Source organism: Protomyctophum bolini (assembly GCF_963924005.1).
Source record: "Protomyctophum bolini genome assembly, chromosome: 24".
NCBI lineage: Eukaryota > Metazoa > Chordata > Actinopteri > Myctophiformes > Myctophidae > Protomyctophum > Protomyctophum bolini.
The window spans coordinates 20,321,002-20,465,180 of NC_137885.1; the positions used below are offsets into that span (position 1 = coordinate 20,321,002).

Genomic DNA, 144,179 nt, shown 5'->3' on the forward strand with positions numbered 1-144,179 from the left:
AATGGTATGGATTATCAAGGCTATGCCTATGAAGTGTGATGTTTGTTTTTAATGTTCTTGATAGTCAGCATGCATTATTTAGCCTATACATTACTTATTAAACATTATGGGGGGAAATGATTTGTCCGTGCACACAACTTTTTTTGTTTTCTTCTGAAATATTTTCTATATATTTGTAATGATCATTAGACTCAAGAAGCAATAACTGCGTGCATGTAGTCAGATGAGATCTGAGTTCCTATACGCGCTATCCTCAAGTAACTGACTCCCCACAGCTCTCCTCTGCCCATCTCTCTCTCTCTCTCTCTCTCTCTCTCTCTCTCTCTCTCTCTCTCTCTCTCTCTCTCTCTCTCTCTCTCTCTCTCTCTCTCTCTCTCTCTCTCTCTCTCCCTCCGTCCTGTTCTTTATTTTTTCCCCATTCGTCCGGTCCTGACAAGGCCATTAACTCATAAATCCAATACAGACCACCTCAACACTATCTGTCTTCTGCCGATGGGGGAGCGAGTAGGAGGGTGATGGGGGGTGGAGGAGGATCAATGGGTCCCCGGTACTGTCTCTCGTCTCACTCGTTTTCACATCCATCTACCCATCGCGTCGTCCCCTCCTCCTCCCTCCTTTACTTGTTTCTAAGTCTTTTTTTTGCTCTTTGTTCGCGTGTGTGTTTGTGTGTGTGTGTGTGTGTGTGTGTGTGTGTGTGTGTGTGTGTGTGTGTGTGTGCTCTTTCTTCTCCAAAGAGAGCATTGTGAAGCGGCGGCATGCCCCAACCCATGGTTTCCGGGGACCTGGAAGTGGCTGGGGATGTGTTCCGACAGGGTCGAGGAGGATTGTGTGTGTGTGTGTGTGTGTGTGTGTGTGTGTGTGTGTGTGTGTGTGTGTGTGTGTGTGTGTGTGTGTGTGTGTGTGTGTGTGTGTGTGTGTGTGTGTGTGTGTGTGTGTGTGTGTGTGTGTGTGTGTGTGTGTGTGTGTGTGTGTGTGTGTGTGTGTGTGTGTGTGTGTGTGTGTGCGTGCGTGCGTGCGTGCGTGCGTGCGTGCGTGCGTGCGTGCGTGCGTGCGTGCGTGCGTGCGTGCGTGCGTGCGTGCGTGCGTGCGTGCGTGCGTGCGTGCGTGTGGCTCCATGAGTTGCCATGCTCCTGCTTGGTGGTCAACGAACACATCGTCATCATCATCATCATCATCATAATCATCCCCCACTGTGTGAAACCAACCATGCTGCCTGGTGGTCCAATTAAGGTTAGACCTCTCACTGAGCCTCAGCCTTATCCATTGACTGTTACTTGACGATCAAAGTAGTTTTTATTTTTGTAGTGATCAACCGTAGCTAAAAAAGTCAACAAAAAGTCGACGATATTTCTGATGAAAATGTATTTTTTTCATCAGCTGTGGGTTGTTTTTGGTCTGGGCCGCAACAACTCCCCACATTTGTGTGAGGGTTTCTGTCACGGTCGTCCTGGGGAGGCTGTATAGTGTGTAGACAACCGCATGTCTCCTCAGAGTCCCCAGACAGTGATCAGTGGATAAACAATACCTAAAATCCTTTAATAAGAACTTTACTAACAGCAACCTTTTACTTATCATATGGGATGGATTTGGGGGGTTGACACGGACCACGTGGCCAGAACATCCAGATAACACGCCTATGATTATTAATTATATTTATATTTTAATTATATATAACACTGTCATACCGAAATGTCTTCAGCTCTTAACCCATTTTAGGCGGGAACCCCGTTTTGGTTTTAGCATTACGTTATGCTTTAGCTATTTAAAAATAGCAGATCGACAAGCTTGTAGGTCTGCTATTTTTGAGAAATCGAAGAACGACTGACACAGAAACATAGCTTTTTCAGAAAACTGTCATTTTCAAACAGACATTTTTAGAATCTGATCTCAGGTTAGAATGGGGTAAGCATTTTCTGTGGATGGTTGCTGAGGTTGACCTCAAGTGATGTCTTTATGTCCATAACATTAGTTCTCACGGGTGACTGAATACAACTTTTCTTTGTAGAACTAAGGCAGACTTGCTTGTTGGTGATTTACTGCTTTTCACTGTTTTGAGTACTGCATGCACAATGAAAAAGACACTGATGAAAATATTTGTTATTATTTGTGCTGTAAAATACCTTTTGAGAAATGATTAAGCACTGCAGCCCCAGAATCCCCCACCTATAGTTGTGCCCCACTGTTTCTAAAGACACTAAGAAATGTGCTGCATACTTCATTATATCTCTCATTGACGGCGGTCTATGTCATTTCAAATATAGACCTCTGCATTCACTGAAAAATCCTCGGTCTTAGTTTAAGTCATGTAAGAAATGAAACCTTGGCAAGGGAACGCGCTGCGGACTCATTTCCGGGTTACAAACCGTGGCGCTGTGCAGAGCAGTGTACTTTTACTTGTGTTCACTGAGGCAGGTCTCGAATTTCCCAGGATTTGTAACTGGGCTGACTTTGTACAGAAAAATGGATGCAGCCTGCCGCTATAGAGAGGGACCAGCAACCATGTGGGTTTGGCTAGGGCCACACTGGACACACACACGCACACACGCGCGCACACACACACGCACACAGTGTGTGGTTAGAGCATTCTAGCCCCCAGTGAACCACATTGGCCTCTGGTGAGCCACAGAATCCATGAGGTGTAGAGTGACAAGTGCACACACACGCACGTGCACGCACTTGCACTTGCACACACGCACACATTCAAGCTCATTTTCATTTCTCACGCACAATGTCATTCATTAATTTCACACTCATTCTGATAAACACTCCCACACCAGACTATTATACATTTAAGTCTCTTCAACATAATACACATGCACTCACAGGCATATGCACGCATGCATACACGCACGCACGTATGCACTGGCACACACAGATTGAGTAGTGATGTCTGCGCTCCTTCCTCAACAGGCTACTCACCTTGCATCAATCCAAATGCTTTTATCCTGCAGCCGCAATACAGCACACAGCCATAACATCACTCACATTAGCGCACGCACACACATACACACACACACACACACACACACACACACACACACACAAGATCACATACAGGAAACACAGACACACATCGAGTCATAACATCACTCACATTTGCTGTCTAAACACACACACACACACACACACACACACACACACACACACGTGCAAGTGCTTCAGAATGCACACACAGAATGTGAGAATGAACACATGCATTCGAAACACGTGATGTACAACACATGAATGATAAGTCCCATTTAAAATTACAGAATTGATTTAAACTTATATTTATAGACTTGACGTTATAGCCAGGGGTGGAAAAAGTAAAAGTATCAATACTGCAATATAGAAAAAGTCCGGAATTCAAAATAGTAGTAATAATAGTAGTTGAGTAAAAGTACAAAAGTATTGGCATCAAAATGTGCTTCTAGTACCAAAAGTTAAAGTAGGCCTGCTCAATATGCAGAATGTCCCATTTCAAGTTTTCAAATGTACTAAAGTCATTTCAAAATAGCAGATCTACAGTACAAGCTTACAATGAATTGTGAGCTTGTAGATCGGCTATTTTCAATAAGTGATTGATGCATGTTTTGTAATAATATTCAATCTAACTATAGTAACTAACGTTTTCAAATAAATGTAGTGAAGTAAAAGTACAATATTTGGATCCGAGATGTAGTGGAGTAGAAGTAATTGGAGTATTGGAAATATGGAAATATTCAAGTAGAAATGCCTCAAAATTGTACTTAAGTACAGTATAAGTAAATGTACTTAGTTACTATCCACCACTGGTTATAAGTTAACATTTCTTATCGGTTGTGGAGTTACAGTATATACTCTTCTGTCACCCCCCCCCCCCCCCCTTTCTATCTCTCATTTTTATCAAACTTCTATATTCATAGTTAAATTAACACTGAGGATTTTATTGTATGCCCGCACACACACACACACACACACACACACACACACACACACACACACATGCAGGCACGCACACACACACACACACACACACACACACACACACACACATGCAGGCACGCGCACACACACACACATACACACACACACACACACACACACACACACAAACAGACACACACACAAACACACATGCGCACGCACACACACAGTCTCCCAGGTCGTGTCCTTCCCTGGTGCTCTCGTGTTTCGTTTGACACATGGTAATAGATTCCGCTGTATCCCTACGCCTCGCCTAAGTGGCTTCACCTTTCACTGAAAACAAATCACTCCTCCTCCCTCTCTCTTCTCTCTCTCTCTCCATCCCTCCATCTCTCTAGCCATGTGTCCATTTCTCTCTGCACATCTACCCCTCCCTCTCTCTCTCTCTCTCTCTCTCTCCCTCTCTCTCCCTCAGACTCTCACTCTCTCTTTTGGTTCATCCTTCTCTCTGTCTCTCTCTCTCTATCTTTCTCCTCCTCTCTCACTCCGCTTTCTCTCCATCTCTGTCTCTCTCTCTACCCCACTCTCTCCCCCTCTCGCCTCCCTCTGTCATGCAATGTTTCTCCCACACTCTCTCTGTCTCACTTTCTTCCTATCTTGTCCCATGTCTTCCCCCTCTCTTTATCCCACTCTCGGTCTCTCTGACCTTCCTCTCTCCTCCTCCACCTCCTCCTCCTCTCTTTCACTTGTTTAGGGCCCGCTCCCTCGCTCTCTCACCTCGCTCCCCGGGGGGCTCTCCTCTTCCTCTCCGTCACTCATCGCATCCTTTTATTTCCATCCTCTCGTTCGACTCCTATTCCTCCTCCTCTTTTCTCTCTCTTTCCGTGTCTCTATCTCTCCATTTGTCCCTCATTTGTTTTTTTTGTTTTGTTTTTTTAACTCTTTCACATGTTTAAAATGTGTGTTTTTGTGATGTGCACAGTAAAATCCTGAGTGTGCATTTGAGCACCAAATGGACCCTTATTGGTAATTAACACTCAGTATTGTATGTGCATCACACTTAGCATGTTTAGTGTTAAAGGGCCACTTCACCCCTTAAGTTAATGATGTTTGGGAAACAAGAAACACTTTCCTGGGGTTTTTATGTAGGTAATATGTGTTTTTAGATATTTTAGTATTTCAAAGTGTCCATGGGCTCCATGATGTCATGGACACTGGGCTCACTTCCTTCCTGGACTACAATTCCCATAATGCTTTGGTCCACTGCTCCTCCTTGTGGATAGGGGGAGGGCTGTCTTACTGAGACAACATGTAGTCCAGGAATTTACAAAATGTACAATTCAGCTGACACACTCAGTTCTTCAGTACTTTGGATATGAATAACATTTAGCACTTAAACCATTCAGGACAGAACCCCTTTTGGTGTTTTAACCATTATTTTAACTTTAGCTGTTGAAAACTAGCAGATGTAGAAGCTCATAGCACGGCACCGCGCTACGATCCTGTAGAGCATGCTATTTTTGAAAAATTGTGAAAATGTGTCGCAAATCTTTGAATATATATATTCTTTCAGAGCAAACGTTTTTAACTAAAATCTTTGCTTCAGGTCCTATGTGTGGGTGCTTCAAATCAACATACATTAGTTCTATAGTTCATTCTGTATGTTTTTTTTAATGAACTTACCGGTAGGTTAATTTAGTCCTAAATGGTCCCATTTTTTTCAGGGACAACTGATGCATGCTGTCCCTGTTATCATGGATGAATGTCTTGAGTTGAAGCATATGGGTCCAGAGTTGCATTTCCGATTTTCCCCTTTTATAAAAAAAACAAAACAAAAATCCCAACCAGTTTTAGAAACAGAGATAATTATTTAAAATGATAATTTAATGTAAATGTTGACAACTTATATGCCTAGCTTTTCAAAATGTAGTGATTTTCTTAATGAATATTATTTTTAAAGGTAGCCTACAGTATCATTAATATTTTTAAATTTTACAGGACAATTAAGGCTGTCACATTAGTGCACCAAGGACACTAATGGTTTTACTGTGTGTTTCAGATGTACAGCAGACTGCTTTTTCTGGGGGAGATATACTCCTGAGCAATCACAGCAAAACCCTGAGTCTTGATTTAAATCTACAAGTGGAAGAAATGGAACCTTGAAGAGCCAAGTGAGTTTTGCAGTGTGCATTAATCTTGTTGTCGTTAATTCAGTAATTCAATTAAAAATTCTGGGCAATTCCATTTTTCATAATTTTGTGATAATAGGCCTACACTTTTGGTTTAGTTTTTATTTATTTATCACATTTTCATTCCATGTTCCTGTAGGCTACTGCCCGATATTGTATAGCTACTATACTGTACTGTTGCATTGCCATTATATATACTGTACTAATCATGGTACAAAGCTATACCACACAGTGACCCCAACTAATAGTTTTTGACATCACTGTTTTGTTATGTTTTTTGTTTTTAGCTAATTTGACAGTGAAATTTAAGCTAATTATCATCTCAAATGAGTAAAAATGTGTTCAGTTTGCAAAGTGCTGAACAGAGGTTGTATGACTGGACGGTTCCATTTGCACACTCTTAAATTAGCACTGAGGGTTTTATTGTGTCTCATTTTAGACCCATGTACAGTAGTAGCAGCATGCTGTTTAGACAGATGCCAGGGTGACGTATACTGTATACCTACCGGTATCCTAGTTAGCATATACTCACTTGTGAAGCACTGAATTGTTTCTACTTAGTGACCATTTACCCTGTTGTTTGTCTACCAGAGTTCACACACTACTCTGATCTCACACGTGTAAGTGACCCTATAAGAACCTCTGCTAAATTCCTAAATTGTAGTTGTAATTCAAATTTATGTAAATTAAGTAAATCATTCTGTGCGTTGTTGGAGCTGAATGCACTTTAGACTGTCCTCATGCGTGTGTGTGTGTGTGTGTGTGTGTGTGTGTGTGGTGTGTGTGTGTGTGTGTGTGTGTGTGTGTGTGTGTGTGTGTGTGTGTGTGTGTGTGTGTGTGTGTGTGTGTGTGTGTGTGCGTGCGTGCGTGCGTGCGTGTGCGTGCGTGTGTGTGACAATTAAATACAGTAAATAATGTTTTTATTTTAATTATATATATATATATATATATATATATATATATATATATATATATATATATATAGTTAACTTAGGCTACTTCCGCTGCCTGTCCTGTAATATCCATTAATTCTCATTTTACAACTTGACTTGATTTAACAGAACGAACACAATGCAAATGATGCTTGGACATCGTTCAGTTGACATTCCACATGTCAAGTGCCTCTGTGATGTCACTGTGATGTCACTATGTCTCTGTGAATACGTATTTAAGACCTGATTTGTGTGTGTGTGTGTGTGTGTGTGTGTGTGTGTGTGTGTGTGTGTGTGCGTGCGTGTTGGTTGTTCAAGTTAATCTATACCTATTGTGGAATTTACTCTTCAATTTACTGGGAATCTCTGGACCCCTCCAGGGGATTTGAGTACTGAGACCCCACTTTAGAAACCAGGGACCCTGACTAACATTCGATTTGACTTGACTTGATGATGCCTGAGCCAAAGCTCCCCTGACAAGTTGACTCTCATTTGTGTTCAAATCAACTTTAGGAACGCTGTTTGCTACCAGCTCAGTTCACCTACAAAAGCTTTCATACAACTGAAAAGAAAGAATGAAACAAACAAACAAACAAACAAACATAAGGATGACTGAATGAGAAAAGCACAGTTGAGTCCATCAGTGGAGAAACAATGCTCCCTGGTGGTAGAAAGTCAGACCTGCCACTGCCAGGAAGATGAGTGACTGTTAAATGAAATCCAGATCCAGTTCCCACAATGCCCCTGGCTGGTATCCATTCTGAACAACCTGAAGTGAATACCACAGTTATCAGTACAGTAATAGTGTGATTTTGTATTCTAATTCCATACTACACTAATGCACTGACATGGTAACCAGGCCTATACTAATCTCTAATTTACTATATCGGCTGTTCATCTTAAAATCAGTTTTCCACCAACAGAAAGCACACTCGCAATTTAAAATATTAGGATTTGAAAGCCTGGATTAAAAATAAGAAATTGCCGCTGTGATTGGCTGCCGTGATTGTCTGGAAGGTGTGCCTTGGCTGAGCATAACGGGTGTGCCACAGAAGATGCCCCTCACTTCACACAGGTGTGATTTTTTGTACTTTAAGTAAATTTTGATGCCAATGATTTTGTACTCATGTTAAATTTCAGACTTTTACTTGTAACGGAGTACTTTTACATTACAGTATTGATACTTTTACTTAAGTAAAAAAAAAAAGAAATCTCCAGACACTGGAGTGTTGCCTCCATAGAGCGTCGCAGTCCCGCCCCCTTTCAGAACAACAAGTGGCCCAGGAAATGATTCTCCATTCATTTTCTCCATAGGCTTTTCAAAAAGTATTTATTTAACGACGGTTACGCCGTCAAAACGTCAACTCGGATCGTGACAAATGACAATAATTACAATGATTTGGGCCGATCAAATAATTAGTAAGAAGAAAAACAAAACAAATAGTGTTGTATCCTGCCTTTATTTTCTTCGGCACAAAATATTGTGTTTGTTGTCATGCTTTGTCACGATCCGAGTTGGCGTAACCGTCTTCATGTTCTATTCCCCTCCCGTCACTGAAGAGCTGGGCTGAGCATGCCTCCCCTCCCCTCCCCTCCCGTCCCCTCCCGTCCCGTCCCCTCCCCTCCATATAGGCTATGGTCAATCTTTATCTCATCATATTGTTGATATATGTTACGTACGTACTGTGAGCACAGTATTATATGTACTGTGTATTGGGAAATACTCTTCCAATACATTTTAGAACCTCCTCAGGCTGCAGTATTCTTTGGGACAAACATTAAACACCAGACTATACCATTATCGCCAGGTTACAGATGGATGAATTAGCAGTGTGTGGTTTTATGGTTATTATTAATAGTCCTGTGCCCATCGGCCACGGGCCTACTTGGGAATGATGCAAGTTGGGAACCTAGTATTATGGATGTGAATTATCTATTAACTATTTAACTCATTGATAATTGATAACATTATCGATAGATTAACTGGTTAGTTGATAAGCGACGTTAAAAATAAATCTGACAATCTTAATCTACATGTCGCTGATATAGCCTACAGAAAGAAAACAGAAAGAAAACAAAAGGAATATTATATTCCCTAATCAAATACTTCTTTGATCAATTGAGATACAGGGCCAGCTAGGCAATGGCATCGTTGTATGAGGAATGAAAGGTGTATGCATGATATGAAAAGTGCCGGTCTTGTTTGTCACATCACATGCAAAAGCAGAGGCGTTTCTGTGGCTACCAATGTGGGAAGGACTCTTTTGAACCAGCCCACATGTGCTTTCCAGCATTACACAGAAAACCGCCTGATCATAGAACTGTAGATTTTTTTAATTAAATGTTAACTGTCAAGTTTAATTGAAGAATTTCTTAATGCTCGATTAATCGATTAACTATTAACACCCCTCTAGTATGCAATACCCGTTGTCATAGCACCAGTATTAACCGCCTGTCTGTGTCCCTATTGTGCCCATATATGGAGATCTCTGTATCTGTCTGTCTGCCTGTGTCTGAAGAGTGCAAACTGACTGAAAAGTGGTCTGGGTAAATAATCAAATGGCAGGTGTGGGGTTGCCATGGCAATCAATTGACTGAGGCAGAGGCTGGGAATTCTACAGGTGAGGGGACTTGGGATCATTAGGTCCACTGGCAGAGCCTGACCAGAGCCTTTTGTGGCGGTATCTAGACAAATGTGTGTCCGACCGACTCAAGGCACGAAACTGCTCTCCCTGTGGTTGTGTGGAACACGTGTGTCAAATTTGAAGTCGGTGGGGCAAACAGTTCTCGAGTTACGTGGATTACAGACGTATGTGCACGCGTATACGTATGTAGTAGTACACACGCAACGTGGTGCATTTATTGTAAGATTGGTGAGGACATCTCTGATCTCACAGCATGTCGAAAGGACACAGAGAGCATGACCACTTAAGCCTTAGATCCAATCCAATCAATCCAATCCACTTTATTTATAAAGCACATTTTTATACAACAAGGTTGAAACAAAGTGCTGTACACAAGAAATACTAGAACTAGATGGACCGCTTAGAATCTAAGCCTTAGATGGACAGAGAGACTACCGCTTAAGACAGAGGTATAGAGAGGATGAAAGGAATGAAAGAATGCAGAGAACTCTCTCTTCCTTCATTTCTCTCTCTATCTCTACTCTCTCTCTCCCACTCTCGCATGCACAGTGTTTGATCATTAAGGCTCTGTGTAGACAGAGTAATGAATGAGTGCATGTTCTTAAGCAGAATTCTGCTTCCCCAGCAACACACACACACACACACACACACACACACACGTGCGCGCACGCAAACGCGCGCACTATACCATCCCTTCTGTCTCCTGCAGTGTCCAGTATTTGTTCTTTTTTATTTTAACGTCCCCCAACCCCACCTCCCTCTCCTCCACACGCACGCACACACACACACACACACACACTCACTCTGCTTGAGGGTCATTCATGACATCACAGATCAGGCCTGCCCTGATTGGGAGGGGGGGGGCTGTATTTGTATCTAGGGCTGCGATTATCTTATATTCATTTTCAGGGTTTGGGCATGTAGTTATTGCCTACAATTACATGCCTGAAATATTGTTAATTTATTAATCAATTATATCATTACATTATAGATTTATTTAAACAAATCGATTGAATGCGGTCCCACTGACTGCATCCTGACGTCACTGGGTCAGCTTCCTGTCTGGCGGGTGGGTGGAGGGGGGACGTTTAATGGTGACGCGGTCCGGAAGGAAAGACTGTCTTGTTCTTTTGGTTCTTTTGTCATTGGGACGTGATTCTCCTCAGCCAGGCTGCCTGTCTGCTGTCTTTGATGATGTGCATCCCACACATTGGTTTACATTGTGTGTGTGTGTGTGTGTGTGTGTGTGTGTGTGTGTGTGTGTGTGTGTGTGTGCGCGTGTGTGCGCGCGTGTGTGTGTGTGTGCGTGCACAAGGCTTAATTGTCTTTCAACCTGCCTTCCAAGACCAAATTGACCTTAGGATTGTGTTTGCGATGTCGTTTTCTGTGTTTTGAGTGCTGTGTGTGTGTGTGTGTGTGTGTGTGTGTGTGTGTGTGTGTGTGTGTGTGTGTGTGTGTGTGTGTGTGTGTGTGTGTGTGTGTGTGTGTGTGTGTGTGTGCACGTGCGTGTGCCTGTGGCTCCGGGCCCTTGTGCGTCAGAGGCGCTTTCTCCTTTTGTGGCCCCTGAGCAAACATATTAAGAACTACCTTATCACTGCTTATACAGCAGGACGGACACACACACACACACACACACACACACACACACACACACCACATTCACAAAAAGATGCGGCTTCGACACACACGGAACAGAAAGTCAGACGCCAAACTGCCCAAATGTCACCGCTGTGTCCGCGAGGCAGAGGCGGGACTGGAGTGACACCGAGGTCTCTCATTGGTCTACGGTGGGCCGTCTGCCGACCTCTGAAGAGCGGACACCGACTTTATAAACGGAGGATGTGAGGAAGGTAACTTAGAAAGAAATCTTCACATGCACACACACACACACACACGCACACACACACTCACACATAAATCTTGACAAGCCTTCTTCACAGAGGCGCATCCACATGAAACGGAACGAGTGTCTGGATCTAGCTCTAGACAGAGGATATATATCATAACAATAGACATTGAGAAGAGTTACAGACTTACAGTAAGGCAGATAGACATCGACGAGTGGTTCAACATTGAAGAGATCAATTTCTAAAACTGCTCTACAAGTATATTGAAAACTGCCTGTTTTAGACATTCTTGGAAAGACTTCTATGCAACCAAATTAAGGCATCCTGAGAATTAAAGAAACCTCGGGAAGATATTTTGAAACGTATTAGCTCACATTCAAACTTGTGCAGCGAATATCGCAGAGTTCCCTCAAAGACCTGACCTTTTTTCCGGGTTCAGCATAAGACCACCTGAGGACTGCAGATCAAGTTCCACAACCTTTTCGCCCACGACAGAAGGACATCCAGAACCTCATCTGAAGAAGAAAAAAGAAACCCATAAATCAACACTAAACGAATCGAAGACAGCACCGTGAAGTTAGAAGCTACCACGATGACGATGATGAAGACCATGGTGACACTGCTGATGATGCTGATGACGCTGGGAAATGTAGTCCACACTGCACCCGCACACAGAGGTAAGCTAGGCTGAAGGGATGCAATTCATGCTTATTTTCAGGGTTCAATTTGTATTAAAAAAGAGAGAAAGAAAGAAAGATAGATAGTTAGAAAAGGCTTTTTCTTAACCACTTACAGTACGTTCTATACACATACATACATAGCAAAAATGTGAGCTCACAGAGCTTGTAGGTCTGCCATTTTCACTACTAAACTACTCACTACTAAATATAGCCTACTGTATATATGAACTTGAAAGAAAAGAAAATAAGAAGATTTGCCCATAATAGGGACACCAGGGTTATTGGGGTTAACATAAATGTTTAATTAAACTTAAAAATTGTGATATTATCTAAAAAACATAATTGGCAGCCTAGACAATGCATGCATTTCATTCCGTCTGACCAGAAGCAAGGACACAACTTAAACCCACCGGCCTTAGAAATGAGTGACCAGGGTGACCATCCCCAAGCATCAATTTGCTTTGATCATGCAACACATCTATGTGATTAATGTAGCCCATAACAGTACATTAGATTAGAATATAATAAACCCAAACTGAAATTGCTTCATCTGCTGTGAAAATCTGGTTCTTACGGCAGTCAAGAATAGAAGACAAATAGATAGATAAACATTTAGCAGCAGCAGCAGAAGATTAGCACTGTAGTTTCAACAGCATTGCATTGCACTCAATAGGAAGAATCTCAACCTACCATGTGATATACCATCTCTCTCTCTCTCTCTCTCTCTCTGATCTCTCTGTGAGTATGTTTAGTCCTGCACCAAATTACCCGGTGGTACAATTGTGCATATAGTGAAAGATTATGCATAGCAGGCTGCATGGGGCAGGTTTTCAATAATATATGATATTATGGTATTTCCACTATTGCAAAAGCCTAGTGGATAGGTATGAGAGACGTACTGTATAAGGCCGAGAATGAATAAAAAAGAACTATGTCCAGAATGTGTCATTATGGACCAGTATGCCTATGTAGCGAGGGACACATGTATAGAGAGGAAGAGAAAGAAAGAATGAGACTTGGGCTACATTTTTTGCTACCACACACTAAAGCCAATTCATCAGGTGTTATCGCCATGCTTGGCCATTTTTGTCAAAATGCATTTTTTTGCCATGGACATACAAAATGAGTAGACAATAATATTACCAGAAACACATAAAGAGATAGCCCTGAATAACAGCTCTGTAACCAAATAGACCAAATGGACCCTCATGGGTCAGAAATAAAACATTTGAGAACTACTAGTACTAGTTGGATTCCTAATGTTCCATAGGGTTGTACTAAATAAGTAAGAAAGAAAACCTGGTGACTTGACATTCAGTGGGTGTTATGATCATAATATCAACATTATAATGGTGAAAATCAAAATCATTTGCCACAGACAAGGCCAAGCCTTTGCCACGGATACGTTTGTCCGTGTACCCCTGCGATTCTGTCCAATTCCCAAAGCAGCAGACCTACAAGCATTGCTGGAAAGTAACTTAGTTTGTTTACTTAAGTACTGTACTAAAGTACAATTTTGTAGAGTAATTGGAGTTTTGGAGTAATTACAATTTCCAATACTTTTACTTCTACTCCACTACTGTACATCTCGGAGACAATTAATGTGCTTTTACTCCACAACATTTATTTGAACATTTTGAGTTACTAGTTACTTTGTAGATTTTGATTATTATTACAAAACATACATGAACCATTTCAGTCCTATATACATTGTGGCCATTTGAAAATAGCTGATCTACAAGCTCACAATGTGACCTTGTAGATCTGCTATTTTCAAAAGATTTGAAAACTTGAATTGGGACATTCTGCATAATGAGTACTTTAACTTTTGGTACTTTAAGTACATTTTGATGCCAATACTCTTGTACTTTTATTCAAGTACATTTTGAATTCTGGACTTTTACCTGTTACAAAGTATTTATATATTGCAGTATTTATACTTTTACTTAAGTAAAACATTTGAGTATACTTTTCCCACCACTGCCTACAAGCTCACAACCGCCCCAGATGTGTGACGCGTGGTGAGCTTGTAGTAGTTTGACAGCGCATAAATTAGGCATTCATGTCACTTTAGTAAATTTGTGAGTGTGCTTTGAGAACAAGAGTGAAGATTTACGTGCAACACACGTTGCATAACGCCGTTACACACTATTCACATGTGTCTGTCACATAAGCTTTCAATTTAATTACGTATTTCAATAGTTTTACAGTACAGTTTACAGTTTAGTACAGTATGGAGTAAGGAGCCTGTTGCAATCTAAGGCATAGTTTGATATAAAAAGATGTGTACGACTGTGTGCATGCGTACGTACATGCATGCTTTTGTGCGCATGTGCATGTGTGTGCATGAGTACAAGTCATTTCATTTAAACACGGTCACAGCTAAGCTGCATTGTTGTGACAAAAAAAGACCTTTGGACGTCATCACACACGCACGCACGCACACACACACACACACACACACACACACACACACACACACACACACACACACACACACACACACATACACACACACACACATACACATACACTCATTGATGCAACAGCCACTTCCCCAGAAGCCCTAGCAACTCCTTTAGCAACTAACAATGCCATGGAATCTCTCTGAAATAACGTGTGTGCATGTGTGTGCGGTTTGCATACGTGCATGTGTGTGTGTGTGTGTGTGTGTGTGTGTGTGTGTGTGTGGGGAGGTGTGTGTGTGTGTACACTGTACTGTAAGTGTATGTGCATGTTCAACAGGCTAATTGTGGGTCATGTATTATGAAGAGAGGAGCGTGAGAATCTACTTCAGGCGATTTACATAAAATTAAACTAGAAGTCGGCTGCAGCTCAATGCAGAGAAGACTCAGAAATATAGGGCTCTTCACCGAAACTAACAATTCTACAAGCTCACAACACAATAAAAACGCTGTGAGCTTGTAGATCTGTTATTTTTGCTAAATGTTCAGCCCAGAATAGGGATGCTATAGTTCATGTGATTAATCCCTTACTGCTCCCAATGAGCAGGTTTGTGCATTGCATGGTTGATTGTGATATATGTGTGTGAAACAGGGACAGGTTTTATGGTTTCACTTTACTTGTAACTTGAAGCATTGTCTTTTACGTCACCCCGGCTAAATAAACAACAACAACGGGAAAAAAAGAATAAGGTGTAAAGCATTTTGGAGAAAGGCACTATAAAATACACCACTTACCTTTCATACCTTCTCTCCTATAGGCCCCATGAAAGCCCTGGATCTGTTTCCGGACAGGTCCGCAGAACCGCTGAGGGTCACGCTCACGACCGCCGAGTCCCAAACCCACAAGCTGAGTCCAAACTTCAAACAGTGGCTTCTGACAGCCGGCACCACGTCCAAGCCCTCCAGCAGGTCCAACAGGAAGGTTCCGTCCGGACCAGCCAGTACCCGCCCGGACAGACGAGCCCAGATGCTGAAGATGATCTCAGCCCTGGAGGAGCTGCACAGGACACTCAACAGCACCCTGAGCACACGGATCACCCTGATCCCACGAGGTGAGACCGGCACACCGGCGCTTTAAATATGTTGACCCATTTTGACCTGAGATCAGATTAAAAAAATGTCTTCTCTACATCCTGACAGTTTTCAATGATGTTTCTATGTCAGTCATCAGTCATTTTTCAAAAATAGCAGACCTACAAGCTCGTAGCGCGCCACTCAGTGGTGCGCTATGAGCTTGTAGATCTGCTATTTTTCAATAGCTAAAGCAAAATGGGTTAAACACAGATGTGTAAGTTCATAGATAATTATATTTAAGGCTATATTATTAGTATTCTTGTTGTGATTAAAAAAATATTTGTTAAATATTTGTATTTAAGTTGAAAAAACGTAATGTTTTACCACCTTAATATCCTGCCAAAACTATAGCCTAGGCATATAGGCTTGATCCAGTCAGGAACACTCACGTCAAACCAATGTTATGCAGAATTTTGCATATTATATCAATCACCCCAATATTGCGTTTTTCATTACAGGAAATGGAAAACATTCAGGACGGAAAAGCAAGATGGTGAGTCATCATCATATAACAACTTAGCAGAAGGCATTTTCTTGTGCATTCACTACAGGTTTCACTATGATCTGCAGTGGTGTAAAATAAATCCATCTTTTGTTTTGTCTGTCGTCCTAGATGCAGAATACTGAGGGAAGTGTGAAGCCCACCACAGTGCCCTCTGTGGAAGTAGGTGTCACTGCATCCAGAGCCAGTGCAGATGTCATCATTCCCAGCAGCCTGAGTGGACGAAACTTCAGGAAGTCACTCCCACCCCAGCCCAAGAAGACAAATAAAAGAGGCAAGTAAAACTATAAGCTCATATTTTTTTCTTTAACTGGCATTAAATGGAATTTGAAACGAATGCTGTCAGCATCCACAGACACGCGAGTCATTGACATTCAAATAAAATGGCCACACGCTAATTAGTAGAGATCTCCCGATACTGTATCGGTATCGGCAAAAGTATCGGATCGGCCCTTATTTGTCATATCGATATGATATCGGCATAATGCTAGTCTAACCACCGATCCGACACAGGGTAAGGGGTTGACACAATGGCAGGTAAATAAAATGTTGGCACATGTGGAGTTTGCTTTGGAGTTGCCTAAACTGCAAGTGCACATTTGAGTGAGGAGTGTATCGGGACATTACTATACTAATTAGTATAGTAGTTAGTGGGTGTACTTAACACATTCCATAATATCCATAATAATATAAGTGGTGTCAGGTCAGGTGTGTGTGTGTGTGTGTGTGTGTGTGTGTGTGTGTGTGTGTGTGTGTGTGTGTGTGTGTGTGTCAATCATATCTCACAGGGGAACTAAACCCTCTGCAAATGTTGTGAGTTTGCTGCCATCTACAGGTTAAAGCTCATCTAAAGGTTATGTTGGCAACACAGCTCAGATGCATCTGATAAACTGTACACAGTGGATGTATTAGATGTAGTGCCAGTGAGTTTGATGATGCCAAATGTCATAGTATTGCCTGAGCTTGCAGGACAGCAGCACACCTAAATTGAACACACCTGCAATTAAGACAATCAGCTGAAACTTGTCCAGCATACGTTTGTTTTGCACAGACAGGAGAGAGACCACATCAGCCAGCCTGTCTAGAAAACCATGTTGTCAAGGAAAAGTTGTTGCCTTAAATAATAAAAAATAAAAAAATGCATGAGCTTTAGACAATAGACAAATTTTCTGTGAAAATAGACAAACACTTGGAAGAATTTGGCAAACTCACTGAAGGCGGTGTGAGCTTGTTCACACCGCCTTCAAGGTATTACAAGTCATTAAATTGTAACTTTAGAAATGTGCAAATACCCTGACTGTAGTGTATACTAATAGTGTATGTTGGTTTGTTTTACTGTTGAGTGAGAAAACAATGTTGCACACTAAGCTAGTCATCTGGGGACCCCCCCCCCAAATAATTTGGGGACCTATTTGACACCAGTCCAATGCAACCATCCCAAAGACAGTCTAGCAGTTGCTACTGCAATCGGCCAAAAAGTGCTACATTCTCATGTCTTCACAACCATCCCATATGCTGTGTGAATGTCTTCCGAACCGACCCAGTGGTTGACAACCAGTGGCCTGGTGGGTTAGCTAAGTAAATATTGCAATGCACTGTTCACATCAGCACATAGGAGGATGGATGCTGCTTACGTCAAGCTTCTCAATTAACTCTGATAGCGTGCCACATGGGACAATCACTGACCATTTGTCAATGTCAGACCTCAATGGCAAAATATATCAGGCAAAGCGCCATATGGTTCTTTGAAATCGTATCCTCTTTAGAATTCAGTAGTGGTGGCTGGGTATAGAGCGTCGCACAAATGTTGTTTCATGGCATTTTGATGCAAACGAAGTGCTAGCATTTGAGTGAATTGTAACCAGCTTCCATGCTGTTCTTCTCTCCTCTACAGTGTGCTTCTGGAAGTACTGCTCCCAGAACTGAACCCTCAGTCACCTTGGCCCCTCGTTCCCCCCTAACTTCCCTCTCTCTGTCCATTCCTCTCTCTCTCTCTCTCTCTCTCTCTCTCTCTCTCTCTCTCTCTCTCTCTCTCTCTCTTCATACCACTCCACCTCCGTTTTCAACATCAACAGACCCACACAAATGCCCTAGAGCAGTTTTGCTTCTCAAACTGTATCATTTCCAGGACCCCCCCCATAACTCTGATTGCTCCCAGAGTTACAGTAAGGATCCATTTTGTTCCATTTGTAGGCTACGCTCTCAGAGTTACAGACCTTTAAGGGTCCATTTGGTTCCATTTGTACGCTCTCAGAGTTACAGACCTGTAAGGGTCCATTTAGAACCCTCTCAAGAAACCCTGAGGGTCACTGGACCCCACTTTGAGAACCAGTTCCTCCTGTAAAAATATCTTTCCTGTGATCCTATAGCTATCCCTTCTTCCCTCCCTTTCTCCCTTCCTTCTCTCTCCATCCCTCTCTTGTTCCCTGACCTCCGGGGCAACCATCGTCCGTGGCATCGTCGGGGGAGAAAAGAGGACGGACCCCTCCGCCTCGACGTCCCCCTGCCACGGCGCCAGCCCCAGACTCGGACCTTTTCATTTGCTCGTTAATAACAAGACTGACCAATGGAAGGGAGACGACGCGTTCTTTCTCGCGCCAGTGTGTGTGTGCGCGTGTGCTAGAACAAACAATGCCTCTGTTTTAACCTGTGTGTTCCCTTTTACCCTCGACGACGGCCGCACGGCGCTCTGTGTTTGTGCCGGCCTGATAATAAAGACAAAGCTTCTCCAAGCAGCATGGCAATTGTGACAATAAAGATTTTATTTTATTTTTCTACAGTTACACTCTCCTTAGTGCTTCATTATGTGTAGACGGACGTGTTCACCAAAAAAAGAACATGCCGAGAATTCATTGTGTTGTCTTGCCTTATCTTAAGCACAGTGGTGGAAGAATAAGTCAGTTCTTTTTTTTCCCCACTTAAGTAAAAGTAAAACAATTCATACTCTGTTACAAGTATTTATTGACCTTTATTTAATCAGGGAAGACAATTGAGAGCATTCTCTCTTTCTTAAGGACCCGATCCACATGGAACTGTGTTTTTGTGTCCAGTATCACTACGCCAACAGCAGCACAAAATCACATTTCCATGTGACAGTGGGGTCCGACAGAGTTGACCGAACGTTGTGTTATGTATAGAAATAGGTCAACAATACAAATGATGCTAGTTTTGTGGATTAATTTATTTTTGAATGAAGACAAATATTAAAAACGCCATTAAAATGGACAGGGTTTAATGTTTGTTTTGTCCATGTTTGTTTTGTCTGATAAGATGATAAGAGCGCCGCTCACTTCACACGGGTGGGATTTTTTTGAATGAGTATATAGTACTATAGCTATAGGTACCATAATACTATACTGTAGGCCTATAGGCAGTGATCTAAATTAGTTTTCACTGTAATGGGTCCCTGGACCCAGGGGTGGTCTTTTAGATGGGTCCCATCATGGACATTTATGAGTCAACGACGTTGAAGTCATATTTTGTCATTTTCATGAATTGCAGCATTTAACTCCCATTGCATCTAGTATGGTTATGAAATGGTTATATTCATGTATAAAATATATCTGAAAGAAATAAAACACAATTCTAAATCTTCTTAAGAGTTATGCAAACAGCAGTTATGCAAACATAAAGTTAATTAAATAGCACCAAATTACAGTCCATGCAGGGAACCCCAAGAAAGGTCCACAGATGGGTCCATTATCAATAATCTTTTGCATTTGGGATGTAAAATGCACCCTATTAGCATCACTGTAGGTATTATAGATGCACATCAGTGTCCTACAGAGGTCGGGGGTCGTCAATATGTCCTACAGAGGTCAGGGGTCGTCAATATGTCCTACAGAGGTCAGGGGTGGTCAATATGTCAATGTGTGTGTGTGTGTGTGTGTGTGCGTGTGTGTGTGTGTGTGTGTGTGTGTGTGTGTGTGTGTGTGTGTGTGTGTGTGTGTGTGTGTGTGTGTGTGTGTGTGTGAGACCCAAACTGAATGTCAGTCTGAAGGTTTTCTTCAGAATATGACACTGGTTTGCTATGACACTGTATGGCATTAGGAGGCCAACTAGGACAGTGGTTCTCAAACGTTTTATTTTCAAGAGTAGGCTGTTGCGTGTGGCCATGACATCACTCACACACACACACACACACATACTCAGTCATTCAATCATTGTCTGTGCTAATTCTCTGTCTCTCCTCCTGACTGACACACCCAGACTGGCATACCTGCAGCAGATTCCCCTAATTGTCCTCTGCTGCAGCCCTCTCTATAAAAGCCAGCCAGCTCAGTGTCATGGCAGACAACACAGACCCAGCAACATCTCAGTCCCACACCATGTCAATACTTATTTTGAGTTTACTTTAGTTTGGCCTGGGGATGACCGGCAGTCTTTGTTTTCGTTATTAGTAATAGTTGGTTGTAAGTTAGGGGAGGGGGGAAACAGCTTCGACGTCCCTACAGGGGGTGGCCTGGGCCCCCCTCATTTCTCCTGGTTTTGCCGGCATCTCCAGGTCTTTCCCTATTCTCCTAAGTTGGTAAAGTACCACTGAAACATATGTATTGTTTGATATTTTGGTTGCTCACATGTATCCCGTAATTTGATCCCTGTGGGGAAGTTTGGTTAATAAAAACCGTAAAACTTATGATTTTGTGATGTCCTTCCTTTATGTTGGGTTCTCCAATTCGAGCCACTTGTGTTATTTATACACTTTGCTTGGAGACCGCAACATAGGCCTACACATGGAACCAAATGGACCCTTTGGTTCCATTGTGTACGCACTTCTCTCAGAGTCACAGACCTGTAATGGTCATTTAGGGCTAGCGTTTTGTGTTTGTCTACTCATTTTGTGTGTCCGCGGTAAAAACAGCATGGCGCTGAGCCCTGAACCCAGATTGTCGATTGAACAAAATCAAAAGCTTTCCCCACAACAATAGAGAACAGAACACACTAGTATAGCCTATAGAGCCCTGTGGTACTCCGCTCAGTGGTTAAAATGAACACAAAGTAAACACTTTACCTGATTCTAACCACATCAAATTGACCTATTTACAAACTTGTATGTCAGAATACCCCCCCCCCCCCCCCTTTGATGTGTTACTATAATAGCGGTTATTAATCTTGTCATGGTGCCAGTAGCGCAGCCCTGAGGAATTCTTCCCGAGGTTGTAACCATGGCAACCAAACCGTGTTTGCTCTCCTGGCCTGTAAAATGCCGGGGTCGTTAAGTTTAGAGGGGGTTCTGGCCTGGGTCACTGCCGCTTGATGCTCCAGTGGAGCGTGTGTGTGTGTGTGTGTGTGTGTGTGTGTGTGTGCGTGTTTGTGTGTGTGTGTGTGTGTGTGTGCGTGTGTGTGTGTGATGGAAATTTGCATGCACGCTTGTCTATATTGCATGTTACTGCATTGTACTATAGATGTTTTCAGGCTTTCGGATCAAACTTGACAAACTATTCATTCAACTAGGACTCATTATTTACTGTAGGCATTAAAACAACGTTTTACATTAAGAAAGAATTGAGCGAATTACATTTATTTATTTATATAAAATAATGAATAACAAAACATATATACTACAGGTGCTTCTCAAACAAATATTATCGTGGAAAAGTTCAACGTCTTCCGTAATATAATTCATAAAGTGAAACTTTCATATATTCTAGATTATAATTGCGTATAAAGTGAAATATTTAAAACCTTTTTAGTTTTAATCTAAAAAATCCTAATATTTTATGAGACCACTAAAACATATTTATAATACAGAAATGTCGACCATCTGAAAAGTATGTTAATTTATGCACTTGCTACATGGTCTGGGCTACTTTTAAACAAATTATTATCAATGGGGTGTGGCATGGAGGTGAAAAGCCTGAGGCGCTGCTGAGGTATTATGGAAGCAGGTTTGCTTTGATAGCATAACAACATATTGTTGAATATAGTGTCTCACACCTTCCTCTTGACAATACAACCTAGATTCTCTGTGGAGTTCAGGACAGGTCAGGCCAGTTGGCTGGTCAGTTATGTACAGACAGTAACACCATTGTCTTGATTGTGAGCTTGTAGATCGGTTAAAAACAGTTTGTGAATGAATTGTGAGATTTGCACTGAACTTAGTTTGAAAGTATTGTGAAGATATTGAACATTGTTACCAATACTTGCACTGACAGAAAATGTTTTAAAAACAAATATAGGCCTACAGGTGCTTCTAAAAAAAAAGGTTGAACCCTACACCCCTACTCTGCAGACAGTCATGACATATTAACCATCTGCCTTATGCTCTGCAGACAGTAATGGCATAATAACCACCTGCAGTATGCTCTGCAGACAGTAATAATGAGGCACTGACTTCATTCAGTGTTCTCAAACCTTTTTAATTTCCTGAATCCACAGTTTGGTGTGAATCAGGCCACAGACTCCAATATATCATCATTTTGTACACTCTGAATTACAGATCTGTTAAGGGTCGATTCGGTTCTTAACCCACCGTCATTTAGCTGGGGAACCACTGAAACCCCACTTTGAGAACCGTTGACATCCAACATTAAACGCATCTCATTTCATCTGAAACATTTCACAAGTTGTCTCATTTAAAATGTCATACAGTGAATGTACCTTTTTCTTTTTTATTTACGCATTCTAAAACAAGCACCTCAACATGCGTCAGTGAATAAAAAGTTTTTAAATTTGCAGTGTCAAGTTGAATGTTTATGAAAGGAATACCAACCTAATTATTTTCCTAAGCCAATACCAGGTATTCAATATGTGCACTGTCCGCTGTGATAGACCAACTCTAAACTATATAACAAAATAATATAAAGTCCAAAACAACTCTGACCGATAATCCAAGAGGTTCAAAAACAGTTTTAAATATGGTGTTACGCTTGTTAACATGGTCTTGTATCAGGAATGCCACAAAACAACTTAATGTTTTGGTAAGTAATAAGTATTCCTTTGAAGTATAAAGGCATACATCACATACTGTAGTGTTCAAACATCCTCTCTTTAGCTCATGAACATGGAGACTTCACCTCCAACTCATAAACCAGCGCTTTCTTTTTCCTGTTGAGGCACATTGTGTTACTCAATACTTGTTGTCACTGACGTTAAAGTGTCCACCTTAATGTCAAGGCATTTCTGAAGAACCCTACCAAAACGTCAAGGCACTCACTCAACTACAGAGCGCTTCCAAAACATCAAGGCATGCGCCTAAAAAACGCGTCCAAAACGTAAAGGCCCTTGCCTAAAAAACGCTTCCAAAACGCCAAGGCACTGTCACTGTCTTTATAAGATACTAGTAAAGCATTACACTGCATGGTCAAGACAACTGGTCTAGGACGGTGGTGGACACAGCACCCTAAAAGGTCAGATCACTGTTTGGCTTGATACAGCCTGGCATCAAGAGGTCAAGTCCCGCTGGGGGCTCAAAACATCGTTGTCGTCTACTTTTCTGCGTGATAATCTGACCGCTTTGATATCTCACCGCCTTGGATACAAAACCAAACGAAACAATAATCACGTAGACAAAAAGCAAATAAATAGCATTAGCCATCATTTTTCAGAAGGCTTTCCTTCAGTCTTGGAACGACGACACTTGATGACGATTGGTCTTGGTCGGTTGGTTTGTTGTAACAGAGTCTTCAGCTGGTTGGTTGGTTATAACGGGGTCTTCAGCTGTTGGTTGTTTGGTTGGTTGTCTTCAGCCCACCTGCCACTGCAGAGAGAAGACAAGCAATTACAGTATCAGTATATATTCACATTTCACAAACAAACCCCAAGGACCGTCCTTGAGGGAGGCTCCAGGTGGTCCCCAGCTAAATGATGGAGTTGGTACTTGGTAACCAAATGGACCCTTATTAGATCTTTGACTCTTGAGAATGTAAATGAAACTGTTATTGTTAAATGTCTGCATTCATTAATTTACAAGTCTATTCAATTGTAGAATGTAGAACAATTGTTTTGCCTGTTATCTCTCCTAATGGTACCAACATCAATACAACATGGAATTGTGGACAAAATCGTATCCAATATTCTATACTTTGGGTCTGAGATGCTACATCTCATCAAATGGTGGTCTGTAGCTCACATGACAAATAAATAATGGACATAAGCATGCGACTAACCTTCAAGCCACCGCCACCAGAGGGCGACGGTGTCAGAGCCTGTTTCTCAACCTCTTCTTGTTTCTTTCTCTTCCTCTCAACCGCTTCTGGGTTCTTGACTCCCCTGTAGGTTGTCTGGAATACATTAAAAAAATACATTCAATTATATTATATATTATTATTGTCTCCACCAGGCCGAAGGCATGGGGAGAGAGTATGTTTTGTCCGTATGTGTGTGCGTCTGTTCATCCGTCTGTTACCAGCTAATCTCCAGCACCGTTAATGCAACGCCTTGTAGAGCTGCCGTTTTCTTACACTACTTTTGAATGTGTTGTGACATTTCAAATCCTTTGAAAACGTGTTAATATTTATTTATTTTTTCCTTTTCTCTTTCTCAATTTTTTTCTATAAAGTTATGCCCAAAACAGAGACTAAGAGATTAAAAAAGGACAAAATGTGTGACATTTAAAAGCAAGGCTAGGCAGTGATTTTATATGAATTAAGTGCAGTTATAGGTGACAAACACATAGTCATGTGAGGTGATGGCAGACTGGGTAATACATGTGGTCTTTCATGACAAAACTGCGAATATGTGGCAAACCCCAGCGCAGAAACAGGGTGAGGTGTGTGAGCCAATCAGAGCCATTCCAGACGCTGCTCTGAGCCAATAGCAGAAGCTCAGTTTCATCAGCGCATGGACACACTTACCCCCACAATACTTTGGAACGGCTCCCAAGGCTCTTACGCTTTTGGAAATAGACTTTCTGTGTAATAACAAAAAATAAAAATGGCCCAATACACAATGAAGTCTTTCTATATAGATTCACCTAAGCTAAACTTAGTCTTAAACCCTCGTATACTTACTCAAACTGAATTGAGTTACACTGCACTTGGTGTGTCCCTTTTTTAACCTACACCAAATCTCTTCACCAAAATTTACAAGCTCACAGCGTTTGACAATGTGGCAGGTTGTGAGCTTGTAAGTAGGCTATTTCTGGCCAGTGTGCAGTGTTCCTGCCAGAATGGGGATTGTCTTATATTTTATCATATCGCCGCACACCAAAAATAATGTGGGTTCCAAATCCATCCCTTTGATTACCTATAGGCACTTAATCCCATTGACAACACAGGCTTAAAACATGCAGACCTCTCTCTGGTCAGCCTGCATGCTTTTAAGCATGCCTAGATAAATGAAGCACTGTATGTACTGTGTATTTTAATGCATTTAAACACAGTGGCCTCCCTATTCATCTGTTTAGTTTGAGAACTACTGTCATAATTATTATGGTAGAATGCAGTTCACTGACTAGATGTAAACAGTGCAACCATATCAGGAACTCAGCTGTCTGTGTTCTGGTATGGTGTGACATCATCGATCTGTTTATAATGAACATTAAACCGGCTGTTAGTCACGCAATAATATGTTAGTCTATCTTTTACAGTTTCTAATGGATTATATTGTGTAGTTAGACAGTCACACAATAATATGTTAGTCTATCTTGTACTGCTTCTAATGATTATATCATGTTGTTAGTCACACAATAATATGTTAGTCTATCTTTTACTGTTTCTAATGGCTTATAACTGATTGTTAGTCACACAATAATATGTTAGTCTATCTTTTACTGTTTCTAATGGCTTATAACTGATTGTTAGAGTCACACAATAATATGTTAGTCTATCTTTTACTGTTTCTAATGGAACCTGTCGTTAGAAAGTCACACCACAATATGTTAGTTTACCTCTTTCTGTCTCTTTTCAGCAGCTTCTGCCAGCTGTTGTCTTCTTGTCTCCTGTGAAGAAATAAACACATCAGTGCATGCTTTGGTGATTCACGTGTGCTTTTGTACAGACTAGGCTGTCTGGAACCCATGCCCCTCGGGATGGATCTGTTGTACCACTTGTCAGGGCACTTATTTTTGAGGGGTGCCAGCCACTCCAACATCTGGCTTTCAGAGATGACGACATATGGCAGCCAAGTATGTATGCATACGGGGACTCGGGGAGGGGGGGGAAAGATTTGCACTCGCGTCATGACTCATGAAAATGTGTCTGTGACCCACAAATGGGTCTGTGCTTTAAGGTGCCTGCGTATCCTAATAAATGATGTGTGTGTGACGTCTGCAATTTGAAAACAATAGTGCACCACCTAGACAAATTATCAGAACATCATCATTATGAATAAACATTAAAGCATTAACCACGGAATAAGACAAAAGTAGACGATCTACAAGCGTTGTGAGCTTGTAGATCGGCTATCTTTGGCATATTCGCAAGCTTTGGTGTTGAATTGTTGATAGCCCTATATGTATGTTAACATCAGACATTCTAGGGCTATGCATGGTGTTGACAGAAAAAAAGCAGTTCAAGAAATGTATTTTGTTTGTACTGATCAGTGATCAGTACACCCTTGATCAGTGATCAAGGGTGCAGTGGTCCAGTGCTTACAGCAAAGTCTCTCGCTGGGAGACTCGCTGTAAGCACTGGACTGACAATAAAGCACATGTACGTTGTGTTGTATTTATAGGACACAAAACATGAAAGTAACGTTAAGGTACTTTATATTTGTGTAGTACAAATGACTGTCTTACTGGATCAGGAGTCACCACCACGTCATCTGCAGCTCCACCGAAACAAGGTAAACACATCCCCATACTGTAATATAAGTATAAATTAATACCTTTAACTAAAGTACTACCAATTAAGTTAAATCATTAACTAACTAACTAACTAGCTAATGAACCTGAACGGGTTAGAAGAGAAGCACAATGCACATGTCATCCACAGTGGAGATTAACTCTGATCGAAGAGACCAAAATGATACATAACATAACTAAACTATCTATCTTAACTAGTTATCTACAAGCAGCCTGACTGCACTTATTGACGATAGGTGTTCACACTACAGCATGCTGTTTCAATCCTCTGCACATTTTGCAGAGGGTTGAATGTTAAAAGATGTTTGTTTTGATGTGCTTCTTCAGAGTGGACTCGGAGCTTTTTTTGTTTACGTTTAGAGACTTCACTTCCTGTTGGAATGGAAGCAGTGGTGCCAGGTTTTGTGATAGAAACAAGCAACCAGGTCTATGAAAACAGTCTCTCGAGACAGACTGATTGATTGATTGATTGATTGATTGATTGATTGATTGATTGATTGATTGATTGACATTTTTATTTCATAGTATGTAGAATGGGTACATTTCATACGAAAGCACGAGTCAATACAAAAACTGCTACTTTGTGAAAACATGATAAAGCAAACTAAGACTTGTTTACAGGGTCCACCAAGACGTACGAATATACACTACAAAAAACAGGAAATCATAAAGAAAGTAAAAAAGGGGAGGAGGCAAAAATACAGTGGGGGAAAAAGACCCCCAACTTTATAGAAAAATGACCCCAAAGTCGCTTCTGATAATGGTATGGCAACACTGGTTGTAAGGAGGAGGAGAAGCAGGAGAAGGGGGCTGTTGCAACATTCTGTTGTATTACTGCCCCCTGCTGCCACGGAGAGGGAAACAACACGCAGGTTGGATAAATGTACTACTTTGATTCAAGATTAAAAAACAAAACAAACAAACAAACAATGGACACCAAGCTCGTTACCAACAACGAGACTACAGGCTATAAGTGACTACAGGGGGAAACAAACCAAACCCCACAAATTAAATAACATAACCCTCCCAGATAAACTTAACTCATTCTATGCCAGATTTGAACCCTCTGTCAGTTCAAGCACGACTAAGTATTGTGTACCGTAACAAAATTTAGCATTTAAAAATCTATACAGTTACAGATGAATCACCAACCACATATCGGTAGGCCTAATCCCGGGGTAGGCAACCTTTATTATCAGAAGAGCCCTTTTTGGCCCAAAAACGTATTACAATTCTATCTGGAGCCGCAAAATATGTTTGCTTTAATAAAGCGAACTTTAATTATTTGTGATTTTTCTGGTCTTTTAATATTACATGTTATTGTTGTAATTTCTTAGAGCATGTCAAGTATGCTGTACCAGTATAAACCAGCAGCATTGGTGGTGAAAACAAACATAGATGTCTTGATGTCATGAATCATGAATACATTCTTCTATTTTATTTTCCTTCATTAAAACTCTTATTTTTATCTGGTGTATAGGCAACATTGTTTTGCAATATCAAAATGAAAGAATAACTTTCTGCCTACTACAAATTCAATAATAAATTATGATTAAATGTAAAAATAAATAAAAGAAAAGCAAAAGAAAACCTCCTTTTCATACTTCTTTGCCGTAACAACTGGGAGCTACGGGAGAGAGCCACATGAGCCACCTGTGGCTCTAGAGCCACAGGTTACCTACCCCTGGCCTAATCTAAAACCAACACCTTCCCGATGTATTAAACATAAAGACAACCCGGATCTTGGACAATCAAAACGTTGTGGTTTCAGATATTAAAACATTGATGTCGCTGAGTAAATATGTACATGTACATATTTACTCAGCGACTTAACTGCAGTTACATGGCTTCTTCTGTGAAAAACAAACAATGAATGTTTCTGTCTGTCTGTCTGTCTGTCTGTCTGTCTGTCTGTCTGTCTGTCTGTCTGTCTGTCTGTCTGTCTGTCTCTAGCCTACTTTCCTGGCATTTAGACCTATACTGTATTGTACGATTTGTCGATGAAAACCATGTAACATTTACTACTAATGCTACAGTAAATGCTAGGGCACATCAATGTCTGCTACAGTAAATGTAAAAGTCATAAAAGCCTGCTACAGTAAATGCTAACATTCATCAATGTCAGAGTGCGTAGTGGTCAGTGGATGAATATAAGTATGATTGATGGACTCTCCGTGTGAACGTCTTAACAGCAAACACGCCGTGCCAGCTGTGTTGTCTCAATCAACCACCAAACCACAAGCTGGTAACACCCTGGATTAATTAGGTTATCCCTCCTTCATCTTAAACGTATTAATAATGATGGACTTTAATATGGAGCAGTAAATGATGTATCCAGTGATAAAATGGCCACAAACGTAATCAAAAAAGTCAACCAAAGAGCAAGATTCCTATACAGGATCTCTTCACTGGTCGACAAAAACACCTTGAAGACCCTAACAGGAGCCCTCGTACAAGCACCATATATACCATAGCACCACAAAGGCCCTTAAAACAAGGCTCCATGCAGACTTCCCAAAACAAACTGGTCAGGTTACTACTTGGCGGCTATGTTGACTAATTCTGCACATCTAAATATTGACTGCACTGAAATCTCAAGTATAAATGCATTTATGTTAAAATATGTGCAGACCTGGTGGCATTTTCCCCTACAAGAATCTTGATGATAATCAATAGCGGGTATGTATATAAAATTTCAGTAAAAACATGTCTTAAAAAAATATGGATGTCATGTGGTGAGGAGACTAGCAGTAAGAGCATTTGTAAAATGGAGCTTTTTTGTTAGGACTGTTAAATGCCCAATTATAAATTGTGATGAAGATGAGACAATTGAGCACCTGCTGGTAGACTGTCAGAGGTCTAGATTTGTGTGGGGGAAAATGCTACAAATTGGTTTTTAATATAAATTACAATGCTGTATGTATGGGGTCTTTGCTGAAAAATGGTCTGCCATGGAGCAAGAATTTTACTGGACTGTTGTTTGCACAGTGGTGAACCAACTGTGGAAAAGCAGGAGTGCCTTGGTGATTCACCAGGAGGCCATCTCAGGAGAGGTGGTCTTTAAACAAGTTCAAACTGAACTGAAAAGACAAAGAACTCTTGACTCAAGGAAAAAGAAACTGACACCATGGCACTTATTAACATTGTGAAAAAAAACCTTTGTATTGAAATGCCTTGATATATTTTTGTATTGAATAATGTAACTTCAATGTAATATATGCATAAATTGTAAACCCTGATTCATTCTCAATAAAAGGCGAAAGAGGGAGAGAAGTAGAGTGAGACGCAACAAAGGTTGTCATTATTTGAAAACTAGTTGCAAGTTACATTGCAGATTTGGTCATTAGCAAAAATAACAAATGTTTTGAACTTGTAGATCGGCTATTTTTCTGGCCGACAATATTATGCAATGAGGCCCCCTGGAGTGAGTATGGAAATATAGTGGCCCTCTGGAGTGAGTGTGGAAATTTAGTGGCCCTGTGAGTGTGGAAATATAGTGGCCCTCTGGAGTGAGTGTGGCCCTCTGGAGTGAGTGTGTGTCCTTCTGGAAATGCACATAACAATATGAAACAGTGATGACAGCGCTGCTGATATAAAAGGACATTCTGCATAATGAGTAGTTTACACTTTTGTGACTTTAAGTAGGCCCTACAGCTTGATACCAATACTTTTTTACTACTTAAGTACATTTTAAACACAGACTTTTAACTTGAGGTCCTTTGAACACGTTTTTCAGAAAACCGGTGGAAAAACGCTGCAAAATCTGAAAAACGCAGCAATGTGCAGGGACATTTACCTGTGATTATTTCTACATTGCAGTATTGATACTTTTACTTAAGTAAAAATATGTGAGTACTTTTTCCAACCACAACTCACCAATGCAACTCAAGGAGATTGACCATTAAACGGTTTTGTAGCAATAAGGAGTTGCAATAACTGGTGTGGTTTGGGCTTAATTTATTAAGACTACACTACTGTAGTTCTATTCTAACGGTACTGTCACTTTAAGACTACACTGCCTGTCAGTCGACAGGGTATGACGTCACGTCACAGCTGCGCCTCTAGAGAAGGGAAAGGTACAGTATTATTTTCTTCCCTGTTTCTATTTGGTTTTGTACACAATGTTTCACCACCGTGTGCTATTGTAAGTGACACATTTTGTGAACGTGCAGATGAGTCAGATTATGTACAAAAATATACATACAGTTGTTAAATGCTCTTTTTCTACGTGTACAGACCATCGGAATGCTTGAATGTTTGTAAACAAACGCTGCATGGGTATTTCTCTACTACTGTGTGTGTTTACAGTTTGTCAATAACATAACAGTATCATCAGTTTCCTGTTCTTCCAGAAATAAGCTTAATTAATAATAATAATTCTTCTTATTATTATTCGTATTATTATTATTATTATTATTAATAGTGAAAACCTAGTAAAGGTTAATAATTAGTCTATCACAATCATTACATAAAATGGCCTAATTTGAGACAATCACAATTAAGATATCTTTGCATAATCGTCATAATGTCTTAAAGATAGTGTAAATGGCAGATCTACAAGCTCACACGTGTCTCAATGTTGTTTTCCTATAGGGTTCCTTGTGTGATCTGTGTGGAGGAACTGCATAGCATGATCACAGATGTTGATACATGCTCGTTTGTATGATGACTGAACAGGTATGTAATATCTGAAGACATTTTCCTAATTGACATAATTCCACCAGCTCCTGTCATGGCCAATGATACTCGTCCTGGCTTCCACAGCTGGGCATGTCTGTCTACTCTGGTACCTTCCTAATCAAAAACATACTTTTCTACCGTGGCCCTCCGCAGGTGCATTACGAGTACTGGCGGAGGAGGCTGAAGTACTTCTGGATGTCGGTGGTGATGTACACCATGCTGGTGCTGATCCTGGTCTACACCTTCCAGTTTGAGACGTCACTGCCCTTCTGGTCCAACCTGACGGGCATGAATGAAGAGAAGTGAGTGCAGCTTATCTTAACCTCAGCTTCTAGTGGCGTTTAGTTTGGTCATGTTGTACGGAGGTTTTAACATTTACAATTTAGGCATTTAGCAGATGCTCTTAATCCAGAGCGATTTACGGTAAGCAAGGTAAACACAAGGTAATGCATCAAATCAATAATAATATAACAAGTAAGACGCGCGAACGCGGGAAGCGAACGCAGATCGTAAATAGCTCCATATATGGGCACAAAAGGGGCCAGGTCCACAACAAACAAATCATTCAGCTCCATATATGGGCACAAAAGGGCCAGGTCCACAACAAACAAATCACTCAGCTCCATATATGGGCACAAAAGGGGCAAGGTCCACATATACAGTAAGCGATGCAACACACTCCATATTTGGATAGCGGGACAGACACACGGACGGACGGACACACATGATCTGCTAGGTCTCATAGTAAGTGCTCACTGCGTTCGCAATCACTGCGTTCGCAATAAATGCACCAAGTCTCTGTGTGTATGTATGTTTGTACCACACCATGCAGGCCAGTGCCCAACGGTCACCGCTCTAAGGTTGGTGACAAATAAAGCCTTCTTGTTCATGTCGTCATACTGTACATTTGTGCAATGAATGATGTCATAGAGTGTCCCTCCAAGTAAAGTCTTTCTCTTGACATGCCTAAATATGGAGAAACTTATTTTTTCTTCCTTTTTTGGATGATGTCATGCATGTCTGACATGATAGAACGATGGCCTTAAAATAGCCTGTGTCTCTTGTCATGCCCAAATATGGAGATGACTTACGTCACGGGCACAGCATTGTCATGTCATAGTGCTGATATCATACTGATGTCACAGGACTGGCCTCTGGGTACATAAAGGAGTGACATGTTGGTCTAAAATTCAGCCGACCCCAGTGTACCACATTATTTACTTGGTTGGTTCAGTTGCCGGGTATTGAATTACCTCCGGGCACTGACGAACATCAGCTATGGGCAGTGTGTTGGCTGCCAGCGCCCCGGCCCCAGCCCCTGCTGCAGCCGGAAGTGGCCAGGGGGGACCAGGCCTGATGTCTGTCCCTGCAGGGTTCACCATGCCTCCAGTTTCTCCTCCAACATCTGGCTCAGTCCAGCCTGCAGATGCTGAACCCCCTCTTCCAAACCCAGGCACATATGAGGAGTGTCACATCAAATGTAAAGAGGTCTTCCCTATTCAAATGGGAGGAGCACGGTTAGTGGTCAACAAGGGTCTAAGTAATCACTTTCAGATAAGTCATACTGTTACCTTAAGTACCCTTGGGGATTCTGGCTATCGGTTTGGTTCCACCTACATAGGCAGCAAGCAGACTGGACCCGGAGAGTCGTTCCCAGTTATGGTTGGAGATATGGACAACACCGGCAGCCTGAACGCACAGATCATCCACCAGCTCACCACCGCTGTTCGCTCCAAAATAGTCATGCAGACTCAGCAACATAAGTTTGTGAACTGGCAGTGTGACATGGAGTACCGTGGGGAGGACTTTACTTCTGCTGTAACATTCCTGAACCCTGATGTCTTCGTCGGCTCTGGTATTTTGGTTGGCCGCTACCTCCAGTCCATCACACCAGCACTGGCTCTTGGTGGTGAGCTGGTCTACCACAGGAGACCTGGGGAGGAAGATGCCGTCACCTCCCTCATGGGCAGGTACACGGGTGATAACTTTGTTGCTACATTAACTCTTGGTAGAGCAGGAGCTCATGCTACATACTACCACAAAGCCAACGACCAGCTGCAAGTAGGGGTTGAATTTGAGGCCAGCACGAGGATGCAAGACACCACAACATCGTTTGGCTACCAGCTGGACCTTCCCAAAGCCGACCTTGTTTTTAAAGGTACACTTGACAGTAACTGGGTTGTAGGAGCAACCTTAGAAAATAAACTATTGCCTCTGCCCCTCACACTGGCACTGGCGGCCTTCCTCAACCACCGCAAGGACAAGTTCCAGTGTGGCTTCAGCGTCACCATCGGCTAGAGGTACCACTGGTAATCAAGAGCCAGCACACAGGCCTCTGCTTGGACAGGCACAGAGACACGCAGGGACCTGGACTGATCTTTTTTGTAGAAACCAGATTCAGAGACTCTTATAACTGACTTCAGGGACAGAGAGAGTGCAGAGAGCAAGAGAAACGACTACCCAAGGAGCCAGGACTGGCCAAGCCATGCCTACATACTGTAGCAGGTAGTCAGTGAGCACCGGGAAGGTCCATGGTTTTTTACCAGCAGCTAGGGAGAGCACTTTGACACTTCGTACCTCATACTATGTCTGTCTGGAGAAGCAAATAAAAACACCATCAAATGTGGCAGTATATGAAGTATATGAAGCTCAATATTAATACCGGAAATTAAACATTTGCATTGTAACGCTTCGATCCAAGCCATACATCATGAGAAGTACGGTATGTTGTATAAAGGAATAGCTACTGCATGTGGAGGTTGCTCATGTTTGTCTAAGTGTGTGTGTGTGTGTGTGTGTGTGTGTGTGTGTGTGTGTGTGTGTGTGTGTGTGTGTGTGTGTGTGTGTATCCACAATGCAATATTTTGTTTTTAAGAGTCGGTAGCATTACAAATACCCGGTGGGTAGATTTTGTGGGCTCTAATAGAGCCTTCATCAGAACATTTACATGTTAGAGCCTTCATCAGAGAACATTTACAACATAGAAGGACTGGCTTAAAAAAGGAACATAATGTAATGAGAGACAACTCTCAGCCTGTGAGAGAATGTGGCTCACGAGAGGCTTGTCATCTATGTTGTGCTGAGGGATTGTTTTGCTGCTGAAAGTTGCCACATCCACTTATCAAACATCCTCAGGCAACATATTTGATTGTTTTATGGGAAGGGAGTGTGTGTTTGTGTGTGTGTGTGTGTGTGTGTGTGTGTGTGTGTGTGTGTGTGTGTGTGTGTGTGTGTGTCTCACAGAATGACTAGATATTTGTTTGGTGTGTTTGACTCCCATTGACTCTTTACTCCCAGTGACTCTTTACTCCCAGTGGCTCTTGACTCCCATGCAGTGACTCTTGACCCCCAGTGGCCCTTGACTCCCAGTGACTCTTGACTCCCAGTGGCCCTTGACCCCCAGTGGCCCTTGACTCCCAATGGCTCTTGACTCCCAGTGGCTCTTGACTCCCAGTGGCCCTTGACTCCCAGTGGCTCTTGACCCCCAGTGACCCTTGACTCCCAGTGGCTCTTGACTCCCAGTGACTCTTGACTCCCAGTGGCCCTTGACTCCCAGTGGCTCTTGACCCCCAGTGGCCCTTGACTCCCAATGGTTCTTGACTCCCAGTGGCTCTTGACTCCCAGTGGCTCTTGACTCCCAGTGGCCCTTGACTCCCAGTGGCTCTTGACTCCCAGTGGCTCTTGACTCCCAGTGGCTCTTGACTCACAGTGGCCCTTGACTCACAGTGGCTCTTGACCCCCAGTGGCCCTTGACTCCCAGTGGCTCTTGACTCCCAGTGGCCCTTGACTCCCAGTGGCCCTTGACTCCCAGTGGCTCTTGACTCCCAGTGGCTCTTGACTCCCAGTGGCTCTTGACTCCCAGTGGCTCTTGACTCCCAGTGGCCCTTGACTCCCAGTGGCCCTTGACAATTTATTAAAATGTGGATGCTACCATGGATGATGATGCTTTGTCTTGGACTACCTGCAACCAACCGTTTTTTTAACATTTAATTGCTATGTATTCCAATTTCCAGATATCTGTAATTCAGTTCTTCTTAGTCAAAACTGTCATTTAAGATATCCACAATGGAAATTTTCCTATCCGAAATGGCCATTTCAGATATCCATAACGTCATTCTTCCTAGGAGAAATGACATCACTTTAGCCATTCTTGTGTTTTGGCGTTTTACCAGACAGACAGACAAAAGGAGGGAGGGGTTAGGTAGTCTACTATATAAATGCAGTCAGTATAGGAGCAGCAGTGTTAATAGCAAAACATGGAGCGCACCAGGATGATACACAGGTGGATGCTACCATGGATGATGATGCTTTGTCTTGGACTACCTGCAACCAACACTGGTCTGTCTACTTTATATCATTTTAATTCACATTCAATTTGACGACATTGTGCCAAGTCACAGGTTGCATTGCCGGGTCTGGGTCTCTCACCCTGAGCAAGCATTGTTTCGCTGCAACAAATCTATCGAGAGAGAAAGAGAGAACCAGAGAAGCAACAACATGAAAACTATCACAGCAATAATGGTTCTCAAACGTATTTCATTTCAACATAGATTTATTTGGGGGACCCCTGGATCCGCACTTTGTGAACCACCACTGTCTTATTACAGTGATCTGAACACACCCTGCCATGGCCTAAAAAACACTTAAACATTAACTTGAGTAAAAGTATAAAAGTATTGGTTTCAAAATGTACTTAAAGTACCAAAAGTACAACGTACTCATTGTGCAGAATGTCCCATTATCAAGTTTTCAAATGTATTAAACATATTTTGAAAATGGCAGATCTACAAGCAAGTAGGTTACTTTCCACCACTGATAAATACCTCTTAACACTAGCATGACTGAAGTAAAATGAGACACAAGTAGCATGTGCTTAAATTCATATTTAGAAAATGTTTCAGATGTACTGAGTTACTTTCCACCAGTGATAAATAACTCTTAAACGTGTGTCCTGAAGACATGGTGTGGTTGTGTTAAAAGTACAAACAAATTAGCTTTTTCCACGAACTAATTATCTGTAATTATCTGACTTTTGCTTAAGCAAACATTTTGTTGGAGGCAGAATGTCCTTGAGGGAATGGTTATGATCACTGGTTCACTATGATTTTTATTATATTATTACTTTGTTAGTATCCACTGGTGGAGAATAAAGATTTGCACTATACCCATTCTGGATGGGAACCCCTTTTGGTGTTTTAAGCATTATGTTATACTTTAGCCATTGAAAAATAGCAGATCTACAATCTCATCTACAAGTTTGTAGCGTGGCACTCGGTTTCGTGCTACAAATTGGTATATCTGCTATTTTTGAAAAATCTTTGCTACGGGGGTAATGTAGAACATTAGTTCATGAGAACATTAGTTCTCATGAACTAATGTTTCTAAAGAAAGCCTAAAGAAGTTTCTGTCTTCAAGAGAAAAAACACCCAAAGCGTGAATGTGATTAACAAACTCGATTAGCGACATTTGTTTGACGTATTTGATCAGCAGATGTAGCTTTAGGCTCCTTCGCACACAAATTACATAATTTATTCACACAATGCATACATATTCATGCTTAAATGACTATGTCCTCGCTCAAATTCATATATTCTCACGGTCACCTGTAAATGCTTCCAAGGCACAGTGTTGGAAACTAACCAAGTACATTTACGTAGGTACTGTACTTCAGCACAATTTGTAGGTATTTGTGCTTTACTTGAGTAGCCCTTTTTCCAATACTTTTACTCCACTACATCTCAGATCAAGATATTGTACTTTTACTCCACTACATTTATTTGTAAACTTTGGTTACCTACTAGTTACTTTGTAGATTTTGATTATTAATTATTATCACTTCAACCATACCATATTACTTCAACCATACATTTCGGCCACTTAATGGCAGATCTACAAGCTCACAATGTGTAGCGATGCGACACATAGTGAGCTTGTAGATCTGCTATTTTCAAAAGATCTTTATTTATTATGTGAAATGGGCCATGTTCTGCATACTTACACATACAGTATATCCATGTTTGCACATAGATAATAACGCTATTAGCTTTAGCCTTACAGTATTACTGTGTGTGTGTGTGTGTGTGTGTGTGTGTGTGTGTGTGTGTGTGTGTGTGTGTGTGTGTGTGTGTGTGTGTGTGTGTGTGTGTGTGTGTGTGTGTGTGTGTGTGTGTGTGTGTGTGTGTGTGTGTGTGTGTGTGTGTGTGTGCGTGTGTGTGCACGCAACTAATTTAATGGACTAATTCAATTAGTAACACATGTCTTGTTCAGATTGATTGATTACGTGCATGTTTGTCCAGCACTAATCCCACAAATAGCTGGCCTCATTACATTAGTAACAAATGTCTTGTTCAAATTGATTGTACTTCATTAGTCATAAAGGTAAACAGTAGTCAGACATTAGGGCCAAAAGAATAGCACAGTACTATATTAGTCAGAAATGTACACAGCCCTCCCTTGACTCCTTCAAAACTGCTCTCAAAGGGCACCTACAGACGGCCTGTTTTGAAGGAAGCCTGTGATCCACATCATCTGGATTGCGTCAGGGCATTCCACATGTTGATGGCAGAGTAGAATTTTCTCATGGGAGATACCAGATCGTTGTCTCTCACTTTTGTGAAGTATTTAGTCAGATATGAGGGTGTTGGCAAGTCGTTTTAACATTTAATTAATATGTAATCCAATTTCCAGATATCTGTAATTCAGTTCTTCCTAGTCAAAACTAACATTTCAGATATCCACAATGACATTTCTCCTATCCACAACTGTCATTTAAGATATCCACAATGACATTTTTCCTATCCGAAATGGCCATTTCAGATATCCATAACGTCATTCTTCCTAGGAGAAATTACATCACTTTGCCATTCTTGTGTATTGGGGTTTTACCGTTTTAGTTTCAGATATCCATAACTGCGTTCTAGATATCTAAATATTTTACGAGACCACTAAAAAAAACGAGAACAGTATGGATGGGAGGGTTAAGGGATTTCTTTGTCTTTTTTGTCTTTATTTTATTTTTTTTCTTTCATTTTGTTTCATAAAAAAGGTATTTCATATCATAATGTTTGTAATAATTTATAATCTGTTCAATAAAGACATATTTGACAACAAAAAAAACGAGAACGAGAAATGTTAACCATATGAAAAGTATATTAATGTTAATACTTGGTCTGTGCTTATATAAACTTCCGGACATCTATAATTACATTTTGTATATCCAAACTGACTAGTAGAAATCTAATAATGGATATCCACAATTCATATTATGACTAGTACAAATGTAGCTTTGGATATCTGAAATGGCAGTTTGTCCTATAAGAATTGCATTGTAGATATCTGAAATGGTATTTTCTCCTAGTAAGAATTAAATTGTAGATATCCAGAATGTTGATTTTAGATATCCAGAATGCAGTTACGGATATCTGAAACTAAAAGCCCCACACACATAAATGGCAAAAGTGACGTCATTCCACCAGGTGGAATGAGGTTATGGATATATATATGGATATATATTAAACGTTTACTAGGAAGAACTCAATTCTAGATATCTTGAAATACAATTTCTACTAGTATGTTACTATATGGATATCCTTAATTACACTTATGATGACTTGATGACTTGTTCTACAGATTACAGATAGGAGGGTGGTTTGATTAAAACTTAAAACTGCTTGCCATAGGTATTGAGGCCAATATGGCAAGGCGTTTTAACATTGAATAGCTAGACTGGATAATTATGTATTCCAGATATCTGCTTCCTAGTCAAAACTAACGTTAAACATCAAATATCCCCAATGACATCTGTCTCCCCAATGACATCTGTCTATCATTTTGAAATGTATCTGCAGAACCTACTTTGATCTACTGAAGACTCAAGACTGATGCTCTAATCCAGAGTGACTCACAAGTGTCAGATCACATGGATCTGACACTTTGTTGACTGAAGTCCCGCAGGGCCCTATACTCGTTCGTTCCCCTCCGGTTCATGTGGTTAATGAATCATAAGTCATAATTGCGAACGCAATGAGCACTAACTATAGAAGCTGGCCTAAACTGTCTGTCGGTCTGTGTGTCTGTGTGTCACACTGTAACACCACCGGCCCGCCACCAGAGGGTGCAGCTGTATCACACTCACACACAAAAAACACACACTTAACCCCTAATCGCTCCCCGAGCGAATGGCTGCTCACTGCTCCTAGTAGTATGCATCCATGGAGCACTGCATTGTTGGCCAATCAGTGCTGATTACACCTCAGTAATGGCTGGCCCACAGGGCTGGTGTTTTGTCTATACAGAGCCATATGGCACTACTACTATTACTACTTGTTTTCCTTGACACACTGTACACACACACCCAATGTGTGTGTACAGTGTGTGTACACACACTGTACAGTGTGTACACACACTGTACACACACACATTGTGTGTTTACAGGTGTCTGTACACACAACAAATATAGTGTGTGTACTCACACGTTCGTTGATTATACAGTATATGAGAAACTAGTGGTTTTACCCACTGGCAATGTTTGTATAATCAAACTAACCCGCCTTTCCAGAATCAATGTACAAATAAAACCCTGCTTCTTGACATTTATAATTGCTTATGCATTTAGATCAAATATGTGCAGCAACTGTAACTGACGATGACTAAATACTGGTTTTCTTGTGTCTTCTCTCCACAGTTACCGCTCAGTCTGTGACCAAACCCACAACAGGTAAAATGTTATTTCTTTCAGAAAAAACAATCTTGACAATACGTAAAGGACCACTTCAATCATTTTCAACCTAATAAAGTTTGAAATCCTGTTTGAAATGACTTAGGCCTCTTTTAGACGGTGACCATCTCCAGATAAAACGGCAAAGTCCTGTTGCGTTCAAATTTTTTATTAACCCTTTACACGAGAAACGCACACTTTATGAAAACGCTATAATGTCACTAGGTGGCGGTAACGGGCTGCCAAATAGACCAGTCACCCACGTACAAGAAGAAGAACCAGGTAGCCCCCCTTCACACAACGCTATCAGGGTTTTGCTTCCAGACCACGACAGGGTTGTGGCCGTCGCTCGAGGTGACAGACAGGCTGACAGGCAGCCCAGAGCATGCAGGCAGAGCGCGCCACGGGATGGCTATATATTTTATAATACATTAGGCTACATACACGCTGCTGCCTGCCACCTATCACAAGGAATTTCATTTACATCATGGTTTTACATTCACCATCGCTGATGAGCGGTGCTTGTTAGGAGGGAGGCTTGTTCATTGTAGGAACTAATAAACATGCGTTGTGAGCCATTAACGTGAGCCATGATGTCATAAGTTTTGCGGATTCGCCGTTTTGCCTGTAGATGGAGACTCGAGGAAACAGCGTTCTCAAACATTTCCACTCTGGGAGGTGGTTTCACGTTTTTGCGTTTTCACCTCCCCAAAACGCCGTTCTCGTCTAAAGGGACCCCAGGCAAACGATACTTTATTTTGCCGTTTCCTATGAACACCGTTCTCGTCTAAAGACCACCTTAGCCTGCCTACCGATGATGTCATTGGTGGGGACACCCTGATCACACCATGACCATGTGATAAAATAAAACACAATACATCTAATGAAATGTCTCTATTGAGACCAATCGAACCAGTTGTGAAAGAGTCCTGATGTTTGTTCCATTTGTGCAGAGCATAATATATGACTGGTATATCTAATGTTTACTGTTCTTATGTGGACTGATATATCTAATGTTTCCTGTTTTTTTTTTTGTGTTTTTTTTGGCTTTTGCCTTTATTTTATATTTTTATGGAGGGACAGACAGTAGAATGACAGGAAATGGGGAGGGAGATGGGGGGAAGACATGCAGTAAAGGCCATCGGGATCGGGAGTCGAACCCGCGGCACATGGCCCAGGCAATGTTTACTGTTATGTGGACTGGTATATCTCTTGTTCACTGTTCTTATACATGGACTGGTATATCTAATGTTCACTGTTCTTACATGGACTGATATATCTAATGTGAACGTGTTGAAAGTCCAGTGACTTTTGGATAACAATGAGCATTACTATCTACTATTCCATCCATCCATCCTATCCATTAATCTTACCCAGAATCGGGTCGTGGGGGTAACAGTTCAAAGTTCAAACAGAGATTTCCAGTCTTCCCTTTCCAGAGGAGATCATAATGATCTCCCCATTTGGTCCCATTGGGACATGCAGCGAGGAGGACCTCCCTAGGGAGATGCCCGAACCACTTGGCCGCTGGCTCTTTTTTGTTTTCTCTACTACTCCGAGTCTCTCACGCTGACTGAACCTCTCACCCCATCTCTATGGGAGATGCCGGGCCAGCCGTGTCCCGTCTGAGAACTAATTTCGTCCGCGTGTATCCGCAATCTTATTCTTTCGGTCAGGACCTATAGGCCTACATGTCATAGGTGAGATTAGGAACGAAGATTGCTCGGTATATCGAGAGCTTTGCATTCTGGCTCAGCTAGTGTGGACCAATTATAGCCTATGAAGATAGATTGGTTTATCATGTAAATGTTGTTTTCTCCAGTGGTGGAATGGACATTCACTTAAGTAAAAAATGTAGGTATTTGTACTTTACTTGAGTAAAGTACTCCAATTTCCATTACTCCACTACATCTCGGATACAAATATTGTACTTTTACTCCACTACATTTATTTGAAAATTTTAGTTACTAGTTACTTTGTAGATTTTTATTATTATTACAAAACATGCACTTACAGTACCACCTCAGCCCTATATACATTTCGGCCATTTGAAACTAGCCAATCTGTAGATCTGGTATTTTCAAAAGATTCTTTATACATTTTGACATTCTGCATAATGAGTACTGTGTCTCTCCACTCAGCGCCTGTGAAGCCCTCCGACAACGACCGCCAGTTCTGCAGCACGTGGGGGAACTACCACTTCAAGACCTTCGACGGAGACTTCTTCCAGCTGCCGTTCACGTGCAACTACATCCTGACCACCCACTGTAAGGCCAACTACGAGAGCTTCAACATTCAGATGCAGCGGCAGCAGAGGGGAGCTCTGGCCTACATCAGCAGGGTCTCCATGAAGCTGGACGGGACCCTGGTCCAACTGTCCAAGACTTCAACTCTCATAAACAACAAGCGGTATGAGGTCACAGTCATACCATGTAGAGGGCTGCAATGGGAACGGGAGCCCTCGGCGGCCGCGGGACCAAACGTAAATGTTGGCGGCGCGGGCGGTATTAAAATTCCTGCGGGCGAGCACGGGCGGTAAAAAAAAAAACAGCGGGCCACCGCGAATCCCGCATCCTCCCGCAATTAACCAGATACAGAGCTTATATAGCCTACAATTTAGCAAAATATAAATGTCTGATGAGAACGTATAATTTCCATGCGCTGGACAAGCACCGTGGAGTCAGACACAGACAAAAATTATGCTATTTTATCATGATCAGTAGTGAGGACCAATTATATGAAGATAGGTTGAAAAGTGGTGCCATGGTCCTTTACGTTACCAATTGTTCATTTGTTATTAACAAGGACATTTCTCCTCTAGGGTCTCCATACCATTCAGTCAATTCGGTGTTGCTATTGAGAGGGTTGGATCCTATGTGAAGATCAGAGCTAACCTGGGTCTGGTTGTCTTCTGGAATGAAGATGACACACTCTGGGTACGTTTGATTATGATGATGTTACATTTTAACATTGTAATGATACATGATGCTGTGTCGTTACTTGCTTTTGAGGGGCCCCTAAATGTCTAGCTTTTTTTTTTTTTACGAAATTGTTTTGGCCTTTTTTGCATTTATTGATAGGGTACAGTAATTAAACAGGAAAGTGGGAGAGATGGTGAGTGAGTGATGAGGCAAAGGCCGTCGGGCACGCCGTCCGGCTGGCTTTGAAGCCTAGGTGCCCAGATGGTTGAGCCAACCGTCCAGACCTAATATGTCTAGCTTTTGATGTGTGTCCACACAAACCTTGTCCTACACAAACATTAAATTCCCGTCATCGTGTCCATTGTCCAAGCAAATAGACATAGTGTCTATTTTACGTCATGATGATGAAGAGGTGGTGGTATTCAGTCTATGTTCTATTCAAAACAATATTCTTTTCTTTAAAGATTGAAATAGACAACAAATACAAGAACCAGACGTGTGGACTTTGTGGCGACTTCAACGGAGTTCAGCTCTACGACGAGTTCATAGAAAATGGTGAATAAATACATGGAACACTGTATGAACAACAAACTGTAAATACCCAAGTATACATGTATCTACAGTAAACTCTCAGTTATTAGTATTACCTTATTTTTCTTTCAGTGTAAGTGCAAATGTTATCGACTGTGTATTAAGTTACGTTTCTTTCCCGTCAGGAATAAGTATAAATGTTATGGACTACGGGGAAAGTTGGAAACTAAACGGTCCGACTGAGTCCTGTGAGCAGGTCTCCCCTCAGACTGAAACTACTTGTAATGATAAGGTCAAGGTAGGAACGACCTTTAATTATTAACTACCGTATACGTGTAGTGATACCGTAACTTATAAGGTAGGAATGTGCCTTTAATTAACAACATGTAGTTGTAAGTTAAGAACATCCCAAACCCCTTGTGTGTGTGTGTGTGTGTGTGTGTGTGTGTGTGTGTGTGTGTGTGTGTGTGTGTGTGTGTGTGTGTGTGTGTGTGTGTGTGTGTGTGCGCAACTGCGACTGTGTGCGGCTGTGCGTGCGGGCGCAGCTAATATAATTAAGGGCTACTTAGATACAGTAATATACAGTAAATGAGTCACTCTATAACGATGAGTCCAGAATAACAGTATAATTTACAGTAGGTTCCTTTTTTATTAATCCAAAACCCAATGCAAAAGGGCGTTAGGAGCTCAGGGGGTAGAGCAGGTCGTCCAAAGATCCGTGGGTCCGCGGTTCGAATCCCGGCTCCTCCTGCATGTCCACATGTCCTTGGGCAAGACACTGAACCCTGAACTCTGACCAGGGACGTGCAGTGAGTGTTAAAGAGGCAGTGGCTGAAATCCCGTAAGAGGGCACTTTTAGACACAAATAGCGAAAATGGCAGATCTACAAACTCACAATGCGTCTCGCTGCAACGCTTTGAGAGCTTGTAGATCTGCTATTTTCGTGGCGCAACCCAGCAATCTTTATCTCCTGGAGATGTGGTGTGCGACATGGATTTTCGAAACACGCAAAATGCTGCATTCGAGTTCAAGAGACTTCGGGTGAAAAAAATTGCTTGCCTTCCGGCATGGCATGCATGGAAAGAGTAGCATTTGCATTTCTTTCACCATAGTAAATGCTGCATTCGTGGTCTGGAAAGGGCAGTTGTTTTACAGACGGGTAAAAGGGCAGGGGCTGAAGCCCCCTTTGATGTGTATGTGTGCACGTCCCTGCCTCTGACCTCCAGGCAGAAGCAGAAGCAGTGTGTCAGCATCTCCTGTCCGGACCGGCCTTCCTCAGCTGTACAGACCTGCTGGACCGTGAGGCCTTCCTCACATCCTGCAAGCAGGACGTGTGCCAGTGTAACCGCAACAACAGCTGCCTGTGTCCCACCATATCGGAGTACTCTCGCCAGTGTAGCCACGCCGGTGGAACGCCGCAGCGCTGGAAGACGGAGCAACTGTGTGGTACGAACTGCTTCAACTGCTCGCGTACAATTTACAGTTTAAGGCATTTATCTGGACGATCTGTATCCAGAGCAATACAATGCAGAGAGACAGTGCAGCTGCCTTAATCCTAATCTAGGATTGCAGATAGCAGCCTAGCCATTTTAATTTAAGCATCATAATATCAAAAGTCAAGGCTATAGGTCACGCTACACAGGCACGTTATATAATACTTTTTGGTTTTGTTTTGTTAAATAGCAATAAAGAAATGTCCTTTCAACATGGAGTACCAGGAGTGTGCCAGTCCCTGCACCGACACGTGCAGCAACCACGAGAGAACCCAGCTCTGTAGCGACCACTGCACTGACGGATGCTTCTGTCCAAAAGGTACAAATCTCAGGACTCCGATTATACAGCTAGCAGGTCTGTGGACCCACTGAAACATCGTCCATTCATTTTCCCCATAGAGATTTACAAAAATAAATTATTTTAAGCCTATAGAATCCAGCCATCCGGGATCCTGGTGAATCATGACCATAACACCTTTGATTCTGTGAGAGAAAATCAAAATAAAAACGATACGATATACATTTAATAAATACCCTTTGTATAGCGGTTTTCATTGTTCTTTCTTCAGAGAATCAAAGGTGTTATGGCCATGATTAACCAGGATCCTGGATGGCTTAAAATAATTCATGTAAATATTTCTGTGAATGTCTATGGGAAAAATGAATGGCCGATTTTTCAGTGGGTCCAGAAAACCACGCCCACTGCTATGCTCTATTGATTCGGACAGGTAGTTCCAACCGAGCTGCAGTATGTCAGTCTAACGGACAGGTAGTTCCAACCGAGCTACAGTATGTCAGTCTAACCTCTTCTAATTTCCCAAGGAACCGTCTTCGATGACATCATGCAGTCTGGGTGCGTTCCCGTCGATAAGTGCTCCTGCTTACATAGTGGCAAGCCATACAAGCCCGGGGAAACGTACACAAAGGCATGCAGGAAATGGTAACCATTTACTGATGTCCCAAATTAAGTGCATTCTGTCGTGAATGATGTTTGTGAATGAGCGGTGGTTTTAACTGAACTGTGTTGCTGTCAGCACCTGTCAGCACGGTGGCTGGAAGTGTGTGAACATGGACTGTCCCTCTACCTGCTCCCTGGTTGGAGGTTCTCACGTCAGCACCTACGATGACAACCAGTACACCTTCCATGGAGACTGTTCCTACATTCTGTCCAAGGTGAGGAGGTCAAATGTGACAGGATTTGACTGAGGGGCTGGCACAGGCACATATATATATATATCATTATTATTATTATTTTTTTTATAGCCAGCAATGAGTAAAACACTCCCAAAATATATAGTCTCTGTGACACATCTAGGCCTAGGAGCCACAATCTGCATTCAAAGATGTTCCTAGAAGCTTTGTCATTGATCAGAAAAAAACCCGGTCGAAATGACTAACCAATCAGGAAGTAGACAGGCAAATCGACCAATGACAGGCAAATTACCCATTGCTGGCTGTCTGAATACCTTTTTTTATTTTTAAAAGGTCATTAAAGTTTGACATATTATTGCTTATAGCAGCTTTAAGTAGGATTCATTAATTCAAGAGGGAAAAAAGGACATTGAAGTAATTTAGAATAGGTTGCGCTTGATTGATTGATTGATTGATTGATTGATTGATTGAAAACTTTATTTCAGGGGAATCCATTGAGACCAAGGTCTCTTTTTCAATAGTGCCCTGTGTAAAAAAAGGAACACAACAATGATTTTACATAAATGACAAAGGCAAGGTACATAAGAATTTATAGTAGGCCTACAAAAAAACGTAAAACCAAATATTACGAAAAGCGCTAAGCCTTCTTCCAGTATGAGGTCAGTTACAAATCTTTTAAAAATACCAAATGAAACAAGGACATTTAACTTCTTGACAATCATCATTCAGGGTGTATTCTGGGTGTATTCTGGTGGACAGCACACTTTAGTTTTTTGTCCAGTTCAGACCGCAAGCTATAATTTGGTAAATAATACACCTTTGCGAAGCTTCACTGTCAAAACATACCTGTAATGGAATCCTTCTGACTTGGCTAACATTTTGTTTTATGCAGTTCTGTAGTTAAAGCATTTCTATGTCCATGTCTTAACTTGTTTCCAGGAATTGAATGGGACTTTATCAGTTCATGGTGACATGTACAGGTGTGGAAACACCCAATTTGAGACCTGCCTGGAAGCAGTTACTGTCATATTACCAGGGGATACGGTAAGACCCTCCAGACCTATCTATAGCTTTAGTCATATTTTACTATTTTAGTCACCTGAAATGTATAATGCTAGTCTAGTTTTATTCAACTAAATCTACAGTTGAATTAGTCAAAAATGCATTTGATGGGGTTGTAATGGATGATTGTACACTTTGTTGCATGCTGAAAATAGCCGTAGATCTGTTATTTTCAGAGCGCAACCACCGACCAAACATAAAATTAACTCTTCTCCACTAGTCCCTGCCTTACATTTTAGTCTAGTTTTTATTTGTTGACGAAATTGTCAGTAGATTTAGCCATAGTTTTATTCATCATGGTTTAGTTTTATTTAGTTTTCGTCAGTGAAAAAAGGTAGTTGTTTTTCATCATAGTTTTAGTCGACATAATCAATGTGAATGCATACATTATATGAGTACAGTGATACATGTTGTTCAACTTGCAGACAATTCGAGTGGAAGACTCCGGAAATGTCTTTTACAACAAACTGAGCTCTCAAGTACCGCTGGCACTGAGTGAGCATCCTTTTCTTTACCTTTTTCTTCAAAAAGACGACACCGGTTTGAGTTGCTCGTTAAAACAGATCACTGATTGCAAATGTGTTGGTATTGTTTTTACAGAGGACATAACCATCTTCAGACCCTCATCATTCTACATGGTCGTACACACCGCCTATGGACTACACGTCACCATACAGTTGACACCCACAATGCAGGTCTACATCACCGCTGCTACGTTGCTGAAAGGCAAACTCCGCGGTATGAATCCATGCAACCATAATAGATGGATAGCTTATAGATGGAGTGCTGTGATTGTTGTACTTTTTCTGTTTTGTATGTGATTATGGAGTTAATATTACTCCAAAAGACTATTTAAATATATCTTCCCTGTGTATTTTGGGTTTCTTCCTGAAAGCCTTGAGTAAAAAGGCCCAATCGAAATGCACGGTATTGTGACATCACATTCACAATATTAACCCCTCCCCCTTTACCATACGTTGACATACAACAATATTAACCCCTCCCCCTTTATCATACGTTGACATACAACAATATTAACCCCTCCCCCTTTACCATACGTTGACATACAACAATAGCTTCAGTTCAGGTGGACCACCCACCTGAAAACCAGGCATACTTTAATGAACTTGTGGGTGTGGCCACATAAAAACATACTTTTAACACTTTCTGTACACTTTTTTTGAAAACAATTCTTTCTCCCAGTATAATCATGATGAATGATCATGTTTTATGGGGTTGATATAGCGTTGATATGTTTGATTATTTATTTTTGTGTCGTATACTTCCAGGCCTGTGTGGAGATTATAACGACGTGGAGGCTGATGACTTTAAAACCAGCTGTGGGCTGATCGAGGGGCAGGCCGTAGCGTTCGCCAATTCATGGAGGTCCAAATCGAGCTGCGAAGACGTGGCCATGTCATTCGGGACACCGTGTAGCTCAAATGTTGAAAAAGGTAGATGACAATGGCGAGCAGTGGTGTCAAAAGTACTCGCATGTTTTACTTAAGTAAAAGTATCAATGTGGAATTACTACTGTTACAAGTAAAAGTCCATAACACCTACAAGCGACACCTACAAGCGACAGGTGCGTAGGAGAAGGGCAACCAAGTGCCTGACGTCATGAAAAAGAAGTAACTCCCGCACACTACTGTCTTTAAATGCAGTGAAAAAGTTTGATATTGAACCAGCAACGTTTCGGCCTATACGGCCTTCATCAGGCTATCTTTTAAGCTACAAAGATAGTAAAGTATAATTAATTAAGTAGAGTAGTTTATAAAAAAATAAAAAAGTCAAAAAGTACATCAAAATGTACCAAAAGTAAAAGTACTCATTTTGCAGAATGCGTCACATCACGACACTTGCAGATCTGCTATTTCTAAATGGCCAAAATGTATAGGGCTGAAGTGGTTACTGTATCTTTTGTAATAATAATAAAAATCTACAAAGTAACTAGTAACTAAAGATTTCATATAGTTGTAGTGGAGTAAAAGTGCAATATTTTGTTCTTGAGATGTAGTGGAGTAGAACTAGTAAAAGTACGGACATTTGGAAATACCTCAAAATTGTACTTAACTTACTTAAGTAATTGTACTTACTTCCACCACTGACGGCGACTTTGTTCCAAATGTTACCATTGGACGATCTAGTCTTTAATATCACAATAACTGTTGTTGTTGTGTGTGTGTGTGTGTGTGTGTGTGTGTGTGTGTGTGTGTGTGTGTGTGTGTGTGTGTGTGTGTGTGTTTGTTTTAACAGAGAAATATGCCAAGCATTGGTGCACTATGCTGTCAGACCCAACGGGGAAGTTTGCAAACTGCCATTCTACGATCAGCCCAGAAGTCCACGTTGACGTAAGATCTAAGATCTGGGTTATCATCATCGTGTACTGTGTACTGTGTACTGTGTACGAGATGGGTTGTGAGTCAGGACAGTTTAGGGCCTGCAGTACCATGCAGGACCACCAGAGGTATTTGCGTAAATTTAGTAATATCTGAATGAGAGACAAGGCTGCACAAACACACAGTGAAGAAGCAGAGTACATAAAAAGGGGCAAGCAGGCCCAACATCCACACAGTCGCACCGCTGGAAGGTCCCGCGTTCGATTCCCGTTAGGGACGCTGTGGGCACTGCATGGGGGCGAGTTCTCTCCTCCATGTCATCAGTGCCCACCAGTGGGGCTGGCGAAAGGGCCTTTCTGTGTAGAGTTTGCATGTTCTCCCCCCCCCCCACACAAACATGCAGCCATCCTGGTCTCTATACTGCCTGATTGAGGGGAAAGGAACTGGTTCCTTCCACACGCTATATGTCCTACCGCGGAAACTCCCCCATGTCAGGTGATGAGAAGCGGCCTGCTCACTCCTCAATGCATGAGCTCAGTTCGGGGCTCTCCCCAGGTTGGCAGAGGGAGAGAAGCGTCCAGGAATACAGCTTAGGCTATTGGCACAGGGTGAAGAAAAAAAAGGGTTAAAAAAATCCAGTGTTTTCCCTGAACACGTTCAATGAACGATCGTTCACAAACTTGTTCATATTTTGGGTGAACTGAACATACTGTGTTTCTGCTTGATGAACGTTATTGTCTCCACCAGGCCGAAGGCATGGAGAGAGAGTATGTTTTTCACTCCGTCCGTCAGTGTGTCTGTCCTTGTGTCCGTCCATCTGTGGACAGCTAATCTCCGGCACCGTTGGCTTGATTGCAGCCATACTAGCACACACACTCCCTGAATGCCACAGCTGAACCTCTGCCCCAAGGTTTTCACATTGGCCTCTAAAGCATAATATAATAAACCCAAATCCCGACACCAGGGGTTGTGGATTCCCTCTAAGGCTAGCGGTTAAATGATTGGCTTTAGCTTCCCTTCCCACGCAGGGGACCCAGGATTGGAATCCCATAATCGTGTTTGGTTTGGAGTACAATACATGCTGCAGCAAAACTAAACACTGAAATATATATATTTTTAATATCCATTTCTGCTGAGAAGTTGTGTACCATGTTGCGTGTGTGTGTGTTCTTCTCCATAGAATTGCATCTCTGACGCCTGTTCCTGTAAAGACAGTGAAGGCTGCATGTGTGCCGTGGTTTCCTCTTACGTGCATGCCTGCGCCGCAGCAGGCGTCGCATTACCCGGATGGAGAGACGCCATGTGCAGTAAGTCCCCAGGGTCAGCGACCTACGTGGCCGGTTAAGACTGAGGTTAAGGTCAGCGACTTACGTGGCCGGTTAAGACTGAGGTTAAGGTCAGCGACTTACGTGGCCGGTTAAGACTGAGGTTAAGGTCAGCGACTTACGTGGCCGGTTAAGACTGAAGTTAGGGGTTGGGATTGTGTTAGTAATCGGTCGGACTAACGGGAGGTCGGAAAAACAATGACATGTGGTTTCTATAACAGAGAAGTACGCGGTGGACTGCCCCGCCACCATGGTCTACAGCTACGCCGCCACCAGCTGTGGTCGCTCGTGCCGCGCTCTCAGCCAGCCGGACCCCACCTGCCTGATCAAGAGCACCCCGGTGGACGGCTGCGGCTGCGCAGACGGGACCTACCTCGACCACAAGGGCCAGTGTGTGGGCGCCTCGCGCTGCCCCTGCTACGAGGGGGAACACATGATTGGTGCCGGACACACCCTGAGGCTCCGCGGAAGTGACTGGTGAGCATTTGAAACGTCGACATGCATCCGATTCAATTCAACTCTGATTTAGGGCTTACATTGGGCTTACATGTACACAGACACACACACACACACACACACACACACACACATACGTGTGTGTGTGTGTGTGTGTGTGTGTGTGTGTGTGTGTGTGTGTGTGTGTGTATGTATGTACCGGTATGTATGTATGCATTTATGTATTTACAGGATCCTGGAACGCTTGAATCTAGGCTTAAAATAATTGATATAAATGTTTCTTTAATCTCAATGGGAGAAAGCATGGCCTACTTTTGAGTGGAACCACAAACTGGCCGCAACTGCTATGCCATATAGAGCGTCGCAGTCCCGCCCGCTTTCAGAACGACGAGGCCACCAGGAAATAATTCCTCACTCATTTTTCCCATAGACGTTTCAAAATGTATTTATTTAAAGACCTTTGAAGCCTCGGACAAAGCCAACTCGGCAGGTGCGACAACTCATGACAATAAACTTTTTTTTTTAGAAAGACGAAAAACAACAAAAAAGTGTTGTACCCTGCCCTTTTTTCGTCTTTCTAATTATCTGTTCGGCCCCCCAAAAAGTGTTCATTGTCATGAGTTGTCACCTGCCGAGTTGGCTTTTTTCGAGGCTTCAAAGGTCGTTAAATAAATACTTTTTGAAACTATGGGGAAAATGAATGGGGAATTATTTCCTGGTGACCTCGACTGCGACGCTCTATATATCAATGATATAAGCTGTAAAGAGGACCAGTCCTAAACTTGAACCCTGAGGGACACCTCAAGGCTCTTAACTCTACAACAAAAAAAAGCATTCCAATAAGCAGTCAAACTAGTTTAGTTGTGCTCCAATTCCTTGTTCTTAGTAAAACAAATGGAGAGAAATTAATGTTTGTCTTTGCCTCTCTCCTTCCTGTGCATTCTAGTGTCTGCAAACACGGAAAGTTAAAATGTACCGGAAAGCCAAAGTATCTGAGTGAGTATCCAACACTCTTTGAATGATTTATACCACAAAATAAATGGTGAATGAATGGCAAATGGTGCGTTAATGTAGCTACCTCCTTGGCTAAGATTGCATATTCTTCTAGTTCACAGTTCATTGTCATGAAAGGGGGCGGGACTGCGACGCTCTATACTATATGCCAGTATGCAACCATGACTTTATCATGCATATTGTAATACTGTATGCCTACAGCAACCATGACTTTATCATGCATATTGTAATACTGTATGCCTACAGCAACCATGACTTTATCATGCATGTATATTGTATACTGTATGCCTACAGCAACCATGACTTTATCATGCATGTATATTGTATACTGTATGCCTACAGCAACCATGACTTTAACATACATGTGTACTGTATGCCTATATAGCATGCACAGCACCCATGACTTTCTTCAACTGCTCCAGTGCACTGCCAGGCACAAAGGGATCCGAGTGCCAACAAAGCTGCCAGGATCCAGACGTAGATTGTGTGAGTAGATTATTTGTTTTTTATGGGAACCAACGTGTCCTAACGAGCGTCCAATCCCATGTTAAGCACGTTGTTGTTGTTGTTGTTGTTGTTGTTGTTGTTGTGTCTGCAGGTGAGTGAGAGGTGTGTGTCAGGGTGTGTGTGTCCTGAAGGCCTGCTGTCGGACGGCCGCGGAGGCTGCGTCAAGGAGCAGCAATGTCCCTGTTCACACAGCGGACAGTCCTACCAGCCTGGGCAGTCCGTCAAGGTGGACTGTAACACCTGGTAATGATAACCTCTAACCGCATGCACGCACCTAGGCACACACACACACACACACACACACACACACACACCCATACACAGTACACACACACACACACACACACACACACACACACGGATGAACAGAAAGGTTTATTATTACACGTAGTGTAAATAGTGATTAAATAGATCTTACGAATAAAACAATGACCTACGACGTGTCATGGTCACAGCACCAGGATAAAACAATGACTAATTGAACAGAATGACCTCAGATGTACAATGTGTCATCGTCACAGCACGTGCACAGGAAGGAAGTGGAAGTGCACCAACAACCAGTGTGACGGGACCTGCAGTATGTACGGACGAGGACATTTCGCCTCCTTTGATGACAAGAGGTTCACCTTTCACGGTGACTGTGAACACCTGGTCGCTCAGGTACCGTACAGGAAGGGGTTACGTTCAGTCACCGTCTGTGATGATTGTTTGTCACATTTTTCAGGACTACTGTCTAACAGAAGGCTTGTCTTATAGGACTACTGTCTAACTACGCGTGTCTAACTACTTTTTTTTTAAGCCTGGGGAAACAAGCCAGGAAAAGTGGCATAGGAGCGGGAGTGAGCCTTGTATTTTGCTAAACAATAACAGGGCAGAGGGGCGTCGCTCCAAATTTGGTGACGTCCGTGTTCTCCGCTGTGTTGTACCGGGGAGGGGCGTGGGCAAGCGCACAGATCGGTGAACCAATAGAATCCACCGGCTGTTTTCGCCTGCAAATTTTAATCCGCCCCGCTACTGTCTAAACAGAAACCTTGTCTTACAGGACTACTGTGGGAGCTCTAAGGGTTCCTTCAAGGTCATGGCTGAGAACATTCCATGTGGACCTTCTGGACAAGTCTGCTCCACTGTGATCAAGCTCATCTTAGAGGTACAACAACATGCTTACGTGTACTAAAGACGACACAGTCACACTTCAACAAACTATGGTGTGTAAGGTGGACAAGCTTCGTTTCTTTTTCAGGACTATGAACTTCAACTGCGAGACGAAAAAGTCCAAGTTACCAAAGCAAGCAAAGGAGATGTCGTCCCCTATCGGGTCTACAGCATCGGTTTGTATCTGGTGGTTGAGACCAGGATTGGACTTATCCTCATATGGGACAAGAAGAACAGCCTCGCGATCAAACTCAGCTACAAGTACAAGGTGAGTGAATTGAGCCTTCTTTCTGTTTATGGGTCATGCTTTGACTTTCCATTTAGCGGGTGCATGTGTTTGGTCCGACGTACTAACAGTCCGACAGGCATTAGTCTAACACCCTACCCCAAACACTAAACCCTAACCACACAGGGAAGCCACGGGTGAGGCTTAACCGGCCAGGCATGTGTCGGGCTGTTGCATGTCAGACACTTAGTACATCGGAAAAAAGTATGCGCCCGTTCAGCGGCATCTACAGTCATCTCAATTAGGGCCATCACTACCGTGACGCAGACCCAGAGTCATTTGGGGCCGATGGCTGCACACCCGTGCCGTCTGTAAAATAAATGTATAGAGATGCAATGACAGTTGAGTTGACCAAAGTTTGACGGAGCCCAGTGGTGGCTGCTGCTAGCACACTCGTGCCCCGTGGAGGAAGTCAGGAAAGGCGAGGGTTCCCTGTGGGCTCCCCCGACCTCGCAGGCCTATTTGTTTGTTATAAACATTGTGTTTGTCATAATGTTCCCATGATTCCATTTGCCGATACTGCGCCCCACAGGGAAAACCATGTGGCCTGTGCGGGAACTACGACGGAAACGCCAGGAACGACTTCACCACCAGAAGCAAAGAGGTCGTGGTTGACGCGTATGTGTTCGGAAACAGCTGGAAGGCGTCTCCCGGCTGCCCCGACGCCAAGCCGGGGAAGAACCCGTGCACGGCGTACTCCCACAGGCAGGCGTGGTCCATCAAACACTGCAGCGTCATCAACAGCCGTGTGTTCGCTGCCTGCCATCCCAAGGTACCAACAACCACCCGCTATTAAACACTGTGTTCGCTGCCTGCCATCCCAAGGTACCAACAACCACCCGCACTGTGTTCGCTGTCAGCCAGCAACGTACCAATTTGGGCAGATAATTCTGATTTAGTTTTTTGAATACAATTCCATTTAGTTTTGGTCATGTTTTTGTCATCTGAATGTTTGGGTTCAACTCTAGTTTTAGTCGACTAAATATCATGTGATTTTAGCCGATGAACGGTCAAGCTACACCGAGCGTGTAAAACGCACATACTGTACGCACTAACGCACACACGCACTTTTAATTAGATCCAGTACTATGTTATTTCTGAGTATGCGGGACTCGCGTATCTGCGTCTTACGCACACACACGCTTGGTGTATATACAGTAGCTCGGCCGTAAGGGTACTGTACCGTAGACCTACAAGCTGTGAGCTTGTAGATCGGCTCGGCTCAGGTTTTAGTCAAATAGCTTAGTTTTATTTAGTTTTCATCCGTAAAAAAGCTAGTCGCCAAACATTTTTCGTCATGGTTTTAGTCTACGAAATCAACACTGCCAAGAACCACCCACAACAAAACAGTAAAAACACCAAACACCAAATGTTATGAACCAACTTTAAAAAGCAAGCCAAGTCATGGTGTGTAGTTGATGAGAATTAGTCAAATTGCCTGTTGTACTCTTTCAGAAATACAGTGGCGTATGTCACGGTCAAACATTTTCCTGTGTCAAAAGGTGGACCCCAAAAGGTTTTACGACGCCTGTGTCAGGGACTCGTGTGCGTGTAACACCGGGGGGGATTGTGAGTGCTTCTGCACGGCGGTAGCGGCGTACGCAGCTGCCTGCAACGAGGCCGGAGCCTGTGTGAGATGGAGGACGCCCAAGATATGCCGTGAGTCTCCAGCTGATTTTCTTTTTTACTATGGCATATTATTAGGAGTCTCAAATGGTTTTTTTTTTTGCAAGGACCGCCATAACTCTGAGAATCTCTCAGAGTTCCAGACCTGTTATGGTCATTCAGGACTAGCTCTTTATGTGTTTCTGGTAATATTATTGTCTCAATTTGTATGTCTGTGGCAAGAAATATATAATTCTGACGAAAATGTCAGCATGGCGATGAACCTATACATATGTTGCTTTACTTCACCCACAAAAAAGATTTGTTTTCTATCATTTATTTTTGTTGTTGTCTGAGCCAATGATCAAATATTTTAAATTAATATCAGACCAATGTTAACAAGAGCAATACCATATTTAAGCCCATCTCTTTGAACTGCGTTCCAAGTATCCATCATCTCATCCATTGTTTGTTTTCCCCCTTCACACGTAGCTCTGTTCTGTGACTACTACAACCCGTCTGGTGGATGTGACTGGCATTACCAGCCTTGTGGGAAACCATGCATGAAGACGTGTAGGAACCCTTCAGGAATATGCTCCAAACTGATCCCAGCTCTGGAGGGTATGATAGAATCATCTATATACTGTAGTAGTGTTGTGCTCCAAACTGATCCCAGCTCTGGAGGGTATGATAGAATCATCTATATACTGTAGTAGTGTTGTGCTCCAAACTGATCCCAGCTCTGGAGGGTATGATAGAATCATCTATATACTGTAGTAGTGTTGTGCTCCAAACTGATCCCAGCCCTGGAGGGTATATGATAGAATCATCTATATACTGTAGTAGTGTTGTGTTCCAAACTGATCCCAGCTCTGGAGGGTATATGATAGAATCATCTATATACTGTAGTAGTGTTGTGCTCCAAACTGATCCCAGCTCTGGAGGGTATGATAGAATCATCTATATACTGTAGTAGTGTTGTGTTCCAAACTGATCCCAGCTCTGGAGGGTATATGATAGAATCATCTATATACTGTAGTAGTGTTGTGTTCCAAACTGATCCCAGCTCTGGAGGGTATGATAGAATCATCTATATACTGTAGTAGTGTTGTGCTCCAAACTGATCCCAGCTCTGGAGGGTATGATAGAATCATCTATATACTGTAGTAGTGTTGTGTTCCAAACTGATCCCAGCTCTGGAGGGTATGATAGAATCATCTATATACTGTAGTAGTGTTGTGTTCCAAACTGATCCCAGCTCTGGAGGGTATGATAGAATCATCTATATACTGTAGTAGTGTTGTGTTCCAAACTGATCCCAGCTCTGGAGGGTATGATAGAATCATCTATATACTGTAGTAGTGTTGTGTTCCAAACTGATCCCAGCTCTGGAGGGTATGATAGAATCATCTATATACTGTAGTAGTGTTGTGTTCCAAACTGATCCCAGCTCTGGAGGGTATGATAGAATCATCTATATACTGTAGTAGTGTTGTGTTGTACTTCTGCGCAGTGGTGGAAAGTAACTTTCCAAGTACTTTTATTTAAGTACTGTACTTAAGTACAATTTTGAGGTATTTGTACTTTACTTGAGTATTTCCAATTTTCAATACTTTTACTTCTACTCCACTACATCCAGCCCAAATTTGTACGTTTACTCCACTACAATAATACATATACAACAACATACATTAATTAATTACTTAAACCCTATACTTTTCGGCCATTTGAAAATAGCGTCAAGTACATTTTCAATTCCGTACTTTTACTAAATTCCAGTAGCCTATTGGTACTTTTACTTAAGTAAAACAATTGAGTACTTTTTCCACCACTGCGTCTGCGCCTCTAGCTGTTCTGTGGTCTGACTGGAATGAACCTTGTGTTTGAAAGGCTGCTATCCAACATGTCCTCTAGCTGTTCTGTGGTCTGACTGGAATGAACCTTGTGTTTGAAAGGCTGCTATCCAACATGTCCTCCCCAACGAGCTTACTTGGACGAAAGCAGCATGAACTGTGTTGTGGAGAAGCAGTGTGGATGTTATGATGGAGAAGGAAAGCTTTACAGGGAAGGAGAACCCATGCCCTCAGAGAAGAACTGCTACCCATGGTACTGTATTACTATTCTTAACTCGTTGGAACTCGAAAAAACTTGTTAAAATGTTAGATTCATTTTATAAAATGACAAGACCACTTTTGATATTTGATGCCAAACAACTAAATGTCTTTGCTTTTTTTGGGCTTGTTTCAGTCGTTGCTCATCAACAAAGCGCAATTGCTACTACGATATCAACGGTGAGTAATAATCATAATATATAATACTAATTTGGTACGCATTCCTATTTGGGGTATTTTTGTCACAGCATATGTAAACAACACTTAAGTATTGTTCTATCTGTACCCGGGATACACAGATAGACACTAGGTGGTGCGAGAGGACTTGCCATTTTTCCCTCTGGATAGCAATGTGCCCTTTTGAAAATTGTTTTTTTGTAGCCTAAAGTTTGGTAATTACATTTTTGTTTTATACAGTGTACAGTATGTGGCCCACATCAGTCAATTCTGGATGAAAAGCTTCCAATATATTATTTATGCCCCAAAATCGATAAATCTCACACTATTGATACTTTATGTGCGATCTACGATTACACTCGGGGGTCCCGAGACATTGCCAAAGCATTTCCGGGGGTCCCCTACATTTGTGACTTTGTCTTGCATCGCTCCGGACATGTAACCGTTTCTGACGAGAGCTAAGGGGTATGAGCAAATGTTGCTGACCACTGTGCTCACAACAACAGCCCCCACCTCACTGATAACCCTAATACTACTGACCACTGTGCTCACAACAACAGCCCCCACCTCACTGATAACCCTAATACTACTGACCACTGTGCTCACAACAACAGCCCCCACCTCACTGATAACCCTAATACTACTGACCACTGTGCTCACAACAATAGCCCCCACCTCACTGATAACCCTAATACTACTGACCACTGTGCTCACAACAACAGCCCCCACCTCACTGATAACCCGGAAATGAAACGGAGGAGTGTAGAGTGATAGTGGATGGCTGGCACAGGTTGGGTGTGCTTATGCTACCTACCACCTAGTGGGCATCCAAAGAATTAAGGTAACTGGCTTTTTGCATTTTTTTCACTTGAGCGCCTGCCCCTAAATGTCTGTGCACGCCACTGCCGAGATATGACTGAGGATGTCATTTTGTCCCCAACCTTCATTGTGACCTTAACCTTTGGCCTCTGCAACACTTATATCATGTCTTTGGGGGAAGTGCAGCAGATCGTGATTAGTGATAGTGATTAAATCGCAATTTGAATCGTGATTCAAACAGCAGAGTTTGCAACCCTGTCACTGTGCGAGTGTGCGTCCAGCACACGCACACACACACACACACACACACACACACACACACACACACACACACACACACACACACACACACACACACACTCAAGTACAGTAGCAAATGTATACTTATATTATATTATTATTATTAATATTATAGTTACGTTGCACCACTGCATTTCTTACTAGAATGTACACTTGTTTCTGTTCTAGCTTGTCAGTGCACGTACCAAGGAAAACTATACGATTATGGAGAAACCATCTACAACACCCACGATGGAGATGGAAGCTGCATCAAGGCTGTTTGCAAAGACAACGGAACCATCTCCAGGGTCATTTGGCCTTGCACTACAACCACAGGCCCGATTACAACCACAATCCCCCAAACCACAACACCCTTTGTGTTTTCTACAACCGGTAGGTGACTTAAAATGTATGTCGTTATGTCATATATAATAGATTTTCACTTCTTTCACTTCTCAATGTTCTTCTCAATGTTCCTTTTTGAGTACTTTGATGACTTAGGGCTGTATTTTGCGTGTCTTAAGTACCAGGTCTTATTACTTAACTTAAGACCTGGAGGCGTGACCAATGCCATTTGGCTATTCTGAGTGGCCAAAGAGCATTGACCACGCCTTCAGGTCTTAAATTAAGTAATAAGACTGGTACTTAAGACACGCAAAATACAGCCCATAGTCTCTTCGTCCTAGCCTGTGTCATTTAGAATGTGATTGTCAGATCTGACAAGGAATGTGGGATATCACAATATTAACACATTAACTGACTGAACTACAGCCAAAGATATTACGGCTTGTTTTTGTTCTGATGACGCTTTCTCCGGTTGGCCTCTGATCTCCAAGCCATATATTAACACGCAGGTTGCGGAAGAGCGCCCTCTATCATAAACCCCTGAAAACACAGATGAGTTAAATAATTACTGCAGTGATACTGTCTGATATGGCATGGTACTTGGCAGTGGTGGAAAAGGTACTCACATTATTTACTTAAGTCAAAGTATCAATTCTGCCATGTAGAAATATTACATTACAAGTAAAAGTCCGGAATTCAAAATGTACTTGAATGAACGTACAAAAGTATTTCCGTCAAAATGTAGTACCAAAAGTAAAAGTATGCCATCAGGTAGGAGGTACGAGGTCCATGCGTGCAAATAGGTACAAGCATTCCTTTGTCCATCTGTCAATCACACTGTTCTTCTCCTTTTTGCACTAGGTACTGTATACATTTATGGTTTTGTATTGTGCATTGTATTGTATTGTATGCTGCAGGGCGGGTCCTTGGGGTCCAAGACAAATTTCTCCTTCGGGAGACAAAATAAAGAAACCTTGAACCTACTCATTATGCAGAATGTTCCATTTCAAGTTATCAAATCATTTGAAAATAGCAGATCTATTCGATTTAATACGTATTATTTTCAAATGGCTGAAATATAATATATAGGGCTGAAGTGATTAATGTTTGTTTTGTAATAATAATAAAAATCTACAAAGTAACTAGTAACTAAAGCTGTCAAAAATGAAGTGGAGTACAATATTTGCCTCTGAGATGTAGTGGAGTATAGAAGTAAAAGTATTGGAAATAATAAGTAAAGTACTATAAATACCTCAAAATGGTACTTGTGAATGAAGAAGAGCTTATCACCCTCCTGCTCCTCTTATAATCCACAGAAAAACCTACGACACCGAAACCCACCTCAACTACAGAAAAGCCTACGACGACCACCACTACCATTGTCCATACAGTGCAGCCAACCACATCCTGTCATGTTTATAAATGGTCAGAATGGACGAATAACCATTACCCTAAAAGTGGTGACGACACTGAAAGCGTAAAAGATATAAAGAATTTTGATTTGAGCGCTTGTACCAAACCGTTAGAAATCGAGTGTCGTGCCAAACAGTACAAAGATAAGTCTTTGGCTCAGTTGGGACAAAAAGTTAAATGTGACCCAACAGTTGGACTAATTTGTAAAGGCCAGGACCAAGGTATACCACCTATGTGCTTTGACTACGAAATACGAGTCAGATGTTCGATTGACACATGCAAGCCATCCGTCTCTACAACAGCTGCAACTACGATCGTAAAAACAACCACAGAAAAGCCAGCAGCAACAACAGAAAAGACAAAGATAACAGAAAAGCCTACAACCACTACAAAAGCAACAACAGAAAAGCTTATAATAAAGACCACCGAAAAGCCTACGACAAGCACAGAAAAGCCTACAATAAAATCCACAGAAAAGCCTACGACCACCACTACCATTGTCCCTACTTCTACAACAGTACAGCCAACCACATCCTGTCATGTTTATAAATGGTCAGAATGGACGAATAACCATTACCCTTCAAGTGGTGACGACACTGAAAGCATAAAAGATATAAAGAATTTTGATTTGAGCGCTTGTACCAAACCGTTAGAAATCGAGTGTCGTGCCAAACAGTACAAAGATAAGTCTTTGGCTCAGCTAGGACAAAAAGTTAAATGTGACCCAACAGTTGGACTGATTTGTAAAGGCCAGGACCAAGGTATACCACCTTTGTGCTTTGACTACGAAATACGAGTCAGATGTTTGATTGACACATGCAAGCCATCCGTCTCTACCACAGCTGCAACTACGATCGTAAAAACAACCACAGCAAAGCCATTAGCAACAACAGAAAAGCCAAAGATAACAGAAAAGCCTACAATAAAAACCACAGAAAAGCCTACCACAACCTCAGAAAAGCCTACAATAAAATCCACAGAAAAGCCTACGACCACCACTACCATTGTCCCTACTTCTACAACAGTGCAGCCAACCACATCCTGTCATGTTTATAAATGGTCAGAATGGACGAATAACCATTACCCTAAAAGTGGTGACGACACTGAAAGCGTAAAAGATATAAAGAATTTTGATTTGAGCGCTTGTACCAAACCGTTAGAAATCGAGTGTCGTGCCAAACAGTACAAAGATAAGTCTTTGGCTCAGTTGGGACAAAAAGTTAAATGTGACCCAACAGTTGGACTGATTTGTAAAGGCCAGGACCAAGGTATACCACCTATGTGCTTTGACTACGAAATACGAGTCAGATGTTTGATTGACACATGCAAGCCATCCGTCTCTACGACAGCTGCAACTACGATCGTGAAAACAACCACAGAAAAGCCAGCAGCAACAACAGAAAAGCCAAAGATAACAGAAAAGCCTACAACCACTACAAAAGCAACAACAGAAAAGCTTATAATAAAGACCACCGAAAAGCCTACGACAACCACAGAAAAGCCTACAATAAAATCCACAGAAAAGCCTACGACCACCACTACCATTGTCCCTACTTCTACAACAGTACAGCCAACCACATCCTGTCATGTTTATAAATGGTCAGAATGGACGAATAACCATTACCCTAAAAGTGGTGACGACACTGAAAGCGTAAAAGATATAAAGAATTTTGATTTGAGCGCTTGTACCAAACCGTTAGAAATCGAGTGTCGTGCCAAACAGTACAAAGATAAGTCTTTGGCTCAGCTAGGACAAAAAGTAAAATGTGACCCAACAGTTGGACTGATTTGTAAAGGCCAGGACCAAGGTATACCACCTTTGTGCTTTGACTACGAAATACGAGTCAGATGTTTGATTGACACATGCAAGCCATCCGTCTCTACCACAGCTGCAACTACGATCGTAAAAACAACCACAGCAAAGCCATTAGCAACAACAGAAAAGCCTACAATAAAAACCACAGAAAAGCCTACCACAACCACAGAAAAGCCTACAATAAAATCGACAGAAAAGCCTACGACCACCACTACTATTGTCCCTACTTCTACAACAGTGCAGCCAACCACATCCTGTCATGTTTATAAATGGTCAGAATGGACGAATAACCATTACCCTAAAAGTGGTGACGACACTGAAAGCGTAAAGGATATAAAGAATTTTGATTTGAGCGCTTGTACCAAACCGTTAGAAATCGAGTGTCGTGCCAAACAGTACAAAGATAAGTCTTTGGCTCAGTTGGGACAAAAAGTTAAATGTGACCCAACAGTTGGACTAATTTGTAAAGGCCAGGACCAAGGTATACCACCTATATGCTTTGACTACGAAATAAGAGTCAGATGTTTGATTGACACATGCAAGCCATCCGTCTCTACGACAGCTGCAACTACAATCGTGAAAACAACCACAGAAAAGCCAGCAGCAACAACAGAAAAGCCTACAACCACTACAAAAGCAACAACAGAAAAGCTTATAATAAAGACCACCGAAAAGCCTACGACAACCACAGAAAAGCCTACAATAAAATCCACAGAAAAGCCTACGACCACCACTACCATTGTCCCTACTTCTACAACAGTGCAGCCAACCACATCCTGTCATGTTTATAAATGGTCAGAATGGACGAATAACCATTACCCTAAAAGTGGTGACGACACTGAAAGCGTAAAAGATATAAAGAATTTTGATTTGAGCGCTTGTACCAAACCGTTAGAAATCGAGTGTCGTGCCAAACAGTACAAAGATAAGTCTCTGGCTCAGCTAGGACAAAAAGTTAAATGTGACCCAACAGTTGGACTGATTTGTAAAGGCCAGGACCAAGGTATACCACCTTTGTGCTTTGACTACGAAATACGAGTCAGATGTTTGATTGACACATGCAAGCCATCCGTCTCTACCACAGCTGCAACTACGATCGTAAAAACAACCACAGTAAAGCCATTAGCAACAACAGAAAAGCCAAAGATAACAGAAAAGCCTACAATAACCACAGAAAAGCCTACCACAACCACAGAAAAGCCTACAATAAAATCGACAGAAAAGCCTACGACCACCACTACCATTGTCCCTACTTCTACAACAGTGCAGCCAACCACATCCTGTCATGTTTATAAATGGTCAGAATGGACGAATAACCATTACCCTAAAAGTGGTGACGACACTGAAAGCGTAAAGGATATAAAGAATTTTGATTTGAGCGCTTGTACCAAACCGTTAGAAATCGAGTGTCGTGCCAAACAGTACAAAGATAAGTCTTTGGCTCAGTTGGGACAAAAAGTTAAATGTGACCCAACAGTTGGACTAATTTGTAAAGGCCAGGACCAAGGTATACCACCTATATGCTTTGACTACGAAATACGAGTCAGATGTTTGATTGACACATGCAAGCCATCCGTCTCTACGACAGCTGCAACTACAATCGTGAAAACAACCACAGAAAAGCCAGCAGCAACAACAGAAAAGCCTACAACCACTACAAAAGCAACAACAGAAAAGCTTGTAATAAAGACCACCGAAAAGCCTACGACAACCACAGAAAAGCCTACAATAAAATCCACAGAAAAGCCTACGACCACCACTACCATTGTCCCTACTTCTACAACAGTGCAGCCAACCACATCCTGTCATGTTTATAAATGGTCAGAATGGACGAATAACCATTACCCTAAAAGTGGTGACGACACTGAAAGCGTAAAAGATATAAAGAATTTTGATTTGAGCGCTTGTACCGAACCGTTAGAAATCGAGTGTCGTGCCAAACAGTACAAAGATAAGTCTTTGGCTCAGCTAGGACAAAAAGTTAAATGTGACCCAACAGTTGGACTGATTTGTAAAGGCCAGGACCAAGGTATACCACCTTTGTGCTTTGACTACGAAATACGAGTCAGATGTTTGATTAACACATGCAAGCCATCCGTCTCTACCACAGCTGCAACTACGATCTTAAAAACAACCACAGCAAAGCCATTAGCAACAACAGAAAAGCCAAAGATAACAGAAAAGCCTACAATAAAAACCACAGAAAAGCCTACCACAACCACAGAAAAGCCTACAATAAAATCGACAGAAAAGCCTACGACCACCACTACCATTGTCCCTACTTCTACAACAGTGCAGCCAACCACATCCTGTCATGTTTATAAATGGTCAGAATGGACGAATAACCATTACCCTAAAAGTGGTGACGACACTGAAAGCGTAAAGGATATAAAGAATTTTGATTTGAGCGCTTGTACCAAACCGTTAGAAATCGAGTGTCGTGCCAAACAGTACAAAGATAAGTCTTTGGCTCAGTTGGGACAAAAAGTTAAATGTGACCCAACAGTTGGACTAATTTGTAAAGGCCAGGACCAAGGTATACCACCTATATGCTTTGACTACGAAATACGAGTCAGATGTTTGATTGACACATGCAAGCCATCCGTCTCTACGACAGCTGCAACTACAATCGTGAAAACAACCACAGAAAAGCCAGCAGCAACAACAGAAAAGCCTACAACCACTACAAAAGCAACAACAGAAAAGCTTGTAATAAAGACCACCGAAAAGCCTACGACAACCACAGAAAAGCCTACAATAAAATCCACAGAAAAGCCTACGACCACCACTACCATTGTCCCTACTTCTACAACAGTGCAGCCAACCACATCCTGTCATGTTTATAAATGGTCAGAATGGACGAATAACCATTACCCTAAAAGTGGTGACGACACTGAAAGCGTAAAAGATATAAAGAATTTTGATTTGAGCGCTTGTACCGAACCGTTAGAAATCGAGTGTCGTGCCAAACAGTACAAAGATAAGTCTTTGGCTCAGCTAGGACAAAAAGTTAAATGTGACCCAACAGTTGGACTGATTTGTAAAGGCCAGGACCAAGGTATACCACCTTTGTGCTTTGACTACGAAATACGAGTCAGATGTTTGATTAACACATGCAAGCCATCCGTCTCTACCACAGCTGCAACTACGATCTTAAAAACAACCACAGCAAAGCCATTAGCAACAACAGAAAAGCCAAAGATAACAGAAAAGCCTACAATAAAAACCACAGAAAAGCCTACCACAACCACAGAAAAGCCTACAATAAAATCGACAGAAAAGCCTACGACCACCACTACTATTGTCCCTACTTCTACAACAGTGCAGCCAACCACATCCTGTCATGTTTATAAATGGTCAGAATGGACGAATAACCATTACCCTAAAAGTGGTGACGACACTGAAAGCGTAAAGGATATAAAGAATTTTGATTTGAGCGCTTGTACCAAACCGTTAGAAATCGAGTGTCGTGCCAAACAGTACAAAGATAAGTCTTTGGCTCAGTTGGGACAAAAAGTTAAATGTGACCCAACAGTTGGACTAATTTGTAAAGGCCAGGACCAAGGTATACCACCTATATGCTTTGACTACGAAATAAGAGTCAGATGTTTGATTGACACATGCAAGCCATCCGTCTCTACGACAGCTGCAACTACAATCGTGAAAACAACCACAGAAAAGCCAGCAGCAACAACAGAAAAGCCTACAACCACTACAAAAGCAACAACAGAAAAGCTTATAATAAAGACCACCGAAAAGCCTACGACAACCACAGAAAAGCCTACAATAAAATCCACAGAAAAGCCTACGACCACCACTACCATTGTCCCTACTTCTACAACAGTGCAGCCAACCACATCCTGTCATGTTTATAAATGGTCAGAATGGACGAATAACCATTACCCTAAAAGTGGTGACGACACTGAAAGCGTAAAAGATATAAAGAATTTTGATTTGAGCGCTTGTACCAAACCGTTAGAAATCGAGTGTCGTGCCAAACAGTACAAAGATAAGTCTCTGGCTCAGCTAGGACAAAAAGTTAAATGTGACCCAACAGTTGGACTGATTTGTAAAGGCCAGGACCAAGGTATACCACCTTTGTGCTTTGACTACGAAATACGAGTCAGATGTTTGATTGACACATGCAAGCCATCCGTCTCTACCACAGCTGCAACTACGATCGTAAAAACAACCACAGTAAAGCCATTAGCAACAACAGAAAAGCCAAAGATAACAGAAAAGCCTACAATAACCACAGAAAAGCCTACCACAACCACAGAAAAGCCTACAATAAAATCGACAGAAAAGCCTACGACCACCACTACCATTGTCCCTACTTCTACAACAGTGCAGCCAACCACATCCTGTCATGTTTATAAATGGTCAGAATGGACGAATAACCATTACCCTAAAAGTGGTGACGACACTGAAAGCGTAAAGGATATAAAGAATTTTGATTTGAGCGCTTGTACCAAACCGTTAGAAATCGAGTGTCGTGCCAAACAGTACAAAGATAAGTCTTTGGCTCAGTTGGGACAAAAAGTTAAATGTGACCCAACAGTTGGACTAATTTGTAAAGGCCAGGACCAAGGTATACCACCTATATGCTTTGACTACGAAATACGAGTCAGATGTTTGATTGACACATGCAAGCCATCCGTCTCTACGACAGCTGCAACTACAATCGTGAAAACAACCACAGAAAAGCCAGCAGCAACAACAGAAAAGCCTACAACCACTGCAAAAGCAACAACAGAAAAGCTTATAATAAAGACCACCGAAAAGCCTACGACAACCACAGAAAAGCCTACAATAAAATCCACAGAAAAGCCTACGACCACCACTACCATTGTCCCTACTTCTACAACAGTGCAGCCAACCACATCCTGTCATGTTTATAAATGGTCAGAATGGACGAATAACCATTACCCTAAAAGTGGTGACGACACTGAAAGCGTAAAAGATATAAAGAATTTTGATTTGAGCGCTTGTACCAAACCGTTAGAAATCGAGTGTCGTGCCAAACAGTACAAAGATAAGTCTTTGGCTCAGCTAGGACAAAAAGTGAAATGTGACCCAACAGTTGGACTGATTTGTAAAGGCCAGGACCAAGGTATACCACCTTTGTGCTTTGACTACGAAATACGAGTCAGATGTTTGATTGACACATGCAAGCCATCCGTCTCTACCACAGCTGCAACTACGATCGTAAAAACAACCACAGCAAAGCCATTAGCAACAACAGAAAAGCCAAAGATAACAGAAAAGCCTACAATAAAAACCACAGAAAAGCCTACCACAACCACAGAAAAGCCTACAATAAAATCGACAGAAAAGCCTACGACCACCACTACCATTGTCCCTACTTCTACAACAGTGCAGCCAACCACATCCTGTCATGTTTATAAATGGTCAGAATGGACGAATAACCATTACCCTAAAAGTGGTGACGACACTGAAAGCGTAAAGGATATAAAGAATTTTGATTTGAGTGCTTGTACCAAACCGTTAGAAATCGAGTGTCGTGCCAAACAGTACAAAGATAAGTCTTTGGCTCAGTTGGGACAAAAAGTTAAATGTGACCCAACAGTTGGACTAATTTGTAAAGGCCAGGACCAAGGTATACCACCTATATGCTTTGACTACGAAATACGAGTCAGATGTTTGCATGACACATGCAAGCCATCCGTCTCTACGACAGCTGCAACTACAATCGTGAAAACAACCACAGAAAAGCCAGCAGCAACAACAGAAAAGCCTACAACCACTACAAAAGCAACAACAGAAAAGCTTATAATAAAGACCACCGAAAAGCCTACGACAACCACAGAAAAGCCTACAATAAAATCCACAGAAAAGCCTACGACCACCACTACTATTGTCCCTACTTCTACAACAGTGCAGCCAACCACATCCTGTCATGTTTATAAATGGTCAGAATGGACGAATAACCATTACCCTAAAAGTGGTGACGACACTGAAAGCGTAAAAGATATAAAGAATTTTGATTTGAGCGCTTGTACCAAACCGTTAGAAATCGAGTGTCGTGCCAAACAGTACAAAGATAAGTCTTTGGCTCAGTTGGGACAAAAAGTTAAATGTGACCCAACAGTTGGACTAATTTGTAAAGGCCAGGACCAAGGTATACCACCTATATGCTTTGACTACGAAATACGAGTCAGATGTTTGATTGACACATGCAAGCCATCCGTCTCTACGACAGCTGCAACTACAATCGTGAAAACAACCACAGAAAAGCCAGCAGCAACAACAGAAAAGCCTACAACCACTACAAAAGCAACAACAGAAAAGCTTATAATAAAGACCACCGAAAAGCCTACGACAACCACAGAAAAGCCTACAATAAAATCCACAGAAAAGCCTACGACCACCACTACCATTGTCCCTACTTCTACAACAGTACAGCCAACCACATCCTGTCATGTTTATAAATGGTCAGAATGGACGAATAACCATTACCCTTCAAGTGGTGACGACACTGAAAGCATAAAAGATATAAAGAATTTTGATTTGAGCGCTTGTACCAAACCGTTAGAAATCGAGTGTCGTGCCAAACAGTACAAAGATAAGTCTCTGGCTCAGCTAGGACAAAAAGTTAAATGTGACCCAACAGTTGGACTGATTTGTAAAGGCCAGGACCAAGGTATACCACCTTTGTGCTTTGACTACGATATACGAGTCAGATGTTTGATTGACACATGCAAGCCATCCGTCTCTACCACAGCTGCAACTACGATCGTAAAAACAACCACAGCAAAGCCATTAGCAACAACAGAAAAGCCAAAGATAACAGAAAAGCCTACAATAAAAACCACAGAAAAGCCTACCACAACCACAGAAAAGCCTACAATAAAATCGACAGAAAAGCCTACGACCACCACTACCATTGTCCCTACTTCTACAACAGTGCAGCCAACCACATCCTGTCATGTTTATAAATGGTCAGAATGGACGAATAACCATTACCCTAAAAGTGGTGACGACACTGAAAGCGTAAAAGATATAAAGAATTTTGATTTGAGCGCTTGTACCAAACCGTTAGAAATCGAGTGTCGTGCCAAACAGTACAAAGATAAGTCTTTGGCTCAGTTGGGACAAAAAGTTAAATGTGACCCAACAGTTGGACTAATTTGTAAAGGCCAGGACCAAGGTATACCACCTATGTGCTTTGACTACGAAATACGAGTCAGATGTTTGATTGACACATGCAAGCCATCCGTCTCTACAACAGCTGCAACTACAATCGTGAAAACAACCACAGAAAAGCCAGCAGCAACAACAGAAAAGCCAAAGATAACAGAAAAGCCTACAACCACTACAAAAGCAACAACAGAAAAGCTTATAATAAAGACCACCGAAAAGCCTACGACAACCACAGAAAAGCCTACAATAAAATCCACAGAAAAGCCTACGACCACCACTACCATTGTCCCTACTTCTACAACAGTACAGCCAACCACATCCTGTCATGTTTATAAATGGTCAGAATGGACGAATAACCATTACCCTTCAAGTGGTGACGACACTGAAAGCATAAAAGATATAAAGAATTTTGATTTGAGCGCTTGTACCAAACCGTTAGAAATCGAGTGTCGTGCCAAACAGTACAAAGATAAGTCTTTGGCTCAGTTGAGACAAAAAGTTAAATGTGACCCAACAGTTGGACTGATTTGTAAAGGCCAGGACCAAGGTATACCACCTATGTGCTTTGACTACGAAATACGAGTCAGATGTTTGATTGACACATGCAAGCCATCCGTCTCTACCACAGCTGCAACTACGATCGTAAAAACAACCACAGCAAAGCCATTAGCAACAACAGAAAAGCCAAAGATAACAGAAAAGCCTACAATAAAAACCACAGAAAAGCCTACCACAACCACAGAAAAGCCTACAATAAAATCGACAGAAAAGCCTACGACCACCACTACCATTGTCCCTACTTCTACAACAGTGCAGCCAACCACATCCTGTCATGTTTATAAATGGTCAGAATGGACGAATAACCATTACCCTAAAAGTGGTGACGACACTGAAAGCGTAAAAGATATAAAGAATTTTGATTTGAGCGCTTGTACCAAACCGTTAGAAATCGAGTGTCGTGCAAAACAGTACAAAGATAAGTCTTTGGCTCAGTTGGGACAAAAAGTTAAATGTGACCCAACAGTTGGACTGATTTGTAAAGGCCAGGACCAAGGTATACCACCTATGTGCTTTGACTACGAAATACGAGTCAGATGTTTGATTGACACATGCAAGCCATCCGTCTCTACCACAGCTGCAACTACGATCGTGAAAACAACCACAGCAAAGCCATTAGCAACAACAGAAAAGCCAAAGATAACAGAAAAGCCTACAATAAAAACCACAGAAAAGCCTACCACAACCACAGAAAAGCCTACAATAAAAACCACAGAAAAGCCTACGACCACCACTACCTTTGTCCCTACTTCTACATCAGTGCAGTCAAAGACATCCTGTCATGTTTATAAATGGTCAGAATGGACGAATAACCATTACCCTAAAAGTGGTGACGACACTGAAAGCATAAAAGATATAAAGAATGTTGATTTGAGCGCTTGTACCAAACCTCTAGAAATCGAGTGTCGTGCCAAACAGTACAAAGATAAGTCTTTGGCTCAGTTAGGACAAAAAGTGAAATGTGACCCAACAGTTGGACTGATTTGTAAAGGCCAGGACCAAGGTATACCACCTAGGTGCTTTGACTACGAAATACGAGTCAGATGTTTGATTGACATATGCAAGCCATCCGTCTCTACCACAGCTGCAACTACAATCGTAAAAACAACCACAGTAAAGCCATTAGCAACAACAGAAAAGCCAAAGATAACAGAAAAGCCTACCACAGCACCAACACAGCCCTCAACAACAGTATGTTCCTGCAGATACAACGATCAGCATTTCTTTCCTGGTAGGTTAAACATTTCATATATTTATTGCTCTGGTCACTTGATAATGCAAATGTGTACATATAATTAACACTTAAAGCTGCTATAAGCAATAATATGTCAATTTTAATGACCTTTTTATTATTTTTGGTATTCAGACAGCCAGCAATGGGTAAAACGCTCCCAAAAAACTTTAGTCTTTGTCACACATCTAGGGGCCACAATCTGCATTCAAAGATTTCCAAGCTTTGACATTTCGACCAATGACAAAGCTTCCAGGAACATCTTTGAATGCAGATAGTTTCCTATAGAAACTCATTGTAACTTCAAACCCGATTTTAACCATGATTTATCAAAATCACCTGTTCTCAGTGATGGTGATTGATGGTTTGCCTGTTTGTCAGATTTGTCCCCCCCAAAATAGTTTTGGGGGACAAATCTCATCAAAATAGTTTTGGGGGACAAATCTCATCAAATGGTAGTCCCGTGGCTCGAATGCAGAATAAATACTAGGTCATTGATATGAAAAGGGTTGAAAACCACTGCTTTATAACTCCATGGCCCCACTCTATCCTTTATAACTCCATGGCCCCACTCTATCCTTTATAACTCCATGGCCCCACTCTATCCTTTATAACTCCATGGCCCCACTCTATCCTTTATAACTCCATGGCTCCACTCTATCCTTTATAACTCCATGGCTCCACTCTATCCTTTATAACTCCATGGCCCCACTCTATCCTTTATAACTCCATGGCCCCACTCTATCCTTTATAACTCCATGGCCCCACTCTATCCTTTATAACTCCATGGCCCCACTCTATCCTTTATAACTCCATGGCTCCACTCTATCCTTTATAACTCCATGGCCCCACTCTATCCTTTATAACTCCATGGCTCCACTCTATCCTTTATAACTCCATGGCCCCACTCTATCCTTTATAACTCCATGGCTCCACTCTATCCTTTATAACTCCATGGCCCCACTCTATCCTTTATAACTCCATGGCTCCACTCTATCCTTTATAACTCCATGGCTCCACTCTATCCTTTATAACTCCATGGCCCCACTCTATCCTTTATAACTCCATGGCTCCCACCGCTCTCAGGTACCTTCATGTACAACCAGACGGACGGAGCAGACTGGTGCTTCACTGCATTCTGCAGTTCGTCCTGTAAGGTGGAGAAGCAGGCCAGACCGTGCCAACACACCACCACCACCAGCATCCCTGTGGTCACCGGCATCCCTGTGGTCACCGTCCCCACCATCGCACCGCTACGCGGATCCACAGAAGTTCCTGTTACAGACTGCATTCACCTAGGGCCGCCACGAAAGGTATACGGTTCACACTGTAAACATCCGGAATTCAAAATGTACTAAAGTGGAAGTACAAAAGTACTGGCATCAAAATGTACTTAAAGTACCAAAAATATAAATACATGTTACAGTTGGCCTACAAATGAGAAAAACAGAACGGGGGTGCGGCCATTTTTTTCAGTTTAGCTGTGGCTGGGTCAGGGGGGGGGGGTGGGGTGGTCAGGGCCGGTGCCTTTGAGTCCCCCCCCAAGGGAGACAGAATCCCCCCCAAGGGAGACAGAGTCCCCCCCAAGGCAGACAGAGTACCCCCAAGGGAGACAGAGTTCCCCCCAAGGGAGACAGAGTACCAGAGACAGGGTGGGGAATGCCGCCCTGGCCTCCAGGGCGCCCCGCGTTCTCAGAGGCGGACTTACCATTGTCATGTTCATGTTCATGACATGTCTTTCTCTCTCTTCCTCACAGAATGGTGACACCTGGAGGTCCGGTAAATGTGCCACGCAGACATGCCAGAGTGGTAAAGTCATTACAGAATATCCTCCCTGTCCGAAGGTGATCAAACCTGTGTGTGAAAATAATTTCCAACCGGTTAAGATTTACGACAAGAGCGGCTGCTGTTTCCAATATGAATGTAAATGTAAGTTCAAATCGTCACTAAACTTCATTCAAACTGAATATGAACACAAGACATTTTCACACATCATTTGTCATAATTCTGTTGTCCAGGCACAGGCTAAATATGTTTGTAACATGACCGTTGGCACCATTGTTAAATTTCTCCAGGTATGTGCTACGGCTGGGGCGATCCTCACTATGTCACGTTTGACGGTCAGTACTACAGTTTCCAGGGAAATTGCACCTATGTGTTGGTTAAAGAGATTCTTCCACGATACAACTTCACCATTCTCATCGAGAACGAGAACTGTGATGACGAAGGGTTCATATCCTGCATACATGCCTTGACGGTTCGTTACAAAACACAAGAGGTTATCCTCCAGCAAGAGAGGTCCCCGAAGACTGTGAACACGGTGACTATATTTATGTTGTTTCAATTTCAATTTTGGACAGCTTTATGTAATGTGTCGCCATTCCCAACAAGGAGAATGATCCAACATAACGCTTTTACTGAAAATAATGTGTATTGATTCATTTGCAAATTTCAGGTGCTCGTCAATGGAAAGCCTAAAACCACAACCTTTTCTAACGATGACTTTACAATAACAAGCAGTGGAATTGAGATGCTGTTGAAAATCCCGGCCATCAAGACCACTGTGATGTTCAGAGGGATGCACTTCAGCGTTGACCTGCCTTATCACCTCTTCCACAGCAACACAGAGGGACAATGTGGTGAGATGATCAATACAGACTAGGCATGTAACGATATAAATCGTAAAACGATTCAAATCCAATCAAACTGGGGTCATTGTTCCGACGACGCGTTGGTCCGACTCACTCCATTACTAAGCCATGTTGTCCTAATGCGGCGGCGGAATTACGAGCGAAACCCTTCAAACAATTTAAGTCGAGATTAAATCGCAGTTTGAATCGTGATACATCACAGCAGAGGAGAGAGAGCAAGGTGACCTCGCCCCTGCTGCAGCAAAGGGCAGAGAAAGAAAACACTGGATTTGTGTAAGAGAAATAATAATAATAAAAAATATATTTTTTGTCTGGAAAATGATTTTGTGTTCAGAAAACTGTGACAAATCATATTGTGAACCTATTGAATCGAATCGTGAGTTGAGTGACTCGTTATGTGCCTAATTAAGACCCTTGTGGTGATAACATTAGTCAGGTGGAATTAATCGTTTGAAATGCCACCATGAGATCACATTACGTTCTATTTGGTGTGAAAGTGTACATTTTAGTTTGAATGAAATCGTAACATAATTAAAACAAAATGATGACAAATTAAATATTTCCCTTCAAAAGGAGTCTGTGACAACAACAAGAAAAACGACTGCAGGTTACCCGATGGAAAGATCGACCCCGCTTGTCCTAAGATGGCACATCAGTGGCACGTAGGGCTCAGTGATAAGACACATTGTAGACCTCCCCCTGTACCTCCTAAACCAACGGCCTGTAGAGCGGATGTGTGTGAAGTAATTACTAGCAGGTGAGAAACAGTGTTGATTTTGACAGCAAATTTTGATTGTGTTTGTCATCTGTTTGTGTGTTGGTCTATTTTTTTATCGACTAAATGTCGTAAGATGTTATTCGACTAAATCTACGTTTGATTTTGTCGACTAAAATGGATTTTGGCGCTGCCTTGATGGCAGATTGTTGAGCTGCTATTTAACACCTGAGCGCAAACAAACATAAATGTCTTTTAGTTCTACTAGATCTCTTCTCCACTAGTCCCTCCCTAACATTTTAGTCTAGTTTTTATTTGTTGACGAAATTGTCAATTATATAGTCATAGTTTTATTCATCATAGCTTAATTTTTATTTTGTTTTCGTCAGTGAAAAAATAAATAGATGGCGAGTAAAGAGGTCGATTATATAATGTTCCATTTGAACATGGATGACACTGTTCTCTTCTTTCCCATGCTGAAAGTGTGTTTGACAAATGCCACAAAATAATCCCGCCGGAGCCGTTCTACAAGGCCTGCAAGTACGACGTGTGCAACACGTTCAAGAAAATGGCTTGCTCCAGTTTGGAGACGTACGCTCGAAGGTGTGCCGAAGCATTCATCTGCATAGATTGGAGATCATCGACGAATGGAAAATGTGGTATGATATCCTGGTTATTTGATTTCATGCTGGTCATTAAATTGTGTTTGCTCACTGGATCATAATTCAGATTCCTTTAAACATCACAGACTATAAATGTCCGAAGGACCAGGTTTACAAGGCTTGCGGGCCCTCTGTTTCACCAACATGTAATGCAAGGTAATAATCAACTTGTTACTCAATTCAGTGTCAAAGAAATTCAGTTATTTTCCTGGATTATGATATATTTTTATACTGCAGTACACATGACACAGTAATAAATAATATGTTTGTTCCCAATGTATTTTGTAAGTACAGTGTGCATGTCTTGGACTGTAATGCATTTTCTTTAATATTTAGGTACAATCAGAAGTTTCTGAAACCGTGTGAGGGAGAGTTGAACCCTGATTGTGACGGATTTGTGGAGGGATGTTTCTGTCCTGAGGGAACGATACGGTTCAGCTCAAACTCTGAATCCTGTGTTACTACCTGTGAGAAGAACATGGTGTCATTTACATTCACATTTGTCTTTCCAAGAGTCATAATAAATGAAGTTCCAGTAAAAACTGGAAAAAGTGAATCATCTTTTTTTTTCTGTTTAAGGTTGCACCGGACCTGATGGCAAACCCAAAGAGGTACAGTATTCAGCTTAGTATCCAGCTACGTCACCCCATGAGCCATGGTACTATTGTAGGCTATATGGTGCTGCGTTGCTGCTTGCCTATCGGCCCGCATGGCTCTTTAGCCGACTGGTAACGTACGCGCCATAGGATTTATAGGTCCACGGTTCGCCTCCCGGCCGAGGCTAAACTATTACAGTATGTTAACCAAGCCTACTTCACCCCATGTTGTCTTTCATGGTACTGTCACAGTATAACCACACCTCATAGTGTCTACCATTGTAGTATTTCAGTATGCTAATTAATTGATTAATTTACTATGAAATCGTGCATTTCCCGTCAGTTGGTTGGTTGGTCACCCCAGGCATGACTATATATATGGTCATGCCTCGTGACATCACATGACATCAGCAGGCATGGAGATCCCTGGTGTCATCAATATTGGCCAGCAACTCTACATCTGACCTCAAACCCTTAGATATCCATATATATGGAGGTGACCTGTTATGACATTCCATATGTTGATCCTTCCTCATCCATCCATCCATTCTTCCTCTTCGATGTCTCCCTTTTGACTGATACTTGTTCATTTAAACTCTAGACGGGCCTGCCCCAAAGTTATTAGTGCAGGCGCGCCCGGCAGCCGGCGAAAACTAGAGTTCTCAACAGGCCTGAAAATTAAGGCCTGGCCCTACCTGGGCCTTCATCAAACCCTGTATAAGTGGACCACAGACTGTGAGGTTCATGTGTGTTTGTGTGTTTACAGTACGGTGATAAGTGGGTCACAGACTGTAAGAGGTGTACATGCGATAAGGAGACCATGGGTGTTCAGTGTGAGGCCGTGAAGTGTTCCACACCAGACCCGACGAGCTGTGTGAAGGAAGGCTTTGTGTTGGTCAACTACACCAAGGACTGCTGTATGGACTATAAATGTGGTGAGTGATGTGAGCTGGAAAGGAAAAGAAAAAGCTCCCGCACACTGTCGTCAAATGCAGTTAGAAATACTTTAATGGGAAATCACAACATTTGCAGCAGGTGCCTTTAGTGTGCGCAAGAGACTTGCTGTTTTCCATTTACACCAAGTGAGCAACTGAAGAAATGTGTGGACATTTCTATAAGCATATTTAGCACATGAGGTTAGACATGAGGTGCAAAAGAAGAAACATAAATTATAGTGATTTGTTTCATAATAGTGTAAGATGTAGGTTCAACGTACTGCATGTCAAATTACACATTACCTATAGATCATAGCTTATACAGTAGTACCTTAATTTACTCTCAGCAACAAAATGTATTACAATGTAAAACTTACAGACAGAAATGTCCACCTACAGCTGATATTAGTTAAGTAATCATGTGGCAGTGGTGTCTTTTTTGGCAACTAGTTTCCTATTTAATATATTTATGGCAGTACTGACTGAACGTCTCTTTGCCAACAGAATGTGACATCACAACCTGTCCACCGATCAAGAAGTGTGACCTGGGATTTGAAATAATGGTGGACCAACCGACCAGCGGCAACTGCTGCCCCATATACACCTGCGGTAAGATCTTCCTCTTCCTCCTCTTCATCACTTTTACACCTGTGCTAAGAGCTTCATCACCGAATAAGGTGCTGACTATAGGGACAGGACGATAATCACCATTATTGTTTATCATGATTATAAAAAGCTCACAATAATCGTATCGCAGAGATTTAAATTTAACGTGAAATGTCCTCCGTCATACACTAGATGAATTAGCTCTTGTTGAGCTGCAAATTCAGCACCACTTAACCCATTCTGGGTGGGAACCCCTTTTGGTGTTTTAAACATTATGTTGTAATTTAGCTATTGAAAAATAGCAGCTCTACAAGCTCACATAAGTGGCAACGTGTTTTGAGCTGATGTAAACAAGTCTTATTAGTGATTTTTCTGGTTTTATCCTCACAGCAGTTTTTGTACTGACCTGTAATTTTGTTGAACTGTACCCATTCTACAAACTGTTAATACAATTTTTAAACAATCAATTTCATTGTATAGGCTATTTTGGGGCGAACACTCCCCCGCCTAGAATAAGGATGCTGCAGGTTCAAGTGGTTAAACAAAACGTTTTAAGCACAGTTTGAATATCGCGTAACCGTTATTAATCACAATTATTTTTGCCACAATAATATGGCTTTCCCCACACCCCCCTTGTTCTCTTCAGTCCACAGTGTTTTGATTGTATTCCTTAGCCTTTTCCTAATCGTCCATTTTTGCGTCTGCGGCACAGGCTTCGGACACACCACCTCAGGAGACTGTGATCAGATCTGAACCCAAGCCTTTTCTTAGTGTTGTTTTCCCCTAATAAAGTATTTCTTTCTTTTGTTTCACCCTCCATATAAAGCACCTTTGGGTACTTAGCTATATAAATGTGAGATATTATTATTATTATTACTAGAGCGGTGCCCGTTGGAGCCTCTACAGCGGTGCACGTTGGGTACTGGCCTACTTGGAACGATGCAAGTTGGAAATGGATGCCCCACCCAGATATTATGTCTGTGTCCCTTTTATGCCCATATATGGAGTTCTTTGTCAGGCATGCCCAAATATGGAGTCTATGTCGACGTCAAAATGATGTCAGAACAGGCCAGCTCCATATATGGACACTGGGCAGGGGCCCTGTTCAGAGGCCTTTTTGGAGTGGTTCTGAACAACCGTGGGTCCGACCGACTCGACACCGGGCACTCCACTCCCTGTGGTGGTGTGGAACGCGTGTGTCACATTTGAAGTCGGTGGGGCGAACGGTTCTCGAGTTACGTGGATTACAACAGTACACACACACATTTGGTGCACAAATTTGATGCATTTATCTACATTGTTATTGTAATCAAAACGGATTCTCCTTTTTTCCACCAGTATCCAAAGGTTTCTGTGTCTTCAACGACACTGAATACAAGGTAAGAATGTACCAAAATCAACCTTTTCATTAAAAAAAAAGAAAAAAAAAGAATGATTACCAGGTAACTAAGGTAAGCAATCCTGGATAAACCAAGACGAAACCTTTCATTAAAAAAAGCAGTTTTGACGCCTTGTAAGACACAAATACAATGATGATGATAATGATCCAGCCTGGTGCGTTAGACACAGACATAATTACATTATTGTGCAGGCTCGAGTATAGCGAGTCCACCATTGTTATCGTAATCTTTAGTTATGCCCAAGGCCAATTTGCCCTCTGGGCTGTGACGAAAGATTTACATATACCGTTAATATGACATAAAGGTGGTATAAAGTAACAATGTCATTCAGGTGATAGATGGATGAAAGCGTTATTTACAGAGGTGACCTGAGACAAAGACGTGTAAGAAGCACTGTGTTAGTTAGACACAGATAGAGTAGCCTTGGAAACCCAGACGTTTTTATTTCCAGGGAGAAAAAAAAAGTCTGGGTCTGAGTCCACTTCAATTCGGCATAGAGTAGCGTAAACATTGCTCACTCTCTGCTGATTTTTGATCATCTGCACCTTTGTTAAATTGACACACACACACGTCACGTACGCACACATGTACACACACACACACACACACACACACACACACACACACACACACACACACACTCCTCTCTCTCTGTCGCTCTAAGTAATTACTTAGTCTCATGTTGCGCAGCTGCGCATAGTTTCTCCCGGCGGATCCTGCCGGGAGCTGCCTATGCCATAAAAAGCATAGGTGAGTTCCAGGCTACAGATAGAGTGACGTTCTTGTATATTGTTGTTTTCCAGCCCGGTGTCCCGGTTCCCAACGACCAGTGTGACCAGTGTCACTGTAGTCACACCCAGAGCCCTGATGACAAGATGAACATTGTCCAGTGTGTCCCCAAACCCTGTGACACTCACTGTCCTCAGGTCAGTTCAGCATTGCATGCTCCTATAAAGTGTTTGTCATGTGACGTCATGTGGCAGCCAAGTCTATGGACTTTTTTTTACTATGACATAGTAACCAGATATAGACAGAGTTACGCAAACTGCGTTGACTTCATGGGGTGAGTCCAATGGCGGCTCGCCTACATAGACTTCTATTGAGAATGGGGACAACCAACTGGGACCGGAAGTAGGCAGAAATGCATTGGACTCAGGCAGCCCAGCTTTAATGATCTTAAATCTCATTATTTTAGATTGTTTTGTAGTAATAGTACGCTACGAACTTTCAAATCTCAGCCTCTCTGTAAAACATTGAACTGGCATTGACATTGAACATACGCATCAAAGCGCCGGATAAACCACCTTACTTGCGCAAGTAATTAACATATAAAATACCGTGGCAAAATGCCCCCCTTTCTCACTGACAATGTTCCGTTTCTGACAATTCACTGACAATCTACCGAATTGACAATGGCAGGACATGTGTAAGTTCTCAAACAGCACATCTGTAGTCATGATCATAATTCCTTCCTAAAGGGCTATACGTACGTGTAGGAAAATGAATGAATACATGGTGATGATCATATTCCTTCATAAAGGGCTATACGTACGTGTAGGAAAATGAATGAATACATGGTGATGATCATATTCCTTCATAAAGGGCTACGACTACGTGTTTGAAAAGGAGACTGGAAGCTGCTGTGGGAAGTGTGTACAGACCAGCTGTGTTTTGGTGCTGCCAGACGGAACCACTCACGTTATTGAGGTGAGTTTAAAGCATCATTGATACACAGTGGTGGAGGGGTACTCAAATGTTTTACTTAAGTAAAAGTATCAATACTGCGATATGGCGTGTCATGGAGAAGAGAAGATCATCACCTAGATCTGCATATATGGAATCGGCTAGCAATTCTACATTTGACCTCATGGACACCGATTAATAGTTTAACTTGTGCTTCTTAACTATACCGTATTAAGAAGCTCTGTTGTTTCAGCGCGACCTATAGCGCTTAGGTCGCTTCTCGCCCTCACGGCGTCTTACAGGTAATAATCAAAGTCTACAAAGTAACTACCGGTAGTAACTAATGTTTTCAAATAATTGTGGTGGAGTAAAAGTACAATATTTGGATCTGAGATATAGTAGAAGTAAAAGTACAGACAATTGGAAATACAAATCTGTCAAAATTGTACAATACTACTTGAGTAAATCCACCGCTGATTAATAAATTAAATGTTACACAATTCAATGAGCCTAAAGTGTTATTATTTGGAGCCTTTTCACGTTTAACCAATGAACTGCTTCCGTTCCCCACGACAGCCTTCACACACCTGGGCTCCAACGGACGACAAATGTGCAACGTATGAATGCATCATTGATAACTTTATGGTGGTTAAAAAGCAAGTGCAGTGTCCCGAATTCCATCCACATAACTGCATTACTGTGAGTATACGTCTTTACCTGATTGACTCTGTGTGTTTTTGATGGATTCTTGTGGCTAGTAGCTGCTTTACATTTGGCTCTTGATTATTATAATACAGACTTCTCAAAACAAATCATGTAACAAAAATGTTCCTGTTGGTTTTGAGGCTGTTATTTAATAGGATAGCATGCATGTCATTGCAGGCTGATCAGGCCATACCCTTCCTATAGATAGATAGATACAGTAGATAGATAGATAGACAACCACATTATATACATAAAATGAATGTTCACATCACATTACAGGGAACTGAAAGAATGGATGCAAGTGGCTGCTGTAAAACTTGTGAGTAATATTTTCTCTTGCATTTCTTTTTCAGTATTATACAGAGCTTCAGAATGTTGACCTTTCTACCACACCCAAAACAATGTGCACTCTGCTATATATATATATATATATATATATATATATATATATGCGCACAGCCGCACGCATGCACGCACGCGCACAGTCACACGCACATGCACACGCACGCACACACACACACACCAAACGGAACTACAGGACTCAGGCAATCAATTAATACCTTTGCAACGACAAAATGAATGGCAAATATTGCCTATAGCAAAAATCTGAACTAACCCTTTAATTGTAAAAGTATTTTTAAACGTATTTGTCGGGGCAACCTATATTCCTGCTTTAGTTGTTGGAAGGACATAAAAAATATCTCTATTTAACAATGTTGGTGATGATAATGATAATAAATGCTGAATGTGTAGAGAGGCCGTCTGGGAATTAGAAGAAATACTCTACCTTATAAATAAAAGAAAGAATTTGTAATTATATTGTGCATGTAATGTGCATATCATCACCTGAACACCAGATTAGAGGAGTTTTTGAAATCTTGGAGTAAAAAATAAACAATAAATTGAAAATATTTTCCCGCGTCACGGGAAAGGCGTCCAAGGGCGTCATGTGTCACTGAAGGAGTTGTAGTGAGTAAATAGCCTCGGGAACCAACGGTTCCTCAGCTATGAGTTCCATTATACAGTACCTCTTTTTTCTGTAGCTATGAGAGCTATGATACCTCCTGTTTCATTAGCTACGAGGCCTATACGGCAGGATCCTACCTCCTGTTTCATTAGCTACGAGGCCTATACGGCAGGATCCTACCTCCTGTTTCTGTAGCGTGAGTCAGCTTTATGTAAGAGTGAGAGAACAACCCCTGGACATGATGCTAGCATGTCACATGATGTACAAGTACACACCCTGGACAAAAGGGCACATGTGTCTGCGCAGTGCACGCGACTTTTGGGGGTGGTCTTTTTGTGTAGTCCATCCCTTGTGCCATTTCATGTCATTGGACAGTAAAATAAGCTCATTATGTTCTCATTAGTCTGAAACTAAAACTGACTGATGGCAGATTAAAAGATAATTAATTATGATAGTGGAATTTATCATTACTTGTCAAATGTTCGTCTTGAAGGGCCAATGGCACTTATTGGCCCCCACCCAAGCCCTTATTTCCCCCCCACGCAAGCCCTTATTGGTCCCCCACATAAGCCCTTATTGGCCCCCACATAAGCTCCCTGGGCATGACGCTAGCATGTCACAGGGACTTACCCACAATCCAACCATTGATGCTGAGTGCTGTCCAGGGAGGCATCGGGTCCCATCTTTGCTATGACTTTTGTTCCACGACCTCCCAGTCTGAGGCTCAGGCCAGGCCTCTATATAACCACAACAAGACCACTCATCTGTTTCTAATTATTTGACGTTAAAATAAGAAATATGAAACCACACGTGTGTGTCATCATCCTCAGGTTCTCGTCGGTACGAATGTGAGATCCAGAAGACGAGCGCCATCCTCCAGGTGGACGGCTGCAGGTCCATGGTGCCGGTGGAGCTCACAGCCTGTCATGGGTCGTGTGAAACGTCCTCAAAGTGAGCTTTATGTCGAACCCACATTCTGAGGGCTTCTGTTGGGGCTTCACATTAACTAAAAAATAAAGAAAATCACACCCGTGTGAAGTGAGGGGCGCTCTTATCACCGTACTGTACATCATCGTGACATAACATGTCGATTTGCTCAGACACATATGACATAGATTCTCCATTTATTGTCAATGGGAATTTAACAAAATTACAGATTTGCTCAGACACATATGACTTAAAATAAATTCTCCATTCATTGTCAATGGCATTTATTGTTTGTGTTACCACAAAATAGCTGATTTGCTCAGACACATATATGACTCAAAATTCTCCATTCATGTTGCATTCAATGCAACACATCGTGAGCTTGTAGATCTGCAATTTAAAAACTGTTTTTATACATTTGACAACGTGTGGAATGGGACACAGGGACAGTCTGCATAAAGAGTACTTTCTACTTTTGGTTGGTTGGATTACCCGGACTTTTACTCGAGTATTTCTACATGCGAGTACTTTTTCCCCCATCACTGATTGAACGTCATTCCCTGTCCCTCTATCTGAAGGTTCTCGACGAAACACAACGGCATCATGCACGCCTGCTCCTGCTGTCAAGAAGAGTCCACCAGCCAGAGGGAGGTAGAGCTGCTGTGCCCCGGCGCTCAGAGGAAGAAACACTCCTACGTTCACATCGACAAGTGTTTCTGTAACCCCATTAAGTGTGTGGACAAACCGAAAGGTGTTTGAAAAGGTCAACGTTACGCTAAATCGCGCTTCATGTACTGTATGTGTTGGTATTAAGGGTGAGCTAGAACCTCAATAAGCTAGTAGGTAGGCCTACAGTATGCATGAAAAGGTCTGCAAGACATGACATATTTAGAATATATACAGAACGTTCAAGCCAAGCCCTTCTTTCTACTTGTCAGACAATGTGGAGCCATTGGTATGTAGACATGACATGACATGACATGACATGACATGACATGACATGACATGACATGACATGACATGACAATGCAGCCATGTACTGTAGGTCTGCTGTTTCTTCTATTTAAATATAGAAATTAAACTTATTTGCAATTTTTCAACAATATTGTTAAATGAAATGCCCAAAAAATAGGGACAGCGTTTTGAAAGTGCTTATAAACTGGCACGATAATCGTATGAATTGAATTGGAATTGGAATTCAAACCTTTAATTGAAATACTTTTTTTTTTAAATGATTTTATTTTTTCATTTTCCTCTCCTTTCCATTTGGCCCCCATGGTGGCCCCTACTTTGTGGAATAGATATCACAACAGACAGCATGGGTTAATAATTATGATGAAGAACGCAGAATGAACCAAATAGGTTTACAGATAACTTGACGTGACGATTCTGGACTGTAATATGATGACCATTAATTAGAGGTGGAAAAAATATTTTAAGAAGGAGTGAAAATTGTGTGAATTTATAGATTGACTATTTTTACTATAGTTAGTATTCCGTGGAACCGCTTTTTGGGCCTTGAGTGAAAAACCTTGATTACAGCTTAGTGGTTCCACATTATCTGACCAACGTGCTGAAGAAGGGGCGTGTCCCAAAACGTCTGTGCATATTTGTAAACAATGAGATGAGATTATGATGTCATGCTTTTTCATGCATACGTGAACATTATCGTAGCTGTTGTTGCACTTAGAGACGTGTTACTTGCTAATTATGATCATAGGAACATTGTTTTGTTTGTTCTCTTTGGGAGGGGTTTTGTTGATTTAAAAGCTAGATGTTCTTGAACAAATAATACAGCAATAAGAAGATACAACTTTGGGTGTTCTATCTTTCACTGCAGATGTTTTTCCACTATCTATTTTTATCTATTTGTCAAACTTCAACAAATAGTTTTCATTAAAGTGCTCTAGCAGATCTACATTTGTTTTCATTGATGTCCTCATATTGCAGAACTAACAGAAGCAGGCAGGCAGACTCTAATTAGCTCAATGGTAATAATGTCAGCACTTCAAAACCTAAGTTAGAAGAGGAAATTAGTTACAGAGTGCAGCTTTAACAATCTGGGGTCATCATCTGGGTCAACATCCAACAGGAAGAAAGGAGTCAGAAAGCAACATGGACATCGTGGTGTCCTGGAAATAGATGATCTACAATGCATCGATCATGAGCCGCTATGTGGGCTTATAAATTAAATAATTATGCTATGTTCTCTATGTTTTTTCAATGACAAGGATTTGTGTTCATCTTATCTTGATAATTGTATCAAAACATTTGTTTTAATGATCAATTACCAGTATAATGATTGGCTCAATTAACTGTTGCACCCCCTACTTCAAATATTGAACATGAATTCCTAGACAAATACATGTTGAAAGGCATTAATATAATAATAAAATGTTAAAAGACATTATTTGGTTCTCATGTAAATTCACTGACAGCCTTGGTGTCTCTGTTCAGGTCTATGTTGTGGCTCCCCCTACTGGCATGATAAGGTACAACTTAGTTTCCATTACAAAGACAAAATGTCATGGTAAATGGTAGCCCCTGAACCACTGCTGCCCCTATATTATATTCTTCTCCAGGAAGATAATTAAAATACATTTTAGTAAACAACTGTTCATTGCAGCCTAAAGGCCAGAGAAGTGATTCCTTATTGTGAATCATTTGTCACACAACATATGGAGTAATATTCATGTATTTCAGTTCTATTTTATTAATGAAAATACCTCAAATTCAACAATTAATGTGTCAGATAGGCCTATCCCTAGACGAGTATAGTTGACACTAGTCTACTGTATGTGTATGAAGGGAACCATTACAGTAGATTTAGCAGGATTGTCCTGTAGGTACAACTTTTTATCTCCATGGCAATGTATTTTTTTATTCACCTTTTTAGAGACAGTTCTTCCAGGAAGTAACACCAAGATTGGACACAAAGCCACAAAAAGGCTTATGGTTCTGCACGTGTAAAAAGTATATGAATGTGCATGAATAAATAAGTAGGCTATGACTTCTTTGATTGTTTTCAGACTTGTGTTGTTATCATTTGGATCCCTGGCTAATAAGCCTTATATGCCTTGACACATTATAATTGCCCTATAGCCTATAACAAAAAATCTGAAATTATAAATACCTTACATCACTGACACCAGATTAATAGTTCAACTCCTGCTTCTCAACTGTGCCATATTAAGAAGCTCTGTTGTTCTCGCCCTCAGGCGTCTTATTGGTTTATCTGGTCTTGTTTGTAAAGTGTAGTTGTTTATTTGGGCTTGTTTGTAAAGTGTACATAGTTGCTTATTTGAGCTTGTTAATTAACATTGTCAGATATAAAAACACACCACAATTATGAACTTTTAATATGCATACTGTGGCCATCATTGCAGGCTATGAAAAGCTCTGGGCTAATCTTGACTTACATAAAACAAAATGTCCAACCCCGCATCATAGAATGGCATCGCAAATTGATTCAAACTGGTGACAATTTCAATCCCGATCGAATCACAATTAGAGTCGTGATGCAAACAGAAGAGAACAGTAAAAAACAGTACATTTGGGAATAATGTGATCAATTAGAATATGTTAATTGGTATAATTTGTGGCTTGTAGGCTATTACATTGTTTTCCTTTTGTATGGTCATGCATGAATGGAGGTGAATGAATGGAGTGTGATGAAGAATGGGTGTGGTGCTGCATGGTGACTGGCAGAGTAAACTGGGTGATTGAAAGCAGTTGGCTACCTCCTCCTCCTACCTCATTGGTTCTTCCCGTCAACGCCCTGGTCCCGATTGGCTGGGCAATGGCCCTGCTTCCTACAAACATTATGTTCAGTCTGTGCTAACTTCTGCAGCAGAGACTACATCCCTCTTGTCCTCCACCCATGTTGCCTTTTCTTTTGTTTGCTTTGGTATTTAGTTCTTTGAGTTAGTTTGTCTTCAGTTCTTTTGAGTAAGTTTTATTGTGTTACCTTCATTTTATGTTAATTCTGAGTTTCTTACTGTAATTCTGACTGAGTTTCTGACTGTAATTAATTCTGAGTTTCTGACTGTAATTTTGTTCTTTCTATCGTAGTATATAATTGTTGTGAAAACGTACATTTCCCGTCAGTCAGTTTAGTTAGTCACCCTGGCTCAGGCAGGTCATGCCTTGTGATGACAAGACATCATCAGGGATGGAGATCCCAATATTAAGCCCATATACGGAGATCACCGATAACATCAATATTGGCCAGAAACTCTACATCTCACCTCAAACCCTTAGACTCCATATATGGAGCTGACCTGTTCTGATATTCCATATGTTGATCCTTCCCCTTCCATCCTTCCTCTTCGATGTCTCCCTTTTGACTGATAGCTGTCCATTTAAACTCTAGACGGTTCTGCCCCAAAGTTATTAGTGCAGACGCCCGGCAGCCGGTGAAAACTAGAGTTCTCCACAGGCCAAGAAATTAAGGCCTGGCCCTACCTGAGGCCTCATCAAACCCTGTACACTCAAGACACTGCCCCCGCTACCACCCTTAGATCTCTATGGAGCTGACCTGTTCTGACATTCCATAATGATCTGACCTCATCAAACCCTGTACACTCAAGACACGCTCCATATATTGCCAGTACAGAATTTATTCTGGAACCTGACCTCTTTAGTTTAGACTCTATGCACCACCTTGTGGTTGGTTTGTGTTATTTCTTCCTCTTGTGTGAATGGTATGTTCCAGTTCATGGTATGGTCCAGTTTAAGTTTGTCAGGGCAAATTGAAGCAATTTAGTTCATTCCCTCATGGCATATGAGAAGCAAGCATGCTGCAGAGTGTTCTCCACAGCTCTCCAACGTTTGTGTTTTGGTGTAGATATGTCTGTAAGTAAAACTGAATGCAAAACTGTTAAAGAAAATGTTTGAGTTGAGAGAATATTTGTTGTAGCTTAAACTGTTATTAGTGTAGTAGCTCATTTGTTTGTATCTCATGTTTTCATTTGAGTGTGTTTCTGAAATCCTTGTATTTGTGTGTTTACTTTACAGTTTTACAAAAATCTCTATTATTAAAAGTCTTTATTATTGGAGTTGTACACTATCTGTCTAGCCCTGCACAGACACACAAGTGTGAGGACAGAATAGAATTCATTCCATATGTTGATCTAACCCCTCATTCCAAAGTGCCAGTGCTCGCCCAGCAGTCTGCTGTTACCCAGGCAGATTTTTTAAAGCTGTCTCCTCATTAGACTATTATGTTATTTCCTGCTACCCTAGACAGGGGGTCATAACTCTACTACAACATATCAGTGATAATGTTGTGTCTGTACTCTATTCATTATAGAAATCAATACATTGTTACATACACTGCGCTCGCATACGTGTACAAGCCCTGCACATGCAGGCTCGCTTTATTCAGAAAACCCATGCCTAATAAATGTAGTTATTACGCCACTGATGAGGGGTATCTTAAAAGTCTGATTTTCCACAGCTTCCGTACTGCTCGTAAAGAGGATGTGATCAAGGCTGTGATGCAGGCAGTTAAGGATCCTGATCCACAGTGGTACGTATCACATAATTTGGGGACTTATTATGTCCTTAACGTGATCCTAGTTTACTGAGGCACGCTGTATGTGTGAGTCTGCAGTTTTGATTGCAATGGGAAGTTCATTCCATAGTTTTGGAGCCAGAAGGGAGAAGAGTCTGGGAGGTGTGTGTGTGTGTGTTGTCCCTGCTCTTTTAGTGAATGTTCTGCCAGCCTCCCTGTGAGCCTGGTTGTAAGGGTCCGATCAGACTTTGAAGATATGGTGTATATGGTGTATGGTGCCATACATTGTACTCAAAACACAACCAGGAGCCAATGGAGGGAGCGGAGAAGACATCTCTATCTCTTGATAGTGTCTGCTAAATGCCTAAATTGTAGATTAGTGTTGATTTGACACAGTTAAAGATAACGGATATGACACACTGACACTGAAATAGGTTTGTTTTTTATCCAAATGGTAATGTCTATAGTGTTTGCTAAATAACTGCCGTACTCCATGTCTCAAATAAACAGAAAATAAATGTTCCTCATCAGGAGAGTAACCTCATTTAGTGTGCATGTCGTCTGATAATTTCTTTGAGCGATCACTATCCTTTTGAGATGCCTTAATGTACTACATTCAGAGTTCATAACGTTGTATTTGTGTATTTGTCATTTCCATTCACTAGAAGCCACTGGGAAGATGGAGCTGGGCGGGACAAAGAAGAGAGGAGGATGACCCTGATCAGCAGGAGAGATCGGGTGAGTTCACTTATTGCCCTGCTCTATTACTGTTGCATGCAGTGGAGTAAAAGTACAATATTTGCCTCTGAGATGTAGTGGAGTACAAGTAAAAGTATTGGAAACTGGAAATACACAAGTAAATACCTCAAAATTGTACTTTAAATGTACTTTCCACCACTGTCAACTACAAGGAGCCACTGTAGTCAAGGCCCACCCCTGGACGTCCATCATTCGTCTCGGATGGAAAACCTATAAGCCTGAGTGATTACAGCTCAGATGCGTTTTGGGGAGTCCTGGGCTTGAGAAACCCCCTGCCTGTCATCTCACAGTATTGTGAGCTTCCTTGTACATAATTATGTATTTTGGAAGAATTCTGATTTTTTTTTTAAAATTTGTCCAACAATGCCTACAATAACCACAGTCTATGATAATAACATAAAAATATATGGCCACCAGGTTGAAATAGTGCGTTAAATAAATATTTTACCAATAAAAAGTACTAAGTAAATTGCATGTATGTGAAAATACTAACAAGCAGCTTAGTAAGCTTAGCTTAGTTATACCTAACTATTGGATGTATTTGAATGCAGATTTATCTTTACTATTTCCTGACAAAGTAACAGACATACGCGGTACAAGGATCCCACTTATTAACAATGATATGCATATTTTATTAATTGGCACGATGACAAATATAAACAATGTTCTCTTTCACGATGTACATTTCATATTATCATCAAAATAAATACGAGAATAACGTGGATGGAACGAAAGCACAGGGTCTGAATGTGTCATCATGCAGTTCAGAATAAGGGTAAATTAATGTCAATAGAATAGAATAAAATAAAATATAACTCAATCCACTAGGTGGCACCACAGCCTGGGCCTACTGTTACTATAACTGTACTCTATTGTATTATATACTAATTAGGTCACGAACAAATGTCAAATTTATCTTTGGGGTCTTGAGCTAAAACCTTTGAGAACCACTGTTCTATTGTACAGTAGTAACTGTACTGTACTGTACTGTACTTTACTGTACTGTACTGTACTGTACTGTACTGTACTGTACTGTACTGTACTGTACTGTACTGTACTGTACTGTACTGTACTGTACTGTGTAAAGGCATTATTGTGGTAACAACATGGTATATACAGGAAAATGAAAACACAACAACGGTTTCTATGTGTAGCCTGCTGTGCAGTGAGGTTTGGGTTATTGCCTGTGAAGAGAAAAGGAAATACCCACAGGTCTAAACCTTTTGGTTTAGAATCTTTGACATTTTCACTTCCTGTGAAAGCGAAACGTTGATTGAAGGTTGTGAGTCCGAGGAGAAGGGTCTTCATTGGGCGTGAGTGACTACCTGAGGCCAGCGTAAGGGTCCGCCCCGCCCCGCTGGTTCCTGGGAACTTTCTTCCTGGTCTGAGGAAGAGGAGGGGGTTGCTCTTCGTCAACGGCGGCCGCCCGAGGTCCCAGGGGAGCGTTGGTGGGCCGGGGTCCCAGGGGAGCGTTGACGGGCCGGGATCCCAGGGGAGCGTTGGCGGGCCGGGGTCCCAGGGGAGCGTTGGCCGCCCGAGGTCCCAGGGGAGCGTTGGCCGGCCGGGGTCCCAGGGGAGCGCCCTGATCGACGGAGCATGGGTTAGTGACCTGTGAAAACCCACACATAGTGTTGGTTTTAACACCCTGATCGCACAGGACGAAGTTCTCCGCCCTTTCAATTAGTTGCAACAGTGGGACGTCATCGAAAATGTTCCCCCCTCCCTGTTTAGCCGAAGAGACCGAAAATCTTAAAACGTTAATAACTCTTGATCTAAATCATTCCGTCCAATTCTAAGCAAAGATTATGTGTTCCGGTCCCGTTATGCGGTCCCGTCGCTAGTCTCGGTAGAATTAATCATACATCTAGCTGCTTCAACCACATAAATTAAGTTGTCAAATAATTGTAGTGGAGTATAAAAGTACAATATTTGCCTCTGAAATGTAGTGGAGTAGAAGTAAAACTAAAAGTACTGCAGAAAATTTGACATACTCAAGTAAATAAGCACAAATACCTCAAAACTGTACTTAAACTTATTTTGCCCAAAACGTCCCCAGACGTCTTTAGGTCCCTTTTTAATGGTATTAAACTGGATCGATAAAATAAACATTTTGACAGCTCTCGTTGCTATAGGCAACGCCTTGCTCTGAGCTCCCAGACATGTTTTGCGCATGAGCCATTCACTTCCTTGTTTACAGGCCAACAAAATCTTGCTATTTTCTCTCCATGGTTTTGATCGGAATGCTGATGTTCTGTCCTATAATTTCTGACCTACGTATAACCAAGCATCTCGTTTGGATCAGACTTAATAGCGCCCGGTTTTGGGGGGAAATTGAAGGCGGGGCTTTTCAGAGTAAATTCTGCCTCATCTGCTGGGCACTTCAGCGCCTTTATTTAGAAAATTTTAATTAAAAGTAAATTAGCTTAGTTTCTTTCCACCACTGGTGAAAACCCACAGTGTGGTTTTAACACATACATACAATTGGATGACGGGAAACTAGATCTACTGAATGTGAACCACAGACAGGTTGTCCTGTTACTCATTTCATATACTGTCAGTCTCTCCTACAGTACACATTCTTACAGTCATTCATTCATTCATGCAGAACAGGTTGATTTGAAAAGTCTACTGAAAATAGTCCCCATGGAGAAAAGATTAATTTCCGAATGAAATTCAAACATCTGCCTTTCTTAACAGTGCAAAAGCCAACATTGAGTTAGCTATATGCGGGTACGTTTGTCAACATGTCAAAGAAGGTGACATGTTGACAGTTCCTACCTCTGCTGTGGGTAATCGTGAGCTAGCCTGGGCACTGGGCGGCTTGAGGACGCAGAGGTCACCTCCTGGAGGTCCGGGTAGTTTGGGGGCAGACGGATCACCTCCTCTGGGTTTGGGCAGTTTTGGGGCAGAGGGGTCACGACGACCCCTGGTCTTGGGCGGTTTTGGGGCAGAGGGGTCACCAGCACGGGGTTTGGGCAGTTTGGGGACAGATGGGTCGCCACCTCCTCTGCGGGGTTTGGGCAGTTTGGGGACAGATGGGTCGCCACCTCCTCCACGGAGTTTGGGCAGTTTGGGGGCATCGGGGTCGACAACTCCCCCGGTACGCTCTGGCTCCTGGGCTGGTTTGGAGAGCTGCTGGCGGGGACCGGTGTGGCCGGCTGGCTGCTGATGGTGCTGGTGTTTCTGGGGGTGGTGGTGTTGTTGTTGTGGAGCGGACCAAGCCAAACGGAGCTCCTGCTCCTCTATAAGTGAGTAAAAACAAAGAAAAAAGACCAATACTGCATCAAAAGTAATCAACAAACTATTCTATATTCTGGTCAAACATTGGCCAAATTGTCACATTGTGAAAATTGTCGATCTACAAGCCAAATAGCCAAGCTAGGGGGGGGTCAATCTGCCTGAAAAGGTTGAGAAGCACTGCTCTCTTAGCTGAGGTCACCTTATATAGAGGGTATGTGCATGCATAAAATGAATGGCAAATCGAGTGGCAAAGTGAGTATAATGTTGTTTAACGTCGTTTAATGCAATCATATTGGACTTTTATGTTTGGATGTATGAGCTGTCAAGGCTAGAAAGTAATTATTTGGCACTCAGTAGGCGTTCCCGCATAACTTCCTGGTTTGATGATGATGTCACACGCATATCCTCTATTAGCTTACCTATCAGCATCCTCCCCTCGCGGCGTCTGGCTCGGCTGCAGCAGCAGATGGTGATGAGCATGAGGGTTAGGAGCAGAGCTGTATAGGGACGAAGCAGCAGCACGTCAACAAACACATCTCTGTGTGTAAATCACTCTGGCACTGGTTTGCATGTCAAAGGACCTCCAAATTAATATGTAGGCTATTTGGCCACGGACCCCCACCTGAAAAGATGATGTGCCGTGGTGGGCCCCCATACAAGATTTGAATCCAATTCAAAACTATCAAACATTTTTAGGATTCAAATTCAAAACTATATCTAAAAAATTAATTCGGGATTCCAATAAAAATAAATCTATACCTATGTGCTATTTTGTGTGACCTACAATGACGTAGTAGGGCATTAATTATGAAAAAAGTTAAAATACGGAGTGAGTGTAGAAATAATAAGTGGCCCTCTGGAGTGACGCTGGAAATATTGTGGCTCTCTGGAGTGAGTCTAGAAATATATAGTGGCCCTCTGGAGTGAGTGTGGAAATATAGTGGATTTGGAGTGAGTGTGGAAATATATAGTGGCCCTCTGGAGTGAGTGTGGAAATATAGTGGCCCTCTGGAGTGAGTGTGGCACTCTGGAGTGAGTGTAGAAACTAGAAATGTAGTGGCTCTCTGGAGTGAGTGTAGATATAGTGGCCCTCTGGAGTGAGTGTGGCACTCTGGAGTGAGTGTAGAAATATAGTGGCTCTCTGGAGTGAGTGTTATACAGCAGTTAAGCAGTGGTTCCCAAACCTTTTTTCAAGGGACCCATATTTTAAGATGAAAAACAAGGCGACCCAATTCCTAATATCGTCTTTACTTGCATTCACACAAAATCACACTTTATTGTAAAAGGCATGAAAAAGGAGGATATTCAGATGATATCCTTATCCAGAACCAGGCCTGGACTGGCCAAAATAATTGCATAACTAAAGAAAGAAAGAAAGAAAGAAAGAAAGAAAAATAATAAAATATAGAAAAAGTAATGGTGAACCAATTGAAATCCCCCACGACCCACCCGTGGTCTACTCGCAACCAAACAGTGGACGACAGTTTTATGAGGTATAGATACAAACCTCCTCCAGACGCCAAGATGCCCACCATGGTCCACAAGGGAAGGCCAAACAGATGATTGTGGTTGTTTGTTGTTTGTTCTGTGACAGGGAGAGAGGGCTGGAGGAGATGAGTGCATGCTTCCATTTCACTCTATGAACAACGTGCATTTGATTCTAACGCCACTGAAACGTATAGTGGCTTTGAAGTGAGTCTTGGTTAAATCACCATTTAGGGTTATAATGCAAATAAGTTAACAGACAATGTAAAACAACACATCGGAGAATAACAGCTTCAATCACTATGAGGGTATTAAGGTGAATGTCTGGTGAAAAGTAACTAAGTACATTTAGTTAAGTACTGGTACTTAAGTACTATTTTGATATATTTCTACTTCCAATACTTTTACTTCTACTTCTACTTCTAATATTGTACTACTTACTCCACTACAATTATTTGAAAACTTGAGTTACTATAGTTACTTTGTAGATTTGGGTTATTGTTATAAAACATACATTTTAACCACTTAAGCCCTATATACATTTTAGCCATCTGAAAATAGCAGATCTACAAGCTCGTAGATCTCCTATTTGCAAAAGATTTTTATACAATAACAAAGAAACAAATGTATCAAAATATTGATTCCTTTGAAAACTTCAGAAATTCTGCATAATGAGTACTTTTCCTTTTGGTGTATATATTTTGACGCCAATACTTTGTAGGCTACTTTTACTCAAGTAAATTTTGAATTTTGGACTTTTACTTGTAACACAGTAGTCTCTCGAGACCGACTGTTGACTCACGTCAACTAAAGGAAAAGGGGGGCGCTGTTTCTACTTTATTTTTTGTTCTCAGATTGCTCGAGGCAGACTGTTGACTCGTGTCAACAAAGACTGAGGTTTTCCCTTTGTTTTGCAGATTGCTTCCCAGTAACAGAGTATTTTTCTTATTTTAAAATGTTCTTATTTCTTTTATAAATTAAAATTTATCCCATGATTTTGGAACCAATTTTTTTCACCCAGTGTCAATTATCTAATGTAATCCTGGGCTCTACACTTCCTCTGCCAACCTGGGGGGGGGGCAGCGGACTGACCTCATGCTTCCTTCTATGCATGAGCTCAGTCCAAGCTGCTTCTTTTTCACCTGACAGGAGAGAGTTCCCCCGGCCGAACGTAGCGCGTGGAAGGAACACGTTATTCCGACCAGTTCCTTTCCCCTCCATCAGGCGCCCCGGCTAAGGTATTTTAGAGACTAGGATTACTGCATGTTTTTTGTACAGTAACAGAGTAGTTCTATACATTTCATTATTAACATGTTTACTTAAGGAAGAAATGTGAGTTTACTATGGGACTCACCTTTATTGGGGCATCTTGACGGGGCGGGGCTGCTGGTCTCTGAGGCACCAAGTTTGGACACGGTGCAGGTGTATCTGCTCCCTGTGTGCAGTTGGTCCTCAGGTCTGGTCAGAGTCATCTTGTTCTCATTAACCACGTCCTTCTCATTGTCACTCCATTTAAAGAAAAGGCCCTGTGACTGGAGTTTACAGTTACACACATACAGACAGTGGACTCATTATGATTGTGTAGATATAGATAGATACTGTAGATCATTGACAGTGTTGCTATCATGTTTCTCACCTGTGAAACATTGCAGGTCAAGGTGACAGTTTTATTTTCACAGGCAATCGTCACTGAAGGCTTCGGGATCTTGTCTGGTTAGAGTAGATTACAGTAGGCCTAGATTAGACTGCATTACAGACATTTTCACAATCTCACAGACAACTGTCTTTACTATAAGTTAGTACAATCATGAATGGTAAATGGTGCATTTATAAAACGCCTTTCTCCATTACATCTGCCCATTCAAACGCACAGCTAGCGGGTCAGTGTCTTGCTCAAGGGCACTTTGACACAAAACCAGGAAGCACACAACACGCATGCACGCACCCACGCACAGAGACAGATTCACAAACACAGACTCTGTGACGTACCAGTCACACATAGAATCCAACTACTTCTAGGCTTCTTCACAACTGCTCCCTCACTAGTCCACATTTCTGCTGTGTAATTCCCTGAACTGGTTTTCTGTAAATATGTCAGTTTTAAGGAGCCATCATCATCAATATCCTCTGCCTTCCCACTGGAATAGCGCCTGTTCTTCCTACGGACTAGGATTGCTTCGTTGTGTTTCCATCTCAGTTGATGATCTATGGTGAACCCTTCATATCCCAGAAGCAGTGTGTAGGATGATCCTTCTGGGACATTGTAGTCACACACCTTCTGACCTATCGGAGAGGAGAGGAGGCGAGAGGAGAGTAGAGGCGAGAGGAGAGGAGGGGAGAAAGTTGTCAGTATGATTGGCACAGTATGCTTATAGAACGTGTGTGTGTGTGTGTGTGTGTGTGTGTGTGTGTGTGTGTGTGTGTGTGTGTGTGTGTGTGTGTGTGTGTGTGTGTGTGCACGCGCGCGCATGTGAGACAAAGACATACTCTGCTGTAACTTAAACTGAACACTAGGAAACAAACAGGAAATGATGCATTTAGACTGCAGCGTTATTCCAACTGAACACACATTGTCGGGGCTATAAACACTGCAGTCTTTACTCACTAAGGTGTTTGAGATTACGCAGACACAACCAGTTAGGACCTGTATGTTCTTGTTTGTACGTGTAAACAATTTAGAGCAGGATTTCACAAACTTGAAAACTGAATTACAATTGTTACTTTTCTTTTTTTTTTAATGGTAGCGATTCAGGACTGGAGCTATAGGCTAAGCTCACAATGCATCGAATGGCAATGCGTTGTGAGCTTGTAGATACAATGATTTAGAACATACTGTATATGGGCGGCAAGGGGGTCACATGCGGCCGCCACCATCTCTTAATGCGGCCCGCAGGTTAATATTAGAGTACTGAAAACGTATTGATTTCAGCTGTTACAATCTCAAACATGCTTAATGACTAGTATTAAAATGTCCAATGTATTTGTATTTAGTTCATGAAATTATGCATTTGAAATTATATAAAAAGGATTCCAATTCAAAAAGATCAAAAAGACAATCTACAATCTACAAGCTCAAAAGCTTGTAGATTGTGAGCTATTGTAGATCGGCTATTTTACGATAGAAATGTAAATGTGGCCCTCTGGAGTGAGTGTGGAAATATTGTGGCCATCGTCAAAGTTGCCCAACCCTGATTTAGAGTATTCTCGTGTATTCATTACTGAACTATGTGAGGCCAATAATCGGTGTCATGTTACAATTTTCACTTTGAAAAGAAAGATGTGCACAAGGCAACAAAACTGCCTGTTCCTGCAACGAGCAGGCCTCTCTAACAAAACAAAACGTATATGGCATGAGGTTAGTTTTCTACATCCTGTTAACGTCTTGACAGAGCCTACAGTTCTCGACAGTTGTTTTCCAATCCCAAAAAATGAGTAGTTTATTTTACATTTTCTTTAATCGATTTAAAGTGCTTTAAGTCGTTCATTTTTTTTCCTTTTGTACAAAAGCTTTTATTGCTAAAGTAATTATTGCTATAGACCAGTGGTGGAAAATGTACTCAAATGTTTTACTTGAGTAAAAGTATCAATATACCAGTACTGCAATATAGAAATACAGTTACAAGTAAAAGTCTAGACTTCATGTACTCGAGTAAAATTACAAATGATTGGCATCAAAATGTACTTAAAGTACCAAAAATAATCATTATGCAGAATGTGCCATTTAAAGTTTTCAAATGTAGGCCTATTGAAAATAGCAGATCTACAAGCTGGCAAGTTGATACTGAAAAAATAAGTCAACTCACAAATGCCTAAATTGTAATTGTAGTAACCCTCTTCTGCACATTTTGCTATAGCACACAATCAAACAATTCCATTTTTACTTTACTTTACTACTCTTATTACTCTGTAAAAATGCCACACTTGATTGTATATGAAAGGTAATGTGCCAAAAGCAAAACACACACAAGCAAAACATGTTTGTTGCTATATGAGAGGAAAGCAAACATTTCAACATTTCTTCTGACAATTTCTCTCATTTGATGAAATTCCTACTAACACCTCCACCTGACTCAGTCAGAAATATGAAATTAACTTTGACAGAAAATGAATCAACCAACTGATCATCCATATAGCTAATTATAATTAACAGCCATTCTTCTTCTTAACATCGTCTCAGGGATTGGAACCATTTAATCAGGTGGTTTTTGAAAAAACAAAAGTGAAACTGTAAATGCACGGATAATAAAAGGGATAATAAATGAACCACATGCGCTACATCAGGGTTTCTCAAAGTGGGTGCCATGACGCAAGGCCAAGGTTGCCTCGGAATGCATTTGGAATTTATCAATATACTTTAGTTTGACCACTTACAACCTTACTTACTTGGTACAGTAGTTATTTTTCAGCCTGCAGTACACCAAGTATCTCAACGAAATATAAATAACACTGTAGCTATTTTTGGCGAATGGAGAGTTCCACCCCAGAATAGGAATGCTAAGCCAGTGGTTTTCAACCTTTTTCATATCAAGGCCCATTATTTATTCAGCATTTGAGCCACGGACCACCATTTGATGACATTTAGCATCTCAGACCCAAAACAAAATAATATTTTGTCCACAATTCCATGCTGTGTTGATGTTGGCATAGGAGAGATAACAGGCAAATGTTGATCAAAAAAACAATTATTTTACATTATCTAATTATCTAAGTAAATTTAGTAATGCGGATGTTTAACAATAATGTAACTCTTGAGAGCGTAAAATGAAACCAAATGAACCTGGAAGGGTAGTTAAAGATCTAGAAGGTTCCATTTTGGTACCAACTTTCCATCATTTAGCTGGGGACCACCTAGAATACCCTCAAGGACCACTAGTGGTCCCCGGACCACTAGTTGAAAACCACTGGTTTAAGCGGTTAAACTTAGTACTGTATAACTGTTATTTTCAATCTGTCCTATAATAATAACGGAACATTCTTTCCAGTTTTCCTTGTGACACATACTGTATTTTAGGGGGGAAGATTTACATATTTACGTACCGTTAATATGACATAAGGTGGGGTGCTATGAAGTAACATGTAATTGACCAGTTGAGACAGTGATGTTTGAGAACCACTGACCGGCCTGCAAGCTCACATCGCGTTGTGAGCTTGTATGTAGGCCTACTGTAGATGGGCAATTTTTGCCATTTTTGATTGCTGTAGCGATCAAATGAACTGATCTACAGACCAACAAACATGAACAGGGCGTGAGTGTCTGTTACCTGTACATATGTGGACATGATAAAACAGCAATTAAATAAACTAATTGACAAACCTAACAACATATAACAAACATGACATTAACAGAATGGGAGTGCAGTTACAGTACATGTGAACATGATGAAACAGCAATTAAATAAACTAATTGACAAACCTAACAACATATAACAAACATGACATGAACAGAATGGGAGTGCAGTTACAGTACATGTGAACATGATGAAACAGCAATTAAATAAACTAATTGACAAACCTAACAACATATAACAAACATGACATGAACAGAATGGGAGTGCAGTTACAGTACATGTGAACATGATGAAACAGCAATTAAATAAACTAATTGACAAAGTGCAGTTACAGTAGCCATACCTGTGGACATGATGAAACAGCAACACAGCAGAAGGAGTCGTCTTGTCGACACACACACTTTCATCCTCTCCGCCAGCTTCATCCTGTGCTACTGACAGATGACAATAGACGCACCGTGCTGCCTTATTCAGATCGTTTCCTGTGTGTGTGTGTGTGTGTGTGTGTGTGTGTGGGGGGGGACGACTTGTTTCACGAGGAAGTGAGGCCCGTGTAATACCGGTAAACTATATGACTCTAGTCATCTCCACACACAACAAAGTGTGTTATACACACCACCTCTTCACTCACACACACACACACACACACACTACACACCATGCAACCAACTATGCAATGCACCCTCCTGCTAATCGAGGTTTAGGGGTTCAGTTAGCTCTGATCAATAGCTCTAATGCAAAACACATTAGAGCTATGGACTAGAGCTAGCTAGGGGTTCAGTGTGTGTGCTGCATATTAGTAACTCGGTGCGACTCAAATTCTGACAGAGAACATCAACAATTTAAACACTATATATTGGACCATGAGATAACGGGCCCCTGGGCACGGACACGCAAAAATGTAAGATGGAATTATAAGTTAAGAAGATATAGGAAATATCAGAATGTGAAGTCGTTTTCAAGGAAATTATAGGCCTATAATTTGAAATGAAAGTGAATGTAATTTAGTGGTAGCTGTATGCGTGTCTGTCCCAGTTGATTCTGGCTTAAAACTCACTCGCGACTCACCACATACCTATAGTATGCAGAATTATATTTAAGATAAAATACACAGACCACTACCATTATGCTATCCTGGAAATTAGATTAACTGCATGCATAAACGCCTTACTAAGCTTATTACAATTATGTTGATGGTTTTGAGGGGCGCTAGCAGCTCCTATGCCCAGCTATGTGTGTTTGTGTGTACCACATATAGCGATGATTTGATTGGCTGAGCACGGAATGTGAGGATAAAAAGTGAGGACAGAAATGTGAGGACGCCAAAAGTGATTAGCCGGAATGTGATGACGTATGATGATGTATGATAAGAGCGCCCCTCACTTCACACAAGTGTGATTTTTGACATTTACCATGGCCAGCTCACTGTCAGATGAGCTGCATTCTCTTGGCCACAATTGCCAATCCTACAGTGTTAATTAATTTAAAGGACATGCAGGTACTGAATGTGCCGATCTATAATTAAATTAAATATACATTTCCGTATCTATTCAGACTCTATGCAAAGATCGAATAGGATGGTTTGTTGTACTATTGTTTAAACATTAGAGTCTTCTTAGAACAAAAGAAAGACCAGCGATCATCTTTGCAAATGCCAGTAATATCTACTGCAGTATGATAATAGGTGTTCAGTAGGGTTGCCACCTTTGAGATCTTGAAATAAGGGACACTCTTTACGCCTGCCGCGGCCTTGCGGCGCAGGCGTGTGCGGCAAGGCCGGCAATAAGTTGAAGCAATAAGTTGAAGCAATAAGTTGAAGCAATAAGTTGAAGCAATACGTTGAGCAATACGTTGAAGCAATAAGTTGAAGCAATAAGTTGAAGCAATACGTTGAAGCAATACGTTGAAGCAATAAGTTGAAGCAATACGTTGAAGCAATACGTTGAAGCAATACGTTGAGCAATACGTTGAGCAATACGTTGAAGCAATACGTTGAAGCAATAAGTTGAAGCAATACGTTGAAGCAATACGTTGAAGCAATAAGTTGAAGCAAGACACTGATCATCCCCTGTATCGCTTTTTTCACCTCATGCCATTTGGACAAAGATACAGAACCTTGCCGTAGAAAAAGGGCCGTTGTAGGAGTTTTATCCCCTCAGCCATCGCCGATAGGATGGTTCTGTGGGGACCTCAAGTTTTTGTATTGTCTTATGTTTTCTGTGTTGTTTTGTTGCGGTGTTTGAACAGACCTGTGGAGATGAATATCCTTCGGGACAATAAAGATTGCTATTATTAAACATGTGTTCTAGTTGACATAAGCAGTAGGCCTAGTGTGCAGCTGCAGTAGCTCACTTTAAGATACTCTATTAATGGACTAAATTTAAAGTAACCTGTTGGAAGTGAGGAGTGATAGAGCTGGGGCCTTGTGGGGTACCACCAGGGGTCATTATGCAGAAAGATGATGTATATTTACAGTAAGTACACAATTTGTTGTGTGTGTAGATGTCTAGAGATATAATAGTGTTTATTACAGGGGCCTCTCGACTGGATCACTTCCTCGTGAAAGAACCACACAGGAACGAGCACACACGTGCACGCACACGTGCACGCTCGCACACAGGAACCGACCTGGATAAGGCAGCACTGTGCATCTTGTCATCTGTCAGTAGCAGAAGATGAAGCTGATGGCGAGGATGAAGGTGTGTGTGTCGACAAGACGACTCCTTCTGCTGTGTTGCTGTTTCATCATGTCTACAGGTAACTGACACTGTCTATTGTTGGGGATGTTAGTTAGTTTGCAAAAATAGCAGATCTACAAGCCCATAGTGCAGCACAAAGTGACTCGCTATGAGTCTGTTTTAAAGCAGTAGTTCACCCAAAAATGTGCATATTTTTTCTTTTAACAGCTTTCATCGTTATTTTACCCATGCATTATAGGAAAAACTCCTCAGAAATGTTAGATCTTTTTTTATTCATCAATTTCAAATGAATCAACATTTTTCAGAAGTACCGGTAGCTTAAATGTATGTGGGTCCAACAGGTTAATTTGATGTGTAAAAAACAAGTGAAAAAGCACGCACATCCAAGATTGTATAGGCAGAAGATTGTGGGCAGAAGTAGACATCACAGAAAAACAGAGTCTGCAAAGTGGCTCATGCTCCAAAACTTAAGTCTTAAGTTTTATTACCAACAACGAGCTACCGGGCGTTTGGAGCATGACTCGGACTGTCACGATTAAGACTTAGATTTATTAGGCCTTGTAAAGAAAAAGTTGCATGGGGGAAAATATGACAAATACCGTACTTGAATACACAAAGAAACGACCGATACCAGTAATCAAAATAAAATATTGTGGTCAGAAATATTTCATAAAGATTTGTAACAAAATATTGGAAATAGCTAATGCACATTTCCACTCTTCTTGAGATTGTTTCAAAATGTACCTTTCTTAACATGAACTATTCTGACAATTATGGAAAATAATTGCGATTGGATCAAATAATTGTGATTAGTTGATTATTTAATACTTACTTGTGACACGTCTAAGCAAGATGTAATATATGTTTTAATATTACTAGTTCATCAATCAGCGCAACTCTGTCAAGAAGCACAATACACTTTAATTAATGAAGTTTGTTTGCTTATTTCAACAATGAAGAAATGTTAGTTATCATTTCCATGAGGCTGTTTCATTACACTTCATATACCTAGAGTGAACTTAAATCTACATGTACAGTTTGCATTATGTTTATTGACTTACATGTATATACATATATACTTTTATTTTATTTTTATACTACCACATAATACATGGCCATGTTGGGAACCCATAGGTTTATAGCATGTAGATCAGCTATTGTCACTATGTTTGCCTCTTTCTTAGGTAATATGTTTGACCATTTTTATTGTACAATTTGTTGATTACTTTTGACGCAATACAAAGTTCCTTTCAGAGGATTAAACGGTTTTAAAAGACCTTGTATTGTCACCTTATTAATTAGTGTGCATATAGTACCAGTTGGTTTATTTACTGTTGAGTGAGAAAACAATTTGCACATTAAGTGGTAATTCGGTGTGGTTTGTGTGCAGCTGTTAACTAACTGTCACTAACTGACAGGATGTAACAGGTGACACGACTAACCTCATTGTCAAAACCTAGTATAGGTTAAGGTTTGCAGAAAATGTAAACATTTTGTGCTATATGAAATTTGTACCAAATTTAGGTCAGATATAACAATATAATGCACAATATCAGACCATATTCTGAATTGTAATGTCCTGTCCTGTCCTGTTCTGTCCTGTCATCCAATCCCATCCCTTTTTCTCCTCTCCTCTCCGATAGGTCAGAAGGTGTGTGACTACAATGTCCCAGAAGGATCATCCTACACACTGCTTCTGGGATATGAAGGGTTCACCATAGATCATCAACTGAGATGGAAACACAACGAAGCAATCCTAGTCCGTAGGAAGAACAGGCGCTATTCCAGTGGGAAGGCAGAGGATATTGATGATGATGGCTCCTTAAAACTGACATATTTACAGAAAACCAGTTCAGGGAATTACACAGCAGAAATGTGGACTAGTGAGGGAGCAGTTGTGAAGATTCCTAGAAAGAGTTGGAATCTATGTGTGACTGGTACGTCACAGATGTGGGTGTGAATCTGTGGGCAGATGTAATGCAGTAAAGTGCTTTATGGCTTTTATAAATGCACAATTTGCCATTCATGATTGTATTAACTAACGTAATCCAATCTAATCTAATCTAATCTAATCTAACCAGACAAGGTCCCGAAGCCTTCAGTAACGCATACATGTAAAAAGAAGACTGTCACCTTGACCTGCAATGTTTCACAGGTGAGAAACATTAGTTTGTCTGTCTGTCTGCCTAAAACAATCATAATGTGTCATGTATTTAATGTATGTACTGTATGTGTCAACTCCAGCCACAGAGCCTTTCCTTTAAATGGAGTGACAATGAGAAGGACGTGGTTAATGAGAACAAGATGAATCTGACCAGACCTGAGGACCAACTGGACACAGGGAGCAGATACACCTGCACCGTGTCCAACCCTGGTGGCTCAGAGACCAGCTCTCCCTACACACCAAGATGCCCCAAGGGTGTGTTCCCTGAGGCTGTTACCGGACACAACATTGCAAAAAAAGGTTATGGTCATTTTTGTATACCCCACCATAGACAACCAATATAAGGCAAAAATTCATCATACATTAAGTAGCATGTGACATGCCAAACTAGGGGTTTTCATGATTCTGAATCCATTTCAAGCATTGGTTTTGCACGAAAAACACTATTTTTTTAAAAAAGGGGGGCGGGACTGCAACGCTCTATTAAGAAGGTCTTGCACTGGAACACTACACAGGATCTTTTTTTTCCATTTCCTGAAAGGTTACGGTCCTGAACATGAAAGGTTTCCGCCAGACAGCGACAATATGTATGCAGCGCGTGAAAAACAAAAACCATACAGAACACGACAAACAGGATGTTCTGCAAGCACAGTTTCGGAGAGCTTATACGTGTACAGAATGTCAAACAGTAAGACTGCTGCTCTAGGGTTTTATCAGTACGATGAAAGTTGTTATTGCAGCATGGCCCATGTCATGTGGACATTGCTACACCTCCCAAACTCTTCTCCCTTCTGGCTCCAAAACTATGGAATGCTCTTCCCATTGCAATCAGAACTGCAGACTCACTCCCAATCTTCCGCTATAGTCTGAAAACAGGCGTATGCAAAGGCTCAGTTTATGTAATACATACATATACTACATTATTTAGATATTCCACTGTTAGGTTCTTTAGATTACGTATGATTCTTGATGACTATTATGTATTTGATTTGATTCTGTTCAATCAGGGGTCATCAAAATGTCCAGGTTTTCTGCAGAATATGGATGACACTTATTTACTACACGGGTGCAGTACTTAGTTTAGACAGTTTTTGGTTTAGACTAGTACTAGTCATTGGTTAGACCACTACAACTTCAACCTATCTCAAACCCTCACCCTAAACCTAACCTCCCACGGGGCAGCACACTTAATCCGATTCCTAACCTTAACCCATGTCTAACCAATGACTAGTCTAAACTAAGTATGCACCCCCACTTCACTTATTTGGCATATTATGAGTCCAACTACTAGTGGTTCTCAGTGGACCCGATCACTCTGAGAGTGTATTTCTGACATTCAGGTGATACAGACATTACATATACAGTAAATGTAATCTCCATCCTAAGAAAATAACAAACGGACACACATTTTATGGACTATAGACACATTCCACAGCTGTATAGTGTAATGTATTCTAATGTAATCTTATCTAACCAGACAAGGTCCTGAAGCCTTTAGTAACGCATACCTGTGAAAAGAATACTGTCACCTTGACCTGCGAGGTTTCACAGGTGAGAAACATCTGTCTGTCTGTCTGTCTGTCTGTCTGTCTGTCTGTCTGTCTGTCTGTCTGTCTGTCTGTCTGTCTGTCTGTCTGTCTGTCTGTCTGTCTGTCTATTACAATCTTGTGTCTCATCTGATCTATTTAATGTATGTATACTGTATGTGTGTAAACTCCAGCTACAGGGCGTTTCCTTTAAATGGAGTGACAATGAGAAGGACCTGGTTAATGAGAACAAGATGAGTCTGACCAGACCTGAGGACCAACTGGACACAGGGAGCAGATACACCTGCACCGTGTCCAACCCTGGTGGCTCAGAGACCAGCCCTCCCTACACACCAAGATGCCCCAAAGGCGTGTTCCCTAGTAAAAGTTAATATTGTACTTTTATTACCTTCATAGTTCATAGCGATGTAAACTTTATGTATAGCCTAAAATGTTCATAGCCTAAAATTACACAACCATTAACTCATTCCCTCACTGACTCTCTCCCTCTCACAGAACCGGACTCCATTTTACCCAAACAGTTGTTTGGCTTTGATTTCTGGACAGTGGTGGGCCTCTTTGCATGTGGAATAGGTTTGTTTGCTATTCACCATCTCACACGACATAACCCATCCACAGTATTTCCTATGACAGTGGTTTTCAATCTTTTTCATATCAAACCCCATTATTTATTGGGCATTTTGAGCCACCACCATTTGATGAGATTTATCCTCTCAGATTTATTTTATCATAAGATTTTATCCACAATTCCATGCTGTATTGATGTGGTACCATAGGAGAGATAACAGGCAAACTTGTAAATTAAGTACTGTAATACCGATGTTTAACAATAATTTAACTCTTGAGCTCAAGCTTAAAATGAAACCGACTGGACCCGTAAGGTTAAAGTTAAATATCTATAAGGGTCCATTTAGCTGGGGATCACCCGGAACCCCCTCAAGGACCACTGGTGGGCCCGGACCACTGGTTGAGAACCATTGCCCCATGCTGTTCAAGCCAGGGCATAGAGGTGTAGTCTACCTGTGGCCAGTTTATGTGTTGACCTACGACAGTGTTGATTGCGGAAATAATCTTGCTTTTCAGCAAAGTGACACAGACATACAGTACAGTACTATAAACTAGCCTGTAGGCAGCCAGCCAAAATGAATCCTTGACCGTGACAGTACGTGTTAGCATCATAATGACAATTGTGTCCCCTTTCGCTGGTTTGGGTATTTGCCACAGTACATTTGCACATAATGTAGCATTTATCCTCCCTACTTAGCCATATCCCAACTATTAGTAGAAGTCGCTGCTTCGGCGGGGGACATGCAGCAAAGGCCCACAGCCAGACTAGATTGCCAGTCAAGGTGCCTGGACCGCTGAGCCATGACCCAGGCCTGTATTGATCCTTTTACTTAAGTAAAACATGCGAGTACTTTTTCCACCACTGTCTACAGCTCTGCTCCTAACCCTCATCACTGTCACCGTCTGCTGCTGCAGCCGAGCCAGACGTCACAGACGGAGAAAGACGGAGGGTAAGCACTCAGAGGGAGCTTCTGTTTAGTTCTTCTTGGTTTAGATGGTTTAGTTAAAGATGGAGTGCCGTGATAGTGTACAGAAAGTGTTAAAATTGTGACCGGTTCATTAAGTACCTGTTTTTCACTTAGCACCACCCACCTGAACTTAAGCCTCGCCCAAGGCTGTTGTTTTATGATAAAGGGGGAGGGGAGGGTTAGGGTTTCGTTTGGGCCTTATTTTGAATCAAAGGCTTTCAGCTTTCAGGAATAAAGCAAAAATACACAGAGAAGACATATTTGAATATTCTAACCACACCTGGGGGTCTACTAGAGTAATGTTAACTCCATAAACATACACAACAGAAAAAGTTAAAACATTGCGGCTTTAATATAAGATGAGACATGATAAGATAAGAGAAAACAATGTATTTATGAGTGACTTTATGAGAGAACTACATCTTTTGTAATATATGACATTTGAATATGCTAACAGAAGTATAGGCCTAGTCATTTCAACTGTCCCAAATATGTGTCATCCATCCATCCATCCATCCATCCGTTAATTTATTGGTATATTTGCAGAGGAGGTGGCGTTTCGTTTGGATCCAACCAATCAACACCATCAGCAACAACAACAACAACAACAACAATATTTCCGTTAATAGCTGCATTGCCACTTTTCAAATTGGTTGAAATGTTCTCCAAAGTCATTAAAGCTACAACCCGTCAAAAATATGTAATTTAGATAGCATGTTATGTAGACATATGTCATTATTGACATAGTGCTATATCTTGTGCCACCCCTTATCCCTTAATTATATCCCTAAAAGTATTTGCCTTTTCTTTTTTACACTATTTTTAATAACATTTTAAAATAGTCCAAATAGCCGATCTACAAGCTCACAACGTGTCGATGTAGATCGGCTATAGGCTTTAGGGCCTAAGGGGTAAGGGGTGGCACAAGATATAGCACTATAATAGTGTTTATAGTTTCAATGTTATTGATTTCGTTCTTGATAGGTGATGATAGGTTCTTGGTTTACTTATGATCCTCATCCTAGATGACTATTTTCTTGATTACCTTGTTTTGTTCTTGCTTACTGTAAGTCGATCCGGATTTAAGTGCGTCTGCTAATTGCCTAAATTGTAAATTGAGAACATCTCTACTGCAGATATGCTAGTTATGTTGTATTGACATAGCATTTTATTAATTAAAGTACATAAATCCTTGTAGCAAATTCCTTTGTCAGAAAAGATAATAACAATCTAAATATTGTTAAAACAATATTGTTACTGGTGGACGGGTTTTCTGAACTGCCCACAACCAGCTCCTATCAGCCTGGGCACACCTGAACTTCCATGCGCGGCCAAAGGAAGCTGTCTTTTGCGTCATTTCCGGGTTTTTAGACAGCTGGTGGATGAAAATGAAGCTCCCCACGGCATTCTGGGGGCAGCTTTTGGGGCAGCCTGCCGCGTGGGTGGAGCTTATTTCCCATAGCTGTCTAAAAACCCGGAAATTATGCAAAAGACAGCTTCTTCTGTCCGCAATCTTAGGTGTGCTCAGACCCCATGCGTGGCCAAAAGAAGCTGTCTGCCGGGGTCTCTTCCGGGTTTTTAGACAGCTGGTGGATGGAAATGAACGACGTGGCATTCTGCAGCGTGGGTGGAGCCGCATACCTTAGGCCAGTGGTTTTCAACCCATTTCACAGCAAGGCCCATTCTTGTTTTGGGGGCATTTGAGCCACGGACACCATTTGATGACATTTAGCCTCTCAGACCCAAACCTTTGAATATTTTGTTGTCATTGGATAAGATTTTGTCAACAATTCCATTCTGTATTGATTTGGTACTATGGGAGAGACAACAGGCAAACGTTGATCAAACATAAAAAGAAATCTACATTCTCTGATTGTGTAGACTTCTTGTAAATTAAGTAATGAGATGTTTAACAATAATTTAACTCTTGAGAGTCCATTTGGTTTCATTTTACGCTCTCAAGAGTTAAAGATCTATAAGGGTCCATTTGGTTACCAACTCTCAATCATGTAGCTGGGGACCACCTGGAACCCCCTCAAGGGCCCGGGCCACTGGTTGAAAACCACTGATATACCAGTCATGTATTCAACTGTTGTGTGTGTGTGTGTGTGTGTGTGTGTGTGTGTGTGTGTGTGTGTGTGTGTGTGTGTGTGTGTGTGTGTGTGTGTGTGTGTATGTGTATGTGTATGTGTATGTGTATGTATATGTATATATATATATATATATATATATATATATATATATATATATATATGATTTGTAAGCAAAATCAGTGGCTTCCTATATGGAACCCCAAATCGACATGCATTAGATGAAATACATTAAATAAGAAATACATGTCATTAAATAATCTAAATGCCATAATGGTCGCCTACATGATTAATATAATCATAGTGGTGACATAAAAACATCTTGTTAGTCTTCTCTTCTTGCATTTTTTGCTTCTGTGTTGTAATAATAATAAAAGTGTAGCCATTAAGCTGGGTACCAACTGCAACACCCTCAATGCCCACTGGGGGTCACCAGAGGCCACTTTAGTTTGAACTTCATGACGTGAACAACTACTAGGCTACAGCATTTTCTCAAAGTGGGGTCCCGGGACCCCCAGGGGTCCTTGGGAGGGCTCCAGGGGGTCCCTCCCAGCAAAAGTAGCAAACATTATCACAAGTTCACAACAATCCTCCTTCTACCCTAAAATACAACGATCTACATTGCATCCATGATCCATACAACTGTCATATTTACTGTACACTTCTTATATTAGAATAAATCTAGATTTATTTTCCATCGTGCGTTGCCACGCACGCACGCATACAGCACAGGCAGCTTGTGTGCGGCTGCCTGCCCAGGCCTACCTCCTGCTACTGAATTGTGTGTGTGTGTGTGTGTGTGTGTGTGTGTGTGTGTCTGTGTGTGTGTGTGTGTGTGTGTGTGTGTGTGTGTGTGTGTGTGTGTGTGTGTGCGCGCGCGCGCGCGCAGGGGGCGGGGCTGCACCGTTCTGATGATATAGTGATAGAAAACACCTGCGTTTCTTCAGGAACATTAACAACAACATCACAGAAGATGACCGACATGTTTTCACCGTGCGCGTGGTGACGGCGACGCGCCTTCTGCTGCTGCTGCTGCTGAACATCTGGCACGCGTCCCTTTGATCGTCGGCACGTACGTTTTAATTACGGCGGACGGACGGACGCGCTCATCCCCGCTGCGCGTGCACGCCATGCACGCACACCCTCTCTCTCTCTCGGTCTCTTGCCTCTCCATACATCCATCATCCCCCCCCCACACACACAGCGATGGACGCGGCGTAAAATAAAATAAAATAACCGCGTCCCTGAATTCTTCCCGTTATTTTTCCGCGCGTTAATCCTTGGATAATAATCATCTTCATCATCACCACCACCGCGGGAAAATGGCGACGGGAGGCGGCTTGCATGGGGCAGGCTGGCAGCCTCCTCCTCCTCCTCCGTACAGCGGCAGCAGCGGCAGCTCCAACCCCAACCCTGTGAACACCTCGGCGGCCAAACCTCCCTCCTCCACCCCGCCTGGCAGCAGCAACATGTCGACACTGGAGTACACGCAGGACCTGCACCTCAAGATGAGCAAGAAGATAGCGCAGCTCACAAAGGTATCAGTCTTCTATTAATGCTATAGACGAGTGTGGGTTCTCTTATCTCTTCTCGAAAAACCTTTTAATTGCATGGGCCCCCCCATAACCCTGAGAGTGTCCAAATGGAAACAAATGGACCCTTATTTGGTGCACACTCAGAGTTACAGACCTGTTTCATCTGATCCTCATGGTTGGACGGGGCCACCACTTTGTGAACCACTGGTGTGTGTGTGACTGTGTGTGTGTGTGTGTGTGTGTGTGTGCGTGTGCACGCGCGCTGTTCTTGTGTAAGGTGCTTGTGGGTGGGCTATGCCTGCTTGGGTTGGCATATAGACACACACACACACACACACACACACACACACACACACACACACAGTGGATGCCATGATCACCTCCAAAACAGCCTGCATTCCAAATGATGGTGCTGGTCATCAGTATGTCCGTACACGGATAGATGTGTCCCTGGCAAAGACTTGGTCTTGTCCGTGGCAACATTTTAGATTTTATGCACCATGATAATGTTCTTATTTTGATCATAAGACCCAAATGACTGAATGTCAGTCTCCCGGTTTTCTTCAGAATATGTATGACACTGATTTACTACAAGGTGCACTACACTACACTATGGCATATTTAATAGGAGTCCAACTACTAGTGGTTCTCAAATATTTCATTTGCAAGGACCCCCTTAAAACTGTACAAATGGAACCAAACGGACCTATAGGGTCCACTCAGAGTTGCAGACCTGTTATGGTCATTCGGTGCTAGCTCTTATATGTGTTTCTGGGGATATTATTGTGCACTCGTTTTGTATGTCCGTGACAAAAATGTCCACCACGAGCCAGCATGACGATGAGCCCGGATAGTGGCACATGAATCGTCATGGCAGACTGGTGGTGAAGCTCACATTGGTGCGTAGCAGCGTAGGTGTAGCCTACTGTATGTACATTTTAAGCACAGCAGATTGTACCGGCAAAAAACTATTCAGAATCGGTGACAATATAAAATAAACTGTATTTAAGGTTAAAGACTATAGGTGCCCCAAATGACGCCCCTGCCCAGTAAGTAAGGGTCCATTTGGTTCCATTTTGCACACAGGATTTTCCTGTTGTATTGTTTGGGTTTGGGTAGCTCGATAACGGATACTAAGTAGGCTAAATGCAGCAGCACTGTCTCTCTCTGGTAGTCAGTGTACTATAATCTCAGTGTACTTATAGGCCTGTCACAATTATTATGTTGTCAATCTGTTGTATGTCGAATAATGTCCATACGTTGTTGTTTTTTTAATAGCAGAAATAGCTACAAGCTCACAACACTCACACGACATCACTTTGTGACAATAGCGAGCAATTACCCAGCCTAAGACTAACATTATACTATAATATCTTTGGTTATGTTAGTAATTGATTCATCTAAATACCCGCAATCCTTTGCTAGGTTAATCTGGTCTGTCGGTTGGGAAATGGGAACAGTCCATTCATTCCTCACATGGAGAGAGGTTTTAGACCCGAGGCCGATTCTACAAAATGTGTTCTAAATCCTGACAGATTTTCTGAAAAACCCATGTTTCTATGTCAGTGGTTCTTAAACCTCTTCATGTCAAGGACCACACAGAATTGTATGCCAACGACCCCCACCTCAAAATGTTTAGTTCCAGGGACCCTCAGAAGCAAAGATTTGAATAAAAAATGCGTGCGCAAACAAAATACGTCTTATATCCAAAAGATTTTCGCACGTTTTCAGTCAGATAAAAAAGGAAAAAAAGAATATCTATAAGCTCATAGCGCAACATAAGCTGTTTGTATATACCGGTACTACTTTTGAACATAGCAAAAGTGATTCCCAAACTTTTTAGCCCGTGACCCAAAACAGAAATTTGATATTCGTTCTGGACCCAAACTAGTGAAAATAGCATATCTACAAGCTCACAACGCGGCACGAAGCCTGTAGATTGGCTATTTTCACTACTTCTTAATCAGTTGTTTCTAATTCATGGTAATTCTTAGATTTCTCTTCGATATCTTCATGAAATTACTTCCAAAAAATCATTGCATTTGTTTTTAATTCATGAATTGTATTTGGCTTTTTGGGGAATAGTTTTTGAATATTTCTTGTTGTCTGTGACCCACAAATGGGTCCCGACCCTGTGTTTGTGAACCATTGCTTTACAGTAGCTGAAACGTAAAAATGACACAGATGCTTTCCAGGTTTTAATGGCTTAATAATACACACACATATATAGCTGCACGTTTAGTGTCCTGGAGTGTCTCCAAAGGTCCTTCCCATATTTATAATTAATATATTTTTCTTTATACATTTCTAGAATGATGGGTCAAACATGTATAGGTTTAAATTATGAATTGATTAATGTCTGTTAGGACTACTAACTTCCAGGCACTTTAAGGCACGTTTAGGGGCCGGCCCCATACAATGTGATGGCTCCTTGTCTACATTTTATTATTTACTATTCCTTATTCGATTTCACACGACATTTATCCTGTCTTGGTACCATAAATAGAGTCTTCATTTGATATCTTGACACAGATATTCAATTGTACTTGATTGTATCACATATAATACCTAATTTCCTGTAGGCCAAAACACGCTGTCTGTGTAAGGTAAAATGTGAAAAGGACATGTATTGAGTGCTGGCATTTTCTTCGTTCTATCATGTTTTGTGTCCGACCGCACATAGCTTCCTCCTATACTGTACTGTGCTTTTTGTATGCCATCAGAGAGAGAGATGATACAGTATAATAGGCTGCCTTTTGTTCTCCCCCAGGGCAGGAGAGGGGATTATGTAATGTTGTCGGTGAGATGATGCAGTTATCTGTCACTGTTTTTGTTTTACCTGCTGGAGCTTATAGGGGTCTCCAACAGGGGGTCCGGGAAACCCCAGGGGTCCTCAGAGTTGCTACATCTGGGGGGGTGGGGGGTGGCGTATATGAATTTTGTTTTTAAACGCTAGAATAAATCCCTATTCTGAGAGGAACATTAACCGGACGTAGCAGCAGATCTACAAGCTCACAACGCCTGACGCTGCGAGGCGTTGTGAGCTTGTAGATCGGCTATTTTCAGCAAAGAGGTTTGTGTAGAGGGAGAAAAAGAGCAGATCAGGTACAGAGACCACGGTCAGGTTTACTATGTATTTCAGTGCAGGTTAAATGTCCGAAAACACTTTGAACGCTATGAAATCTATGAAAAGGGTTAATCTGCTAGAAAACGTTGTGGGGGTCCCTGTCTGCTTCATCTCTCTCTCTCAGCTAAGGGGTCGATGCTGGCCTGAAAAACGGAGAGAGAGAGATAGAGAGGGGGGGGGGTGAACCTGAGAGGGAGATGTGTTTGGGTGTTTGACATGGTGGCGGTGAACACTGGCATTTGATCCTATAGAGTAGACCGCAGAGGTGTGTGTGTGTGTGTGTGTGTGTGTGTGTGTGTGTGTGTGTGTGTGTGTGTGTGTGTGTGTGTGTGTGTGTGTGTGTGTGTGTGTGTGTGTGTGTGTGTGTGTGTGTGTGTGTGTGTGTGTGTGTGTGTGTGTGTGTGTGTGTGTGTGTGTGTGTGTGTGTGTGCGTGTGCGTGTCTCTCTCTCTGACGACAGCAGCTCTTCAGTTGCTCATGGGTCCTAGGCTGTGCTGCTATATTATAAATGTAGCCTATACACGTTCAGCCCCGGACAGACCCAAAGCCTGTGAAATGCTTGACAAACTGGGCCAAGCTTGGTCCAACCCGTCGTGTCCCAGCGGGCTCGGGCTCAAATCTTAAGCTCTACAGCACAGTACAGGTCTTAACCCATTTTCGGGAACCCCTTTTGGTGTTTTAAAGATTATGTTATACTTTAGCTATTGAAAAATAGCAGATCTACAAGCTTATAGCGCGGCACCGAGTGCCGCGATACCTGCTTTTTTATTCTTTATTGTGGAAATGTGGCGCAAATCTTTGAATATATATTCTTTCAGAGCGGACGTTTTTAAGTCAAATCTTTGCTTCTGGGCCGTCCCTGGAACAACATATTTTCAGATGGGGGGTCGGCGGCCAATTTCATATAATTTCTGGGGTCCTTGACATGAAATAGTTTGAGAACCACTGACGCAGAAACATAGGTTTTTCAGAAAACTGTCATGATTTAGAAGACATTTTGTAGAATCCGCCTCAGGTTTAAATGGGTTTTAAATACTGTCAACTAACAGCAGCACAGTACAGGTCTTGAACGAGGCATTTTGCTCTTGATTAACTAATCAAGGGAAACCACTTAAACCCTGTCATCCCAAATATGGGCATAGGCGTTTGCCTATCCTATATCTATCTACAGTGTGGAAGTGGTTAATATATGTTTTGTAATAATAATCTAAATCTATACAGGAACTACTTAACGCATCACCTAGATAATCTTAGATAATAATTTTTAATACACGTAAGACTATGGTGATTAGTATTATTGACATTGAGTGGGTCAGTTGTGTAACTTTCCCGACGTTAAGCTGTGTATGTGTTCAACAACACATCCATGCAAAGTAACACTGACAGCTATGAGCTTGCCATTCTTAGCAACGGTTGCTATAACTATTTGGATTGGCATTGGACAATCTCTTTCGGTGTGGGGTTTAGCGAAGGGCTAAATTTGACAGGCCTAACTGGTGGTCTCCAGTCAATGATGTATATTAATTGGGATACGTCATAACGTTTCAAACATGGCAGATTTACAAGCTCACACCGCATTGCGTTGCAATGTGGTGTGTGAGCTTGCAGATATATACAGTAGGCAGTGGTTTTTGGCAGAGGTTTGGTGTGGAGAAACGAGCAGGAAACAAGCAGGCCAAGAACGGACCCCTGGGAGACCCTGGGTGAAGAAGTATATAGGGTTTAAGTGCATTTAACTACATGTATGAAAAATATGTCATGTCTTCTCGACACAGAAGGAGAGTTGAGAGGTTGTATGAAGGGGGACTGCCCATAACTCCGACATCCCGTTAGTTAGACTAAGCCGTGCAGGCTTCCGCGTGCGGTTATAGGTTTAGGGACTTTGTAAAAAATACTACGCAGACACAAACTCCAAATGCGTTCATCAACTATCACAGTGTTGAGGTCACATGGATTAAAGTTCTGTCGCCAGCACCATGGAAGCACGTCGCTCACCGAAAATAGCGACGATTGTTAGTTATTTTAAGATTAGGTTTAGTTATTTTAAGATTATTACGAGTATTTGAGCTGATCAAACTAGCAATAGAACACATGTTTTTAGAAGCATCTTCCATAGACATGAATGGTCTCAGAAATGTGATAAAAGCAAAGGTTTAAAGCCTCAAATGTGTTATTTATTCAACTGGTTGGCTGTTATGTGGGACAGCAGCAACAAAGAATGATAATACCTAAACATCATTAATACACTTGAAGTTGAAGTCATGATATTTTATTTCTTTATTCCACGATGAGGTCAGCTTAACGTAAATATAGTGTCTCCTGGGCGTGGCCCTTTGCTTGGCTCCCGCTTAGGAATGGGACCATATGAAAACTACTCTTTCACCATTACTGTGGCAAATATAATCTGCAATTAACCATAACATTATCACGATAATCAAAATTATGCTTAATATGTTGTATTCTGTATTCTGGGGGTAACGTTTGCTAAAAATAGCGGATCCACGCGTCGTGAGCTTGTTAGATGATTAGATCTGCTACGAGTCGATATCGACTCGATTTGTGCCGAGGCAGAAAGAGCCCACCAGATGTGCTCTTTACACTACTGTAATTCAGTGGTACTGAATTTGTAGATAAACACAAGCTAATCTGTCCTAGTGTACTGGAAAAATGTCACCATAAATTAAAATCTCAGCGATGCCATTATTGTGAGCGTTTCGGATGAACGGCATCGAGATAATGAGAATGAAGCACATGCAGGAAGATGACTCAATCTATATAAATATAATTCTGTGTATGTTGGTTGGTGGTGGTGAGCGCTCAAGGCTCGGCCGATTCCCTCATCAGACTTAATGCGTTCAGTGGCCGTGTGTTACAGTGGCCACGTGTTACGTGTTATCAGGGTAGAGAAGTCTATTTGCATTTAGGAATTTGACTCGCTTCTATGGCCAAATATGGAGATGAATGACATCACAGTGATGACGTCATATGCCTCCAAGTACGCTGACGATGCGTACTGCACTTGTACAATCTAACTATAAATGCACCAAGTGTGTGTGTGTGTGTGTGTGTAACTCAGGAACTGTTCTCCCACCGACTTCAAATTCCACACACGGGTGCACTTGCCCGGTTTCGAGTCGGTCGGACCCACGGTTGTCCAGAAGCGCCACAAAAATACCTCTGCCCGGATTCTGGACAGGGCCCCTGCCCATGTCCATACAGTATATGGAGCTGGCCTGTTCTGACATCACAGCACTCCATATTTGGGCATGCCTTACACATAAGGCCTCTCCCCATGTCCATATATGGAGAAAAGAGACCCAACGGGCACCGCTGTAGAGGCTCCAACAGGCACCGCTCTAGTTATAATAAAGTTAAATGATCGGTTGACATGACAGCTCTTTGTGAATGTGTGGTGAGCCAAGCTGGCCCTGGGTGTTCTTCCCCTGATAGTACCGTCGGCATCACTAACAAAAGTCAGGCCCAAATTTATCCTTAATGACCTTTCAACTGTTTATGAGGTTGCTTAAAAAGAGCTCAGTGAATTCTTGCTGATGCTAGCTGGCCGTGTCAGTAAGTGCATTCAGGTTTATCTCTGTTCGATCACAGACGAGTCGTGATGGAGGGCATCTTTACCCTCCATCTTGAATTGAAAAAAGAATGTGTCCTTTTAGCTGTGTATTTGTTTCCGTATTCACCATCATCATAGTTGTTGATTATGACGATTGGGGTAAAATACACGTAACCGTGATCTACATCCTCCGACATAGTCATTTCATTTTAAAGATAAGATTTGGTTTCATTTTACTCTCTCAAGAATGCTCTCAAGAGTTAAAAGGTCTATAAGGGTCCATACGTTTCATGTTTCGCTCTCAAGAGTTAAAGATCTATAAGGGTTACCAACTCTTCCATCATTTAGCTGGGGACTGGTGTCTTCCTCCTTTTTCTTCATCATCGTCGTCCTCGTCTTCCTTGTCCCCGTCCTCGCCCACGGGAGACGCCGTCACGGCCTGCATGATGAGGTCCATGGAGCACATGCACTCGGTCAGCTGCTCGTACGCCTCCACAAAGTTCTGCGTGAGCGTGGTGGTCTGCTCCATGCTGCGCTGCTCCATGGCCTCCATGCGGTCCACCCAGGCCAGCTCCTTCCTCGTCCACTCGGTGCTCCGCGCCTCCACGCTCCGCCTGGCCGCCTCCATCTGCTCCCTCCAGTGCTCCTTCTCGGAGAGCAGCCGCTCGCACAGCCTGGTCCTCGTCTCCTCCCGCTGCTTGTAGAAGAGCACGAGCTCCTCCATCTGCTTCACCCGGAGCTCCGTCCGCTCCCGCTCCTTCTCCAGGAGCTGGACGGCCCGCTCGGCGGAGCGGACCCTTTCGTCGAGGAGCATCTCGCCCCGTTCCTGTGTCTTCCTCTCCGTGGTGCGCGTGAGTTTCTCGTGGAGAAATGTGCCGCTCTGATGTTCCAGTTGAGCCACCTTTTCTACCTCCTGCTCCCAGTTCCTGGTGTCGTGCGCGATTCCATCTTCGGGCCGTGTCTTTCTCCCGGCGGAGCAGAGCTTTTCTCCGAGAAGCGTCTCGTTCCGTTCGTGGAGAAACGTGTCGCTCTGTTCGAGTTGAACCACATTCGCTCCCTCCTGCTGCTCCCAGTTCCTGGTGTCCTGCGTGATGAGTCTGTCTTGAGGCGACATCCTGAGGGAATCCTGAGTAAAGCTGAGCTCCTCGTGTTTGTTGCGCGCCTCCACGGGAATGCCGTTGACAGGCGGTCGGCTGCCGTCATCTTGTGTGGGCCGTGCGCCTTCCATTTTGAAAATGTACTCAAATTAAAGTACGAGTAAATAAAAGCACATCTCTAAACGTTCACTCCTTTAGAGGGAACCCAACCACGTCCTTTATACCCTCAGCGCTAGCACTGTGATGACGTCACTCTGAACAAGTCCAGAAGAAATGTCTGCAAAACGACTGATATAGCGACCCATCAATCCGTGTTTAGCAACAGTTGTTAAGTGCGTTTCCTGGCACACAGATGGTAAATGGTGCATTTATATAAATGGTAAGTGGTGCATTTATATAGCGCCTTTATCCAAGGCACTTTACTGAGATTGTGCATTTCATTCGCCCATTTACACACATTCATACACAGATGGCGGAGGAAACCATTAAAGGAAACAACCCTGCTCATCAGGAGCAATTTTGGGTTCAGCGTCTTGCAACATTAACAACAAAATGTTAAGTCTCAAGGTCGATTTTGCAAATATAGCTATATATATATATATATATATATATATATATATATATATATATATATATATATATATATAATTATTATTTGTGTGGGTGGGTGAACGGTGGACGGTGGATGTCACAAATGTAATGTCCAGTTTGGATCGGCCAACGAACCCAAGCCATCGCAGGGTTGGCCAAGCTTCATATTGCTCTGAACCGAGTGGAGACCACTTTAAACCAGTAAACACTGAAAATACTAGTGAAAACTTTTTGACTGTAATTACATTCGCATTTAATTTCCTCTCCTAAAAGAATATTAAACCCAAGTGTATCTGCTTATGCCTGCGTGCACGTGTGTGTGCCATGAATAAGCAAACAGGCCAGGATTGCCCCATTTAAAGACAGAGTGGGCACAGCTGGATTGCTCCCCTTTGTTTTTCTCTACATTTGCTACCACGTCACGCATGGCTATACATAATCACTCACACACACACACACACACACACACACACACACACACACACACACACACAGAGAGAGCGCTACATGCTCTGTCAACTAATGTAAAGCACAACGGCATGCTGCACAACCATGGGACTCACAGGTCACAGCAGGGAAATAAAGCTTAATTCCTGAAGTAACGAAACGGTACAATTTGAGATGATCTGTGGGGAGGCATCTTGATGTTTCTGTCAAGTATATCTGAGGAGAGACGTGTGTTCTCTTTGACATGCTAGTGTCACCCTCTCCTCAGAGAGTGAAGGATAAGCCGTGACTCCTGGGTTCCACAAAGACAGCCATTATCTCCGCTCACTTCTCCCTTTATGTGCAAGTGAGATAATCTTTCCTTTTCCTACGACGCTACCCCCCCCCCCCTCTCTCTCTGTCTGTTTCATATGATTTCAGAGTCTTAATGGTTTCAGTTAATCTGATTGCATAACGGTCAGTTTCAGTGCAGATCAGTCCATGTTCGCCTAATGAGTCTCAGTGGCGCTACTGTATATGCACGCATGCACGCACATGCACGGACACGCACATTAGTATTAGGCCTGCGTGTGAGGACATCAGCATTTTTGGATGGCAATTTTGTGAATGACATTTAGTATAAAGCCTAAAATAGCAAATGTACAACCTCACAAAATACTGTAAATACTTTTCCTTTTTTCCTTTTTTCTGGTGACTGATATCTAATACGTGAGGGGGCCGTGTTCTTTCAATTACTGTTTTCATTTATTTTTAATCATTCTTTTGGAAATGAACCTCCTCCAGGAGGAGGCTGGAGGAGACAAGCAATCAATTAGAAGCACAATATCAGTCACCACATTGTTTTAAATAATGCCACTCTGTGTGTGTGTGTGTGTGTGTGTGTGTGTGTGTGTGTGTGTGGTGTGTGTGTGTGTGTGTGTGTGTGTGTGTGTGTGTGTGCACGCCCGTGTGTAGCAGGGTAGCAGATGGTCATGCTCTAGACCAGGTGGGCCACGGGACAGCTTAGTTTAGACATGCAACGCCCGCTCAGTGGTTACAGTGTGAGAATATCTCCTCATTGTCACTGGTATTGACAGACTGGTCTGTCATTGTCACTGGTATTGATGCAGTATGTACTGGTCTGTCATTGCCACTGGTATTGATGCAGTATGTACTGGTCTGTCATTACTTGCGCGAGCAGAGCGTGTGCAAGTACTGTTTTCGGCTGAGTATGTCGGTGACACCCTCGGCCAATCAGGGCGCTGCGTGCGTACGTCGGTGTGTCGCTCGGCCAATCAGAGCGCCGGTTGGCAGCTTGCTGTCTATGTCGGTGGTCCCTTTGACCCTGTGTTGGTCAGGGATTGGCTGATGACAAAACTATGTGTGTTTATGTAAAAACATGTTAAAGACGTATGTGGATGATGTAATCAATTTAAGTTTATAGTATATATTAACTATATATGTCAGATGTTTCAATAACTTGATTGGGGTCTTCTTATAGTGCAGTAGTTGACTGGAGAGCTGGGGCGCCAAAGCGCAAGTTGGCAGCTCAACAGCATTTCTAGCTGTTACTTATTGATGCAGTATGGACCGGTCTGTCATTGTGACTGGTATTTATCGATGCAGTATTATGGACTGGTCTGCTCCACTGCTCCTGTACTGTTGAGGCCAGGCAACAGAGACATACATACAGTAACAAGGACTCCACTTCACCCATTTACACATGTTGTTAACCTACTGGAAGTTTGGGACGTTTTTCAACCTATCCATATAACTGTGCTTCAGCACCATGGATTCAGCCCTCATATATCCACACCAGTAAGACGCCTGAGGGCGAGAAGCGAGAGGTCAGATCAACATATATGGAATGTCAGAACAGGTCAGCTCCATATATGGAGATTTTTTCTTTTTAATGTTCTGAATAGCCCTGTAGTCGTGGCATTTAAGGCTGTAAGTGTGCTTTCTATACTAGCTTCATGGGCAGCAGTGCATTCCAGTCCTGTAATGGTTGTTTTGTAATGGCTGGTTTGCAGCTCGAGAAAATCAATCGATGAGAAGAAAGGAGAACCAAGCCTCGAGTTTTCAGGAAAATCAATGTTGGAGTTGTGAATGTGTGGATTAATGAGGCCTGTCTCTCTCTCTCTCTCTCTCTCTCTCTCTCTCTCTCTCTCTAACTCTCTCTCTAGGTGATCTATGCTCTCAACACCAAAAATGACGAACACGAAGAGGAAATCGAATCTCTCAAAGAGGCCCATGAGGACGAGGTACACTTTTACTTTTATACTATTTGTGTTGCCAATTACTTTCACCCGCTTTTTCTCCCACTTAAGTCGTTGTGCTATTTGGGGGCTAATGGGGCGGCAGTGGCTCAGGGGGTAGAGCGGCCGTGTGTTTCCCAGTTCGATACCGGGCTCCCCCAGAGTTATTGTCGAAGTGTCCTTAAGCAAGAATTGCTCCTGATGTGCAGGTTGGTGCCTTGCATGGTTTCCTCCTAGCCTCATGTAGCGATACCAATATCACTGCGTCTCGTCCCTCTCAGAATTCGATTAGTTTTTGCCCCATATTTGAATACTGGGCCCTGGTTCGTTATAGCCTTCATGTTGAGCTACTGTTATCTACTACAAATAATATTAACATTGAGTGACTGCAGTTTCTTCCAGCAGTGAAATGAAATGAGTTTAAAGTAAAATGATTCAGATGGCTAAAATATGACTAAAACTAAAGACTAAAACTAGTCAAAATACTGTCTTTTCCTACTAAACTCCCTGGGCAACCAGTGACGTCCAGGAAGGTTGGTGACGCTGGAGAGACAGCTGACAACCAGGAAAGACTGGCAGGGTAACAGGGGCCAGCAACCCCTGTTGCAGCACTCGCAAGAGGGCACCAAGCAAGCTACAGAACGTATACACATGAGCAATACCCCCAGAGTCTTCTGAGAGGAGGGGAGGAAGAGAGACTTGCTAGGACAGATTCAGCGGTAACAACAAGGACAGTGACACAGAGAAGGCTCAAACAAACCACCTCGACTCAAAACGCCAGAGTAAGGCCAAGTGTGGACAAGGATGGACGCACGCACACACCACACAGACTTATAGTCTGGTGAGACGTACAGTAAGAGGCAGGAAGCAAACCATAGTCTAGAGACCTCTCGGTGCCTGCAATCCCCCGAGAACACAAAACGCAGAGAGAGCCTCCTGTTGGCTCTGGCATAAGAGTAAGGACAATAGCTGGAAGCCTGGATGAGAGGGGCAGTGATTTGGCCATTCGCTGCTGAACCGCCAACTGGAGAGTGTTATTGTTAAAACAGTTTAATGGCCCACGACGTAAATCACCGTCAAGTTCAAGTGCACGGTCATGTGCCCGAGATGGAGATTGATTCATCTCCGTCAAATTTGTGATATCAAAACCGGTCGCATCGCTCCACAGCCTACATGCGCTTGTTGCGCAATCCTCGGTGTTTCAAAACAGTGACACGTCATTGAAAATGTTCCCCCCCTGTTTAGCCGACCACAACGAAAATCTTAAAACGCGATCTAAATCATCCCACCTAATTATAAAAAAAGATCCTGTGTTTGACGGTCCAGTCGCTAGTCGCGATAGATTTATTCTTACCTTCCGTTGTTGTCGATCGCATCTTTAGTGTTGTGGCTATTGTTAGCTGCTACACACACATTCACAACAACATCCGATCCGTCGGTAAAAGTGGTCCGGGCGCTATAAACGATGGGCACTTTTTATTTTACCCCTTTTGGTGTTAGCATTATGTTATGCTTTAGCTATTGAAAAATAGCAGATCTACAAGCTCATAGCGCGCGCTACGAGCTTGTAGGTCTGCTATTTTTGAAAAATCAAAGAACGACTGACATAGAAACTTAGCTTTTTCAGAAAACTGTCAGGATGTAGAAGACATTTTTAGAATCTGATCTCAGGTCAGAATGGGTTAGAATGTGGGTCAGAATGTGTCAGTGCAGCACGTTGTGCTGCACTGACACCTTCAGTGATTATTCTGATGGAGAAATGTAGTCGCAGACTTAAACACAGCACAGCACTGAATCCGGCTGGGAGTTTTATAGTGTGCACTTGGCTAATTTGAGCGTTCCTTTTCAGTGGGTTTTTTTTGTCTCATTTCCTCATTTGTCTCTTTTCAACTGTGAGTTCTCTTCGTGCATGTTTTTGTTGTCACATCGTGGTCCCGTTGCGGCTTCAGAAAGCTGTGCCAAAGGAGACGTCGTCATGCAGTGTGCCAGCTCATTTATGCCTTTTCCCTCTGTGGTGCTACCACAGGACCTACTAATAATAACTCATGTGCCTGGGTATGTTATTTGTGTTTAATTGGGTCTTGGTGTACAGTAGCAGCAGAATAATCCTCCTTGGGATTTAGCAGAACAACAGCTTCTAAGCCCATACATATTCCTATCCTGACTATAGTTAGGATTTGCTTCTGAAATATAAACGTTAATTTATTTTGTAATATGCCCCCAGGGCCTTTACAGTCTTACTACTGAAGACTGTTGCCTAACTTACTGTTAGGCTTACTGATTTGTTAAATAAATCAATATATAGTTTCTCTTTCTTAGTGACCAGTCAAGTCACCTTTCTTGCAATCTATCTAGGAAACAATTTGGTAAAAAAAACTAAAAAAAAAACTCTGGTGCCTTAATTCTATAAATTAACTGAAATGAATGTTCATAAAGACTGCCTGCCGATGTCTGGACTAATAATCCTCAAGAGTACTGGCCATCAGTTGAGTTCAGAAACATATGTTTACCTGATGGACAGTCCTAGTAGAACCTAAATGTAGTTTCATCATTGTTTGCTGATGCTATAGGTGGCTGTTATAGATTACCATCATGCATCATCACAGATCTACAAAAACACCATAGAGTATTCAGGGTTCGATTCCACCGTTTGCTCAAATCCGTCCCAAGCTGCCACCCGCTTGCCGTTTTAGGAGTGATAATCCGTTGGGAATAAGTACTAAATTGTAGTCTCTCAACACTTAGCCAGACAACTATTCCACAATCTCCGAATGCTAAATAGAGTCTGGAACTACACCTCCCGGAATCCGATTGCTGTCATTTCCGTTCATGAAAATATATTTACACTGCTAAGGAGCAAGCTATACATGCTTAGATGATTTTAATTTATATTAGAATGAATGTGTGCTACTGTAAAGACAAAACGGAAGTGGGGAGAAGGCTTCACTTCCGCTTTCTCCTTAAAGGACCACTTTTCAACCTATCTTCAACAATTGGTCCTCATTTATGTTCAGTTCATTTACGTGCAGTTCAGAAACCCGTCCACCAGTGACATCATCGATGGGGAATCCAAGCTGATAGCAACTGCAGGCTTTCTATTCCTGTTGCAATGCGAGGGGGATGAGAAAAAAGGGACATTTATTTGTGATTGTGGTTAAAGTTGTTCACACACTAACTCCATTTTCCCTTTATCGTGTGTGTGTGTGTGTGTGTGTGTGTGTGTGTGTGTGTGTGTGTGTGTGTGTGTGTGTGTGTGTGTGTGTGTGTGTGTGTGTGTGTGTGTGTGTGTGTGTGTGTGTGTGTGTGTGTGTGTGTGTGTGTGTGTGTGTGTGTGTGTGTGTGTGTGTGTGTGTGCGTGCGTGCGTTCTTCTTACGTTCAGGTTCAACACATCGTCACAGAGACCCGCGACAAGATCATGCAGTACAAGAGCAAGATGGCCGACGAGGCGGACCTGCGGCGCCGCCTGGCCACCCTGGAGGAGTCTGTGGAAGTCCACGAACACATGAAGAGACAGGTCAAACTACTGCTAAACTACTGTTAAACTACATGAAAACATGAAGAGACAGGTCAAACTACTGCTAAACTAAAGTTAAACTACATGAAAACATGAAGAGACAGGTCAAACTACTGCTAAACTACTGTTAAACTACATGAAAACATGAAGAGACAGGTCAAACTACTGCTAAACTACTGTTAAACTACATGAAAACATGAAGAGACAGGTCAAACTACTGTTAAACTACATGAAAACATGAAGAGACAGGTCAAACTACTGCTAAACTACTGTTAAACTACACGAAAACATGAAGAGTACTTATTAGTAGGTACTCGGTACAGTCGGTATCGACCGTTACGCATGTTCGGAAATGGTATCGGGAAGGAAAAACTGGTATCGGTACATCTCTGGCTCTAACAACAATGGCTGTGAATGATGGATTTGGAGTGAAATGCTGAATTAACTTCCATTGTCAAGGTAGTGTAGTGTACATGCAGAATTTGTGCGCACCATGCAGATCTAGTCTTAAGATCACGGCCGCCCTCGGCAGGAAACACGTTGGAATGTGTTTTTAATTAATCCACATGAATTCCTAATAACTACCCATTGTTCTGGTCTTTCTTCGTTACATTCCCATTTCAGATTCTAAAGATATACGTGTGGAAAAAAAGGCAAACGTTTGCTTATGTTGAGAATTCTTTGCATTACTGAGCTCCCTGTTTAAGTGCAATTTAAGTCGCTAGAACTTTAGTTTGCTTTGTCTTAAGTATCACTTGTGCAAGAAAACGATGTCCTGCTGTAGACTAGTTTTGTTAGGTTTACCAATTCTGTAGAACTTTATGATGATTTTCTTGCAGTGCCGCTCTGTTGTCGCTGTGTTTGCGTGCGTACTTGCATGTGTGTGTACGTGCGTTCGTACTTGCGTGCATGTTGTGTATGTGCACGCAGGCGCAATTTCAACAAATACTGCATAATGTGGAGCAATTATGTTGCTTGTCATACCCCATACACGTCTTGCTTGTGCATCGTCCTCTCATCTTTTCAAAATAAAAGCTCAAATAAAAAAAATGCTGGCGTGTATTAGGTCCTAATTTTTCAATAAATGATAGCAGTAAATGGGTTAAAAAATGCTATTAATTTCCACAGTGCGGAATGACACACCGACATGCATAAAACAGCACTACGGTGTTAATGAAGTGAAGAATGACACACCGACGGTACTGAGGTGTTAATGAAGTGGAGTTGTCATGTTGTAGCGTAGCTGTGAGGTGTGATGATGGGATGTGTTGTGACGGAGCAGAGCCGTCCTTTCAGAAAGAAATAGGGGGTGGCAAAAAATGGTTGCCACGGGCTGCGTTGAGAGCTTGTAGATCAACTATGTTCCCCATTTGTTTGGGGGGCTTGGGCGATATTGATTTTTTGATATCGGTATTGATACCGTGAATAATATCGCGATTATCGGTATTATCGATTATCAGCCTTTTTAATTTGGCTGGAACCCGAAGCCGTAATTCAGCGTCAGTGCCAGTCAATGCATGGACACTAAGTTATTAGGCAAATTATAGTTGTTTAAAATGAAATACTTGTAAATTCATCACACAGACACACACATACAGTAATGTAGATGTTTATTTTATTTTTAAATCCATATTTTCATGACGCTAAAATTAAGATATTGGGTATTATCGGTATTCGATATTATTTATATACTCCACGATATTACCGATATTGATTTCAAATATCGCGATAAACGGTAATATCGATATATTGCACAAGCTAACCTGTTTGAAAATGTTCGCCTATGATGACATTCCCAAAATCGGGCCGCCATGTTAAAAGTGCAGGTTAATAAATTAATGGTTCCAAATCCATACGATAAAATGCTTATCTAAATTATAACGGAGTTTGAGATGCAATGTCATGTATTTCTCACTGCAGGCCCTGGCAGAGTTTGAGATGTACCGACAGAGGATGGAGGACTCCCAGCTCTGCACCGAGGCCCAGCACACGCAGAGAGTGGTGTCCATGAGCAGAGAGGTAACACACACGCACACACACGCACGCACGCACGCACGCACGCACGCACAGACAGACAACTCTGGTGGAACACACTGGAGTCAACGGAGCTGAGTGAACAAGCAGAACAAACACTATCGCTGAATGATTGAGACCATTGTAAAATAATCACTTCTGGAAAATAAAAGAAGACCTATAACACATTATTGTCAGCGCACAAAGTATACGTTTCTGAACGTGCCAAGTATCGCGACTGTCCATCGCTTCCTGTCTGGCAACCAAATCTCCCGATACCTCTGAGACAGAAACAATACCTGCCGCTGTTTTAGATGCCTCAATAAAATGATGTACTCTGCACATCGAAAAGCAAGTGAAACAACCTGTGATATGTCTCAAGTTCTCAATCGTTCATAAATAGTGTTTGTTCATGAGCTGGTCCAGCCCGGCTCATCACTGCCATGTATTTCATGGAAATTCCGGTGCGAGATTATTTGCCACCCATGAGCGTCATGGCGCATCCCGCGTTCCTTCCTTTAATTTGTTCCTAGTATCGTTCCACTGTATAGCGCCGACCGCCATTTTCAACGGGCTCTAACTGTTGATTGTCTCTCTGCATCCAATGTATGTGTCCACCTTGATTATTGTAAGTCACTCTGGATACGTCTGTTCAATGCCTAAATAGTCAATTATAGAACATTGGTTCTCCAAGTGGGGTCCCCAGATAGCGATGGTGCTCAGTGAGGTATAGTTATGTTATTAGTTACTGTGATAGTAAATAGTGATGTTATAGTGTGTTAAAGTTATGTTATAGAGCACCGAAGTCTGACGTCAATATCGATAGAGGGTGCTAAGTCCACGGGTTCATGTACTTTTTATTTTTTTAGATCGCCCGATCATATAAGAACTGTGATTGAAAAATAAGCAAATCATCCCGGGCCGTTTCACTCATATGGATATGAAGAATGTTACTTCTGCTGAATTAGTTACATATTCGCTAGAAACAGACTGTATCATATATGAGGGACTGACTGTCATAAACGATACAGAGGCATCTCCTCGACAATATCACCGAGACGGTTTGTTTATTTTTGGACCACAATGCTTATATATGAGACGATTTTAAGATGACCAAATGTTATTCTCCATGGAGAACAACTTCCAGGAAAACCAGGGGTTGAGCGAGTGACGTCAGGACTTCGGCGCTCTATTAGTGAAGCAATTAGTTACTCAGTGAGTTACTGTGATGGTGACGGTGCTCAGTGAGTTATAGTTAAGTTATTAGTTACTCAGTGATAGTGATGGTGCTCAGTGTGACCGGCGCTGTGCTCAGGTGGAGGAGATGCGTCGCGACTTCGAGGAGAAGCTGCGGACGTTCGGCCAGGCCCAGGCCCAGTTCCAGGCCGACAAACGGCGGGCGCTGGACGACCTGCGGGCCGCGCACCGACACGAGGTGGACGAGCTGCTCCACAGCCAGCACGACCAGACCGCCTCATCCACCGAGGACCAGGAGAAACTGGCCGAGCTACACCGACAAGAGGTATGGGAGGGAGGGAGGGAGGGAGAGATATGTTTCGGGGCAGCGGTCACCTAAAGCAGTCGTTCCCAAACTGTTTCATGTCAAGGACCCCCAAATTGACACTCATTAGCCCGCAGACCCCCATTTGAAAAGATATGCTAGGGACCCCCATAAGAGAATATTTTTACGGCTCTAGCAGTGATTTTCATTTCAAGGGCCCCCCGGTTTGATCTGAATTAGGCTATGGTCCCCTATTTAATGGCATTTATATCTCTGGGACCCCAATTTATATTGTAAAATCAATGTTCATTTAACCCATTTTGGACTGAGGCCAATTCTAAAATCAGACTGTGGTTGTACTGGTCAGTACAACAGTATCAGACTGTGGTTGTACTGGTCAGAACAACAGTGTCAGACTGTGGTTGTACTGGTCAGAACAACAGTATCAGACTGTGGTTGTACTGACTGTGGTTGTACTGGTCAGTACAACAGTATCAGACTGTGGTTGGTCAGAACAACAGTATCAGACTGTGGTTGGTCAGAACAACAGTATCAGACTGTGGTTGGTCAGAACAACAGTATCAGACTGTGGTTGGTCAGTACAACAGTATCAGACTGTGGTTGGTCAGAACAACAGTATCAGACTGTCGTTGGTCAGAACAACAGTATCAGACTGTGGTTGGTCAGAACAACAGTATCAGACTGTGGTTGTACTAGTAAATCTCCCAGGTTTTAGTGTTTCTATGTGCAGGGCGTTGCTGAAAATTAGCACTTGTGCTCAGCTACTACCCTGGTTGAATAAAGGTGCTGACATCACTGACTGGTTGTCACAGTAGGGTCCGGCAGGGACACCTAGGGGTCCTTATTTAGGGGGTCCCCAGAAAAGGTTGTCACCGCAACATAGAGTCACAATCATCTTAATCCTAGAGCACTAAACATGGGAGACAATTATATATTTGTCATTTTCATAATGTTTCTGATGTCTGAGGTGGTTGGTCCTTCAGTACCTTCATGATGCTCAGTGACATCATAGAAGGTAAGTTTGTTTCCCTGCCCACACATCCCTTTTTTTCTACAGGCATGTGTTTAGTGACAGAGAACAATCCCATATACACCCACAATGGGCTTTTTTACCAGCTTCTATGCAATAGCAAGCTGAGTCTATAATCGATGTGCAAGCTAGTCCAGTACTCCTCTAGTCCTGTTATCCAGCTGGTTTCCTCATTGGCTGATGTACGTATGTGCGCACTGCGCAGCACCGCAAATATGCCCGGTCAGATAATAATAATGCAGCTGGTAATTAATTGATTTAATCAATTTGGTCTTTTTTTTTTTTTTACTTTTTTTTTACCGGAACATTCTCACATGTACCAGGAATGGGTGGACCAAAGGAGAAGTTCCGAGCTCAACTTTTTATTTATTTATTTTTTAATATCTTTAAAATAATTCCCACAATTTTGCCCCCTCTGATGAGGCCCGCCCATGATATCTATTTTGTTTATTATTATTGTGAAAAGTCATAATGAAATATTAAAGAAGGGTACCTCAAGTGGCCATGCTTCAATATATTTTGATGGGAAATACTTTTCATTGAATATTTTACATTGATACTATATAGTATACACAGTATCCTTTTTGTCACACTGTGAGAGTGTCGAGCGGCCAAGGCAACAAATGAATAGAGACCAGTCCAGGGCACCTTCAATAAGGCTCACTTTGACAGTCATATGCATAACAACCTGTCATATCTCGGGTTCAAGACAACTGACTGCTTTTTATAGTGCAGTCCATTACCTGGATAGCCCATACCATTCCCCATGGGTAACCATATTCCCCATTCTTAGAATCACACAATGCCATTTTATATAAACTTACTCCCTGTATATGCACCCTCAATACCTATTTACAATTAGTAGTTAGCATAGAATATATATACAACACATACAGGATTACATTCATTATAGTCCATCCCAATCCCCCCCTGCTATCCATTTCCCACTTGGTCCCTCCCGGAACTATAAGAGGGGTGCCTATACCCGGAGGGAACTCATTTGCCCGAACACCACCCTGAGAGGAGGATGAGAGTAAACAGAGGTAAGTTTAGACATCAGAGATTTACATTCCTTCTTCACAAGTCTTCTCATTATACTGGTTAATTAGAAAGTATGCTGTCCTATTTATTCCTAAACTAATGTGCCTTATATCTGTTCATTTGTAGGTGTATGAGGAGATCCACCACTTCAGAGAATCACCGACAACTCAGTGTCCCCCCTTAACTTCAATAAATGCATTTGTTAATATTTGTGTCCTTATTTACATTATACCCTACATGTAGAATTGTGTTAGCATCTGCATTAGGTATAGTGACGGCATCCGCCGTCACACACACCATCACTATAAACTTGGGTATACAGTGTATACCCGACAAAAAGGATGTTTATATACAAGCTGAACCACTGTTCTACAGTAGATAACCTCTCTCTCTCTCTGTCTCTCTCCCTCTCTCTCTCTCTCTCCAGGTGGAGTCGTTGATGGAGAGGGTGGAGGAGCTGACCAAGGACAAGGTGAGGCTGGTGGAGGAGTACGAGTCCAAGCTGGCCAAAGCCCAGGAGTTCTACGAGAGAGAGCTGGAGGCCATGAGGAGAACCCACCAGCTGACCGCCGAGAACCTGCTGGCCTGGAAGAGAACCGAGGTGACCGCGTTATGGTTGCAGGGGTCATCAACGGACAAATGTGTCCATGGAATTCTAGATTTTATTTTATTATCTTATCACAACACCATTATGATGTTCTTATTTTGATCATAAGTAAAAATATCTCAATGTGGCCAATCAGAATGCATGTTGCCACAAATGTATATAGTTGTGCCGATACAGATACTGGTATCGGGTACTTCTGGCCGATGCCACCCTAAAGTACTCGTACTCTGTATCGGAACCGGGCTCGATACTTTAACATTCAATTGACACTAGGCTGAATGATCAATGCAACGGGAGCAAGTCTGACCCAACACTGCAGCAAAATGAGCAAACTGCCGATCTACAACCATAAATGACAACTGACAAGTGTAGAACGGAGACCGCCGACTATGTTTATAGTCGGCGGGCGACACTATCAGATGAATAAATTGACATATATATTATAGTTGTCCTCTCTAATCGTAGCAGGAGCACATTAAAAGTATTTATTTTATTTACATCAGATTTACTCCATGAAGTGTAGATTTGTGTATATTCAGTGGGCAGCAATATTATTTGGCGAACATTTGACCTAATTTCTCATTTCATTGTCGATGGCAAATGTGGGGACAAGATGATGTAAAATTTCCCTTCATTGTCAATGGCATTTAATGTTTGTGTTGCAGACATTTTGTGGGGACAATTAAAAGCTGTATATAGGAGGGGCTAGCAGCGCCCCTCAAAAATAATAATAAATAATGGACCTTGACGTGAAACAGGTTGAGACCAACTTTGTCCACTGGACTAACGTACTGCTCTGCTCCGAAAAAGGTGGAACTTCGTAAGGAGTTCCAGGCCCAGGAGGGGGTGCTGCAGCGCTCGCTGTCCAAGCTGAGGACGGAGCTCCAGAGAGCCCAGGAGGAGGCCCGGGAGAACCGCGACAAGACCAACAGGCTGCAGACCTCGCTCACCAGCTCCGAGGGCACCATCAAGGTAGGGTTTATTTAAAGACCTGGCTCACCAGCGCCAGCGGTTTATGCAACCCATAGCCCGCCACTAAAACCCCCGGGAGTTATGTAACATTTTATCTGTACCACTTGTTAATAGATATACTGTAACTTGAGAATTGTGAGAAAATGGTTAGTCCGGAATTCTTTTTTCGTCATAGTTTTATTCGACAAATCAACACTGGATTGTTCCTGTGCGTGCGTGTGTGTGTGTGCGTGTGTGTGTTCCAGAACCTTCATAAACAGCTGGAGGAGGCCATCCAGGACGGAGAGATCTGGGAGATGCAGCTGAAAGACACAGAGTACGAACTGGAGAGCAGCCGAGACAGAGTCCAGCAGCAAGCTACTGAGATACTGCACAAAGCTAGTGAGTCCAGCAACAACAAGCTACTGAGATACTGCACAAAGCTAGTGAGTCCAGCAACAACAAGCTACTGAGATACTGCACAAAGCTAGTATAGAGCACCGAAGTCTGACGTCAATATCGCTAGAGGAGTGTCCACGGGTTTGTGTACTTTCTATTTGCATTATAACCCCATAGGGGGATTTTAGATCGCCTTATATAGGAACTGTGTTTTGAAAATAAATAAATCACCCCGGCTCATATGGATATGAAGAATCAACTGACTGCGAGAAAATGCTAATGTTACTGCTGCCGAATTAGTAATTTAGAAAAAATAGAAAGAGACTGTATCAAATATGAGTGACTGACTGTCATAAACGATACAGAGACACCTCCCCGACAATATCGCAGAGACAGTTTCCTCTCCTCTCCTCTCCTCTCCTCTCCTCTCCTCTCCTCTCCTCTCCTCTCCTCAAAAATGTGCACAAGGATGCTAACACACACCAAAATCCTTTTTAGCGGTGCTGGCCCACGGGAGAGAACGCGCCACACGCCAATAGCCAGAGTACCAATATTTTATTTAGGACAGCAGGTAGACAGAATCCAACGTTCCGGCGGTTAAGCCTTCATCAGGGAATACAGAGCACAAAATGGTTCACACTTAAATATGTTGCCAGAGAGTCATGCAACCAATCAGAAGGGGTTAGGGGAACACGGGTTAAATACCAGTCCCTGTGATATGAGAAATCAGGGATCAAGGTCATGTGGTGTCAAGTTCAAGTACAGTTACCTAAAAAATGACTATAAGGCCTCATATAAGAGGCTCTGGAATATCGATTCCTTGTCAGAGAGACAATTAAATACATCTGAGAAATACAGCAGATATACAGTTATGAAACGAAGAACCATACAACAGTAAAAAAAATAACAGATCTACAAACTCAGATCAAATGTAACTAAATGGATCCATGCACAGGTCTAATTGGTTCCATTTGCACACACTCAGAGTTATGGTGGTCACATCGTGTGCGTCAGCGCAATTCTTTGTATTTTTTATTTAATTTTTTTCAAGTTTGGATCCTTAAACTGCAGTTTACAGCAGCATAGTTTCAGACAGAGACGTAGTTACAGATCATTTAACTCATTACACATTATGTCATTGCATGTGACACAGGTGTGCACCTACAGCCATCTCAAGGTACAACATGTTCGTTGTTAATTTTATTTTGCATGGCTGCTCCCCCCCCCCCCCCCCCCCCCATGATAAAAACGGCCCTGATGGTGGTCGTTGAAATGCAAACGTTTGAGAACCTCTGCTATTGTAATTGTATATCAGACGTGTCCACATACGTACCAGCTCTGACAGTGTAGATAAAACCTGGTTCCACATAACCAGCTGTGAGACTGTGGAACCAGACTTTCTTTGCAGAACTTTTTACTCCACTACAATTATTTGACAGTTTTAGTTACTTGTTATTACTGTTACTTTGTAGATTTATATTATTACTACAAAAGATGCATTCATTGATTATGCTGTGTTTCATACGACAGGCAGGCTATTCGAAAATGGCCAATCTAAGCTAAGAACACTTCCACTGGGGTTGAACCAGTTTGGTTCTTTTGTTCCCGCCTAATTTTGAACCAAATGAATTGGTTCAGTTCCTTAAATGTTTGTTCAGATTTGGAACCAAAAAATACTTCACTATTGAGGTTGGAAGAATAAGATACAGATCCATGTGATGTATTTTATATATTTACATAGTGTGTGTACTGTTGTAATCCACGTAACTCGAGAACCGTTTGCCCCACGACTTCAAATTTGACACACACGTTCCACACCACCACAGGGAGTGCAGTGCCCGGTGTCGAGTCGGTTCGGACGCACGGTTGTCCAGAACCGCCCCAAAAAGGCCTCTCCACGGGTTCTGCCCAGTGTCCATATATGGAGCTGGCCTGTTCTGACATCATTCTGACGCCTGCATAGACTCCATATTTGGGCATGCCTGACAAAGAACTCCATATATGGGCATAGAAGGGACACAGACATAATATCTGGGTGGGGCATGCATTTCCAACTTGCATCGTTCCAAGTAGGCCAGTGCTCAACGGGCACCGCTGTAGAGGCTCCAAAGGGCACCGCTCTAGTCATATAAAATAAACAACCACTTTTGGTGGAAAAGGGGCCTCAGCGATGCGGCATGTTGCAAGCTTGTATATGCTGCTATTTATTATTTATCTCAGAAAGGTTGACATATTTTGAAACACATTTTGATGTCAATACTTAAGTAATTGGACTCGTAAGGGTGCGGCTGTCGAAATTCTGCAGGAACAGGAACAGAGCAGGTTTTTATTTATTTTGGTCAGACTCCGCCGCACATAATAGACAGAATTAAAGTATTTCTAGTTCTACATTGCGATATTGTGTCTTCTTCCATCCTTCTGGTGTGTTTGCTGCCACGTCAGATTATCTGTGACATCTGGAGCTTTGTCCACTGGCGAGGACAAGCAGCCATGTATCCGTGTCTGAAGCCATCATCTGCATGAAACAACGCCATGAATGATTCACGAATACGGGATCGGGAGATATTTCCAGCCGCCGTTAAATGCGCGTTGCTTGTGTTACTTGTGTGTTACTGTTGACATGTCACATTTCTGCGTCAGGTTTTGTCGGTGGTTCCAGCAGGGCTGCTGCTAAAAAATGAAAAGTTAAGTCTATTTTGGACGCAGAATAAAGTGCTTGGGGAAGCTAGCATGGCGCGCTGGTCGCATTTACACAAGGTATTAAAGTTTCATGCCAAGTTTAATAATTAAACACCAATGCAGAGGAAAAGGTGTATTTGCTGCGAGCAGTGGTGTAAAGTAATTAGTTACATTTACACAAGTACTGTCCATTTACAAGAGTATTTCCAATTTTCTATACTTTTACGGCAGGGCTACACTGGGGTAGCAGCTAAGTGGCTGTACCGACAATGTGTCCGTCCTGCGGGGAGTTCCATTATGTACTGTTGTTTTCCCCTCTGAAGGCGAGGCCAAGGGCTGCGTAACCCCTGCGGACATGCGGAAAAATAGAGCACTTGTGTAAAACAAATATTCACACACGGAGCTTACGCACAACCTACGCACCGCACCCGCACTTGGCGTAGCCGGGTTCCATTGATTATAGTGGCAGCATACCGTTGCAGACTCTGCGAACAGGGCGGAGCAATTCCGCGGCAAATTCCGTCCCCAGTGTAGCCCGTCCTTATACTTCTATTACTTCTATTATTATTATTATTATTATTATAACACATAGGCCTACATGAACTACTTCAGCCCTATTTAAACTTTGGCTATTTCAAAATGTACAAACTCACAACGATGTGACGCATTGTGAGCTTGTAGATCTGCTATTTTTGGCATTGAGATACAAGCGACTCACCCTAGGATGACAGGATGGCTTTGCATTCATTGATTTTATAATTCTCTCTGAGAAGTTGCCAGGGAAACTGCCCTTGCACCTTCAAAGGTTAAAGCATATTTAAACACCGGAGATTCTATCGCCGCCATGGTTACAGCCATCGCCATGTTTATAGGCTTTTAGTTCTACTGTCTGGATCTCTTCTCCACTAGGCCGTCCCTAACATTTTAGTCTAGTTTTTATTTGTTGAAGAAATTGTCACTATAGTCCTAGTTTTAGTCATCATACCGTAGCTTAGTTTTTATTTAGTTTTTATCAGTGAAAAAAGGTACAGTCGAGTCGTCAACGCACATTTCTTTGTCATAGTTTTAGGCGAGCAAATTTGTAGAGGAAATGTATTGGAACACTGGCTCACAGGCCTGTGCTAGACTTTATATTGATCTGTCTTCTGTCTACATGGGCAGGGTTTAATGACAGCCATCTATCGATCAGCTTCTCTTCTCTGTTTTCCGCACTGTTCTCAGCCAGAGGTGGGTAGAGGAGCCAAAAACTCGAAAAGTGCTGTTGCTTTGAAACGATAATGATTCGAGTAGAAGTAAAAGTATAGTCTTAGTTTTAGCCATCAAGAATCCATATGGTTACTATACCATTCCACAGTTAGAGTACAAATGTACTCTAGTTCAAAGACTACTCAAATGTCTGCAATATGAATTTGTCCAATATAAATACATACAATTGCTGACATCTCTGAGTGAGTTAAATACATACAGGCAAGAAAGCAGCCAGGTGCTCGACGGAGACGTGCAGGTAGATAAAAGAAGTAAAAATAGTAAAAAAGTGCTCCTGGATGCTCTCCCGGGATAAGACATAATTTGATAAAAGGCGGAGATCCGGGCACACAAAATATTTAAAAGAGGAGAAGAATTATTATTAAACCAACATGTTTCGACCAATATCGGTCTTAAAAAACATTATAGTCTTCCCAAACTACTTAAATGAGAAGTACAGTTTAGAGAGAGTCATAAAAATGCTCTAGAACTACAGGTTTATTCGAAAAGTAAATGCAAATGTAACTATAATGGCTAACCCGCCTGGGTACTCAGCATTCTGCTCAGTTCCGGTGCCGAGGCGCGCACAGCACCACGTCTGGCAGAAAAGTGCAAACGTGTTGCCCAGCCTCGTGACTCAGCCCCTCATCACTGCCATGAATATTTCACACAATAAAAGCCTCCATGCAGGACAGCATGCCAAGAGAGGCAGTGGTGTAAAGTAACTAAGTGCATTTACTTAAGTACTGTACTTAAGTGCAATTATTATATAGGTATTTGTACTTTACTTGAGTATTTCCAATTTCCAATACTTTTACTTCTACTCCACTACATCTCAGATCCAAATATTGTACTCTTACTCCACTACATTTATTTGACAGCTTCAGTTAATAGTTTTGGCCGTTTGAAAATAGCAGATCTACAAGCTCACAATGCGTCGCGAATCATGATACATTTAAGTCATTTATACATTTGAAAACTTCAAATGTGACATTCTGCATGCATAGAGTATACTTTCTACAATTTGGTACTATAAGTACATTTTGTACTTTTACTCAAGTACATTTTTCATTCCGGAGTAGTTTTTCCACCACTGCATGCCAACTGTTTAATTCACTTTGAGCTTGACGCAGCACTTTTTAGACTCCATGTGCTTGAGGGCAGCGGTGGAGCTTTTTAACCCATTTAGAAAACCCACGCGTTTTAATACCTTTCAATCAGGCAGAAACCTCGTATGAAGTTTCAGATATATATATATATTTTTGTAAATTATATCCCAATTTCATCATACATGGGTGTAGCCGATCTACAAGTGCACGACGCCTCGCAACGCGCGAGCTGTTGTGCGCTTGTAGATCGGCTATTTTCATCATTTAAAACCGTTTTTAAAATGATTATTTTTGGACACTTAATAACAAAAATATTATTTGAATGAAAATGTAAATTTCTCAGAAAACGTACATTTTGAGTAATCAAATTCTGCCCGAACCCGGCCCTACCCGACCCGACGTTTTCGGGCTGGGCTGCTATGCTAATTAGCCTGCCGGTCGGTGGGGAAAAAAAAGAACGTTAGTACAGGTCAGATCAGGTCTTATTACTGCCCCAATTAAAACATATTTTATCCTGTAGTAGACTGCCGGATTTCTGAGAGTTTTAACACTAAACTTTGAAAAATCATCCAATATTCTCCGTCGCTCCATTCCACGCATGGGTGCCTCCAAATGGCGTGCACGTGTGTCCTAGAGTTGGAAAATAATTATGATCCATGCGCGACAATCCGTTTGAAAGACAGAGGCTATCGTGTATAGAGAGAGGTTGCGTTACATCATCCCATATAAATTTAGGAAGGCATTATGTGGTGTTTTTTCACCGGTTCTACCACGCACGGAGAGACTTTTCTTCCGGTCATGTGTGATCGATGTGTCACGAGGTCGGCCGAGAGCCGCCGAAGACCATGGGTTTGCGACCGGGGTCCGTACACTATTGCGACCAGTCATTGGTACGACGTGCGGAAAACGACCGGATTAAGGTTGGCGAACATGCGCTGCTCCGTGCTTGCGGTTATGGATAGGTTAGGGTTTGAGGTAGGTTGTCGTTGTCGGACCAATGACTGTTCGGAACTTACTACTGCACCCCTCTTGTGACATCTGGGCCGCCTGCAACGACCCGATCTAACCTGCGTGTGAGTGGACAGAAACCAGCGCTGGGTTAACAACACATTCGACGGCCAAACACGAGTTTCCCCGAGTTGTGGCCATAGGTCCTTCTCTGCTAAAACCCGAGTTACCCGAGTTTTTCTGTCCACCCGCACGCAGGTCAGATTGGGTCGTTGCAGGCGGCCCAGATGTCCCACGAGGCCACCATCAGGGACCTGGACGCGGAGCAGAGCCGACTGAAGGAGAAGATCAACCGACTGGAGGAGGAGAGAGAGTCCCTGTTCAACCAGAGCCACGCTCACGACGAGCAGCACAAACAGACTGTACTCAAACTGGAACAGGTGAATAGTATACTATACACACATGACACCTAACCTATCTCTTCACTTTACCTGCACTTTCCCTGTAAAGTCTTCCCCCATATGTGTTAAAACCAACTACCGTCGTGTCAAATGGTGTACAAATGGAACTCTGAGTTACAGACCCATAAGACCCATTAAGACCCATATGTGTGTATGTGTGTGCGTGTGCGCGGGCCAGTCGCTGCGTGACGAGCACCAGGGCTACGAGAAGGAGCTGACGCGGCTGCGCGCGCGCTACGAGGAGGAGGCGCAGCGCTTCAAGGAGGCGCAGCGCGCCGCCCTGGAGGCCATGGAGGAGAAGCACAGCGACATGCGCGAGGAGGCGCTGCAGGAGAAGGAGCAGGAGAAGAAACGCATGATTAACGTGAGTCCCAGAGAGAGAGAAAAGAAGAAAGAAAGAAATGTCACGGAAAAAGCACTAAAATGTTTTACTCACGCTGCATTTCGGTGGCAGTAACATTAGTTTATTTTTGGAACACGTACTATGAAATAAGTCTTTGGGAATTCAGAATGGGGGGGGGGGGAAAGAACGTGACACAGGTGTGTCAGACTTTTGTGTGATTATTGGTATGGAATGAAACCACCGACGTTACAGAGCGGTGTGAAGGGAGGAGAGTGCTCACTGGGCTCACTGCACACGCTTAATTAGGTCAACATTAAGGCTTAATATGAAAGCACACAGTCCTTCCCTCCTACCACACTCTATTATCTTATCTCTCTCTCACTCTCTCTCTCTTTCATTTTCACCCTCTCCCTGCTGTTTGAAGCTGCCTGGTAATTGGCTGATTTTCATCAGCATTACACTAGGTTCTGCCTCCAAGCTAGACGAGAGAGAGAGAGAGAGAGAGAGAGAGAGAGAGAGAGAGAGAGAGAGATGTTTACAGACATCAAGAGGGAGAGAGAGGAATGAGTGGATGTGGAGATAGAAATGGAGAGACGTCTTATGTAACCCAGAGCTATCCCCGTCTTTAGATTGAAGTCTGTTTCACTGGGACATACATTACGAGAGAGAGAGAGACAGACAGACAGACAGACAGACAGACAGACCGAGAGAGAGAGAGAGAGAGACAGACAGAGTTGGAGACAAGAGAGATAGACTCAAAGAGAAGTGGTTGGATAAGTGGAGAAGTGATTGCTTTTCATTTTTATTATTTTTGCGTTTATATTTCCAACTCTCTAGCTTTCCCCAGAGAGGACTTGGGGCATTTCTGAACTGTGACAAATGAGAAAAGGAATAGGAGTGTGTGTGTGTGTGTGTGTGTGTGTGTGTGTGTGTGTGTGTGTGTGTGTGTGTGTGTGTGTGTGTGTGTGTGTGTGTGTGTGTGTGTGTGTGTGTGTGTGTGTGTGTGTGTGTGTGTGTGTGTGTGTGTGTGTGTGTGTGTGTGTGTGTGTGTGTGTGTGTGTGTGTGTGTGTGTGTGTGTGTGTGAGTGAATCGAGGCAAATGCAGCGTCAGCAGTGTGTATGGACCCGCTAACCTCAGGTGACCTCAGACATGGGGCATATTGTCAGTATAGTAGGACCTGGGTTGTCGTAATATTTGGCAATAAAAAATGTCTTAATGTCTTCTCATTAAATTGTGACTTTAGAAATGTGCAGATAACCCTGTATACACTTATACTGTACAAATGTACAATAATGTTGGTTTGTTTGCTGTTGCGTGAGAAAACAAGAGTCTAAAAACAGTGGTTTAGCCCGTGAGCCCGTGACCCAAAAGAGAAATTAGACGGTTGACCGGGACCCAAACGAGTGAAAATAGCAGATCTACAAGCTCACAGCGTGTCACTTCGCGCCGCATTGTGAGCTTGTAGATCGGCTATTTTCACTTCTTCTTAAACATTACGAATTTCTTAGATTTTCTTTTATTTATTCAAGAAGTGGGAATGTTATTTTGAAAATGTGTTGGCATCTTGACAGAGTGCATTTCTAGTTTAACAGTTCCTCATGCTATCTGCTGGGTGTACTGTAAATATCATATAGCAACTACACTACACTGTCGCATCAAGAAATGCCGAGAGCAGGCGTCTCTTCCGGGTTTTTAAACAGCTGGTGGATGGAAATGTTGAAATGTAGATCCGAAGTCCCGTTAGTCCGAACATACGGGAAGGTTGGCAAACATGCATTAAGGTACGTTGGCGAACATGCATTAAGGTACGTTGGCAAACATGCATTAAGGTACGTTGGCAAACATGCATTAAGGTACGTTGGCAAACATGCATTAAGGTACGTTGGCAAACATGCATTAAGGTACGTTGGCAAACATGCATTAAGGTACGTTGGCAAACATGCATTAAGGTACGTTGGCAAACATGCATTAAGGTACGTTGGCAAACATGCATTAAGGTACGTTGGCGAACATGCATTAAGGTACGTTGGCGAACATGCATTAAGGTACGTTGGCGAACATGCATTAAGGTACGTTGGCGAACATGCATTAAGGTACGTTGGCAAACATGCATTAAGGTACGTTGGCAAACATGCATTAAGGTACGTTGGCAAACATGCAATAAGGTACGTTGGCGAACATGCATTAAGGTACGTTGGCGAACATGCATTAAGGTACGTTGGTGAACATGCATTAAGGTACGTTGGCAAACATGCATTAAGGTACGTTGGCGAACATGCATTAAGGTACGTTGGCGAACATGCATTAAGGTACGTTGGCAAACATGCATTAAGGTACGTTGGCAAACATGCAATAAGGTACGTTGGCAAACATGCATTAAGGTACGTTGGCAAACATGCATTAAGGTACGTTGGTGAACATGCATTAAGGTACGTTGGTGAACATGCAGGTACGTTGGTGAACATGCATTAAGGTACGTTGGCGAACATGCATTAAGGTACGTTGGCGAACATGCATTAAGGTTGGCGAACATGCATTAAGGTTGGCGAACATGCATTAAGGTTGGCGAACATGCGCTGCTCCCGTGCTTGTTTTTTTACTAATGACATGGCGCTGTTGAAGCCGCGCGAGCGTCATTTCCATCCACCAGCTGTTTAAAAACCAGGAAGAGACGTCTGCTCTAGGCGCTTTCTTGCCACTTCTTCTCGCGTATAGGTCCCCACACCCTATCTGTGACCATCTGATGACAAACCTGTGCTGTGCTTCTGATTAACTCTCCTCTCCAGGAGATGAGCCAGGAATTTGAGATCAAGCGGCTGTCATTGGAGGAGCAGAGGGACCGCCTCCAGCAGCAATTGGACAACCTCAAGGAGGAGCTATCGGCCAAACTCAACATATCCAATCAGGAGGTATGTGGGCATGTCCGAGCAGAGCCATATTGAAGGAGAGTTGCGCCATTGAGGTGGCACAAAACAGCGCTCGAGCGCTGTTCATGCAGCGCTGGAGTGTGACAAACTGGAGTTTGAAATACATTGCTTTAGCCACCAGGTGGCTGAGAAGTAGAGAAAAATAATCAACAACGTTTCGGTCATCAGGCATGATGAAGGTCTGAATAAATCTAACTAAGTGAAGACAGGTGTGCAGGGATTCTTTTTCCTCTACTTCTCAGTTCCAGTTATCCGACGCACCTGTCCATTGTAGGCGTGCAGAAGGACCTTTTGGTATGGCCACCAGCATCTAATCATATCAAGCATAATAATGGGTTAATTACATTAATTAATGGAACGTTGCTCCAGGTGTCCCACCTCCAGGAGATGGCCCGGGAGAAGGAGCAGAACCTGAGCTCGGCCCAGACCCAGATCGGCTGTCTGAAGGAGACCCAGGACAAGCTCCGAACCGAGCTGGATGCCACGCGGGCCCGGGTCCGAGA

The 144,179-nt window shown here is 42.2% G+C and overlaps 6 protein-coding genes and 1 long non-coding RNA gene across 9 annotated transcripts in view; 4 read left to right on the plus strand and 3 right to left on the minus strand.

The window, feature by feature from the left end:
- Nucleotides 1–21,792: 21,792 nt before the first annotated feature.
- Nucleotides 21,793–27,316, minus strand: svip (small VCP interacting protein). 2 transcript variants are annotated; one of them, XR_013963640.1, is made up of 5 exons: nucleotides 26,898–27,316; nucleotides 26,049–26,099; nucleotides 24,328–24,441; nucleotides 22,514–23,918; nucleotides 21,793–22,473 (listed from the first exon to the last, which is right to left on the minus strand). XR_013963640.1 is itself a non-coding variant. In XM_080758046.1 (4 exons), the coding sequence occupies exons 1-4, from the start codon at nucleotides 26,958–26,960 to the stop codon at nucleotides 23,904–23,906; spliced, it is 243 nt and encodes an 80-aa protein (XP_080614172.1). In that variant the 5' UTR covers nucleotides 26,961–27,316; the 3' UTR covers nucleotides 21,793–23,903. The 2 variants fall into 2 exon arrangements, 1 of the variants encoding a protein (XP_080614172.1); XM_080758046.1 differs by having other exon boundaries at nucleotides 21,793–23,918.
- A 5,604-nt stretch (nucleotides 27,317–32,920) lies between these two features.
- Nucleotides 32,921–34,106, plus strand: LOC308311563 (mitochondrial import receptor subunit TOM40 homolog). Its single transcript, XM_080758297.1, has one exon. It carries the CDS (start codon nucleotides 32,922–32,924, stop codon nucleotides 33,939–33,941), a length of 1,020 nt encoding a protein of 339 aa, XP_080614423.1. The 5' UTR covers nucleotide 32,921; the 3' UTR covers nucleotides 33,942–34,106.
- Nucleotides 34,107–35,898: 1,792 nt separating this feature from the next.
- On the plus strand, nucleotides 35,899–85,765 carry LOC308311812 (mucin-2-like). The gene is made up of 48 exons (XM_080758589.1): nucleotides 35,899–35,981; nucleotides 40,327–40,359; nucleotides 42,501–42,894; nucleotides 43,181–43,295; nucleotides 45,038–45,257; nucleotides 45,495–45,623; nucleotides 46,127–46,244; nucleotides 46,339–46,477; nucleotides 47,396–47,500; nucleotides 47,944–48,013; nucleotides 48,119–48,256; nucleotides 48,808–48,972; nucleotides 49,775–49,869; nucleotides 51,038–51,164; nucleotides 51,404–51,659; nucleotides 52,585–52,634; nucleotides 53,038–53,138; nucleotides 53,251–53,402; nucleotides 53,681–53,819; nucleotides 54,202–54,306; nucleotides 54,400–54,579; nucleotides 55,130–55,369; nucleotides 56,100–56,256; nucleotides 56,695–56,823; nucleotides 58,158–58,308; nucleotides 58,450–58,493; nucleotides 59,778–59,981; nucleotides 61,250–61,358; nucleotides 70,955–71,136; nucleotides 71,684–72,115; nucleotides 73,202–73,428; nucleotides 73,873–74,044; nucleotides 74,191–74,435; nucleotides 74,571–74,754; nucleotides 75,340–75,523; nucleotides 75,965–76,140; nucleotides 76,230–76,299; nucleotides 76,480–76,610; nucleotides 76,723–76,754; nucleotides 77,506–77,674; nucleotides 78,179–78,283; nucleotides 79,619–79,659; nucleotides 80,484–80,606; nucleotides 81,283–81,387; nucleotides 81,940–82,062; nucleotides 82,348–82,387; nucleotides 83,866–83,986; nucleotides 84,541–85,765. The coding sequence occupies exons 1-48, from the start codon at nucleotides 35,900–35,902 to the stop codon at nucleotides 84,719–84,721; spliced, it is 6,990 nt and encodes a 2,329-aa protein (XP_080614715.1). The 5' UTR covers nucleotide 35,899; the 3' UTR covers nucleotides 84,722–85,765.
- Nucleotides 85,766–91,000: 5,235 nt separating this feature from the next.
- Nucleotides 91,001–95,055, minus strand: LOC308311947 (uncharacterized protein). 2 transcript variants are annotated; one of them, XM_080758759.1, is made up of 4 exons: nucleotides 94,984–95,055; nucleotides 93,896–93,973; nucleotides 93,015–93,478; nucleotides 91,001–91,818 (listed from the first exon to the last, which is right to left on the minus strand). In XM_080758759.1, exons 1-4 carry the CDS (start codon nucleotides 95,009–95,011, stop codon nucleotides 91,558–91,560), a joined length of 831 nt encoding a protein of 276 aa, XP_080614885.1. In that variant the 5' UTR covers nucleotides 95,012–95,055; the 3' UTR covers nucleotides 91,001–91,557. The 2 variants fall into 2 exon arrangements, with proteins under 2 accessions (XP_080614885.1, XP_080614884.1); XM_080758758.1 differs by having other exon boundaries at nucleotides 91,001–91,845.
- A 1,274-nt stretch (nucleotides 95,056–96,329) lies between these two features.
- On the minus strand, nucleotides 96,330–100,667 carry LOC308311593. Its single transcript, XR_013963685.1, has 4 exons — nucleotides 100,593–100,667; nucleotides 96,951–97,244; nucleotides 96,598–96,671; nucleotides 96,330–96,493 (listed from the first exon to the last, which is right to left on the minus strand). It is a non-coding gene; the product is annotated as an uncharacterized lncRNA (long non-coding RNA).
- Nucleotides 100,668–102,929: 2,262 nt separating this feature from the next.
- LOC308311552 (uncharacterized protein) lies at nucleotides 102,930–109,383 on the plus strand. Its single transcript, XM_080758287.1, has 7 exons — nucleotides 102,930–103,006; nucleotides 104,592–104,885; nucleotides 105,030–105,103; nucleotides 105,193–105,367; nucleotides 107,155–107,232; nucleotides 108,099–108,176; nucleotides 108,741–109,383. The coding sequence occupies exons 1-7, from the start codon at nucleotides 102,934–102,936 to the stop codon at nucleotides 108,818–108,820; spliced, it is 852 nt and encodes a 283-aa protein (XP_080614413.1). The 5' UTR covers nucleotides 102,930–102,933; the 3' UTR covers nucleotides 108,821–109,383.
- A 20,444-nt stretch (nucleotides 109,384–129,827) lies between these two features.
- The window catches only part of fam184aa (family with sequence similarity 184 member Aa), a 40,971-nt gene continuing 26,619 nt past the window's right edge, over nucleotides 129,828–144,179 (plus strand). Inside the window, exons 1-8 of the mRNA XM_080758680.1 lie at nucleotides 129,828–129,935; nucleotides 132,434–132,607; nucleotides 133,424–133,585; nucleotides 133,831–133,966; nucleotides 140,203–140,384; nucleotides 140,584–140,769; nucleotides 143,536–143,658; nucleotides 144,046–144,179. The exon at nucleotides 144,046–144,179 is cut by the window's right edge and continues 28 nt beyond it. Coding sequence (XP_080614806.1) covers nucleotides 132,446–132,607; nucleotides 133,424–133,585; nucleotides 133,831–133,966; nucleotides 140,203–140,384; nucleotides 140,584–140,769; nucleotides 143,536–143,658; nucleotides 144,046–144,179 — 1,085 coding nt within the window. The 5' untranslated portion in view covers nucleotides 129,828–129,935; nucleotides 132,434–132,445. The remainder of the gene's footprint in view (nucleotides 129,936–132,433; nucleotides 132,608–133,423; nucleotides 133,586–133,830; nucleotides 133,967–140,202; nucleotides 140,385–140,583; nucleotides 140,770–143,535; nucleotides 143,659–144,045) is intronic.

Bases quoted from the DNA above. Each gene is read 5' to 3' on its own strand.
- LOC308311812 (XM_080758589.1), top strand. From the start codon at position 35,900: ATGGAGCGCACCAGGATGATACACAGGTGGATGCTACCATGGATGATG. The intron at 76,300-76,479 runs GTAATAATCAAC...TTTAATATTTAG, and splicing joins TCACCAACATGTAATGCAAG to GTACAATCAGAAGTTTCTGA. The intron at 77,675-78,178 runs GTGAGTGATGTG...CTTTGCCAACAG, and splicing joins CTGTATGGACTATAAATGTG to AATGTGACATCACAACCTGT.
- LOC308311552 (XM_080758287.1), top strand. From the start codon at position 102,934: ATGGCGAGGATGAAGGTGTGTGTGTCGACAAGACGACTCCTTCTGCTG. The intron at 104,886-105,029 runs GTACGTCACAGA...TAATCTAACCAG, and splicing joins TTGGAATCTATGTGTGACTG to ACAAGGTCCCGAAGCCTTCA. The intron at 108,177-108,740 runs GTAAGCACTCAG...GTATATTTGCAG, and splicing joins CAGACGGAGAAAGACGGAGG to AGGAGGTGGCGTTTCGTTTG.
- svip (XM_080758046.1), bottom strand. From the start codon at position 26,960: ATGGGGATGTGTTTACCTTGTTTCGGTGGAGCTGCAGATGACGTGGTG. The intron at 26,100-26,897 runs GTAAGACAGTCA...ATTTCTTCACAG, and splicing joins TGGTGGTGACTCCTGATCCA to GAGACAAGAAGACAACAGCT. The intron at 24,442-26,048 runs GTAAACTAACAT...AATGTATTCCAG, and splicing joins CTGAAAAGAGACAGAAAGAG to ACAACCTACAGGGGAGTCAA.
- LOC308311563 (XM_080758297.1), top strand. From the start codon at position 32,922: ATGGGCAGTGTGTTGGCTGCCAGCGCCCCGGCCCCAGCCCCTGCTGCA.
- LOC308311947 (XM_080758758.1), bottom strand. From the start codon at position 95,011: ATGGTGGGCATCTTGGCGTCTGGAGGAG. The intron at 93,974-94,983 runs GTTTGTATCTAT...GTCCCTATACAG, and splicing joins CATCTTGGCGTCTGGAGGAG to CTCTGCTCCTAACCCTCATG. The intron at 91,846-93,014 runs GTAGGAACTGTC...GGGTTTTCACAG, and splicing joins CACGATTACCCACAGCAGAG to GTCACTAACCCATGCTCCGT.